This window comes from Pinus tabuliformis, chromosome 9, assembly GCF_031772625.1.
Source record: "Pinus tabuliformis cultivar Carrire ecotype Pingquan chromosome 9, CPIR1, whole genome shotgun sequence".
In the NCBI taxonomy this organism is placed as follows: domain Eukaryota; kingdom Viridiplantae; phylum Streptophyta; class Pinopsida; order Pinales; family Pinaceae; genus Pinus; species Pinus tabuliformis.
In genome coordinates this window covers 1,073,128,965-1,073,273,143 of record NC_142307.1, presented here as the reverse complement: position 1 = coordinate 1,073,273,143, position 144,179 = coordinate 1,073,128,965, and positions in this window count along the sequence as shown.

Sequence of the window (144,179 nt, the reverse complement as noted above, 5' to 3'; positions counted from 1 at the left end):
AGGAGTGATCCATATATAGATGTTTGGAGAGAGGATGAGTCAGCTTGAGATCTGACTAGTGTCCTCTCCCTCTGTCAGTTCTTGATTCCACTTGGAGGTTCTTGCTTCCACTTGGAGATTAGGAACCTCTTACTCATCACCAGTCGAATTCACTGAGGCAAGTGTCATTGAGGAAGATTCTGGAAGCTTCTTGGGTCTTGACACCTCTTGGAATGAACTTTCCATTTGTCAAATCTCGCTCAACGCACCCTGGTAGTGCTTCTACCTGCATTGCAGTGTAGGTAGCCAGTGTTGGCTTTGACATTCAGCGCAGACAGCTAGTGGAGCCACTGAATTGATCCTGAATTGACTTGTTTTTGAGCAGTTTCTGGTGGAGAACTTATGTGAATTGCTGTGGTTTGTTAGCCTTGTTCCTCTAGGGGTAGGAACAACATGTTTAGGGACTTTGGATCCCTTAGATTATGGACATTTCATGCTCAATGCTGTAAGGCACAAAAATGTCTATAACAGTTGCCCCCTAAAGTATGAGGCCGTTTATCGGGTGAAATGCTTTATCAGGAGGATCCGAAGTTCATCCAATGCTGGGAGGAGACCTGTAATAAGATACAATACAATACATTATTTTTCATACTGCTTTCATGATCTAGCTGAGGCGGGCATTCCCATGCTCAACTTTATAAATTCATTTTTCTGTACATAGAACAGACAATCGTCTGATGGTAGACTGATAATTTTGATGAAATTATCATCCTTTGGGTAGGATGATTATCTGCTGCAATGATGTACATGTCAATGTCTTTATCTTTCCTGAATATATATCGCAGCCCGGATGGATGAAACTAGATCCAGGGTCTTCAAACTCGTTCGATCTTCACTCTAAGTACAATTCGATCCATGTGAGAAATGTTCTGAAGTCGAACATGGAAAGACATCGCTTGATTACCGGTCAATGAGGTAAACCGTTAACAAGCGCGAGAGGAATCACCGATAATGATAATGATCCTCAAGGTACTGCAGTACAATTCACGTGGTGTGAATAAAGGACTTGGCGTCGAACACCACGCAAAATCTTTCGGTCGAAGGTCATTGATGTATACCTGTCGCCGGAAGTGAGAAACTTGCCATTGAGGCATGCAAGCTTCAAAGTACTGAAGGGGTTGTTCCTAGATCAACTTCTTGGATAATGAGCTGATGTCGACAAGAAGCGATCCATCAAAGGAGGGTCTTAATGAATCCCACATCAGTGACACGGAACAGAGCTAATGATTTTGATGGAGGTGAAAACGATCTGTGACATATGATTCAGGGTGGCGGTCATGAAAGGATGAAGGATAATGTATGGCAGTGGATGGGACACGGTTGAATTTTCTGAACGACTTCTCTTGAACATATGGCGACAGTGATGCGATGGATCGGTAGCATTACCCCAAATATGGATGGTATGGCGAGACCATGGTGATGTGACCGGTGAATGAAACAACCCAACCCGATTGTGGTACGGAGGAAAAGTGTCATGTTCAAGAGCGACTTGCTACCATCAAAGTTTTCTTGAGTTTCTCCCAATTTTTCCCCAGTCATTGTTGACCAGTACCTCTTTATTTTTGTCAAGCTTGAGGAGGATAACATATGCTTGTTCTATAACCTGCCCTTCGGGCAAGCCCATCGCTATGTTTTAACGAGCCTAGCTATAGTGAAACTCGTTCTCGTCTAAAGACAAGTTTGTCGCTATTAATGATTTTAACGAGTCTAACGACAAGGATAACTCGGTCCTTTTCATTTTTAGAGAGTCTGAAAAGGTACATAAAGTTAACTCCAAAAGTCCTTTTTCGTCATCTAATCCCTTAGGTCCGAAAAAGTATAAAACAATACAGAAGGGATGAGTTTTCGATAGTTTTAACGAGCCGAATAAAACAAGTGCTCGATCTTTTTGTGCAATAATCCCTCAGGTCCAAAAAGATTAAAATCTAGAGGAGGGATAGCACTTCTTGTCCCTTTAACGAGCTGGAAGGCCAAGGACTCGGCAATCTTTTCATATTTTATGAGTTAGATGAAAAGAGCTTAAAGAAGACTCGTCTTTTGAGGAATGAGTGATAAAACGGGTTTAGCAGCTGATTCCAGGTACAGGTTGGAATTTTCCAATCACGACAGTGTCACAAGGATGGCTAGTGAAATCACTCTTCGCAGCTGTTCCTCAAAATGGGTAAACAAACATATGGAGGTGAACGATCGGCCAATGAAAAAGTGGAGGTGACGGGCAAACACGACCAAGGCTTTAATGGCTGATGATATTACATTCACAGTGGTTATTTACCGGGATAGTTCATTTTTTAACGAGCTTAAACGTGGGTGGAAACATTTGCTCGATCTTATGTTTATTTTTTAACGAGCATGAACTATGCGCTAAAACTGCTCGGATCTTGCGTTTATTTTTTAACGAGCATGAACTGTGTGCTAAAACTGCTCGATTACCTAGTCATATGATAAGAATGTCTCATTAAGATTTTATTTTTTATGGAGCTTCATCTTACAAAGCTATGCCCCGCATCCTTTCATTATGCAAGTTCGGAAACGGCTAATCCTACAAGTTTAAAGGGTTAGACCTACAGGTTTAAAGGGAGGACCTAAAAATTTAAAAAATAAATAGCCGCCCCTTGCTTGCACTCCGAAAGGTTTGCATGCCCCCAGGTATAAAACAGAGTTTCAAGGTTACCCCTACTTTAGTCCGTCAGAACAATTGTTTTACCGAGAGAGGCCTACCTCTTTCAGGTTACCCAAAGATTGTCTCGTTAATCTTTCAAACAAAACACTTCTTCGGCGATATCTACCGAAATAGACAAAGGTGAGAGACTCCGTCTGTCAACTCACATAACTTTGACAAAAGAATCTTATTCTAGAATAAACCTCTTCCAGCATGGGCGGGGTACAGACTAGTCATATTCTCCCGCGGAAACCTACCCTATACCCAAAGTGTTCCTGCCGAAGCAGACCAGGACGCATGCCCCCTGGGTTCCAGTCATATCCTCCCAGATTACTCGCGCTCATCAGGAGGACGGACCGTGGGTTGAGACATTTCTTGCATGAAGAGACCATTTAGGGATGGTATATGACTATTTTGATGCGTGATCCGGGAAATGAAAGTTGGTCCACGAGCTTGACCACTCTTCCTTCATGCGGAAAACACATTACTCTAAAGAGTGAGGAGACGATGGCTCCCATGCAATATATATAGTCTCGTCCAAGGAGTAGGTTATAATCCAAGGGTCTTTGAATGACCATCACGTTCATTTGAACGGTCTTCCCTTTCAATGTTATGGGCACATTGGGGAGGATCCCTAAAGGTCGACTAGTTCCTTTATCAAAGCCTGATAGATTTCTCATTTCAGGCAAAAGCGCTGGCGAACCAAGCGCTTTCCAAGCAATAGAGGAAAGGATACTCACAGATGCCCCCTCATCAATGATAGTGCCAGCCATTACCATTCTGTATATTTGAACGATAATTCTGAATGGTATGCTTGCTGGCAACCGGGGTCTGCCTAGTTGGTTCCAGTCGAAGGACACAACCAGGTTGCTTGGTGGTGGGACCGAATAGACGACCGGGTATGACTCTGATGAAGTTCCTTCCTGCGATAAAGGAATGGGCAAATTTCCCCCTTGTTCGTCGGAGTCTGTGTTGATGAAAAGAATTTGGACGGTGTCGTCTTTATTCTCCTCTGTGATGGTATCATTCGAAGATAGAGCCTCTGAAGGCAAAACCGGGTCAACTGCCGCCTCAACCTTTTGACTTTCGTCAGGTATGGATCCAGATGGTTCATCTTCAATGATAGGTGCTTCGGCTGACCACCTGGGTGGGCCAGCCGGTTTCTCAACTAGTGAAGGACTTGGCAGGAGTTTTTGATATCCAGGAGGAAGTTGCGCTCGTAAGATCGGGCGATCTTCCAAAACTCTTTTAGCCTCGTCTAAGAAGGGACAAAGGTGGATGGCGTGATCGCCTTCACACAGTTTGCAGGGAAATCTAGCTTTCCCTCTCTGTCCTGTGACTTCACTTTCACTAGTTGACGGTGAGCTGTCGACATGGCTATCAGAGGTCGACGCTACTGAATTGTGCAGACGGGGAGACCAGTCCCTTAGTATCCGAGGGATGCAGGGACAATCTCTGTGGAAGTGGTCTCCCTTGCATATGACACATGGCGATTTAGGCCTAGTCAGTGCTGTGTGTGGATTTTTGTCAGACGACACTTGTTTGCCCCCAGTCGCTTTTGGCTCCTTCTTCTTCTTCTCTTTCTTCTTCTTTTCCTTCTTCTCCTTAGGAACTTGGTTTTTTGTTTTACCAGTTCCGTCAAGCGAAGAGGAAGGAGGAGAGGAAGAATTAGATGAAGTAGAAGGCTAGTGGGCAACTCTGGTCTGGTCTAACTGTTGATTCGACTGTTCAGGAATAGTGGTGTTCTGAACGACATTGGTTGAAAAGAGCCAGACCGGCAGGCCAATTGTCAGTCCTGGAAGCGACAATGTGGCCATATGGGGCGCACCAACATCTCCCCAAGAGGAGAAGGGACTAGGATTTCCACCAAGGGGAATTCCTTGGTTGGTGTGCTCCATTTTCTCAACCTAAAGATCAACACAGGAATAAAGGGTGATTGTTCCGTTTAAAATAAATTTTAACGACGCTTTAGACACAACTTGCTTTTTCAATTTTAAAGAGTCGAGAAAAAGCTAAAGATGACTCTAGTCTCCTTCAATGTTTTAACGAGCCCGAAGTGACAAATGCTTGGATGGACTTTTTCCGTTATAGAGTCTGAAAAAGGCCAAAAGGAACTGCTCTGGAGTTCTAAGCAGAGGGTGTGCCAAACTTTTCGCAAAACCGCAGAATACTTTTTAGGGTAAGGGCGGTCGATCTTCCTGAATTCTGTGTTCAGTGCATTGCGATCAGTAGGGCGCCCGACACGGCTTTATAAGGATAAAGGTTTTATGCCTATAGGGGTCTCCCAATATATACGCGACGGTACATGGGAGCACAATCCGTACTGGCGTTATCGTCCCTCAGGAGGAATCACCCACTATCAACGAGATCGACAGTCACCAGGCTTTACGACGCCGGAACACGTCTCTAGCCTAGACCTCTATGTTGTGCGTTATGTTGCAAAGCGTTGTTAAGTTCATTCAATTTATTTTAGGTTGATCTTTTTAGAAGTTTGCCTTTTGAGGTTCACCACGAGATGTATGATACAATTCCTAAATGCAGTCTAAAGATGATAAGCAAGCTTTATATCTTTTCAACTTATGAAAATCCTAGCTACTAAGGGAAAAGAAAGACACCATCTTTTCTCAAAGCAATCAGCACAATCTAATGCACTTTTCCTAAATCAAACATGCAAACTATCAAGATGCAAATGCACAATGCAGGTGTTTGTTTTCCGCTTTCTTAGTATTGATGCCTACAAAGAAAGCTTTTTGTACAACTTTGAATTTGCTTTTAAATGACAAATACAAACAAGTTTACCTTTTCAAAATCAGAGAGGGTAGAAGAGATTACAACACTTAATGATTTTCGAAATGAATACTTGTTTCGACACTTAAAAGAGACAAACTCAAACCAAAAGCAAAAGCAAATGTATAATCAACTGTAAACAACCAATGAACTCTCTCCTAAGATCACAATCAACAGATCTGAATCAAGGGCTATAGGATGACTATTTCACTCTTGGAAAGGAAAACTGTAAATGACGCCACAAACACATAAAAACACTCACAGTCTTTTTGTACAAAAGGAGGCGGAATTTAAGCAGAGAAAAGGAGTTATCAGACTGGTACCTATGCTGGTTACAGGTTGCAAAAAATCAGAGATCAAAACAAGGCAAAACAGAGCAGAGAAGCCCAACTGCACAAGGTCTAACTAGATCAGCGCAACCTCAACACAGGGGTTTTGACATTCAGCGCAGGTAGCCTTCACGGGACCTGCGTTGAAATGCAGAACCTCTTCACAGGGGTCGCGTTGAAGGAGAAACGAGAGTTTCTCACTGGGTTCTGGGACACAGATTGCTGATTAATCTACGGTTTCAGGCCAAATCAAAGCAACAAGCAAGGTACAATCAAAGGGATGCTTTGAGGGAGTACTAAGATCTATCACAAAGGATCATCAAATCATTTGTGAGTCCATTGTTCAGATCATAGACAAGTCCAGTGATTGGATCAAAGCAGCAACTGTCTACTTTGCATCTGGGAATAGCAGATGCAGTTCAATTGTTGCTGTCGAGTCTATGAAACAAACAATGATAGAATCACAAATAAAATGACTAAACAGATCTCCCCAGCAGAGTCGCCAATTTGTTGTGGGGAAAAATGCCTATGCAGGACGATCCTATCCACCTAAGGTGTGACAGTGCCTTAGCAACAAACAGAGACAGCTATTCTAGTATTCTTCCTTTATGAATTAAGAATGAAGAGAGATAGATGGACTAACCGATGTCTTCCATTTGTCCCTCGATCCGGTCTCTCTTCTCTTTGAGGGTTCCCAGCTACTTGCCTTCTCGCTCGCCGAGCTTCAAGAGGTTTCTGCAAGATCACAAGAAGAGAACACTACAAAAGACATGGATTCATATTCATAACTAGTTCAGGATTAGAAATAAACTAAACATACTAATGCAATCATACATCAAAGATACATCAGTATATAGGAGAAACCAAGATAGCTTTATTGATGAATAACAAGGTTCAGGAAGAGATACAACCCAGAGGGCTCCAATCCAGCATCTCCTTCCCAGCAAATGGAATTCCTATCTTCACCCCCTTCAAAGCATTAAGCACCCAATGATTCCAATCTCAAACCAACATCAATTCTTTGCAATAACAAAATTCCAGCCTCTAGATCTCATGGAGGAGAGATCCATATATAGATGTTTGGAGAGAGGATGAGTCAGCTTGAGATCTGACTAGTGTCCTCTCCCTCTGTCAGTTCTTGATTCCACTTGGAGGTTCTTGCTTCCACTTGGAGATTAGGAACGTCTTACTCATCACCAATCGAATTCACTGAGGCAAGTGTCATTGAGGAAGATTCTGGAAGCTTCCTGGGTCTTGACACCTCTTGGAATGAACTTGCCATTTGTCAAATATCGCTCAACGCACCCTGGTAGTGCTTCTACCTGCGTTGCAGTGCAGGTAGCCAGTGTTGGCTTTGACATTCAGTGCAGACAGCTAGTGGAGCCACTGAATTGATCCTGAATTGACTTGTTTTTGAGCAGTTTCTGGTGGAGAACTTCTGTGAATTGCTGTGGTTTGTTAGCCTTGTTCCTCTAGGGGTAGGAACAACATGTTTAGGGACTTTGGATCCCTTAGATTATGGACATTTCATGCTCAATGTTGTAAGGCACAAAAATGTCTATAACACTCAGGTTGATAGGGTATTATCAAAAGTTTGTTAAGAATTATGGGAGAATAGTAGCACATCTAATACAATTGCTGAAGAAAGATACATTTTCTTTGACTCCAGAAACAACTAAGGCGTTTGAACATCTTAAAGAGGCAATGTGCCAATCACTAGTCTTAGATACACCAAACATCACAAAAACCTTTACTATGGAATGTGATGCCTCAGGAAATGGAATTAGTGTTGTTTTAATGCAAGAAGGAAGAGCCATTGCTTTTGAAATTCTTCCAATCAAAGGAAAGTATTTACACACAACTATTTATGAGAAGGAAATGTTAGCAATACTACATGCACTAAAGCAATGGAGACCTTACCTAACGGGAAGACACTTCAAGGTTTAAAACATATCATGATAGTCTTAAATACTTTTTGGAATAAATTTTAGCTTTACAAGAGCAACAAAAATGGGTCACAAAGATGTTGGGTTATGACTTTGAAATAATCTACAAAAAAGGAAATCAAAATGGCATTGCATATGCACTCTCAAGAAATGATGAGGACGTGGAATAGTTTATTTGTTCCATTTATATTATCCAACCTGCTTGGATAACCGAAGCAATGGATGAATGAAAGAATGATGAAGATGTGTGGACACCCATTCAAAAGTTGTAGCAAGACCCCAGTACATCTGATACATTTAGCTAGAAAAATGATTCATTATGGTACAAAAAATGATTCTTTGTAAGAATTCCAACTCAAGCAAAATATTATTTTGGAATTGCACACCTCCCCCTTAGGAGGGCACTCACTATTTTTAAAAACTTACGACTAGGTCGAGAAGGTTTTTTTTGGGATGGCCTTATATCTGATATTCAAAAGTTTGTAGTAGAATTTTTGGTTTTCCAACAAAATAAAGTTGAGACAATTAAGACCCTCAATTTGTTACAACCTTTAGCCATTCCAAGTTAGTGTTGGGAGGAGGTCTCAAGGGATTTTATCACAGGTTTACCCAAGTTTGAAGGAAATAGTGTCATCATGGTGGTAGTTGATAGACTTACCAAGTATGCACACTTTTGTGCATTATCTCATCCTTTTAAAGCTAGTATAGTTTCTACTGCATTTATGGAAACAATTCAAAAGCTACATGGAAACCAAAACATTATTGTAAGTGACAGAGATCCCATTTTCACTAGAAATTTTTGGATGGAATTATTTTCTTGTCTCGCTACTCGATTAGCTCATAGCTCATCATATCATCCTCAATTTGATGGGCAAACTGAGATTCTGAACAAATGTTTGGAAGGATATCTTTGTTGCATTATATCTGATGAAAAAAAGCAATGGGTCAAGTAATTACTTTTAGCTGAATGGTGGTATAATAATTCCTTCCATATTGCAGCAAAAATGACCCCATTTATGTCACTTTATGGATATCATCCACTATCCATCACATCATCTTTAAGAGAAAATTCTAAGGTTTAATCAGTGGAAGATCACATTGAGCATCAACAAAAAGTTCTCCAACTCTTAAAGGATAACCTCACTTTGGCACAGAATCAAATGAAACAACAGGAAAATCAACGTCACAGTGAAAGAAGTTTTGATGTAGGTGACTAAGTATTTTTACGGATACAACCATACAAAAAAATGTCCCTCAAGCAAGCTAAGAAGGATAATAAATTATCACCCAAGTACTATGGTCCTTACAAGGTGTTGCAAAACATTGGTACTATGCATGCAAATTGGAGCTTCTTGCATCTTCCCGAGTACACCCAATTTTCCATGTTTGGATGCTTAAAGAAGGTTATCAGCGACAAGCTCCTAGTTCAAACAATGTTGCTAGAAATTGACGAAGAAGGAAAAATCATATTTGAGCCTAAATCAGTCATGGAAATAAGAACCCAACATCTATGAAATTGATTAATTTAAGAGTATCTCATTAAGTGGAAGAACTTACCTGCTGAAGATTCCACATGGGAGGATGATAATTTTATACAGAAGCATATGGAACTACTCAAGTGTTGAGGACAACACTTTTTCAAAGGAAAGGGGAATATGAGGTCCATATAATACTAGTGTATTCCCCTTAATGTTATTGTTAGTGTATCCCCCTATTATTCTTGTTGTGTTGGCACAAGTTGGGCTGACCCAGGTTCGGACTTTACCACACAGCAAAAAAGTCCTCAATCACTAGCCCTCTTAGAAACGACCTGTAAAAAGCAGGTTTCTGCAGGCTGAAGGACGCTGCGATGTGGAAATTTTGTATTTTCTTTATGCTTTAATACTTATAAACTACTTCACATACATAAAAAACTTTTCAATTATATATTACTTTGCAGAATTATATTCATCACTTAAACATAACATAAACGTCCATAAACTTCATAGTACAAAAATAAAGTGCAGATAATAAGAAAATCGACAAAATTTTTATCGTGGTTCATCCCAATGTGGAACTACGTCCACAAGAACTGTTGCTTATAATATAGAATTTGTACAACAAACAATTCTTGACATACGCACTCAACTGCATGTCGTCTGCACACTCTACTACAGACTTAGGCCTCTGCACACTCAGTTGCAGAGCCTCTCCTTTCTTACAAAATCCAATAACAAAGATTCAACCATTCAATACACGATATGATCCTAAGATGATCCTCTTCTTTATTATTGATCCCTATATAAACTATTACATGAGGGATTACATCGCTACATTACCATGAAGTTGATACCATGGTTTCCAAAATACAAGGGACTATGGTCCAAAACCATCAACTTTTACAATATTTTATGTTATTTACACAAAGTGAGGGGCTTCGTCGTGAAGCCCATATGCTGTGTGGTCGTCGATGTGCTCCTCTTCTCTACTACGTGGTCAACTTCATACTCTGTGACATATTTTCTACTATGCGTGGCACAAAACTCAAATTTCTTGCCCAAAATTTGGCGAAGTTGGGTTGGGCCCCATAAGCCCCCAACACTCACATGTGACTCATCCTGAGTCACTTAGCTACTTTGCCTTTGATTTTTTCTGCAATTATATTGTAGGCCTTGTTGAACTGTTGGAGCCTTTTTGTCATTTATTTATCCCTGCTATGTGCTTCCTCCAACAATGCTTCTGCTACGTGATGTGAAACCTTCTATAGCAATGTTGCCTCCTTCTATCAAATCTCCCGAAGCTTCTCATCTACTGTATGCGATAACTGAAGGGACTCATCTTGCCAAGGCTCAATTATTTCTATCAATGTCTTCTCTTCCCTCTTCATCCCTTAGATATTATTTTGCATCACCTTCGATTCATTGATCTTTGTGAGCTTCTGTGATATAGGTAATGTCTTCGCAGCTGCTCGACTCTCCTCTAACTACTGTTGCCTTTGCTGCATTTCCTCCTGCAGTTTCTAAATATTTGGATCTTCCTGTAGCAAAGTCCAAATTTGAAAACTTTCATCTAGTAGTTTGTTGTAGTCTACCAATGTTGTGGAGATGCTAACCATAACTAACTTTAGGTCAACCTCCCTCTGACATCTTACTTCCTATGGTGTAGCTGGGTGCAACTTTAACTGTAGCTAACTGATATCTACCTCATACTAAAACTGCACATCTGCAATTTTATTCTTGGATTCTTTGACTGCAAGGCCAAGCTTAGTGACCTTATCCTTTTCTAATTCTTCTTCGCGGACCTACATGTCCGCAATTCCCTTACATGTTGTTTCTAATGTTTCCTTCAACTGCTGATATTCTTTTTCTATTTGATCTCTCTCTTGTATTGTCTGGTCAAGCTTATGTGATAACACAACCCACTCCTTTTCCGCCTCTATGTTGAGCTGGGATGTGCTTTCTTCCCTTAGTTTAATTCCTCTATAATCTCCTCATGTAGCTTATGTAACCTTGGTAGTGACATTGCTGCGATGTTCATGTTTATATGTGTCCACTCCTTGGTCTGTTGATTCAAACTATAGAGCCCCTGCAGGTATATGTTTCAGCCTCGCTGCAAGGGTAGGCACGATCGACCTTCCTTATGTAATCCTTTCCTATATTTGTGTAGGATGTCTATTTGATAATGCCAAAAGCTTCAATTCCAAAATCCTCTCCTACACACCTGCGAAAAGCTCACTGCAGCGATCTTCCACCTTGTTCCAAGATTCCACTGTGATCTCTTGAACCTTGTCTCCAATTTGGTCCAAGTATTCCTCAGTGAGAACCATTGGTGTGATATATTTTGATTTATCCGCCTTATGCTTCTTTCTATCCTTGATCAAAGCTTCGACTTGGCTCTTCCTTTTCTCTGCGACAAATTTTGTTGTTTTCTCCTTCTCTATCTACTTCGTCGTATCCTTGCCTCCTTGAGGGTATTCCTCATGATGTTCTTCATCATGGTGTTCTTATTCATGATGTTATCCTTCCTCTTCCTCTTTCTCTTCCTCCTTTTCTTTTCCACTGCCTTCGTGATGGTGCGAAGTGTCCAACTCTTCTTCTTCTGTTGCACTGTCTCCTATCTCCTCTAGCAGAGTCATCCAATCTGTGGGCCATGTCTATACTACTTCTACCAGATCATCCTCTTTGACCATATATGGAAATGCATGCCATTCCTTCTTCGCGTCTCTGCGCGTCTGTATGTACAATCTATGAAAATCTGCCTTGAACCTCACCACAGGGCTGTACTATTTGTTCAAACTCAGCAAAATGCGTGGATACTAATTTATGAGCATGTGTATATCCATATGGTATAGTATAAAAAAATATTCTATTTTCCTGTGCGCGTGATGGTTGAGTGGTATTCCATAGTGAAGCATACCTCGCGACCTCACACACATCTTCTTATATCGGAGGAAACTACATATCCTCTGAATCCTTCCATGACAACATAACAATGATCAAGATTAACGAAGCATAATGGAAAGATGAACCTTTCTCCTAGACCTTGCAGAAGTTGCCCAGGAATTCCTTGCACAAATACGAAACCAAATTATATTGGATTCCATTTTCGCACTGCATAGCTAAAGACACACCCGACATAAGAACTTTTTCTGCGTGACACTTCCTCATGATTTTTCCAGCCAAAATATGTGTGGCGAAGCGAAATTCTTGATTGTTGATCAAGTTTATGTCATAGCCCCTATTGCCTTTGACCAACCCATACTTCTTCTTCATATTCTCTACCACAATGCAGTCCTGATCCTTTCCCATGAACTCCTCTACAAGGTTCCACCCTTGGTATTGTAATCTAGTGATCCTCCAGATTAGCATTTGGTCTATGGGGATATTATTCCCCATCCACATGTGTCCATCATGTATTAATACCAATAATTGGCGAACACATGATGTGTTTGATGAACTTCTGTCGAAGTGTGGCACATTCAACATGTTGAGCAGTCCTAAATGCGACAACCCATTTTCCCACTGTTGTGGTTCCAATCTCATCATTCCGCTATTTGGTAGTGAACTTGCTTCAAGTACCAGTCTAGTGCAAACTCCAAGTACTTCGCCTGGCCATTAAAATTATTTTCTGTGAACTTTAGCTGTGCAATTTTCTGTAAAATCTCTCCTTCAAACAACACATCCTCCAGCAATAGAGGTGTGAATGTCTCATACTTTGCATCTTTTGCATCCTTTAATGGTTTGGAATTTGGCTTCCTTGGCGGAATGTATGATGGTAGAGGTGAGATGACTGATGCACCATCTTCCTCTGCCTGAATTTCCTCTGCATCTTCTTCAATAATGAGTTGCTCCAATTTCTTCTGAGGTTTCACAAGTTTGGAAGGCTTCTTGTCCTCCTTTTTCTTGGTTCTTACTTCCTTGGTTTGCTTCTGCCTTGGTGATGTTAGTGTCTTTTGTGGCGGTGGAACTATTGCTGTGGGTTTATCTACTATGGGTGTTTCAATTGCTAGTGCAGACTCCATAACTCCAGACATTCCCTTCTCGCGAAAAATCCGCACAATCTCCTACCAAGATCGCTCAAACAACAGATACAGTGGACTCTCCTGCAACTTCTTCACAATATTAATCACCCGAGCTCTTGATTCAACAATGTTCTTAATTTTAGTAGGATTCGGTTATTTATAATAATTTTGGCCTTCAGACCTCATCATTAGATTTGATTTTGTCCTGATTTTATTTAGATTTCATCATTAAATGTGTATCTATCGTTAAATTCTACCACTTTTCATATTAAATGCAACTTGACACCTGTATTTTCCCATTTAACTGTCATATTTTTACTTTTTTGGTGAAATTCAACATGTCCCCTACTGTAGTGCACCTTTCTCTTATGTTGTGGCTTCCTGTGAACTTCAACGTAGTTTATAGTCCATTGCCCACTTTCAATTGCATATGGCACTAAGAATTTCCTTCTTTCTTATTTAGGGTGAAGTTGTTGGGCAGGGTTGTCCCTTTACAACTTCAACCTACTGCAATTTACCTTTCCCTGAATTAATTATCCATTTAACTTCACTAATTACACTGCGCCTCCATCATTAATATACTTAATAACATATGGACCTAACCGGTGTGTTTTGAATTTCCACGGGAATTTCACAAACTTGTTGTCGTAGAGGAGAACAAGGTCTCCTATCTGGAACTTATTTTTCTTACTGTGCATATCATGCCAAGCCTTTTCTCTTGCTTTCTGTACTTGTTGATGAAATCCCGCTGTTGGGAATGGGATCCCCCAAGGATAGTTTTGGGGCTAAAAGCCCATGTTGTGGGTTGAATTTTGTAATAAAGTTGTAAATACTCCGCACTTTGTGGTCGTGGAGCGCGGAGGTGTCATGAGTCATAAAGGGTTGTCCGCCCTTATTTTGTAAAGTAAAGTCAGCTATAAAGATCTTCCCATGGCCTGTGGACCATGGGATTGTATAAAAAGAGCTAAGTAAGTAAGCTCTAACTAGTCTAAAAAAGTTGAGATAAGTTTGATAGACGTAAGAAGTCTTGAGCGATAAGGGAAGAAGTATGAGTTTCAGGTCATAGCATAGGTAGAGGCTCTGCAGCTGAGTGTGTAGAGGCCTAGGGTAGAATTCTGCAGCTGAGTGCACGGACCCTTGTAGCTGTTTGCGCAGGGTGGATAGAGTTTGTAATCATATAAAGATATCAATAAGGAGAAGCATTCTACAAACTTTGTGTCTTCTTTACTGTTAATGCATCTTGTCATATTGTGTATGAATCTCATTAATAATGCTTATATGATGCGCGAATGTATGTAATTACATTGGATAATTGAATGCAAATAAGGGTATCTGTTTATGCAGTACTAACTGTGATTGTTTAATAAGATAAGTAAGACACTTAAGCTAGTTTAAGAATCTACACGATACGCTGCCCTAGCAGCGTGAATGTACCTGAACCACAGGTTAGGGCTGCGCGAAGGCCGATCATACCCATTCCTGGAGGTACTGAAAGGAGGAGTAAAGGGCTAGATAGACAGAGCTCTAGAACTTAACGACCTGTGCGAAAGCAGGAATAGAAGGAATAAACCGACATCACGACCATCTCAGGGTGTGGAAACTTGGTTCCAACATCTCCCCATACTACTTCGGGTGAGACTTCGGTCCACACTCTACGGGTTGATGCTGAAAGGGCCAGTAATGTAGTGATTTGTTTGGCTAACTAATGCTGAACTTGGGTCAGGCCCCACCAAGCCAAAAAATGGTTCCATTGTCGGGACCAGAATTTGCATAAGAGATGTGTGATGTCGTATCACTGGAATCCAACTAAGAAAGAGATCGAAGACTGGGTGGATAGGAAGATCCACGAATTCATGGCGTGAGAGAACAAGAAATCGTGATTGACTAAGGAACAGTGGTTGGATAGGTACCTATATACAGAAATACATGAGATATTTTTTTGTTCCTTTACGGTTGAGCTATACGAGTGGATCATGAAGCTAGTAGATAGCCAAGGAAGGTGGAGACTTGACGGTCCTATTGTTTGGACACCAGAGTTAGTACAGAGATTGGAAGCCTATAAGGATAAGATCGCCTGCACTATCGATCATTGGCTTGATCGCATCATAGGAGGATTTGTGATTGAATTCGCAGTTGATACCTCAGTCAGCTACAACGAGGCAGAGCAGTGCTTTTTCAAAGGTCCACAAGGTAAGTACTTGAAATATTTGAATACCTAGATTAAGATGTTGTTGTGCGAAAAATAGGTTATGAAACTACCTTGATGTTTAGAGCTACGCGAAGTAGAAAAACTTATAGGAACAAAGGAAGAAGGGGTCCCGAATATAGTCCATTGATTTCACCTCCATTGGGTGACGAAGAGGGAGTAGTGCAAGCTTCTCAGCGAAGTGACATTCATTGAATAAGACAGGGATTCTTGCGTCTGCCACCTCCACCAACACCACCTCCAACTTCACCACCATCGCCTACGATTTCACCTGTACCACCTCCACTTCCACCGCGGTTCGGCATGGAAAATTCAATGAAGCTGCCTTTGTTTAAAGGCTTGGGAAATGAGGACCCGAACCAATTCTAGTTCATGGTGAAAGCTGTATGGGAAGATCAAGGCGTTAGAGATGATCACTTGAAGAAGGAAACAATGGTTAGTGTGCTATAGGATCGCGCGCTAACCTGGTACATTAAGTGATCTAATGATAACCGAAATGCTGGAGTGGAAGACATCCAGACCGCGTCGAACAAAGAATTCAGTAGGCCTAAATCTGAGGCATAGTCGATTGTGGGGTTTAAAGAAATCACGATGAAGCCAGGTGAGACACCTTGGGAATTATATCAGAGGTTGAAATTTCAAATCTACGAAGCTAATATGAACTTAATAGACGGACAACATCGCGAGTGGTTTGTGGCTTCGCTCCTGCCACACCTAAGGGTTGTGTTGTCACAACATAAGATAACAAAATCAGGAAAAGGCATTAGAGATGCAATGAGGCTGCATGAAACACTGATGCAAGATCCAAATCTGGGGGTTGAGCAGATCCATGTGAAGTTGAAAAATCTTTTCCTTGAGATGCAAAGTTTGAAGCAAGACAGAACAGTTCGACCAGAGGTGCGCGAAGAGGTATGGTGCCTGAAATGCAAGGGTCAGGGGCATGACAAATACCATTTCCTGGTCTTTGTGAACTACATGGAAGGAGGAGGATCGATGCCTTTGAGGCTGGAAGCTCAAGCAGGACCAAGCGCGGGGCCTGCATTGTGGTGCGCTATATGTCAGGTAGCAGGAAAACATGCCACAGATAACTATCATTTGTTGTAGAAGTTTTTACAAACACCACAACAACTGTTCTGCAACTTCTGTAGGTCGGTATGGCATGATGAGTGCAACTACAGAGGCTACGAACTGATGATGTATAGAAAACCTGCCTATAGGGTTCAGGTAGAAATGCGGCCTCCTGATGAGAATGCAGGGATGGTGTGTACATGATTTCAGGGGTGCGGACAAGGTCGAGGCAAAGGAGGACCTGGAAGAGGCCAGTGACAACTAATCTGCTACAATTGCGGAGGACCAGGACACTATGCCCGTGATTGCACTAACCCAACACGTCCGTCGTGCAAATATTGCACTCTGTTTGATCATGAAATGGAGGACTGTCCTACACTGATAGCGAGGATATGCGACAAAGGGGCGCTACCACCTCAAGCGACTTAGAACCTGTAGATGATGAAGTCTAAGCCTTGCGAAGAGGATCCAAATGTGAATATAGTGCTCTGAAGTGGAACTGAAACAGGAGATGATAAGGGGAAACAACCCGAAGACAATGCATGGGTTTGCAAAGCTCCGGCGAAGGAGGCTGAATTTGGTTTGGAGCGCGCACGTGAATTGTTCATGGAAGAAAATAAGAGCTTCACTGAGGCCTCCACCTCAAGGAGCGAGGATAAGCCTCATCAGGAGATGGACCCTTATATGCTTACAACCTTCCTAGAGACCTACATGAAGTTGATATGCGATATAAAGGTTGTAAAGGGATTACTGGAACTTATAAATAGATGTACTGGAAACACTCCAGGTGAACCACGCATGGTACAAAAGATCGGTAAGCATAAAGCAAGGACAGGGCAAGAGATGAGGCTAACCATGAAGATAGGAGAGTATGAAATAGATCCAGTTATTTTGGATCTGGGGTTTAACGCGAACGTCCTATCGAAGTAGACATGGGAATGAATGGGAATACCCGTGTTGCAGCAGTCTCTAATTTAGTTAAGGATGGTGAATCAGCAGAAGATCATCCCCATGCGGTAGCTGCAAGGGGCGACTATAGATATTGAAGGCGCGAGCACGTTGGCTGACTTTGAATTAATAAAAATTATGGACGACATCAACCGCTACCCTACGGTCCTTGGGAATTGATTGGGTTACTAATATGAATGGGGTAATCAACCTAAAGAAGCAAAAGATGATCTTTGAGAAGAAATCGTTCCGCATAATAGTACCCCTAGACCTTGTTGAAGGATTGCGCTGTACTAAACCAGTCCGTGATTATGAGAGTGATGATGATCTGGACTGTATCTATAAGATAACAACGCGAGACCAATATTGGATGAATCCAACAGTGGATGGATGACTTACATGGGATCACGAGAGTTCCTGCACCTCGAACTTTGATGAAGAATTAGAGTGCTGGCAGAATCGGTTACATAAAGTAACCACATTAAGCTGTAACATGATGACCCGGTCGCTGCGCTGTGTGTCGTCGGAGGTAAGAAATCTTCCCATTTATGATGGATTGAATGATGTAGATATATTTTTGGATGCATTTGAGAGGGAGGTACCAGAGAAGCAGTGCTTCCAAGCATTGGATTGGGCACTGTGCGCTACGCCTGAATGATGGTGGGGTATGCACAAGGGTAGCTTTGATGATTGGCGCGAGTGTAGAAGGATGATGAGAACACACTTTAGGAAGCCGAAGGTACGAATGACAAAAATATTATGGGTAGGATGATCCCCGCACGCACTTGGCCAAATGGGCTCAAGCTTATGGAGAGAATCCCCAACCTGAATGGGCACACTTGTTCTGTCACACCCTGGATGTCATCCCAATGAACTGGTACTTAGAAACAAAAATCTGCCATGGTACAAGAAATGGGATATTCTGCATGAAGGATTCATAATGACATTTAGCTTTGAAGACGAGTTTGCCTGTATTGACGAGGCACTACAAGAAGTAAAATCAGCAACCTTTAGGATACCGCAGGATCCTTTGGACATGATTTAGCCTTATTGGACTACTCAGCTGAGTCACGCGTTGGAATGCTATAACGTAACCTAAAGAAGAAGATGAGGATCCGCGAAAGATTAACATCCCTGAAATAGAAGGTCACCACGATGTTGAAGGTCCACAGATTGAGAATGCTAATATAACCGTGCCACTGAAAATGAAACAAGTAAATATTGGTACGAAGGTAAAGCCCAAATTCACAAAGATTAGAGATTACTGGGACGACGTGACGGTGAATAAGGTTGCTGAATTGCTCCACAAATACTAGGATTTATTCCCTACCAAGTTTATAGATCTCAAGGGGATAATCAGGGACCTAGGTGTTATGAAGATCATGTTGAAGCCCGACGCGAAGCCGGTTAAGAAAAGACCTTACCGTCTCAATCTGAAGTACAATGAGAAGGTCCACTTAGAGCTAGACAAGATGGTCGCGTAGGCATCATTGAGCTTGTGGAAAAATCTGATTGGCTAAGCCCAATGGTGGTACAAGAAAAGAAGCAGAAGGATGAAATAAGGATATGCATATATCTTCGGAAGTGGAATGATGCTTGTGTACATGATCCTTTCCTGACTCCATTCACTAATGAAGTGTTGGAAAATGTAGGTGGTCAGGAATCTTATTCCTTCATTGATGGGTTCTCTGGTTACCATCAGATCAAAATCGTACCAGAGGATAGGAGCAAGACAACCTTCACGATTGAGTGGGGGTGTTTTCAGTACACTGGAATGCGTTTTGGATTGAAGAATGCACCTACGATTTTTTTGTGCGCTGTCATTGCGGCGTTCAAGGAATTTATTCATAAGTTCCTGGAAGTATACTTTGATGACTGGACTGTGTTTGGGCTGGTGAAATGCCATGTAGCAAGTTTGCGCTTGATGCTAGATACCTATGGAAGATACCATATCGCACTCAATCTAAAGAAATGCTTGTTTTGTGTTCTTTTTGGGACCCTACTAGGTCATGTGGTTTGTAGATAGGGACTAATGGTAGATCCTGCGAAGATAACAGTGATACTTAACTTAGAAGCGCCAAGGTGTGTGAAATAGCTGTGCACTACCCTAGGACATACCAGATATTATAGAAAGTTCATTAAAGGTTATGCCTAGATCACCACGCCTATTAAGAAGTTATTAAAAAAGGATGTCACATTCTGCTGGACCGAGGACTGTAAGAAAAGCTCGGATGTATTGAAAGAAAAGATGGTCACTGTGCCGATCCTAGTCTTCCCAGATTGGAAGAAGGAGTTTCATGTACATGTCGACGTGTCATGTATAGCGCTAGGAGCAGTACTGACACAGGCTGGCGGAGGAGAATTGGACCATCCTATAGCATTCACAAGCAGAAGGTTATCCAAGGTGGAGAAGAACTATTCCACCACTGAGCACGAAGGGTTAGCCATGGCATACGTGCTACAGAAGTTTAGACACTACTTGCTGGGAATCCATTTTAAGATGTATATGGATCATTCCACGCTAAAATACCTGGTCAATAAGCCTGTGTTGGGGGGGGGGGGGGGAGGATTTGTAGATGGTTGTTATTATTCCAGGAGTATGATTTTGAAGTTATTATGAAACCTAGACAACTAAACGTGGGACCAGACCATCTGTCATGCATCGAAACAGGGGAGGAACCCACTAATTTGGAGGAGGGATTGCCTGATGTGTAGATTTTTGCAGTGCTCGTCACGGATGGTCATTTTGAAGATATCATACACTTCCTAATGATAGGAATGGCCTCGGAAGGTTACACCGTCCAACAGAAGGAGTTAGTGGTGCGCACGACAGATTTTTCTGTCATTGCTCGACATCTATACAAAATGGGGTTTGATGAAATATTGCGACGCTATGTAATGGAGTTTGAAAGGGGAAGCATCCTCGCGGATGCTCATGGGGGCACCGCGGGAGGACATTATGCAGGGAGAGCGACCACGCAGAATATTCTACACGCAGGGTTGTGGTGGCCAACCCTCCATTAGGATTCAAAAAGTTACTACAGAGCGTGTGATGTATGTCAAAGGACTGGCAGGCCATCACGGAGGGATGAGTTGCCTCTGAATCCACAGATGACATTACAACCCTTTGAGAAATGGGTGATAGATTTTGTGGGACCGATTTAGCCCCAAGGGAAGAAGACAAGAGCGAGGTACATTATCACTGCAACGAAGTATTGGACTCGATGGGTGGAGGTACAACTTGTGAAGGATTGCACAGGTGCAACTGCTGCAAAGTTTCTATTTGAGACTGACGCGATTCAGGTGTCAAAAGATTTTGATGAGTGATCACGTTACACACTTTCTGAATGAGACGATCATCGTACTAATGGAGGAATTTCAGGTATATCACCAGAAGAACATGCCTTATCACCCATAGGCTAACGGAATGGTGGAAGCATTCAATAAAGTGTTGGAGAATGTACTGACCAAGGTTTGAAATGCTCAGCAAAATGATTGGGACCTACGCATACCCACAGTACTATGGGCCTATCAGACGACATGCAATAAATTGACTGGACAAACACCCTTTAGGCTTGTCTATGGTGTTGAAGTGGTGATGCCTATGGAATACATTGTGCCTAGTCTATGCATAGTGGCACTCACAAGTATGACAGATCGCAGAGCCCTGGAAGAGAGGCTTGTGCAGCTGGCTGAGCTTGAGGAAGAAATATTTCTTGCTGGAATTCACCAACAGGTCCAAAAGCAGCGCGCAAAACATGGCATGATTGACACATTAAGCTGCGCACCTTTAAGGTAAATGACTTGGTTTTGTTATATGACAAAAAATTTGATAAATTTCCAGGGAAATTTAGAATCCACTGGTTAGGGCCCTATGTCCTTAAGGAGATTACCGATGGAGGAGCGATTCAGTAGGTCAAGTTGAATGGAGATCCCTTCCCAGGAAAGGTGAATGGTAGTCACTTGAAGCTATACACTGATGGTCTGGCCAAGTGACTACATGAAGGTAGCATGGTCTTAGCACTCTAGGTAGCTAAAAGGAGGCGCAGGACTATAAACTACATTGCCTAAGTTGGGGAGCTGTGTGATTGAAGGATTGTGCGAAGTAAGGAAGTGTCACAGGGTTCGCGACAGTGCAAAGGGAGCTATGCTACCTAGGGAGAAATAGCGCAGGTCGGCTGGAAAGTGGCCGTTAAAGTCATTGTTCATGATTTGACAGTATAAATGCAGCCAAATGGAGCAGGTTGCAGGCATTTAAGATGAAATTTATGGATAAGATCCTTGAAAATATGCCACCAATCTGGCATTAATGAACCGAATTTGGGGGGAGCTTTCGGATTTGAATTCAAAATGCCCTATAAATTACAAGTGGTTGTCCAACGAAAAACACTTGGCATTTTGAGAATTGAGTTGTTAAGCTCTCAGGCACACATGAATCATGAGGACTACGAACTTCTTATAGCCAGTTCAGTATTTGAGACATTGCCGAAGGAGACAAAGGAGTTCTTCTAGAACATCATGTCGGTGCCCACAAAAGCTATAGATACCGAAGCAGAGGAATCGATACCGGAAGTGGTTATGGAGGCCGAAGAAGCTACTCCCAAAGTGGTCGAGGTATTGGCGGAAATCCCTAAATCCCCAAGGACATCGAGACAAATACCAACCCCAACCAAGGAGAGCGTGAAGGATAAAAAGGGTAAGAAGCCTGCAGTACCGGTGCACACATCACTTAGAAGAAACCCATTGAAACCCAATGCACAAGAGAAGGGAAAATCCATCAATCTAGAGCTGAAGGAGGAAGAAATCGAAGACATCTCGATGGATGATGAGGATGTGGGGATAGATGTGGAGGCAGTTGAAGCCTAGGGTGTTGACCCTATCACTCAGTTTCTTGAGTATGTTCCCTCGTGCAAGGGCAAGACCAAGGGCTATCCATACAGGTTTGCAGGAGATGAAAACCTGCACGTTACAGGCTAGCATGGTGTCTACCAGCCTTGTTGTTAGCACTTCAGAAGCTGCCGAGATGTTGTGCATGAATGCCTCCAGCGCGATAGTGCTGCTTGATGGAGCACTGACAATGGAGAATGAAGCTGACAGGCCCACTGAGGGGACTAGGGTTGAATCTGGCAGTGCTCCCTGGTGAAGTGCTCCACCTCTTGCAGTATGGAGTGATTGTAGAGCTGAGGGCTTGTGAGCATCATGCCCTCTAGGTGATTAGTGAGCAGTGGATCAACAATGAACAGATGGAACTACAATGAGACTCTGTCATTGCCGCTGTGACCTAGGTGACCAAACAGAACAAGCACATTATGTAGGTTGTTGAGGAGGCATGCCAAATGGTCTCAGAGTTAGCCATTCTTGAGGAGGAACCAGTCGAGGTGCACGTCTGCAAGCTGGATATGGGGGTGCACATCCGCAAGCTGGCTATGGGGGTGCGCATCTGCAAGTTGGCTATGGGGGTGCGTGACACTCGTACTAATATGGCGAGGGTTGAGTTGGAGTTGAACCTGCAGATCACAGAGTTACAGTTGAAGGCCCAGCCTTCAACTCTGTTAGAAGTAAAGGAGCAGCGGGCGATCGCTGTCACAGAAGTAGTAGCGGTGGTTGATAGTGCAGTAGCGGATTGCACACAGCTTTTGGGCAGTTGTTCGAGGTCCTGAAAAGCTTGCAAGAGGACCCCAATAGATAGCGACTATAAACAGAAGTGCGCGAGCTACAACTTCGATATGATGAAGTCTAAGGCACAATGTGAACCATCGTGCTCACACAGAGATTGGTGAAGCTGCAGGAGGCCAAGCAGCTGAAGGAACATATGGATGTAGAGCTACACAAGGAAGCAGTGCTGAAGGCATGACTGAAGCCCTAGCTGGATGAGGCTTACATGGTGACAAACTCTATTGAAGGAAAGCTTGCGACTCTGCAAGCAACTCGGTAAAAGCTTCATGCCGACAGTTCAGGAGTAGTGACTGAGCAGATGGTTGAAGATGCGAAGAAGGTAGCCGCACAGTGCACTACTGAAGTTGTGGTCATACGAGTCGAGTTGGAAGGTCTTCACACTAAGATCTCCATACCTGGCAAGTGACTCGAGTGCAAGTCACCATGTTTGTGTTGGGGGCCTGCTGGGAATAACATCCCCCAAGGACATTTTTGGGCTAAAAGGCCATGTCGTGGGTCGAATTTTGTAATAAATTTGTAAAGACTCTGCATTTTGTGGTCGCGGAGCGCAGAGGTGTCATGAGTCATAAAGGGTTGTGCAAACTTATTTTGTAAAGTAAAGTCAGCTGTAAAGATCCGCCCATGGCCTGCGAACCATGGGATTGTATAAAAAGAGCTAAGTAAGTAAGCTCTAAGTAGTCTAAACAAGTTGAGATAAGTTTGATAGAAGTAAGAAGTCTTGAGTGATAAGGGAAGAAGTCTAAGTTTCAGGTCATAGCGTAGGTAGAGGCTCTACAGCTGAGTGCACAAAGGCCTTGGGTAGAAGTCCGCAGCTAAGTGCGTGGACCCTTGCAGCTGTGTGCGGAGGGCGGATAGAGTCTATAATCATCTGAAGATATCAATAAAGAGAAGCATTCTACAAACTCTGTGTCTTATTTCCTGTTAATGCATCTTGTCATATTGTGTATGAATCTCACTTATAATGCTTCTATGATGATTGAATGTATGTAATTACGTTGGATAATTGAACACAAATAAGGGTATCTGTTTATGTGGCGCTAACTGTGATTGTTTAATAAGATAAGTAAGACACTTAAGCTAGTTTAGGAATCTTCACGATACGTTGTCCTAGTAGTGGGAATGTACCTGAACCATAGGTTAGGGCTGCACAAATGCTGATCATACCCAATCGTGGAGGTACTGAAAGGCCGAGTAAATGGCTAGATAGACAGAGCCCTAGAACCTAACGACCTGCGTGAAAGCAGGAATAGAAGGAATAAACCGACATCACGACCATCCCAGGGTGCTCAAACTTGGTTCCAACATCCCCCCATACTGCTTTGGGTGAGACTTCAGTCCACACTCCATGGGATGATGTCGAAAGGGCGAGTATTGTAGGGATTTGTTTTGATAATTAACGCTAAACCTGGGCCAGGCCCCACCAAGCCAACACCCACTATAAACCTGTCTTCTTCCAGAGAAAGTAATTGCGACATCATTTCTTCCATTATGTCGGGGTCTGCCATATTTGTAAAATCTGCAATTCTTAGGCTAGGGACAATGTACTCCATGGGCATAACAACTTCTTTCCCATATACTAATCTAAAGGGTGTCTGACCTGTCAAATTTTTTCATGTAGTCCTATAAGCCCATAATACTGCTAGAATCCTAAGATGCCAATCATCCTTGTTTACATTACATAACTTGGTCACTGCATTCTCCAAAATTTTATTGAATGCTTCCACTATTCCATTTGCCTTAGGATGATAAGGAGTGCTATTTTGGTGGTAAACTTTAAATTCCTCAGTTAAGGCTTCAATGGTCTTATTCAAGAAATGTAATCCTTGATCACTCATCAATATCTTTGGACAGCCAAATCTGGATAGTATGTATTCAAAGATGAACTTTGCAACAATTTATGCACTATAATCATTCAATGGATGTGCTTCAACCCACCTTGTCAAATAATTAGTCGTAGTGATTAAATACCTTGCACTAGTCCTTTTCCCTGGTGGATTGATAGGTCCAACAAAATCAATAGCCCATTTATCAAAATCCTGTAATGTTACTTGTGGCATTAACGACATTTCATCTCTTCTTGAAGGTTTTCCTATTCTTTGGTAGATATCACAAGCTCGATAGTACTCCTTTGCATCTTTGTGTAGTGTAGGCCACCATAATCCTACTCTTAAAATTTCTATGCAGTGGATTTTCCTGCATAATATCCTCCAGCCGCGCCACTATGAGATTTTGTTAAAATTATCTGTCTTTCATGCTTAGGAACATACTTGCGCAGTATTTGATATGGTCCCATCTTATACAAATGTCCTGCTATTAGTGAAAAATATGTTGCCTTAACCACCGATTCTTTCCTCTACTTCGTAGTGTATTCTGAAGGGGCTATCTCTGTGGTTAATAATTGAATAATATCAATGAAGTGATCATTTTTAATCCCAATTACAAGCAACTGCACATCAAGAAGATTATCCTCTATATTCGTTGGTTCTTCTCCTGTTTCCAACCTTGATAAATGATCAGGTCCAACATTTAGTCTTCCTAGCTTAACAACAACTTCAAAGTCATACTCCTGAAACAATAATAGCCATCTGCAAATCTTTCCTCCTAAAACAATCTTATTGACCAAATACTTTAGTGCAAAGTGATTTGTGAACATCTTGAAATGTGATCCCAACAAATAATGTCTAAACTTATGTAAAGCGTATACCATAGCCAATCCTTGCATTTCTGTAGTTGTATAGTTATTTTCCGCTTTAGACAATTTCCTACTTGCAAGAGCTATAGGATGATCGATTTCTCCTACACGAGGTTGTGCCAATACCATCCTAAAGATATTCATGAAGCATCCACATGAACATGAAATTCCTTATTCCAATCTGGGAATACCAGTATAGGAGCAGTTACCATCTTTTCTTTTAGTGTGGAGGCTCTTTCGACATTATTCATTCCATAGGAATGTTACATCTTTCTTCAACAATTTTTCCCTAGGCACAATGATCTGTGCATATCCTTTGATAAATTTTTCGTAGTATCTTGTATGTCCTAATGTGGTGTGAAGCTATCCTACTGTCTTTGGAGGGTGTAAATTCATAATAATAACAATCTTCACGGGATCCACCATCAATCCTTGCTTGCAAATAATATGTCCTAGTAATATACCAAAAGGTACGCATAATATGCACCTTTTGATATTCAGAGAAATATGATACTTCCAGCATGTGTCTAGCATCAGCCTTAAGCTCACACCATGATTCTTCAATAACCAAAATACTATCTAATCATCAAAGTATAATTCTAAAATCTTTTGAATATATTCTTTGAAAGATGTAACCACCACTCTTGAAAATATGGTAGGGGAATTCTTCAGTCCAAAAGGCATTACTGTATAGTGATATGAACCCCATTTTGTAGTGAAGGTGATCTTATGTCGATCTTCTGGTGTAATTCTAATCTGATGGTATCCTGAAAATCCATCTGTAAATGAATAGGATTCCTGATCTCCTACATTGTCCAATACTTCATCAGTGAAAGGAGTAGGGAATTGTTCATGTAGACATGTATCATTTAACTTCCTTAAATCAACACAAATCTTGATTTATCCTTGTTTTTTATTTTCTTGTACTACCATAGGCCTTACCCACTCTAATTCTTCCATAGGTTCAATGATTCCAGCTGCTATCATTTTCTGTGTAGATTTCATTCGGAGTTCTCGCATCCATGATTTTTTGAATCCACGTTTCGATCCATCCACCGTGGCTCATCATTAGGATAGATCAGTAATTATATAGGACACATCTCATTGGACTGTGAGATCTGCCTTGCTCTTAGCTATCATAGATCTTAGATGTTCGAATACCCGAACCTCTTGTAATTTATCTCTTCCATATAGGGTTAAAATTATTGTTTTGAGGCTCCTGTGATCAGTTTTTTGTGTGTAATTTCTTCTGGAGTTGTCGCATCCATGATTGTTTGAATCGATGTTTCAAGCCATCCACCATGGCTCATCATTACGATAGATCAGTAATTATGTAGGACAGATCTCATTGGACTGTGAGATCTTCCTTGTTCCTAGCTATCATAGATATTATATGTTCGAATACCCAAACCTCTTGTAATTTCTCCCTTCCATATAGGGTTCAAATTATTGTTTTGAGGTTTTTGCGATTAGTTTTTTGTGTGTAGATTTCTTCTGAAGTTCTCGCATCCATGATTGTTTGAATTGACATTTCAAGCCATCCACTGTGGCTCATAATCAGGATAGATCAGTAATTATGCAGGACAAATCTCATTGGTTTGTGAGATTTTCCTTGTTCTTAGCTATCATAGATTAGATGTTCGAATACCCGAACCTCTTGTAATTTCTCCCTTCTGTATAGGGTTTAAATTATTGTTTTGAGGCTTCTGCGATCAGTTTTTTGTGTGTAGATTTCTTCCGGAGTTCTCACATCCATGATTGTTTGAATCGACGTTTCAAGCCATCCACCGTGGCTCATCATCAAGATAGATTAGTAATTATGTAGGACAAATCTCATTGGACTTTGAGATCTACCTTGTTCTTAGCTATCATAGATCTTAGATGTTCGAATACCTAAACCTCTTGTAATTTCTCCCTTCCGTATATGGTTAAAATTATTGTTTTGAGGCTTCTACGATCAGTTTTTTGTGTGTAGATTTCTTCCGGAGTTCTCACATCCATGATTGTTTGAATCGACGTTTCGAGCCATCCATCGTGGCACATCATTAGGACAGATCAGTAATTATGTAGGACAGATCTCATTGGACTGTGAGATCTGCCTTGTTCTTAGCTATCATAGATCTTAGATGTTCGAATACCCGAACCTTTTGCAATTTCTCCCTTCCATATAGGGTTAAAATTATTGTTTTGAGGCTTCTGCAATCAATTTTTTGTGTGTAGATTTCTTCCAAAGTTCTCACATCCATGATTGTTTGAATCGACATTTCGAGCCATCCATCGTGGCTCATCATCAGGATAGATCAATGATTATGTAGGACAGATCTCATTGGATTGTGAGATCTACCTTGTTCTTAGCTATCATAGATCTTAGATGTTCGAATACCTGAACCTCTTGTAATTTCTCCCTTCTGTATAGGGTTAAAATTATTGTTTTGAGGCTTCTGCAATCAGTTTTTTGTGTGTAGACTTCTTCCAGAGTTCTCGCATCCATGATTTTTTGAATCGACGTTTCGAGCCATCCACCGTGGTTCATAATCAGGATAGATCAGTAATTATGTAGGACAGATCTCATTGGACTATGAGAACTGCCTTGTTCTTAGCTATCATAGATCTTAGATGTTTGAATACCCGAACCTCTTGTAATTTCTCCCTTCCATATAGGGTTAAAATTATTGTTTTGAGGCTTTTGCGATCAATTTTTTGTGTGTAGATTTCTTCCAGAGTTCTCGCATCCATGATTGTTTGAATCGACATTTTGAGCCATCCATCGTGGCTCATCATCAAGATAGATCAGTAATTATGTAGGACATATCTCATTGGATTATGAGATCTACCTTGTTCTTAGCTATCATAGATCTTAGATGTTCGAATACCTGAACCTCTTGTAATTTCTCCCTTCTGTATAGGGTTAAAATTATTGTTTTGAGGCTTCTGCGATCAGTTTTTTGTGTGTATATTTCTTCCAGAGTTCTTGCATCCATGATTGTTTGAATCGACGTTTCGAGCCATCCACCCTGGCTCATCATCGGGATAGATTAGTAATTATGTAGGACAGATCTCATTGGACTGTGAGATCTACCTTGTTCTTAGCTATCATAGATCTTAGATGTTCGAATACCCAAACCTCTTGTAATTTATCCCTTCCATATAGGGTTAAAATTATTGTTTTGAGGCTTCTGCGATCAGTTTTTTGTGTGTAGATTTCTTCCAGAGTTCTCGCATCCATGATCGTTTGAATCGACGTTTTGAGCCATCCACTGTGGCTCATCATCAGGATAGATTGATAATTATGTAGGACAAATCTCATTAGACTATGAGATCCGCCTTGTTCTTAGCTATCATAGATCTTAGATGTTCGAATACCCGAACCTCTTGTAATTTCTCCCTTCTGTATAGGGTTAAAATTATTGTTTTGAGGCTTCTGAGATCAGTTTTTTGTGTGTAGATTTCTTCCAGAGTTCTCGCATCCATGATTGTTTGAATCGATGTTTCGAGCCATCCAATGTGGCTCATCATCAGGATAGATCAGTAATTATGTAGGACAGATCTCAATGGACTGTGAGATCTGCCTTGTTCTTAGCTATCATAGATCTTAGATGTTCGAATACCCGAACCTCTTGTAATTTCTCCCCTCCATATAGGGTTAAAATTATTGTTTTGAGGCTTCTGCTATTAGTTTTTTGTGTGTAGATTTCTTCCAGAGTTCTCGCATCCGTGATTGTTTGAATCGACGTTTCGAGCCATCCACCGTGGCTCATCATCAGGATAGATTAGTAATTATGTAGGACAGGTCTCATTGGACTGTGAGATCTGCCTTGTTCTTAGCTATCATAGATCTTAGATGTTCGAATACCCGAACCTCTTGTAATTTCTCCCTTCCGTATAGTGTTAAAATTATTGTTTTGATGCTTCTGCGATCATTTTTTTGTGTGTAGATTTCTTCTGGAGTTCCCGTATCCATGATTGTTTGAATGAATGTTTTGAGCCATCCATCGTGGCTCATCATCAGGATATATTAGTAATTATGTAGGACAGATCTCATTGGACTGTGAGATCTGCCTTGTTCTTAGCTATCATAGATCATAAATGTTCGAATAACCGAACCTCTTGTAATTTCTCCCTTCCGTCTCGCATCCATGATTGTTTGAATCAACGTTTCGAGCCATCCACCATGGCTCATCATCAGGATATATCAGTAATTATGTAGGAAAAATCTCATTGGACTGTGAGATCTGCTATCATTTTGTCAAGTTCTTTCTTCACTTTTTCTTTGTACTTTGGATTCAATCTATAAGGCCTTTGCTTAACTAGCTTCACATTAGGCTTTAGAGGAATCTTCATAACTCCTAAATATCCTACTGTGACCTTCATATCATAGAACTTAGTGGGAAATAACTCTTGGTATTCATGCAGAAGATCTGTCACTTTGCTGACTATTTCTTCATCCTAATAATCTCCTATGGTTGAAAAATTCAACTCCTCTTCTGATCCTATATTCACCTTCTTTTTCTTCAATCGCTTTGTTATATCAAGCATTTGTAACTCAGGTCCATTCACTTCACTGTAGCCTTCAGATTCTGCTATGTCAATATTCCGAGGGTATTCATCTTCTTCTATATTGATGTTGTAGCATTCTAGTACATTCTGTAGCTACGCAGCCCAACCAGGCTTCCAAGTGAGTGGAATTTAATTCTCAAAAATCTTCTTTTTAACTATCTAAAGGGATGAATCTATACATGGAAAATCATCTTCAAAGCTAAATGTCAATATAAACCCATCAACCATCTCTGCCTAGTTTGCAGTACCATGTCGAAGTTCTGTTTCCAAGTACCATTTTTGAGGAATTGTCTCTAATGTATGGATGAACCCATGCATCCATTTTTCTCGTGGAATATCCCTCCATGCTGTCATGCAGAGTTGGATGTGTTATCTAGGATCAGTTTGACCATCATACTTATCTGCCAACTATGTTTCTACTTGACCAAACCTTATCCATATCAACCTTCGACATTCTTGCCAAGTTCCTATATTCTTCTTATGTGTACCCCACAATCTAGCAGGAGTAGATCTTAGGGCTATATCCAGGGTTAAAAATCTTTGCCACTCTGCTACATGTTCTTCATATTCTTCAAGAAAAGTATTTATATCACCCAACCCATCATAAAAAGGTAAGTTACATACCTCAGCTGTCATACAGTGAATTGCTCTAATGATTTTTGCACATCCCCTTCTAGACACTTCATGTAACCTATTTTTCCAATTTTCCAATTCTTCTTCTGAATTTGAAGCACAGGAGATGTCATGCTCCCAAATCAACTTTCCTTCAGTAGGGTTAACACAATCTTGTTCTTTTTTTTTCATATGATACATTTTATGTATATCATATGTGTTGTATTCCTCTTTAACTGGTTCAGTATACCTTGCTCCTTCTAATGGGTCAAAGGGAATGATCATTCTCATATTGTTGCTTTCAAATATCATTTGCCTCTATTTAAGTTGATTATAGCCATGTTGGAAAATTCCCAATCTAGTCCAAGTAATGTAGGGTATGGGTTACTGTTATCCATAATTTCTATCACTTCAAAATCAGTAGTAGTGTGCACTCCTTCAATGTCCACTGTAATGCCTGATAATATTCCTAGAGGAATAATATTTTTTTGATTCACCATTCTTAGCTGAATAGGTGACCATTGCAACTTTGGTTTACCCATTCACTCCCATGTTTGATTTGTCAGGACATTAGCTTCAGATCCCAAATCTAAAATAACTTGGTCCATTTCATATTCTTCTATTTGTGCACTAAGCCTCATTTCCTTTCTAGTTCTCTTTTGTCTATGTAAGTTGTTAACTTCATGCATTTTACTCCACGGTACTTCTTTAGATGCACATGAATTCATCAATTCCTGAAGTCCTTCTACGACTCTTTGATCTTGCAACAATTTCATACAAGTTTGAAGAAAAGACTTTAAACTATCTACCTTTTATGCCACATCCTGCTCTTTTATTGTTAGAGCTTGGCTTTGTGTCGAAGATGATACACCACAAATATTCTTCTGATTCTACTGCGCACTAGATGTCGAAGCTCCTGCATCCATAAAGATTCGCTTCACTTCCATAAATAATTATTTTTCCTTTTGAATATTAAACACAGAGGATTTTTCAGTAGTCTTTGTAACCCATGTAACTTTAACTTCCTTTTTTCCATCTGCTTTATCATTTCCAAGCGCAACTCCACTCCTTGTTACAATATTAATGCGAGGTTCATCGGTCCTTGGTTCTGTAGTCATCATCTGAATGTTCTATTTTGGTTGTTGAATTTTATTTTCTTTCATTTTTTTTTCCATAAGTACTAGACACTCCTCAATTATATGATCAAATTATTTGCAATACTTGTTGTAGTAGGATTCTGATAATCTCTTGCAAAGTGACCTGCCTGACTGTAGTTGTAACAAATAATCTGTCCACAACCTCAACCAGCTCCAACACATCGGCCTGTGCCTTGACCTCGGCCTCGATAACCACATTGACCACTATAATGTCCATGTTCCTCATGTCCATGTTTTTTAGCTTGCATTCTATAGGCATCAATACTTCGCTCCATCATTGATTCATAAGCTTCACAGTTGTTCTCATCATGCCTTACTAATTTTCATAATTTGCAATATAAGTTCCTTGGAGTCTGGACATACTTCTGTAATAGGTAGCAATATTCTGCATGATGTTCACCTCTATTTTTACATATCTCACACCATAAGCTAGGTCCAGGATTTAAAGGATTCGGTGTTCCACTAGCCATGTAGTTCCTAAAGAGAGGGCATTGTTCTTTAGAGCGGCCTTCTAATTTACACTTTGTGCACACACTTCTTCGCAAACTTCCTTAATTTTATTCATATATAGTATTTGCAAAGTCAAATTTTCCACCTGACTCTGGATTTTCTGCATACCTGCATTGGTATCCCCTATAGGCGAAGCTTCTAATTTCATCACAAGTTCTAAATCTTCAGATTGAGTTTCTATCTTTTGTTATAACAAAGGAAATCTTATATGTGGGAGCAGCGTAGCTATAAACCATTCTTTATGTTGCTACAGAGCTATTTCGAAGCTCACCTGATCCAATAATATCTTGAATATTTGGTCAACTTCCCACATAGACTCAGTAGGCTTTTGTTTGATTTATTTTAGCTCTGTGATGCACTGCAGCTCGGACTTTGGCTTCTTAAATTCTTTTACCAATGTTGTTTTGATGTCTGCAAATTATCTGATATGATTTCCCAAATAATTCATGTACCACGTCAATGATCTATCTCAAAATGTTGTGACAAGCTGCGCTTTCTTGATAGTTTCGTCATGGACCTACTTCGTTGTCCATACTACTTTGCATAAAAACTAAAACTACTTTGGATCCTTTGATCCAGTCCCTTTAAAGATAGGTAGCTTAATATCATCAACCATTGTTCTTCTTGGAGGGGGAGGGGTATTCGTAAGGTTAGGGGGATGGGAGGTAGGGAGGTAGGGGGATGGGGAAAACCAAAAGCACCCTGATTACTACTTGATTCTAGCTTCGACGAACTTTCATGCTAGAAGGGTGAATACCACGAAGTTCCTTCAGGATTCTCAGAACGATTTTCTTCACTTGCAAATTCAATTAACAGAGGGTTATAGCCAGTTTCTATAAAATTAGTCAGATCTTGTCCACAAGATCTCTTCCTAGTGTCTATTCTATATCTTTTTCCACTTCACGTTGTTCTAGTTTCTTCTTCGGATCTTCTCCCAAACATAAGTAACCAATAATTTGACTGCATTCATAAAATTCCCTTTTCATAGAAAAACATCTTAATCCAAATTTTTAGAGATTTCAAGAACTTACCTCGTGGTCCTTTGAAAAATTTCTATTTTGCTTCACTATAGGACACAATCGAGTCTACCATGAACTCAGTAATGAATCCTCCCAAGATGTTGTCAATCTAGAATTTAACAGCTCTTGAGATCTTGTTGTCAGTGTTCTTGAGTTGCTATATTAGTTTAGGAGTCCACTCCTTAGGTTTGTCTCCTTTAAAACAATCTTTTCTCTTAGTCAATGTTGATATCCACTCGTATAGCTCCACATGGAATGATCTGAAGAAGATTTCATATTGATCTTCGAAAATATACTTCTCCAACCACCTCCTAGTTGACAAACTAGGGTTTTTATTGTCTTGTTCTGAAAATTCTCATTCCTTTTGTTCTACCCAACCTTGAATTTATTTATTCGATGGATGCCATAGAAACATCCCTCCAACATATCCCGGTCCTGACATAGGAGCCATTTGTTGGATCAGGTTGGGCTAACCTAGGTTTGGACTTTACTACGCACCAACAAAACCCTCAATCACTAGCCCTCTCGGCAACAACCTGCAAGAAGGTCGTAGGCTTACCTGAAGTGACTATGGGAAGTTGCAGAACCATGTTTTTGTAGCCTGAGGGATGCTACGATGTGGCACTTTTGTATTTTATTTATGCTTTAATACTTATAAACTACTTCACATACATAAACTACTTTTCACTTATATATTACTTCGCAGAATTAAGTTCATCACTCAAACATAACATAAATGTCCATGAGCTTCATAGTACTGAAATAAAGTGCAGATAATAAGAAAATAAACACATGAGACACATATGTTACCATGGTTCATCCAAATATGGGACTACGTCCACAAGAACTGTTGCTTACAATATAGAATGTACAAAAAATAGTTCTTGACCTGTGCACTCAACTGCAGGTCGTCTACGCACTCAGTTGCAGGTCATCTGTGCACTCATCTGCAGACTTAGGCCTCTGCATACTCAGCTGGAGAGCCTCTCCTTCGCCACAAAATCCAATCACAAAGATTCATTCAATACATGATATGATCCTAAGATGATCCTCTTCTTTATTATTGATCCCTATATATACTATTTCATGAGGGATTACATCGCTACTTTACCATGGGCCTGATACCATGGTTTCCAAAATACAAGGGACTATGGTCCAAAACCATTAACTTTTACAATATTTTATGCCTTTTACACAAAGGGAGGGGATTCACTGCGAAGCCCTTATGCTGCGCGATCTTTGTTATTCTCTGCTACTCTACTACATGGTCCACTTCATACTCAACAACATCTTTTCTACTATGCACTCCACAAAACTCAGTTTTCTTGCCCAAAATCTCGCCAAGTTGGCTTGCACCCAACATGTTGTACCGATGTATCCCCCATGTTGTTATTTTTGTGCCCCATAGAAGCCCACTATTGTTATTGTTGTGCTCTTACATTATTATTGTTATGTAGGCTCTGATTATATTGCGACCCCTTAGAGTCCTATATATACCAAGGAGGCTTTATCATTTGTATCATCCAATAATTGTTCATTTTATTAATGTAAAGGAGGTTTCCCCCTCAAAGAGGCTAATTTTTAAGTCGTTGATCTATATTTTCTTCTATTTTGTGAGTTGGTTGCATAACATTAATAGAAAATGTGATTTAAGGTCTAGAGTAACCCCAGACAAAAAAAAAAGGGAGTTTCTAGTGCTACACCTAAATTTAAATATCAGCGGCCTTCTAGTTAACAACAACAACCCATAGTCAATGAAGAACAATCAAAATTAGAGAAGGTTTCTGTACAATTTAGTTTGGAAAAGGAACTGGAAATAGCCAAAATTCCTATTCAATTCAAATAATTAGATAAGAATAATGTATATCATAAACAAGTAGCCTAATTGATCCAGTCATCATATGCGACCACACAACAATATACTTTAAATTTATAGGATGATAAGCCTTTTGTGATTTTTGGGCTACATGTAGAGTTGCGAGATGAATTAGTGCCTCCTTTCTTTTTTACTTTGAAAGTTCATTATTTTCTCATGTATAGTTGTATGATTGAATTAGGGGCATCACATAATCTGATGCCTAAATCTATTATGGAAAAGCTATAATTATAGGTCACTAAACCATATCATGAACTTTATTCCTTTGATTCCAAGAAAGTGTAATGCATTGGTTTGATCAAATATTTGGTTGTATCTTTAGCTCAAATTCCTTTCAAAAATATGGTCATGGATGTAGTTGTAACATATATTCCTCCCAAGTTTGGCATGATCTTATCAAGATCATGGTGTGTCAAATTAAGAGGTTTCCTTTAGATGGACCTGACTTTCACTAAATTTCCAATATTTGGAGGCGAGAACATGAGACTATATAGAGAAGTCAAGTTTTCTTACAATGTCAGTGATGCAACAAGCCCAAATAATCATATGATATATGTCGTTGATCAAGAGTTCAGGTGTTATGTTATATATGTAAATAATTAGTTTAATGTTCCATTTGCATCAAATAAAGTAGTAAATATAGCAGAGTTTTCAATAAATGATGTATGGAAGTTGTATTTTGATGGAGCTAATTCAGGGGAAGGCTAGGGATCTAGAGTGGTTCTAATTTCACCTTCAAAGGAAATTATTACTCTATCATTTAAGAATGAATCTAAGGTCACCAATAATGTAGCAAAATATGTGTCCCTTATTCCGGAACTTGAAACTACTAGAAAGCCTAAAATTATTAATATTGTAGCTTTGGCGATTCCAAATTGGTGCTAAAGCAGGTGATAAATATTTATCAGACCAAGCACTGAAGGCTTAGGTTATACAAGAATGAGGCATGGGATTGAATTGAAAAATTCTTTCAGGCTTTAATATCAATGATATTTCAAGAGAAGATAATAATTTAGTCGATTGTTTGATTGTGTCAGCTAGTACTTTCAAGGTGCCAATTAACTCTCAATTAGAGTATCAGGTTGAAGTAAGAAACAAACCATCAATTCTAGATAATTTTAGACGCTACCAGGTGTTTGAAGGTGATAAACAAATAAACAGGTTAATGGAGGTTATTTATGAATTTTTCAGCTTCTTATATTGGTCAGGAGTCAGATAAAGAAAATCAAGAAGATATTACTAGTAAAGGTTTAGAGCTTAGGAATACAATTGTAAATCATAAAATAATATAATTGTAAAATCAAATTATTCCCAAAGGACTAGTACCATTGTAGAAGTTGTTTGATCATAATGATGTTCGTACTAGTGCATATGTCAAGCCTCAGTTAGAAGACATACATGATTACAATATTGGAATAGTATAAGTACCTAAATATATTAATATTTCTAAGAAATTACCACCAGAGATCGAAGATAAGTATATAGGTTTGTTTAAGTAGTAAATTGATGTATTTGCGTGGAAATAAAATTATTTAAAAACCTATGATACCTCTATTATTCAATACAAGATTCCTTTGAAGCCTTGTATCAAGCCTTTTAAACACAAGCTTAGGCAAATTAATCGTATTTTGTTGCCAATAATTGAAAAGGAAGTGAAAACATTATTGGATGCTAAAATAATAATACCATTAAGATATTATGAATGGATTTCTAACTTGGTTCCTATGAGAAAAAAGAATGGAGAAATTAGGTTGTGTGTGGATTTCAAGAACTTTAATGGAGAATCTATTAAGGATAATTACCCACTTCCTAAGATGGATTTTATTCTACAAAAATGACTGGAGCAGACATATTCTCAATGCTATATGGTTTTTCAGGCTACAACCAAATTACAGTACATGATGAATATCAATGTAAAACGAATTTCACTACACCTTGAGGACATTTCATGTATGCAAAGATTCATTTTGGCTTAATTAATGTTGTAGAAACTTTCGAGAGAGCCAAGGATTTGGCATTTGTTAGTGAAAAAAAAAATTGTAATCTATCTTGATGATATTACTGTTTTCTGTAATTTAGATTAAGAATATTTGAAAATTATTTGACAAACTTTACAAAAATGCAGGAAATTTGGGATTTCGCTTAATCCTAAAAGAACACTTTTTTTCCATGAAAAAAGGAAAACTTCTCATACACATTGTTTCTAAGGAAAGGGTTAAAATAAATCCCTAAAGAGTGTTTTCCGTTCAAGTTATAAGTCTCCCTAGAAATAAGAAAATCCAATCTTTTCTTCATAATATTAATTTTTTGAGAAGATTTATTTTGAATTATGTAGAAATAGTGAAAAACATAACAAACATGCTAAAAACATATCAAGAGGTTAGTGGACAATGTAGTCAAAGTTATCCTTTTACTAAATTAAAAATGCACCCACAAAAGCTCTATTCCTAGATAGTCTGGATTATGATAAACCCTTCAGTATATTTTCATTTGCTTTTGATTTGAAATTAACATTAGTATTATTGCAGAAAAATGAGGATAGTGTTGAACAATCAATAATGTTTTTCAGCAAAACAATGAGAGATGCAAAGTTAAAGTATGACATTATTGAAAAACACATAGTATGATTTTGTTCAAGATCTTAAGTAATTTAGGACTTATGTTTTACATTCAAAGGTAATTGTATATGTGTCAAACAATGCATTAAAAACTGATATGTAAACTGTTGTGGATATTCCACTAGATAGTTCATCACAACATATTTGATAAAATTATATTTAAAAATTTGGAATCTACACTATTACGTTTTATTTATTTTAATATTTCTAGATTTGTAGATTAGTGTTAATTGTGTATGCATGTAAATTAAAATCATGCAGAAAATAGATAACAATGAAATAAAAACTCAAAAACCACGATTGACATGAGATATGACCTAGGGAACCCTTTCGAGAGAAAACCCAACTGGAAGGCGATGCTGCTTTGCAATTTTTCTCTGAATAAAGAATGGTCACGGGTATAAAGAGGTATAGTTTGTGGCACATGGAATACTACAATACAAAATCCTCTTCATGTGCTCTATCTCCTATCCCTCTCAACTATTTTTTCTCATCTATGGAACACATGCACTCGAAAAGAATGGAACCCCTTTTCCTCATAGTGGCTTGGTTATAACACAACATGATATCCTACTAGTGGTTAGGTTTGACTACCTCAACTCTTAAATGGAGTTACAATATGGACACTTCTAGAGTCTTCTTCATCATAATCACGTGGTTAGCACCTTTTCCATGAATAATGCGTGGCATGCTATCAAATTATGGTGGTTAAAACAGGAAGGTCAACTTCTCAATGCCATAACTTTTGCATATGAACTCTGATTGAGGCAATTCTCACACTGTTGGAAAGGTCTTTGTGTGTAGAATATAAAAAATGGCTATGCGCTAAAGTGGATTTTTTTTACAAAATAAAAATGTCATTTGATTCCTCAAAATGCTCCTAGAAGGTTTCCAACCACAATTTTTCAAACTGGGTCTCGCTAGTAAAAATGGTCCTATGAGTTTATTCCTCCACTTTTTTCACTCTTAAAGCATCGAGATGGATAACAAACTATATCATGATCCAATTTGGATCAAAAATAATTTTAAATCATATAGACAATGATGGCAAGAGAGGTAAGTGGATTGTTAATATTTAGGAATTTGACCTGGAGATTAAACCAACCAAACTAGTAAAGGGTCAAGGATTGGTTAAGATGTTGGCATAATCTAATTGCAAGATATTGGGCATCGATTTTGTTTTGTAGGTTAAAAATACTACTTCAAAGAAAATGCATAAGATCCTTCTTTAAAAGTAAAAAAATTCTTCTTCTTTATGGTATAAATATATTGTTTTCTTTCTTCAAAATTTTCAGTGTTCTTTAGAATTAAACAAAAGTCATGAAAAATCTCTTGAACTCAACACAATAAAATTATGCATTATGTTGTAGTGGCTACAACCACCCTCCAAAATTTTTCCTTAGCTTCATTTTGGAGCCTCCCTACCAACCTTTCACAGCAGCATGTCTTGCCTTGTCAAGTACGCTAGTTTCAGCGATTTGTTTGCAGAATGACAGCCCATCCATCAAAGCTTGTTGCATCCCCCTCACAAGATGTTTCACCGGACTTGGTCCAGCTATAGGCTAGGCGGCTCCTTCAATAAATTTCACAATTCTAGAGGGAAACCAGCCTTCCCTCAAGAAATTACGCAATTCTATCTGGTAGCTTGCTGGGCTCCAGAATTGTGCAGTTCTACCTATCACTTTTCATTGAAAAAATTGTGCAACTCTTCCCAGCAGGGTTTCTTAGCCTAGAAATTTCACAATTCTAGGCAAAAATCAGCTGCTCTATCCAGAAATTACACAATTCCTCTGGGAAACTAGCCTAGCTCCCTCCCAGAAATGCACATTTTTTTCTCCTAGCTGAGTAGATTGTTGCATGTGTAGTTGAGTTGACCGGTTCCCTCCGAGACCGAGAAAAAATGATTTTCATGCATGGGATGCTCCTCCCAAGGCAACATGCAAAGGCATCCCTTGTTTCAGGGATCTATTTTTAGCAGTTGGAGGTTACATGCAAGGATCATTTCAGAAACCTCCCACCAAGTGTCGCTTTCCCTAGATTTGTGGCATGCACATCACAAGCTCGATTTTATCGAAACTCATCAACTGGATGTTGCAGAGCTCATTCCTCTCATCGATCTTGTAGCCATGACATCCCACATTGCATCTAGGATTCACAGACACATTCAGCTTAGCTATTTTGGGGTAAGCCCACTTTTCATGTCTCGCGCTGCGTTTCTGGCGCTTTTAGTATTTTTCTTCATATGAATACTGTCTGCTTGATTTCAATGAGCACTTGCTGTCATTTTGATACATACTAGTTTGTACTAGCACTATTTTAGTTTTCATTAACGTCTCACTGTTGTCGCATGCATGACAATGTTTTGCATGGATGGTCGTTGTTGCAGCGACTCGCTTCACACACATGCATGCTTTCCCATTTTTTGAATCCTGCACTTGTTTTTTGCATGAATGATCATTCACACTTGTTTGTACTCATCTCATCATGCTTTCACACTTCTCATGTTTTTAGTCACCCGTTGGAAAGACTGGGCTACCATGGCCTGGACCGTGCCTTGCCCAGATAGCACTGCACATTTTCGGAAATGAAGCCTCTTCCTTCCCTCCAAAAGTTGTGCAAGTCTAGCTAGACACTGACCTCCAGGCTTTTATTGTGCAATTATTGGAGGCAGTGCCCCACTGGTCCCAGAAACTGCGTAATGCAGTTTGCTGGTTGCATGTCACTGCTAACTTAAATTGTGCATTGTGCAGTTTCAGTCCTCAGAAGGCCAGGCTGGACTCTGCATTGTGTAGTTCCAGCATTCAGTTAGCCTTGTGACAGCTCGGACTATGCCTTGCATAATTTTGGCAGTCACTCTCCCGACCTCCTAGCGGAAATTGCGCAACCTTCATGATCAGTCACACAAGTATGTTGCAAGTCAGTTCTCAATTTCATTTTGGTTTTCAGCTGATAGATTGCTTGCCATGAGTGTTTCCATGTCTCTAGGTATCACATATGTTCATCTACCTATCAACAGTACAGGTACAATGGTTTCCAAGAGATCAGAGTTGAAGACACTGTTTAGATCACATTTGGGGATGCAGTCGATCAAGTGTCTATGAACTTGCCTACCCACAAAGACATCAAGTTGTTCGTAGATAAGGACATCAAGTTATGATGACACCAACATCATAGCAATTAGCACCATGAACAACAATTGAAGGCAACACATTGGATGCAACGAATGCAAGAGGAAGGTTGTTGAAAACACAAAGGCGGAACAAATTTGCAAGCTCAAGCAGATCCACTTGTGATGAAAGAAACTTTGTAAACTCAGGCTATGAGGTGACAATGCGACATGAAGATCGTGTGAAGATAGAGAACAGAACATAGAAGGAGTTGCATGTGCTGAAGCAACAACTCAAGGAAGAACAAGAGCTGCATGGATGAGAGAATGAGTTGCAACAAGAACATGTACAACAATAGGCACAACATGCACTCACGGATGAATTTTCTCCCACACAAGTTATAGATCCATCCCAACAGCTAACGCAGAGCAAACATGGTGAGAATTTTTGTTGTCACATGTAAGGGAATTCAGTTACATGCATGTCATTGTGCGCATGCATGCGATCTAATCCATTTGGCACACTCACCGAGGCAAAGACAAGAAGCAAGTATGACTGGAGCTGAACATGCAGTTAACTGTTGATGTGCATGACCACCAGCACACACTAGAAGATCAACACTGACACTATGCATCAGTGTATTATCGGTTTGGCCACTCCCAAGAAGACCATGCACATGCTAGCAGATGAGTTGGATGGAGTAGCCACACCAATGCACCTAGATGCAATGGAGGTAAGATTCGCTTCAACAAGATGTCACCATGGAGCGCATGCACACCATCATGGATGACCAAGCTTGGCATCATCTCACCATCTTCACCATCACAATCATGTCAAAGAGTTGGTATCACCACAATGGACCGAGTGTCAGTGACGCCTTGCAAGGCTTCTGTGGAGTACTAAAAAGGTATGTTTTTGATGTTCATTTCAGTGGCCTTTCAGTGGAACTTGTGAACCTTTTTGCATCATGAACGTAGAAAACAATAAAGAATTATAACAAAACATGTGGGATTCGTATGCAAGACTTAACCGCTGATAGTTGTCATTCTCCTGTGCAGGAAGGGGTGAAAATGAGGAGCTGCTGTTCCAAAGAAAAATACAAGGACAGGGTAACTGATGTCCCTTTGACGGAGGACCGAGTGCAAACAAGGCTAAGCAGATCGAAGCAAACCGGTCTGGAAAAGGAGGAGAAGGCACCAGCTCGGCGGAGGAGAAAAGAAGTGATTAAGGATTAACAATTTGGCGAATCCCTCAGGATATTTGATCCTGAGGGATCGCTGCTTTATTTATCTTGTTACCTAGACATCTCCGCCGTCACCCTTATATAAAGGGACGACACTATTAGCTTTGGGGGATTATGCTTTTATGTAATTTTCTATTAAAGATCAAACTTTGATCACCGAGTCGCGTTGAGAACTGGTTCATTGTACTTTTGTTTTATGCATTAATATAAACTTGGTGATTATCTTATCTCTGCATCTGGATTAAATTAAAGCGGTGTACCCTTGGAGGCTAAGGGTCCGGCCCCGGAGGACACTTGCTTCTGTATCACTACGATTTTATTTCTGCATGGTTTGCTTATCATCGTTATTTGGTAATCTGATATGCTTTATAAGTTGACATCATATGCTCTGTTAAGATTCATTTATTAAGGTTTTTACAGACAGAACTGTTGTATTGACTCTACATTATATTATTGATCCTTTCAGAGTTGATTGAATGTTATTAGTCTTGACTAAATATTATTACTGTTCTGTTACAGAGCTTTTATGCTATACATTCATGTTATAGAATTCATCTGAAAGTTATGTTCTTTATGATTGTTGAATTCAGGAGTAATGTTGTTCCATTTTGAAACGCAGTCGTATTCTTGTTAATTAAGATTGATGCTAGATCAGATTACTCTTCAAGCGTGTTGTGCATGTATATGATTTCCAAGCGCTATTCCATAACTTATCAGAAATTAGTGTTGTTACATTAGTGTGTGATGCTTAATTTTCCTTAAGAATGAAAGATTGTTGTTTGATTATGATGAGTGTATTTGAGTTCGTAGAATAGAGTTTGATTACTGCTCGCGAGACTTAGTTGTTTGATTGCTGTTCCATTCCAGATTTGTTGTTCCATTTTTCTATCTGTTGTTTCATTTACTCGCATTTTTTGTTTTGGTGTGAAAGACGATCTGTGCCTGTAGTGAGCCTCGACATTTACTGTCTAGCTCCCAGACCCATGGTCCATGCTCTAATTTTCTTTCCATCAGTTTCCAAAGGGATGGGCTATCGCTGCTAAACCCTTGACTGATAAGTTGCCCAGTTTCTGAGTGTGTGATTTATTCCTTTGAAGTAACTTAGTTATAGACAAGCATCCGCTTACTCTTGTATTTTTGAATGCTGTACTACTAGCATTACTCTAGCAAATGATAGCCTCAGACTGGGACACTCTTTGAAATAACAAAACGCTCCCGGATTGACATATTAATGTGAAGTAATTAGAGGTGAAAGAGACCCTTTTTATAGCTCTACATTTTGGTGCCATTGCCGGGGAAAGAGTGCGGCCTGTTAGTGTCAGTCTTTCCAGCCTTCCTCCAGTGATCAAATATTCTCTTACAAAGTGATTTTGAAGTGTCAAGGTCAAATTTTGTCATTTCAGTGAGTCTTCAAGCAAAATTTGGTCACTAGGCATTAGGTCTAGGGTTTGCTTTCACTCCTTCTAAAGTTGTTCAAATGTTAGTCTATGTCACTATTCATCTGAGTCTATCATCATTCATAGGGTTGTCATTATCATCTCAGTGTCTAATGAGTCATTTTACACCTTGTTCATGTTTCAGTTGCGCCTAGGTAGGGTCATTTCCCTCTCCTAGGGTTTTGGAGGTAATTTCTCTTGGGCGGCCAAATCACCGGCAAAACTTGTTTCGTGATGTTCATACACCTTCCCCTATCCTTAAAGTACCTTATCAAACACTTCCCATCACTTAGATCCGCCAAATTCCTCATTTTTGCACAAACCCTAGTTTCTAGCTACAACCTGGCAATTTTCTAGGTTTGGCCTGTGTTTTGCCCTTTTGGACCCCTTCCCCTCACGCAATCTCTGAGATTCCACTTTCCCCTGCTTCCTAACATCCCTCCCCACTCCCAAAAATTTAGAAGCCTCTTATCCCCTTCATTTCGCTCCATTTCGACAAAATTCCTTGTTTCACACATCGGGACAAGTCGCACTCAAATGATGTTCCAGAGCAATCAAAGATGAATTTTGGAAAAATGAGAGAGGTTTTTGTCCAAAATATGCCAAAGAAGAAAAACCTCCTTCACTTTTTGCACAGGTGTCATGGTTTTAGAGAAATGTCAAAATTACAATCGCCGGATCCAAGGAGGTTGGCCAAGGCACTAAAACGACGGAAAATGCCCGATCCACTCCAAATTTTGGCCAAAGCCTCTTTGAATGAGCATGGCACTAAATAGCTTAGCCACAGCACAAATCCCAAGAAATTTTGAGCATTTTTGGTAAGTTTTGGTTTTTTCAGGCAATTTACAGGTTTTCTCCATTAACGAGTCTCACCCCCCGTGCGACCCTTCATCCTGGCAACTCTATTTTGCAAAAACTCAGCATTTCTAGATTTGTCATGAGAAATTACATATGCTCATCAATGGACTTGAGATTTTATGAAGTTTTGGGCCTCCAGAAAGTCAAAAAAGGAGCAAAAAATGACTTTCTGCCACTTTTTTGAATTGTAGAAAGCAGTCTTGGGAGATTTGATTTTTGACAGGGCAAATGAACTCCAAATTCAGAAATTCCAGTTGGGTTGGAAAGTAGACTCACAGAACTTTCCAACAAGCCACTTTTGCTCAATTTGCCACCTGAAAGTTCTCCAAACATGGCTCCAAAGGTGCACGACCCGTCAGGCAGGGGCGCGCGACCTGTCAGGCAGTTTTGTCCAGAAATGCACTGTACAGCCCAGAAAACGCAGATTTGACTCAGTTTGACTTTTTGGGGTGAATTATGATTCTCTTTGATGTAATTATTGTACTTGTAAGACACTTTTACTCTTATGTAACACTTCTAGAAGATTCATTCATGAAAAGGGCAAATATTAAATGAATGAATTGGTTTCCTAGCTTATAGAGGCAAGTTGTTTTGATTGCCTAGTTTGTAGTGCTTAGTTTAGAAGTGGTTGAAACAGCTCCTAGGATAGTGAGCTCGACCCATGGAGGCAGGGAAAGAGGTTAGATCATCTATATTATGTACTTTCTTGCTCATTTTCATGGTTGGACTCTTGAGGGAGAAGCTATCATTGTATTATTTCACTGTATCTCTGCAATTTTTGGCTAAGGAAGACCAGGGTTTTGCAGTCCTCTTTGGGATTCTTGTGGACTCATGTGTTGATGGTGTGTTTCTCAATGTACTTGTAAGCTTGTTATGTGATTCATTTCCTTTCTTTTATATCTGCACATTAAACAAAGGAAGTGTTAAAGTAAGAATTCATGCTTGCCATGCTCTGCTTTTAAGTTTGTTTAATTTCAATGTTTTCTTCTGTCTAAAGAGAATTCAAAGTTATTGTTTGCTCTATTTAGCTCTTCATATTTCATTCCTGACCATCCACCTTAGTTAAAGGCATCAACATTGTCTCCTACCTCGCCCCAAGGAACCCCCTGCAGAAACTGTGTCCAATCCCCGCACCCAAAATTGCCCTCTCCTCAAATTGCCATAAAAAACCCAAAAAACCCCAAATCAAACTCTTTGATCAGTTTACTAGCCTAATATGAGTGTTACCTTACTGGTCATCTCATCTATTGAAGATTTAACGAGATAGACCGGAGAGAGCCTTCTCCTGCCCCGTAGGGCTAGCTACGAGGTTAAATGGTTTGATGTTGCCTTGAGGTTTACCTTTCTCAGCCTGAGGTGAAATTTCAAGCGCTAACATACTGGCGACCATATTGGGGAGAACAAACTTGTTTGTGGATTGATGTGTGTATTTCATAAGTCTTAGACAGAGCCTGAAGTTATCCCAGGTAGCCTTCGAAGCGCTTTTGCTTTGCATTAGCGGAAGTAGATAAACGCTGCTTCAGTCAATCTCCGTGAGCTTGTGAATACGGCCACTTCATTTGCATTTCACCCCAGTACATGTATCAAGTTCAGATCTGATTGTTGATAGTGGACAACGATCAGACACTGACAAGGCTGAAATCATTCACTGGCGACTCCTTCACTGAAAACTTCAGAGATCAATGCTTCATGGTGACTTCACTGCAGAGAGATCAGTAGCTGTGAGATTTTCAAGATGGACCGAATCACAAGAAGATATGCTCCCTTGAGCCGAGATCACATCCCTAGTTTTCCAAATAAAATTCCGAAGGTAGATTGGTCAAGGAATCTGCCTATATTTAATGATGATGGTAAGAAGGATGCTGCTTTACATCTAGTTAGATTTCATATGCATATTCGCAAGTTGAAGGTGGATTTTCCTGAAGATTGCTTAATGAAGATATTCTTGGCCACTCTGGAAGGTGAAGCTCAATCATGGTATGAAAGTTTGCCGCCTGCTTGTATTTACTGTTTAAAGGATTTTCATGCTATGTTCATTGAACGATATAAGGACTCTTATCCATCATTAAATTTGGTTCATGACTGTTGCAAGCATGCTTATAGTTTTATTGAAAGCCTTGAGAAATATTATGAAGATGATAATTTTATGGACGTTGAGATTATGGAGGCTCTGTATGACAATCCATTTCAGCAACATGAAGAGAACCTAGAGCATTCCCATAGAGACGATCATGAAAATTTGCAGCAGAATCAAGATCAGCAAGCTGAAGATTTCCATATGGTTGAAATTGATGAAAGAGAAGAGCTTATTTCAGATCTGCCCACAGAAGAAGACAGCATGCAGATTGAAGAAGACAGGACAGCTACTTCAGTTCTAGATTCAGATTGTGATGACCAAGAATACCTTGTGCCGAATCCTATAAAGAAAAACTTGGCTGTTGAGATCATTTGGCATGAAGAAAACAAAGTTACAAATCTAAGTGCTCCCATTTCATCAGAACAGAGTTTTCATGAGGAGGTCATTCAGTCAGCTCATGAACAGCAAGGTGAGATCTTTGTTCAAGCAAGTGATAAAGTTTCTTTGAGTGAACTTGTGGTAGACGATGTAAATGATAATATTGTGCTTGATAATATTGATGAATGTAATGAGAATCTGGCTATCATATCATTTGAAGATGACCTACCATATTGTCAGACTACAGAAGATCAGACCATTCAGGATTCCATTTCAGATTCTTCCTCATATGTCTCATGTTTTGAAATGTTATTTCAAGAAGAGATCTGCTCATCCATTGTTCAGAGTTTTTTGAAGCCCATGAGCGTACTTTTACTGAAGCACATGATGAAGGCAGATCAAAATTTGAAATAAAGGATTACTTGTTCTTTCAGCAGAAGGTGGGAGTGACAAATCTTCATGCTTTTTACGATCCTCTAGCAAGTTTGTTGCAGCCAGCAGTGAAAGTGATTATTGTTGTGTTCAGTGATGAAGGAGATTATGGTCAACTATGTTTTTGGATGCCCAATTACCAGTATCTATTGTTGATCATGAGATCTGATCAGGAGAATCAATCAAGAAGCCATCTTCTTGATTGGTTGCATTGGCATTATGATATAGTTTGATGTATATTGTCTTGTAAGAAACACAGGTGGTTGTCATCATGATTTCAAATCTTGATGGACTGCTGCCCGTCAATAAGCTTTGTAAGTTCTTGTTTTAGTTAAGTCAGTCATGAGTCATTTGTGTTTGGTCTGTTGAGTTAGTTTTTCAAGTTATTTCAGTTTGCCATCGAGTCGGTTTGAGTCAAGCTTTAGTTAAGTTTCAGTCAGTTTTCAGTCAAGTTATCATTCAATAAATGTGTCAAAGGTTTTGTGTTCTCCGTTCAAAATAATGACTCCATTGCCCAATGATTGTAAGGCACTGGTCTGCTCTCCCAGAGGTCTAAGGTTCTTGGCACCTCCAAGGAGCTACCATCCCCATTGTAGCCAATGTTAGTGTCAGTCTTTCCAGCCTTCCTCCAGTGATCAAATATGCTCTTACAAAGTGATTTTGAAGTGTCAAGGTCAAATTTTGTCATTTCAGTGAGTCTTCAAGCAAAATTTGGTCACTAGGCATTAGGTCTAGGGTTTTCTTTCACTCCTTCTAAAGTTGTCCAAATGTTAGTCTATGTCACTATTCAACTGAGTCTATCATCATTCATAGGGTTTTCACTATCATCTCAGTGTCTAATGAGTCATTTTACACCTTGTTCATGTTTCAGTTGCGCCTAGGTAGGGTCATTTCCCTCTCCTAGGGTTTTGGAGGTAATTTCTCTTGGGCGGCCAAATCACCGGCAAAACTTGTTTCGTGATGTTCATACACCTTCCCCTATCCTTAAAGTACCTTATCAAACACTTCCCATCACTTAGATCCGCCAAATTCCTCATTTTTGCACAAACCCTATTTTCTAGCTACAACTTGGCAATTTTCTAGGCTTGGCCTGTGTTTTGACCTTTTGGACCCCTTCCCCTCACTCAATCTCTGAGATTCCACTTTCCCCTGCTTCCTAACATCCCTCCCCACTCCCAAAAATTTCCCCAAGAATTTAGAAGTCTCTTATCCCCTTCATTTCGCTACATTTCGACAAAATTCCTTGTTTCACACATCGGGACAAGTCGCACTCAAATGATGTTCCAGAGCAATCAAAGATGAATTTTGGAAAACTGAGAGAGGTTTTTGTCCAAAATATTCCAAAGAAGAAGAACCTCCTTCATTTTTTTCACAAGTGTCATGGTTTTAGAGAAATGTCAAAATTACAATCGCCGGATCCAAGGAGGTTGGCCAAGGCACTAAAATGACGGAAAAGGCCCGATCCACTCCAAATTTTGGCCAAAGCCTCTTTGACTAAGCATGGCACTAAATAGCTTAGCCACAACACAAATCCCAAGAAATTTTGAGCATTTTTGGTAAATTTTGGTTTTTTCAGGCAATTTACAGGTTTTCTCCATTAACGGGTCTCACCCCCTGTGCGACCCTTCATCCTGGCAACTCCATTTTGCAAAAACTCAGCATTTCCAGATTTGTCATGAGAAATTACATATGCTCATCAATGGACTTGAGATTTTATGAAGTTTTGGGCCTCCAGAAAGTCAAAAAAGGAGCAAAAAATGACTTTCTGCCACTTTTTTGAATTGCAGAAAGCAGTCTTGGGAGATTTGATTTTTGACAGGGCAAATGAACTCCAAATTCAGAAATTCTAGTTGGGTTGGAAAGTAGACTCACAGACCTTTCTAACAAGCCACTTTTGTGCAATTTTTCCACCTGCAAGTGCTCCAAACATGGCTCCAAAGGCGCACGACCCGTCAGGCAGGGGCACGCGACCTGTCAGGCAGTTTTGTCCAGAAATGCACTGTACAACCCAGAAAACGCAGATTTGACTCAGTTTGACTTTTTGGGGTGAATTATGATTCTCTTTGATGTAATTATTGTACTTGTAAGACACTTTTACTCTTATGTAACACTTCTAGAAGATTCATTCATGAAAAGGGCAAATATTAAATGAATGAATTGGTTTCCTAGCTTATAGAGGCAAGTTGTTTTGATTGCCTAGTTTGTAGTGCTTAGTTTAGAAGTGGTTGAAACAGCTCCTAGGATAGTGAGCTCGACCCATGGAGGCAGGGAAAGAGGTTAGATCATCTATATTATGTACTTTCTTTCTCATTTTCATGGTTGGACTCTTGAGGGAGAAGCTATCATTGTATTATTTCACTGTATCTCTGCAATTTTTGGCTAAGGAAGACCAGGGTTTTGCAGTCCTCTTTGGGATTCTTGTGGACTCATGTGTTGATGGTGTGTTTCTCAATGTACTTGTAAGCTTGTTATGCGATTCATTTCCTTTCTTTTACATCTGCACATTAAACAAATGAAGTGTTAAAGTAAGAATTCATGCTTGCCATGCTCTGCTTTTAAGTTTGTTTAATTTCAATGTTTTCTTCTGTCTAAAGAGAATTCAAAGTTATTGTTTGCTCTCTTTAGCTCTTCATCTTTCATTCCTGACCATCCACCTCAGTTAAAGGCATCAACATTGTCTCCTACCTCGCCCCAAGGAACCCCCTGCAGAAACTGTGTCCAATCCCCGCACCCAAAATTGCCCTCTCCTCAAATTGCCACCAAAAAACCAAAAAACCCCAAATCAAACTCTTTGATCAGTTTAATAGCCTAATATCAGTGTTACCTTATTGGTCATCTCATCTATTGAAGATTTTACGAGGTAGACCGGAGAGAGCCTTCTCCTGCCCCGTAGGGCTAGCTACGAGGCTAAATGGTTTGATGTTGCCTTGAGGTTTACCTTTCTCAGCCTGAGGTGAAATTTCAAGCGCTAACACAACCATTTGTATTTTTTAGAGTAGTGTATGAACCTACTAGGGAAGAGTTGGACCTTAAAAACGGAAGGTAAGAACTTGCGTGCGGAGCATGTAAAAGCCCTGCTCCACTGTCCGCTTTCCTAACAGATTTGCTGATTTGTTTGAATAGAATATGGTAGTTCATTTGAGTGTATGACTAAGCAGAAAAAACCAGAAAAGAATATTAAACCTCCATCCAAACCTGAAAAAGCTAAGGGGCCGGTGACCCTTGGTCAAACGACCTTCATAGACGAAATCTATAAGAAAACAGAATCTCAGCCATCAGTAGGCCCCAGGAAAATCATTTCTAAACAACCTACTAGTTCCCTTCAGGCCACAAGATCACCATCTATAGCCTTTGCTGAGGTGCATAGTCAAAATGAAGAGCAGGACTTTCAAGAAATTGAAAATTCTACTCCAGAACTATTGCAGGAAGGGAATTTCAGCAACTTTTGTGAAGGAGAAGGAGAAACAAGGGAAACCGAGGAACCAAAATTTGCTATTGGAACAAATCAGCCATTAAATAGCCCAGATAAGGGGAGCGCTGCAAAAATCATTGTTGAAGGAACCCAATCTCCTCAGACATCAGGTATTCTCATTATCCCAGATAAAGGAAGCGCTATTAAAACTATTTCTGTCAAAACCGTTCCCTCTCAACCTAGGAATACCCTCCTAGTTATCCCAGAAGGTTATTGGCATATATTCGATCCAATGGCTCAGAACTAGCCAAATGCTCAAACCTCTACATTAAAATATCCTATAGTGGATTCTGCAGCAAATGCGCCCATGAAAGCTATCCCTCTTCAAGATATCCCCACATTTCACGGTCTCACATCAGAAGATCCGGATGCATTTTTATTCGAATTCGATGTGTTGTGCAGGGGATATGTTTACACCACCTATCCCTAGAAATTAAAATTATTTCCATCTACATTAAAAGGGGCTGCTTTAAGATGGTTTATGGGACTAGGTGGTGGGGTCATCAACAATTGGGATCAAATGAAAGAATCTTTCTTAAAAAAATATCAGGACTATTGTAGGTCTAGAGAATTAAAGGATGACATATTCCAAATGACATCCAAACCAAATGAAACATTAGAAGAGTATGTGGAACGTTTTCAGTACAATCTACAAAGATCTCCTTATGCATCACTACCTTTACCTGATAATGTGTTAAAAACTGCATTGATAAGGGGCATGAAGGAACAACGGATTGAAACATTAAACATCATGGGAAAAGGGGATATTTATCAAGAGAATTTTGCTGACATCATTGATTTATGTATCAGGAGTTCGAGAGGAAGCACAAGAGTAAAACCGGTAGAATATGATTGGTTTGTAGGAGATAATAAAATATCAGCAGAAGGAGTAACACGTGTAGAGATTGGAAATTTATTAGAAAATTTTAAAACTGATATTCTAGGGACACTAACTACACAACTTGATATTATGCAGGCTAAGCAGAAGCAGATGGAGGCAGAACAGAATTTGGCGATCTTCTGTCCCCGATGCAGGAAAAAGCATAGTCACAAGGAGTGTCCACTGGATACAGTCCAAACATGTGCCATTTGTACAAAAGATCACCTTACGGAAAGTTGCCCCTCACTTCCTGGATTAAAAGTAGTATATAAGGAAGCGGAAGAAGAACCAGCATCGATGTACTTGATCAACCAGCACCACCAGTGGCAGCCAAGACAATCTGGTATGTTTCCAGACCCAACTTCTTCTTTTCAGCCTCCACAGTATAATGCTCAACAATATAGTATGTGGCAAAACCAATCTCAACCCGCATTTTCAAACTGGTCACCACCATTGTTTCCTTCTTCAAACCCATGGCTGAATCAGGCAAGCCAATCTGGTTGGCCGAATTTCCCTTACACTCCACCATATTGGCAAAATAGCCCATATCCTCCACAATGGACTCCCCCTACTTCAGAAAGTTCACCCTGGCAGACAAACTGGCAAAGACCGATGCATTATCCAGTAGGAACTATTCCGCTCCCTCAACCTACTCTGCCATCCTTACAACAAAATCCCTAGTCTAATCTGAGACCGCAACTCCCAGCCCAACCCAACCCCAATCCAAATAACAGACTGATACAATCTCTTCAAATCGTAGAATCACCAGAAATAGGACCCGACCTGAGGGAGTGTAATGATCTTCAGTTACGATCTGGACGTATTATTGAAACTGAGGGAGATAAAACACCTCATATTGAAGATCAGTTACCAAGAGAACATCAGTTGCAACAAGAGGATGTAAATAAGCAGCAGACTCATAACCAAGCAACCACATCCTCTCCTCCATTCCTAGAACGATTAGTCATACCTCGACCTTTACAGTATCCTGACTTCGACATTCTGGGAGAATTACAAAATCTGTACATAAAAATCCCATTCCTCCAAGCCATTCAAGACATTCCTATATACGCAAAAACTATCAAAGAATTGTGCATAAAGAAACCAAGGAGGAATATAACAACTAATCCAAGAGTCCAAGTAGTCGGTACTTTATCTGATTTACTATCCGGGAAAGAAACACCCATTAAATATGAAGACCCAGGAAATCCAATTGTAACTGTTCAAATTTATGGTCAGACCCTGTCTAATGCCTTAGTTGATCTAGGAGCTGCAATTAATATTTTAACAACCACTACTTGCCAAAAGCTTGGCATTACATCTGTAGAACCCACCTCTACTTTGTTAGAATTGGCTGACCGATCTGTGGTTAGACCAGAGGGTACCTTACATGATGTCATGGTCTCTGTAGATTCCTGGGAATATCCAACCGATTTCCTGATAATTAATCCAAAAACCTGACTTGATGGACACCCGCTAATCCTAGGTAGACCTTGGCTTGCCACTGCCGATGCTTACATTGGTTTCTGGCAAGGAAATATGACCATAACCAAAGGACCAAATATCAAAAATTTAGTTCTATATCCTCCAGCGCAGCTAAGTGTCACAATAATTAAAACTAACAAACACCTTGTATCATACCTTACTGATAACATTAGATCTCAATTGACTATACAAGAGGCACTTGATTTTAAAGATCAAACAGAAGATGATGCCATTAATAACTTCATTAGTCAAACTGAATCTGGATCCTGCACACAATGTCACATGATAGAAGCAACATTTGATAATGAATTAGAAGAAGATCCTCTGAAAGATATGCATGACCAAACAATACCTGTTACTTCTGTTGAAAATAGTAAAATTGTGGAAATTGAACTGGGAAAAACTTTAAATATCAATGCCAACCTCACACCTGAACAAGAAACGAAGATCATCCATCTGTTAAGAAAATATCAAGAAGCATTTGCATGGGATTACCCTGATATGAAAGGAATCGATCCCCAATTGTGTACACACCACATTTATATAGAAAAAGATGCTAGACATGTTCGTCAACCGCAAAGAAGACTTAATCCTCATCTAAAGGATGTGGTAAAAGCTGAACTTCAGAAACTTTTAGATGTCAATTTTAACTATCCTATTTCTGATAGTAAATGGGTCTCTCCACTTGTGGTGGTACCAAAAAAGAATGGGAAATGGAGAATTTGTGTGGATTACAGGGAACTCAATAAAGCAACACAAAAATACCACTTTCCTCTCCCGTTCATAGACCAAGTACTAGATACTTTAGCAGGAAAGAAATTCTTTTCTTTCCTGGATTGTTATAGACATTTTTGTGCCTTACATCTATAAGCATGAAATGTCCATAATCCAAGGGATCCAAAGTCCCTAAAGATGTTGTTACAGCTCCTAAAGGAACAAGGTCAACCAATGACAACTCCTCCCAGAAGTTCTCCACCAAAAACCACTCAGAACTAGTCAAATCAGGATCAATTTAGAAGCTCCACTAGCTGCCTACGTTACAAAGCACCCAAATACACTGGCTAGGTGTGTTGCAACGCACTTGAATGCACTACCCAGGTGCGTTGAGCGGGAAATGACAAGTGGCAGAGTCATTCAACGAGGTAGAAAGACCATGGAAGCTTCCAGAATCTTCTCCAATGACACTTGCCTCACTGAATTCGACCAAGTGATGAGTAAGAGGCTCTCAGTCTCCAAGTGGAAGCAAGAACTGACAGAGAGAAGCCACAAGTCAAAACATAAGCTGACTCATCCTCTCTGCTTACATCTATATATGGATCCCTCATCCCAGAGATCCAGAGGCTGGAATTTTGTACTTTGCAAAGAATTGTTGTTGGTTTGAGATTGAGATTAGTACATTGGGTGATTTATGCTTTGTTAGAGGAGAGGAAGGGATTCCTTTGCTGGGAGGTAGATGCTAGATCGGGACTCACTTGGTTGTATCTCCTCTTGGACTTTCTTATCATATCAATAAAATTATTTGAGTTTCTCCTACATGCTGTGTATCAATGATGTTTTGGTTATATTTGCATGTTTAGCTTAATCTGATCCTGAGCTTTCTATGAATGTATATCTATATCTTCGTGTAGTTTCTCTCTCTTGTGATCTTGCAAGAATTTGGTGAAGCTGGGCCGGTAAGGGAGCAGGGAGCTAGGAGCTATTGAAGAGAGGAGCGATTGGATCAACAAACTAGCGAAAGACACAGGTTAGTTACATCCTTTCTCCTCATTTACATTTCATAAAGAAGAATACTCAACTAGTTTTCCTTGTTTGTTGCTAAGGCACTATCACACCTTAGAGTGGGATAGGGGCATTCTGAATAGATACTTTTCCCAACAACAAATTGGCGACTCCGCTGGGGAGCGTATCTAGTTAGTTTATTTGTGTTTCTATTGTTGTTCTTTTCATAAACTTAGGAGTGGCAAATTGAACTGCATTTGCCATTTACAAATGCAAAGTAGAGATTTGCCACTCTAGTCCACTCACTGGGCCTGTTTATGATCTGAACAAGCTGATCCACAAATGCTCTAACTGCCCTTTGTGATAGCTCTTAGTCCTCCTTTAAATCATCCTTCTAATTGTACCGTATTGATAGCTTTTATCCGGCCAAAAACCTCAGATCAAACTGCAAACCGTTACCCAGAACCCGGAGACAATTCTTGTTTCTGCTTCAGTGCAGGCTATGTGAAGAGACTCTGCATTTCAACGCAGGTCCCGAGAGGGCTACCTGCGCTGCAATTCAGTTTCTCTGTGCAACAGGTGTGCTGATCAGCCTTTGCCCTGTGCAGCTGTGGTTCTTTGCATCCTTGTGTTCAGTTTTATCTCTGTTTTTTGCAGCCTGTTATCAGTGTGTGTACCTATCTGAAAACCCCTTTTCTCTGCCTTAATTCCGCCTCAGTTGTATAAAAGAAACTGTATTTTTTTTTGTGTATTTGTTACATCATTTGCAGTTTCCCATTACAAAAGTAAACTAGTCATATTGTCGCTCCTAGATCTAGACCTGTCGTAAATGTCGTTTTGATCTTAGGAGTAAGTTTGTTTGCTGTTGACAGTTGATTGCGCTTTTACTTTTGTATTTTGGTTTGAATTTATGAATTTCTAGTGTCAAAACAAGTGTTTACTTCAAAATCATAAAGTGTCGTAATCGTCTTTTTGATTTCAAAAAGAAACTTGTTTGTGCTTTCACTTGAAATCGAATTCAAATTTGTACAACAGCTTTCTTTTTAGGCATCAATATTAAGAAAGTGAAAACAAATACATGCATTTGTGCATTTGCATATTGATAGTTTGTATGGTTTGATTTAGGAAAAGTGCATTTACAGTGTGCTCTTTGCTCTTTGAGAAAAGATTGTGTCTTTCTTTTCCCTTTGTAGCTAGGATTTTCATTGTTGAAAAGAGATAAAAGCTTGCTTATCATCTTTAGACTGCATTTAGGAATTGTATCTACATCTCGTGGTGATCCAAAAAGGCAAACTTCTAAGAAAGATCATCCTAAAATAAATTGAATGAACTTAACAACGCTTTGTAACTTAACGCACAACATAGAGGTCTAGGCTAGAGACGTGTTCTGGCGTCGTAAAACCTGGTTACTGTCGATCTCACTGATGGTTGGGTGATTCCTCCTAAGAGACGATAAGCGCCAGTACGGATTGTGCTCCCACGTACCATCGAGTATATATTGGGAGACCCCTATAGGCATAAAACCTTTATCCATAGGAAGCCGTGTCGGCCGCCCTACTGATCGCAATGCACTGAACACAGCATTCGGGAAGATTGACCGCCCGTACCTTAAAAAGTATTCTGCGGTTTTGCGAAAGGTTTGGCACACCCTCTACCTAGAACTCCAGAGCAGTCCCTTTCGTTCCTTTTTAGACTCCTTAACGGAAAAGGTCCATCTGAGCACTTGTTACTTCAGGCTCATTAAAAATCGAAGGAGACTAGAGTCATCTTTTGCTTTTTCTCGACTCTTTAAAATTGAAAAAGCAAGTTGTGTCTAAAGCGTCTAAAATTCATTTAATTCGGAAACACATTTCCCTTTTTGTATTTTAGTTGATCGAGTAATCCGCAATCGTGGAAGAAAGTCAATTGAAACCCCGTCGTTAGCGGAGGCTTACAAGTCAACCGTCTTTGTCTCCGGAATCGAAAACAGTACAGACAAAGCGAACTCGTTTAACCGGTTCGAAATCTCCTATTAAAGTTAGAACAAGTGTTCCAACAACATCCGAGATTCCGGTTACTCCAAACATTTCTGGAAACCCTGCCTCTACAGAAGAAGTTCAACAGCCACAGAGGGACAGTGATACTGATCCTAGTCTGAGAGCAAACACTTGTGTTACTGAACCAGTTCCATCTGCAACCGGTTCGGAGAATATTGCTCTCCAAACATCTGTCGCTGTCGATTTAACCCCTTCTTCGGCACCAGAAATATTTTACGGACCTGACGGTCTTCTCCTTCCACCTAGTTTGATTGCAATAGAGGAAATTGTAGAAGATCCGCAAGCAAGTACTCCAACACATTTTGGAGTCGGGGTCACTCTATTTCCTTCGACATCAGAAGTTAGTCTACCACCAGTGGGAGTTCCTGTAGAATCGCTAGGTAATCTTTTGGATAGACTCAAAATGTCTGAACAACCGTCAACATCTAGGACTGTGTCGGCTGACACAGCGACAGCGGAACTCCCTGCCGTCACTCTGACAATGTTTGTCGGCGTACCATCTGTCCCGACTAGCTCACAACCGCTAGAAGGAGTCCATCCAGGGGCTATTTCGACAGTATGGTCCGTTCCTGTTTGTTCCTCCGGAATAATATCCGACAACTCTTATGTTGAGACTCGCCAAATTGATCCATTTGGAGGTCAATTTGGGCAATCCAGTCCCTAAGGGCAGACAATCCCTTTGAGTTCCGGATTGCCACCGTATGGGGGGCAGTATGCCCTTTCATTACCCCCTCCGGGAGGATATCCATACGGGAGTTCACAACAGTATTTAGGTTATACTGGAGTTACATCAAGTGGTTGGTTACCTATACTACCCCAACAACCAAGAGTTGTGTATTCTATGCAACAATGTGTACCTATGTCGAACATCCCGACTACACCAGCTATTGTGACAGTGTCACAAGTTCAAACGCTGCCTGTTGTATGTCAACCTCAGATTTCTCAGGTTGTAATGCAACAGCCCCTTGACCCTGTGACTCAACCACAATCGCCGACTGGTGGGGCGACACAGGTCCAAACGGGTACAATTACTCCGCACCTTGGTCCAACGGTTAGTATAGCGCAACAGAACATGGCTTCACAACCATGGCTGGTGCAATATCAACAACCACAATTCCAACAAGTATACCAAGGTTCTGAGCAGCAGATCTTTGCGAACAGTGGACAACCGTACATTCAAAACGGTCAAAATCAACCACTTTACAATGGTCATGTCCACCAACTGTATCAGTCATACCAGCATCAACTACATTATGCTGGTATGCAAAGGCCAACTGCTCAGGCCATTCCCTCATATCCTGGGTATGCTTCACCTAACCTGAATCAATAGTTACCATTCGTGGCAACTTTAGAGTTACCTGATTTACACCGGTTAACAAACGATCCAATTGCTTACGCCCCTTGGTGGCCAGCGATCCCTCATAAACTTCCATCAGATATTCCTAAATTTAATGGAAATCCAGGTGAAGATCCATCGAATCACGTGATGACATTTCATCTATGGTGTTCGTCAAACACCCTAAACGATGATTCGATAAGGCTTCGCCTTTTTCAGAGGACGTTAACGGGTCCAGCGGCAAAATGGTATATTGAATTGCCTAGAGCTTCGTTCGACAACTTCAGTACCCTAGCCACGACTTTCTTAACCCATTTTCAATTACCGATAAGGTATGAAACGGGAACGGAAATCCTAACCAACTTCAAACAAACAACGGCCACTCACATATCTAATCATATACATGAGTGGCGGCGTCGTCGTAGGATGGTAAAAATGTACGTTCCCGATCAGCTATTAGCCGAATGGTTTATCAAGTCGTTACTTCCTGCCATAACGGAAGATGTGGCAAAGGGGGGAGTCGTAACGGAAGAGCAAGTTATCGCTCGTGCGCAATATCTAGACTTGGTCTATACTCAGTCTGGCACGCTCTACGACAAAATACCTGACGCCCCTAGACCGGAATTTTCAATTCCTCCTCCTCCTAAATCAAACAATGACTCTCACACCGGCGATGGCTTGATTGGCACGACAAACGCGAAATCGACAAAGGCTACGTCCAAGAAGGCCCGTAAGATTTCAAATCAAAATGCAAAAGACGAAATTCTTGCTTCGGAAGTAAATGCCGTATCAGCAGATAAAGGCAAAGAAACCAAACAACCAGGAAGCAAGAAGAAACAAGGCAAAGGGAAAAGGAAGAAACAGGGTCAGTCATCTCCTAAAAAAACTTCTTCAGACCCTCCTGGAAATAGGAAACCCCCCTTTGGGTGTCAGATATGTGATGAGAATCACTGGACGAAAGAATGTCCATACAAAGCTGAGATTAAAAGATTCTTTAAAAGTTCGCAAACCTCAGCTGTGTTAACTGATCCGTTTCCAAATCCAGGAACAAATCTGGTTGATAGTGGAAATGCTTCCCCGTCGCAAGTGCTAATGTTGTCAATTTCGAAACAGCAGAATGATGCTTTGATTTCGACAAGGAACAAAGATTACAGGAATCTGCAGCTGTCGAACAACAAGGATAAAGATCAACCAAGTAGTTCGACAACAACTTCGACAGAAGTTGTACCACCCATCATTCCTGAATTAACAATAAAATCGCCAAAGGGAGTAGTACACAAGTCGACGTTTAATCCCCGCGCTAGAGCGGCGCAACATTATAACATAGTGGAAGATTTGGCCCAATCGCCATCCGCTATGTCGACTCTTGAGGTGCTACAAAATTGCCCATCCCAAAGGCAGGCTTTGTTATCAGCCATTGGTGGGGTTGATCCTAATGATTCCAATCTTGTATCCTTCGACCACAAAGGATACGATCCTCAGTTACCAGCTCAACTAGCTTTCCTTATTCAAGTGAAAGCCCTCAACAAAACTGTTCATCGAACAATTAGTGATGAGGGGGCATCTACATGTATTATGTCGATGAGTTGCTGGAAAACTTTAGGATCTCCAACCTTGTCGCGATCTTCGACGACGTTAAAAGCATTCGACGGAAGGTCATATACCCCATATGGTATCCTAAATAACTTGAAGGTTGAACTAGGGGGAAAAACAGTAGAAATATATTTTGAAGTCATCGATGGAAATCTTGATTACAACATCCTACTAGGAATACCATGGATATATGCCATGGCAGCTGTTGTGTCGACCTATTTTAGAAAGATTGCATTCCCCTTCCAAGGAGGGATTACAATCGTCGATCAACAAAACTTCCTCCCTAATGGTTCTCAAGTTACAGGAAGCATTCCCATGATCCATGGAAGCCCCCATTCGCTTCAGAATATCGGAGTAGGCCTACTAAAAGATCCTATACTAATGGGAACTTTCGCTCTTGCACTTCCAATCAATCTGGCGGAAGTAGCGTCGATAGGAACCTACAATATGATATCTTCCACAAAGATTTCAGAAAACGATATCAACATGGATCATGCAATGGTTTTGCCCCCAAGCCCAATAGAAATATTGTAGCAATCAATGTTTCTAGCATGGGAGGCAAACCCAAATCAACGCTCATCATGCGTTTGGGTAGATAGGTCTAGAGAATATGGGACCCCTTCAGATCCTTGGTCGCGAGTGCATGGAACCGACAAAGGAATCGTATAATCGATGTTGATTGAAGGGGCACCATGGAATGATTACCACCATCGTTCCCTTCTTCCGGATTATGAAGAAGATACTCAAGATGACCTTTATCATCCTTCAGTTTTTGAATTCCTTTCAAATACTGTAAATACGGTGGATTCCGAGCGAAACTTATCCAACATTGAAGAGACTATAGCCATAAATATCTCGACTAAAACAGATGTTGTAGAGAATATTTATGTTGGCAAATGTTGTTCTCCTTCAGAACTGGAAATATATAACGCTCTTTTTCGCGAATTCAGAGATGTCTTTGCTTGGTCATATAGTGAAATGGCAAGCATCGACTCGAGTATCGTTGAACACGAAATTAAGATGTATCCATATGTCAAACCGGTAAGACAACGGCTCAGGCAGGTGCACCCCAAGAAAGCCGCTGCCATTAAGGTAGAAGTTGAAAAACTTCTCCATGCTGGTTTCATCTACCCGGTTCCTCTAACCGATTGGGTATCGAATATTGTCCCTGTTATGAAAAAACAAGGGACAATTCGAGTGTGTGTCGATTATAGGGATGTAAATCAAGCTTGTCCAAAAGACAACTACCCTACACCCTTCATCGACCAGATAATTGATGAATGCGCCGGATGCGAGATCTTTTCATTCATGGATGGATTTTCCGGGTATAATCAAATAAATATCCGCGCACAGGACCAGTCAAAGACTGCATTCATTTGTCCGTGGGGCACATTTGCATATCGGAAATTACCCTTTGGTTTAAAGAACGCAGGGGCGACGTTTCAAAGGGCAATGAATTATGCCTTCCATGAAATCAAAAACATCGTTCAACCATATCTCGACGACCTTCTGGCTCATTCGCGAAAGCGGACTGATCATCCGCAGCATTTAAGAGCGATATTTCTACGTTGCCGACACTACAAGATACGATTCAATCTGCACAAATGTGTATTTTGCGTCAGTTCTGGTCGTTTACTAGGCTTTGTAGTCTCCAAGGATGGGATTCGTCTCGACCCGTGCAAGGTACAGGCAATCATAAATTTGCCTCCACCTTCAAATTTGCTTCAGATTCAGAAACTCCAAGGGAAAGCAAACTTTCTGAGGAGGTTCATTCCAAATTACGCCGAACTTGCTAAAGGTTATACACGTCTTTTGAAAAAGGAGGTACCCTTGGTCTGGGATCAGGTTGCGCAAGCTTCCTTTGATGCTTTAAAAGATTCCTTGATGAAAGCATCATTAATGTACGCCCCCGATTATCAAAGAGATTTTAACCTGTATCTGGCTACAACAGATACAACCATCACAATGGTATTAGTTCAAGAAGTCGATGGAATTGAACACCCTATATATTATTTAAGTAAAAACTTAAATGATACAGAAAGCAAATATTCTTATGTTGAAAAACTAGCGCTTGCAGCTGTTCAAGCGATACAAAGATTTCGACACTATGTCCTCTTTCGGAAAACTACCATTTTGTCTGATTGCAACCCCATGACTTATATATTGTCGCGACAGTTGCTGGGGGGAAAATATTCAAAATGGATAGAAATCCTTCAAGAGTTTGATCTGGAATTTGTAAAATCCAAATCAAAGAAAGCTCTAGTTTTTGCAGAATTATTATGCGATCTCCCATCGTCGTCCAACGATGAAACATCCGAAGAATCAATCGTGGACGAGAATTTGTTTCTGATATCCACAAGCAATGAGTGGTATGGAGATATAATCATTTATCTCCAAACCCAAAAGTTTAGGCCTAACACCTCTCACTCTGAAAAGAAACGTATACGATACCAAGCAAAAGACTAAATGATCGTCGGTGATACATTATACCGTCGTGGTATCGATAAAGTTCTGAGAAGGTGCCTCACCCATGAGGAGGCCGAAAAAGCCCTGAATGAGTGTCATTCAGGAGCTTGTGGGGGGCATCAATCTGGATATGCTACAGCACAAAAAATCTTACGAGCAGGATACTTCTGGCCAACAATGTTCAAAGATTGCATAACTGCAGTCAGAAGTTGCCATGCTTGTCAAATTTTTGATAGCAAAACCAGAAGACCACCCACGCCTCTACAGCCAATAGTTGTTGTTGGGAAATTCGCCAAATGGGGCATCGATTTCATGACATGTAACCCCACCTCGACCGGGGGGCATGGGTATATTATAGTCGTCGTTGACTATTTTACCAAATGGGCCAAGGCGATGCCTACATTAGATAACACTGGTGAAACAGCTGCCCTTTTCTTTTTCAATCATGTAGTCGCCAGATTCGGCGTACCACAGGCTATATTCACGGATCATGGATCGCATTTTCGCAATCACATGATGCTTGAATTAGCTGCCAAGCTAGGATTGTCTCACGACAGCTCTACTCCGTATTATCCGCAAGCCAACGGACAAGTTGAAGCGATCAACAAGGTCCTGAAGCGTATGTTGCAAAGGATGATCGGAGTTCACAAAAGAAGGTGGCACCTAATCCTGTACTCAGCCTTGTGGGCTTACTGAACATCGGTAAGGAATGCAACCGGGTTCACACCCTTCCAACTGGTATATGGCCTGGAAGCAGTCTTACCAGTCCAGTGTGAAATCTCGTCTCTTAAACTCGCAATCGATCTCCTCCCCGGAACTTCAGAAGAAGAGGCCCGTTTCTTGGAATTAATCCAATTGGATGAAACCCGTCGTGATGCCGCTTTGGCTAACGAAGCCCATAAGAAACGAGTCAAGGCGCAGTTCGACAAGAATGTCAAACCCCGTGTCTTCTCAGAAGGTGACTTGGTCTTGCTTTACGACCAAGAATCCGATAAATTGGGAGCAGGTAAATTTAATTCTTTATGGATGGGCCCCTATATTTTTAAACGAGTGTTAGCAAAAGGATCCTACGAGTTAATGGATTATGATGGAATTCCACTGGCGCAACCTCGTAATGGGTTGTACCTCAAGCGTTACTATGCTTAAATAGTAACCAATATGCTTTTGTTGTATTTTGTTTTCGCTAAAGTGTTCATTTTGGTCGAGTAATCCACCTTTTTACATTTATTGCAGATGTCAAACCTTTTGGAGACATGTGTTGGATATGCCGACGGAGCGAGTCGTAGTTCGCGGAACCTGTCCTCCGCAGCCTGGGCCATTTTTGATCCAAGCGGCGAGTTAGTAAGTTTCAGAGGTGTATGTATTGGTCAATCAACGAATAACATCGTTGAATATAGCGCGTTGATAGAACTTCTCTCTGATGCCATCACCCATGGTATACGCCGACTAATCGTCAGGCTGGACTCACAACTCGTAATACTACAACTCAATGGTATATATTCCGTCCGAAACCCAACTATTTATCGCATGTTCCTAAGAGTTAAGATTTTGGAAAGACAATTTGATTTTATTCAATACCAACATATTTCCAGAAACTTAAACACATTAACTGACTCATTAGCAAACTATGTGTTAGATAGACATTTGCGACATTTATAAAAAGAAACACATCATTAATGTTTTACATGTGGATCATATAGCTCAACCAGAATAAAACCCGAAAATCAAAATATATATATAGCTGTTTACGGTTTGCATATAATGTTCTGTAACCAAGACAAAATCGGTCACATGACCCAAAAACTCAAAATGCTAGGGGGCACCCTAGTCTAATGATGCTCGTGATAGCAAGTCACAGCTTGTGCAATCATGCGTAGGAGACGAGTCCATCGTCTAGGCACACCAGTAGTATGTCGCTGTAACTGCAAAGGTAGCTCGTCGATCCTCACATCGGGAATACCGAGAGTAAGGCTCTCAACCTGCTCCTGCACAGCTATGAGAGTCTCGGCCACATCAAGGTCACGAAGGATAACCCTCCCGGCAGCCTTTCCTGCTGGGGCAGCGGCTGGCACTCTCAAACGAACTACTGGACGAACAGGACCAACATCTGCATGCACACATGAGTTTGATTAAAATTCTTGATAGAATAAAGCACAAGGACATTATAAATAAAAACAGTAAACAGTGATATGGTCCAAGATTTTACCAATAGCGCCCCACTGCTCACCATCCGGTAGTACTAAATCCGGATCACCCTGGAAATCCATGCCAGCATATGGATACTCGGCATAAGCCATCTCCTGCCGATCAAACCATCTGAAGAAGGTATCGGAAAACGAAATCTGAGACTGACCAGCATGCCTAGACATATGGTCAACCCATCTCTGCATACGTGGTTCAGTAGGAGGAGGTATGTCGAGTGCAATGTACTGCGGCTGCATCAGTGGTATCTTCTCCAAGGCAAAGGTGGTCAAAATAGAACCAAACCCAAAGTTCTTCAACCTCCCATCCTTTACCTTGGTCAACTGGCTTTTCATCACAAGAAGTACTGCATCACACCAGTTGAATATTTTCAGTTGGAGACATTCCAAGGCATGCTGCATATAGGACCTGTTGGCTACATGAAGAGATGCACTCCCGGCCATCCTACCAAAAGTGAACAGGATAGACCTGAGGGATCTGTCAGTGATGTCTCGGATGATAATCTTGCCGTCTTTACTCGGCTAAGATCCTTCCCTGCAATACTGGCAGACATAATCTCTCACAGAGTCACTCCCTCGGGCCGAACCTGACAAAGAAATGGGGGCACCCCGCCGCGACAAGCCAGTCAAGAAGTAAATGTCTACTGCAGTCAAGGGGATGGATTTGCCCCTAATCTGGAAAACTTGGTTGATAGGATCCCAAGCATTGAGCAAATATTGCAGTAGGTTGATCTGCTGTCTCATGCTAGAGATGCGGAAGAACTTCAACAAACCACAGTTCCGCAGCGCGTTCACTGTCACAGGATCATGTAGGGAAATCATGTCCTCTTCTTCATGTTCTCGTTCTCGCCATGTAAGGGTCATTTTGCTCCAATATCTCTGCAAAAAAAAACAAGAGAGGAGATTAAATCCTAATTTTGATGAAAAACAGGGAAAAATTTCATTAAAAACTGTGCTACATCTTTCCTTTCTGCGCCCAACGCATCTACACATGTGTTATGGGTGCGTTGAATGTCAAGTCACCTTCATGATGACCCACAATCAGCGCAGGTTTCGATAGGCCTAGGGTGCGTTGATGGCAGAACGCACTCATCAAACCCCAGGGGCTCAGAAAAGCAGGGACTGAAGCACAGAATACAGAAAAGAAACCATGAAATGAAAGAGCTTAGGTTTAGCTCCTACCTGGTCAAGACGGCGCCAAGAAACGTCCACAGAATCTCCCGAAATCAGCTAATGAAAATCAAGGGGGAAGAGGCACCTCCAAAGCTCCAACAAACCAAGTTCAAATGAAATGGTAAAATGAGAGGTAAAAACACTTTTTAATTGCTTTTTACGTAGTTCAAAGTAAAATATTAGCGTTTTAATCTCATTTCCAAGCAAATGTTGTCCATTTCTAACTAGTTTGATGTAGCAATTGAAGATACAGTATTATCTTTGAAAAGCAAAGCTATTTATGGTAAAAAATCAAAACAATACCATGTTATCGAGCAGTTTTAGCACATAGTTCATGCTCGTTAAAAAATAAACATAAGATCGAGCAAGTGTTTCAACCCGCGTTTAAGCTCGTTAAAAAATGAACTACCCTCCGGTAAATAACCACCGTGAATGTAACATTATCAGCCATTAAAGCCTTGGTCGTGTTTGCACCGTCACCTCCACTTTTCCATTGGCCGATCATTCACCTCCATTTGATTGTTTACCCATTTTGAGGAACAACTGCGAAGAGTGATTTCACTAGCCATCCTGGTGACACTGCCGTGCTTGGAAAATTCCAACCCTTACCTGGAATCAGCTGCTACCCATTTTATCACTCGTTCCTCAAAAGATGAGTCTTCTTTAAGCTCTTTTCATTTGACTCGTAAAATATGAAAAGATTGCCGAGTTTTGGCCTTCCAGCTCGTTAAAGCGACAGAAAGAGCTATCCCTCCTCTAGATTTTAATCTTTTTGGACCTGAGGGATTATTGCACAAAAAGATCGAGCGCTTGTTTTGTTCGGCTCGTTAAAACTATCGAAAATTCATCCCTTTTGTATGGTTTTATACTTTTTCGGACTTAAGGGATTAGATGACGAAAAAGGAACTTTGGAGTTAACTTTACGTACCTTTTCAGACTCTCTAAAAATGAAAAGGACCGAGTTATCTTTGTCGTTAGACTCGTTAAAAACATTAATAGCGACAAACTTGTCTTTAGACGAGAACGAGTTTCACTATCGCTAGGCTCGTTAAAACATAGCGATGGGTTTGCCCGAAGGGCAAATTATAGAACAAGCATATGTTATCCTCCTCAAGCTTGACAAAAATAAAGAGGTACTGGTCAGCAATGACTGGGGAAAAATTGGGAAGAAACTCAAAGAACCTTTATTGGTAGCAAGTCGCTCTTGAACATGACACTTCCACTCCGTGCCTGAGTCGGGTTGGGTTGTTTCATTCACCGGTCACATCACCATGGTCTCGCCATACCATCCACTTTTGGGGTAAATGCTACCAATCCATCACACAAGTGTCGCCGATATGTTCAAGAGAAGTCATCCAGAGAAGTCAACCATGTCCCATCCATTACCATACATTATACTTCATTCTTTCATGACCGCCACCCTGAACCATATATCATCAGATCGTTTTCACCTCCATCAAAATCATTTGCTCCGTTCCGTGTCACTGATGTGGGATTCATCAAGGCCCTCCTTTGACAGATCGCTTCTTGTCGACATCAACTCATTATCCAAGAAGTTGATCTAGGAACACCCCCCTCAGTACTTTGAAGCTTGCATGCCTCAATGGCAAGTTTCTCACTTCCGGCGACAGGTATACATCAATGACCTTCGACCGAAAGATTTTGCGTGGTGTTCGACGCCAAGTCCTTTATTCACACCACGTGAATTGTACTCCTCCCAGCATTGAAAGAACTTCGGATCCTCCTAATAAAGCATTTCACCCGATAAATGGCCTCATACTTTAGGGGGCAACTGTTATAGACATTTTTGTGCCTTACAGCTATAAGCATGAAATGTCCATAATCCAAGGGATCCAAAGTCCCTAAAGATGTTGTTACAGCTCCTAAAGGAACAAGGTCAACCAATGACAGCTCCTCCCAGAAGTTCTCCACCAAAAACCACTCAGAACTAGTCAAATCAGGATCAATTCAGAAGCTCCACTAGCTGCCTGCGTTGCAAAGCACCCAAATACACTGGCTAGGTGCGTTGCAATGCACTTGAATGCACTACCCAGGTGCTTTGAGCGGGAAATGACAAGTGGCAGAGTCATTCAACAAGGTGGAAAGACCATGGAAGCTTCCAGAATCTTCTCCAATGACACTTGCCTCACTGAATTCGACCAAGTGATGAGTAAGAGGCTCTCAGTCTCCAAGTGGAAGCAAGAACTGACAGAGAGAAGCCACAAGTCAAAACATAAGCTGACTCATCCTCTTTGCTTACATCTATATATGGATCCCTCATCCCAGAGATCCAGAGGCTGGAATTTTGTACTTTGCAGAGAATTGTTGTTGGTTTGAGATTGAGATTAGTACATTGGGTGATTTATGCTTTGTTGGAGGAGAGGAAGGGATTCCTTTGCTGGGAGGTAGATGCTGGATCGGAACTCACTTGGTTGTATCTCCTCTTGGACTTTCTTATCATATCAATAAAATTATTTGAGTTTCTCCTACATGCTGTGTATCAATGATGTTTTGGTTATATTTGCATGTTTAGCTTAATCTGATCCTGAGCTTTTTATGAATGTATATCTATATCTTCGTGTAGTTTCTCTCTCTTGTGATCTTGCAGGAATTCGGTGAAGCTGGGCCGGTAAGGGAGCAGGGAGCTGGGAGCTATTGAAGAGAGGAGCGATTGGATCAACAAACTAGCGAAAGACACAGGTTAGTTACATCCTTTCTCCTCATTTACATTTCATAAAGAAGAATACTCAAGTAGTTTTCCTTGTTTGTTGCTAAGGCACTATCACACCTTAGAGTGGGATAGGGACATTCTGAATAGATACTTTTCCCAACAACATGGATGGCTTCAGTGGATACAATCAAATTCCGATTGCCCCTGAAGACCAGGACAAAACTACTTTTACTTGTCCTTAGGGAACATTTGCCTATCGAGTTCTACCTTTTGGCCTATGTAATGCTCCTGCCACATTCCAAAGGGCTATCCTTAGCATTTTTGCAGATTTAATAAATGATGGACTTGAAGTATACATGGATGACTTTACACCATATGGAGATGATTTTGATCCAGCACTAGACACCCTAGAGAAAGTCCTACAACGCTGCATAACTACCAGGCTTTGCTTAAGTCATGAAAAATGTTACATGATGATGACTGAAGGACTTATCCTAGGACACTATGTTTCAGCAGCCGAAATTCAGGTAGACCCGACCAAAATCCAAATACTTTTTCTTATTCCCACTCCTACTACTCAAACAGAGGTACCCAGCTTTCTTGGATTTTCTGGTTATTATAGACGGTTTATAGAACATTATTCGCACATTGCTGCACCTTTATATGCACTAACTGGTAACGTTGATTTTCTTTGGACAGAAAAATGTGAGCGCGCTTTCAAGGATTTAAAGAAGCTCGTATCCATAGCCCCAGTCCTTCGAGGACCAAACTGAGATTTTCCATTTCAGATATCATCTGATGCCTCAGATACAGCCATTGACGCAATCCTTGGGCAGGAAGAGGATAAAAAACCATATGCTATCTATTACATCAGCAAAAATTTATCCCCTGCTGAATTAAATTATACTGTTACTGAAAAAGAATTCCTAGCTGTAATACATGCTGTCAATAAGTTTAGACATTATATTACAGGCTATCCTGTTATCTTATATACAGATCATTCTGCTACAAAATATTTAGCAAATAAGCTTGTCACAAATGCCAGAATAACTAGATGGTTGATTTTATTGCAGGAATTCGATATCACAATCAAAGATCGGCCTGGCAAAGAAAACCCTGTAGCCGATTTTCTCTCAAGAATGCCAAAGCCAATCAATGCAGCAGCAGTTGAAGATCAATTTCCCTAGGAACATCTGTTTGTTGTTGCCATTCAAACACCTTGGTATGCTGATGTTGCCAACTACCTTGCAGTAGGTAAACTACCAAAACACCTAGCCCCTAATGAGCGCAAACAGATTGTTCATAAGAGTACTCAATTCTCCTGGATTGGGGGCTACCTGTTTCACACAGGAGCAGACATGCATATCAGGAGATGTGTTCAAGAGGATGAACTCTTTGACATCCTAAAAGCCTGCCATGATGGACCATGTGGTGGACACTTCGCTGAGTGCCGAAATAGACATAAAGTACTACAGACAGGATATTATTGGCCCACGATTTTCAGAGATGCAAAGAAATTTGTCCAAGCCTGTGACAGCTGCCAGCGAGTGGGACGTCCTAGTCAAGCTGACGAGATGCCTCTGAAACCACATTTAGTCATTGAACCATTCGAGCGATGGGCTCTTGATTTCGTTGGACCCATCAACCCATCATCAAATCAGAAAACATATATCTTGGTGGAAACAGAATATGTCACCAAATGGGTTGAAGCAGAAGCATTGCCAAGAGCCATAGAGGACTCTGTCATACAGTTCTTGTTCCATCTATTTGTATGTTATGGCCTTCCAAGGGAAATAATTACAGACGGAAGACCACAATTTGTTGGGAATAGATTAGCTGCAACACTCAACAATTATCACGTCCAGCATAAAATCACTACTCCATACCACCCACAGGCAAATGGACAAATAGAAAGCAGCAATAAGGTAATAGAATCAATCCTAATGAAAACCATTACGTCACATAGGTGTGATTGGGCTGCCAGACTACCTGAAGCACTCTGGGCCTATAGAACAACATGGAGAAGCACCACTGGTTACTCACCCTATCAATTAGTGTTTGAAAAACAACCCATTTTCCCATAGAATTTGAAATCCAAACATTGCGAACAGCACAGGAAGTTGGCTTAGATCTAAGCGAGGCACAGATTAATCGACTACAGCAGATCAATAAATTGGATGAAATTAGGCTCTCTGCACTACAAAATACAACACTGATTCAACAACAACAAGCCAAATGGCATGATGCACTCATCAAAAACAAAGTCTTCCACGAGGGAGACTGGGCTCTGTTGTACGACTCTCGGTTTCAGGACTTCCCTGGGAAACTCCAGACTCGTTGGTTGGGACCATACGAAATCTAGAAGCTACATGACAATGGGACCCTTACTTTAATCACCATTGACGGTTTTGGATATGCCTTCAATGTAAATGGCCAACGAGTTCGTCTCTATCGTAAACCACTCACTCGGGAATCCTTCTGCTAGCAGCTACGCCGAGATATCATCTGATGCCTCAGATACAGCCATTGACGCAGTCCTTGGGCAGGAAGAGGATAAAAAACCATATGCTATCTATTACATCAGCAAAAATTTATCCCCTGCTGAATTAAATTATACTGTTACTGAAAAGAATTCCTAGCTGTAATACATGCTGTCAATAAGTTTAGACATTATATTATAGGCTATCATGTTATCTTATATACAGATCATTCTGCTACAAAATATTTAGCAAATAAGCTTGTCACAAATTCCAGAATAACTAGATGGTTGATTTTATTGCAGGAATTCGATATCACAATCAAAGATCGGCCTGGCAAAGAAAACCCTGTAGCCGATTTTCTCTCAAGAATGCCAAAGCCAATCAATGCAGCAGCAGTTGAAGATCAATTTCCCTAGGAACATCTGTTTGTTGTTGCCGTTCAAGCACCCTGGTATGCTGATGTTGCCAACTACCTTGCAGTAGGTAAACTACCAAAACACCTAGCCCCTAATGAGCGCAAACAGATTGTTCATAAGAGTACTCAATTCTCCTGGATTGGGGGCTACCTGTTTCACACAGGAGCAAACATGCATATCAGGAGATGTGTTCGAGAGGATGAACTCTTTGACATCCTAAAAGCCTGCCATGATGGACCATGTGGTGGACACTTCGCTGAGTGTCGAAATAGACATAAAGTACTACAGACAAGATATTATTGGCCCACGATTTTCAGAGATGCAAAGAAATTTGTCCAAGCCTGTGACAGCTGCCAGCGAGTGGGACGTCCTGGTCAAGCTGACGAGATGCCTCTGAAACCACAGTTAGTCATTGAACCATTCGAGCGATGGGCTCTTGATTTCGTTGGACCCATCAACCCATCATCAAATCAGAAAACATATATCTTGGTGGAAACAGAATATGTCACCAAATGGGTTGAAGCAGAAGCATTGCCAAGAGCCACAGAGGACTCTGTCATACAGTTCCTGTTCCATCTATTTGTATGTTATGGCCTTCCAAGGGAAATAATTACAGACGGAAGACCACAATTTGTTGGGAATAGATTAGCTGCAACACTCAAAAATTATCACGTCCAGCATAAAATCACTACTCCATACCACCCACAGGCAAATGGACAAATAGAAAGCAGCAATAAGGTAATAGAATCAATCCTAATGAAAACCATTGCGTCACATAGGTGTGATTGGGCTGCCAGACTACCTGAAGCACTCTGGGCCTATAGAACAACATGGAGAAGCACCACTGGTTACTCACCCTATCAGTTAGTGTTTGAAAAACAACCCATTTTCCCATAGAATTTGAAATCCAAACATTGCGAACAGCACAGGAAGTTGGCTTAGATCTAAGCGAGGCACAGATTAATCGACTACAGCAGATCAATAAATTGGATGAAATTAGGCTCTCTGCACTACAAAATACAACACTGATTCAACAACAGCGAGCCAAATGGCATGATGCACTCATCAAAAACAAAGTCTTCCACGAGGGAGACTGGGCTCTGTTGTACGACTCTCGGTTTTAGGACTTCCCTGGGAAACTCCAAACTCGTTGGTTGGGACCATACGAAATCCAGAAGCTACATGACAATGGGACCCTTACTTTAATCACCATTGACGGTTCTGGATATGCCTTCAATGTAAATGGCCAATGAGTTCGTCTCTATCGTAAACCACTCACTCGGGAATCCTTCTGCTAGCAGCTACGCCGAGACACTGATATGGAGATCTTAGGAGAGGAAGAGATGTCTTCCTCACCTATAATTCATTAAGGAATTCATTTCTTTTTACAATTTGTACATAAGTTCTTTTCTTTGAAGTACATATGCTTGAACTAATGTTTTCCTGTCATTTTTTTTTGCTGTTCCTTTTCTTTCTCAAAATATCTATTTTTGTCGTTCCGTTTCTAAAGGAATGGCATTTTCGTATTTTTGTTGTTCCTTTTCAAAAGGAACACCATTCTGATTTTCTGCTGTTCCCTTTCAAAAGGAACAACATTCTTGATTTTCTGCTGTTCCTTTTCAAAAGGAACAACATTCTTGGTTTTCTGCTGTTCCTTTTCAAAAGGAACAACATTCTTGGTTTTCTGTTGTTCCTTTTCAAAAGGAACAACATTCTTGGTTTTCTGCTGTTCCTTTTCAAAAGGAACAACATTCTTGATTTTCTGCTGTTCCTTTTCAAAAGGAACAACATTCTTGATTTTTCTGCTGTTCCTTTTCAAAAGGAACAACATTCTTGATTTTTATGCTGTTCCTTTTTCAAAGGAATGGCATTTGCTTGTTCTGTTGTTCCTTTACTAAAAAGAACATCATTTTGATTTTTGTTGTTCCTTTTTCAAAAGGAACGACACTGCGGTGTGTTTGTTGTCCCTTTTCCAAAGGCGCAACATATTTTTGATTTCTGTTGTTCCTTTTTCAAAGGAATGGCATTTTTGCGTCTTTTGTTGTTCCTTTTTCAAAGGAACAACATTTTTTCATGGCTGCTGTTCCTTTTTCAAAAGGAACGACATTTGCACTTTTGAGATCTATGCTCCTTTGTTGTTCCTCTTTCCAAAAGGAACACTTCTAGCATACTTTTTCTCTCCTTGTGAAACAGCTTATCCCTTTTGCTGATCTAAATTGAGGATGCTTCTTGCTCTTGTTCTTTCAAAGTCTTTAAGAGACAGCTATGCACTTATGCAATGAACACAAAATCACAACATACTGAAATCCGCAAATTATAAATCGCTATCTTTATAAGGCTCTGTATTGGTAAGAGGAAAAAGGAAGGACACACGTATTCATCATCTTGTGTTGTCATTGTCTTACTAATTTTGCTTTGATTGGTTATCTTTATCATGACATTCCCTTTAATTCTCTTTGATTATTATTTAGGAATAAGAGCAAAGGGTTTATATCTTCCTATTGAGATGATAAGACTTCTTCCACCATTCCCACCCTTAAGGAGTGTTGAACCACCCTTTGTGTATAAATAAGGAAAAGTGCTTTATGAAAAAGAAAAAAGTAAAAAGATGAATTATAAGTTGTCAAATACAGGATAGGGGGTCTCATCACGAGCCAGCCTACCATGATCATGAGGATGGAAGTGAAGTGGCATTCCCACTATGGCCACCACACCAGGGAGATGGTCCAAAAGGTATATCAAATAAACAAACCTTGGAATAGGTCTCATCACGAGACGACCTGCCCACTTTTCGCTCCTTCCTCGTGAATGGCATTATGGCTAACTGGTTACCAAGCCAGCATAATGGCCTACACTTTAACATTACATTCCTTAATATGCACATAAAGGATCATGGTTCCAGGGGTGAAATAAACAACTCTACCAAGGTTATGGACACTTGTCGGCAGCATAGCACTGTTAATGGTATTGAAGTCACATTGGTTACACCAATAGGTAAGATACTAATACTCTTTTGTTTCTTATATCCTAGGCACTAATCATACATTATCTCCTGACTTATATATCGCATGAACATTAATTACCACCAATCATGGCAAAGGAGGTGACAATGACCACTTGAGATTTGGAAAGTACGACAGACGTCCTATCCCCCAGCCTCGCATCATATCACTGCAACCTCTTACGTAATACGTGATCCAACTTTATGCCTCGATTTCGGTAATTCATTGTTTTTCTAAACATGGCATATTTTCATACGCTGTTCCTTTATGTCTCTGTTGCAGATCGGGTGTTGCTCCTTTCTTTGACGGCTGGGATAGCCTATCACATTGTGGGGGGGGAGGTTAACCTCATTATTCCCCGGATTATGTGTCAGCTCACTATTCAGGAAAGATAGTGTACTAGTGTATGGCACGGCTTAACGGCATGATATTTCTATTTTTTACACAAGTTGCTGTTCATAAGCCATTTCTGTTGCATACTCTGTGTTTTTTCGAAATCTTGCGATTATTACCCTCTCTGTGTTTCAAACAGCACAAGCAGTTGCTGTTCCATTGAGAATCCACAGTGAAACCATGGGAGGAAGGGCAATGTGAAGGGAACCTCAGGTGTTGACAGTTTCCGCTGCTGCCTGGGAGATCCTGGAAAGAGAAGGGTGGCTGACTTATCTCAACCGCTTGCAGGAGTCTAACGAAACAGTGGCAATTGAATTCCTGCAGAATCTGCAGGAGGATTACTCCATAGTAAGGGGGAAGCAGATAGCAGTCACCGACGATATAATTGCAGAAGTTTTGGGACTACCAGCCACCGAACCTGTATGGACACTAAAAAAGGAAAGACTACAGAAGATTATAGAAATATTCCAGGACGAAGGCCAGAGCTTGATGATTAAAGGGAAGGGAGTTCTGCCAGCAACGCTAGGAGAACCCTGGGCAGAATTAGCAAGAACCATGCAAAGCTACATCACTTGCGAGGGGAGAAAGGACGTGGTAAGACCACGACATCTTAAACTATTAGCTGTTCTAAAGCAGAAATGCTCTGTAAATCTGCCTGCACTTTTGAATTCATAACTTCATGATGTTGCACGAAGCCTAAAAAAGGCACAGCATGTAGAGTCAGTTGTCAGTCACCATGGGTTAATTCGATTAATTGTTAGTCATAGCCTCACTCAGCAGCAAAGCAGCTAGGAAGAGCTAATTGCAATAATTGAGGGAAGGGCGACAACACCACCCCCAAAACGTAAACATACTACAAGCACACCAGAACGTCCAGAAAAACGCAGAGAATTCGTAAAACAAAAACATGTTGCTAGTACATCTGAACGTCCAGAAACACGCCAGGAATCGGCAAAGTGTAAGCATGACACCGGCACACCCGAACAACCAGAGAAACGTAGAAAATCAGTCCGGTTAGCTCGGATACGAGGAAGGCTAGAGAAGCTCTAGGAAAGCACCAGGCAGCCAATAGAAATTGAGGACGAACAATCCTCACGGCCAGAAGTAGAAGTAGAGCAAGCTGAAGGAGGAGAGAAAGAAGAGGCCGAGCAATCTGAACAGGAGGCCGAGCAAGCTGAAGAGGAAAATGAGGAAGAAGTTGAGCATTCTGAAACAGAAGCTGAGCATTCTGAGGAAGAAGCTGAACAATCCAAGCAGGAGGAGGAAATGGGACAGCAGGAAGGTAGCCCACCACAGGACCCAGTGGGAGAAGATGAATTGGCCGTAGTTTTGGCCAATATGGGTGAGTATGGCCAACCTTCCAATCCAACAGACCTCCACGACAAACCCTAAGAGGAAATTGCATCTGAAAAACCACATGCAGAGGAGGCGGAAGAAGGAAATATGTCTGTTCATGATGAAGAGGAGATAAGAGATACTGAACAGGAACAATCCATTCCCAAGACACCAGAGGAAATTCTGGAGGAAGTAGGAGTAGAAAAGGAAGTTGCCCAGGAAGTGACGGAACCAGTTAAGGTTCCTACCCCAGAACAGCCAGAACAGAACAGCGAAGAAGCATCCCAGGAGAAAGATCACGGGACTAGTCACGGCCCAAAACGCAACAGACAGCCTGTTGTTCCTTCTAATAAAACGCTGGAAATTAAGGAATTGCGAAAGGAATAGCAGAGATTATTGGGCATAATAACCCAGCTCCACCAGCAAATCGGGATCCTGAAAGCAAGGCAGAGGGTAAGGAAGACCACAGGGAAGAAAAAGGTGACCATTCTAGTAAAACTCTGCAAGGCAAAAAGGCGGAGAACTAAAAATCGCCCTGCTGTTCAAAACCCTACTGAAAACCCAACTGCTATTCCAAATGATGCTGAGGAACAGACTGCTGTTCCATTTGATAAGGAACAGCAGCAAGCTAATATTCGTGTTAAAAAAAAATGGATAAAAAGAAAATTCAGACGGAGGGACCACCCTCAGGGGTGATAAGGGTTCTGAACTCGAAACAACGCAATAAGAAAGTTCAGGTAAAACTCCTGGCCTCCATTGCTGCATGGAGAAGGGATCCAAAGACAATAACCTTGCGCAAAGGGTTGAAACAGGCTCAGCAAGAAGCAGAAAAGCTTAGAGAGCAAACGGTCCCTCACGAGAAGTATGAAGAACTACAACAACAACTAAGGAACGTCAATCAATCCAAAAGCCAGGCCTTTGAAGGTTGGCGAAAGGAACAAGAAAATGTTGCAAAGGTAACTCGTAGGCTAGATACTGTTATCAAGCAGATGGATACCTTGTGTTCTTTATACAATGACGTTTTAGCATGTTGGGCCCCTGCCAAAAACTATGCTCTGTTTTTACTGGAACGGTATTTACAATTAAAAATAAAAGTTGTTAAAGCAGGCGCTCCTATACAAATTAACATTGTCAATGAATTTATAGACTGTTGTAAACATTATGGGGTGAAGGTCCAGAGATTGCTGTGTGAATTCTATTTGCATAACCTCGTGCTAGATCAGGAGACTGAGCTGAACCCTAGCCCTTTTCTTGGAGACATCCAATTGCAAGCATTCATCTCATTCGGGGTTAATCAGATTAAATGGCTCAAAGCCTATAATACTTTCCAGAGGCAGGAAAATGGCCTAGACTTGTGGGTAAGGGCTGAGCCAAGGGACCCAGTGCAGTTGTGGAAAGCACATAGAAACCTCATGAGAACTCCAGGTGTTATTGAAACGTTAGGACCCATGCATGAGGCACTCATTCGACAAAGTCTAGAATATTTTCTTTCTATCAAAGACCTCGCCATTGATGCAGCCAAATTTCGGTACTGAATCTCTAATCCAAACATCCAGCTCAGGGAACCGTTTAAGCATGAGAATTTTCAATTAGTTGCCAACCGTTTGAACCTCTATGGCAAAAGCATTTTGAGAGCAAGGCCATCCTGGTTAGGATATAGATTCCGCAGTCCAATTATCTGGCATCCTGCACCCTGATATCAAGCCCTGTAGGAGATGCCTAAGGGTCAAACAGGTCAGTTCTTTGACTACCTAGTCACTCACCACGGTTGTAGGCCTCCGCATGAGATTCCTTCTCCAGCCTATTCTCTCACTGCCTTGCATGTCAACTACAACGTTTTCATGAGGGCATGAAACAGGGTAAGCAGGGGGGTGTGTGGAGTACTAAAAAGGTATGTTTTTGATGATCATTTCAGTGGCTTTTCAGTGGAACTTGTGAACCTTTTTGCATCATGAACGTAAAAAACAATAAAGAATTATAACAAAACATGTGGGATTCGTATGCAAGACTTAATCGCTGATAGCTGTCATTCTCCTGTGCAGGAAGGGGTGAAAACGAGGAGCTGATGTTCCAAAGAAAAAGACAAGAATAGGGTGACTGTTGTCCCTTTGACAGAGGACCGAGTGCAAGCAAGGCTAAGCAGATCGAAGCAAACCAATCCGGAAAAGGAGGAGAAGACACCAGCTCGGCGAAGGAGAAAAGAAGTGATTAAGGATTAACAGTTTGGCGAATCCCTCAGGATCTTTGATCCTGAGGGATCACTGCTTTATTTATCTTGTTACCTAGACCTCTCTGCCGTCACCCTTATATAAAGGGACGTCACAGTTAGCTTTGGGGGATTATGCTTTTACGCAATTTTTTGTTAAAGATCAAACTTTGATCATCGAGTCACGTTGAGAACTGCTTCATTGTACTTTCGTTTTATGCATTAATATAAACTTGGTGATTATCTTATCTCTGCGTCTGGATTAACTTAAAGAGGTGTACCCTTGGAGGCTAAGGGCTCGGCCCCGGAGGACACTTGCTTCTGTATCACTACGATTTGATTTCTGCATGGTTTGCTTATCGTCGTTATTTGGTAATCTGATATGCTTTATAAGTTGACATCATATGCTATGTTAAGATTCATTTATTAAGTTTTTTACAGACAAAACTGTTGTATTGACTTTGCATTATATTACTGATCCTTTCAGAGTTGATTGAATGTTATTAGTCTTGACTAAATATTATTATTGTTCTGTTACAGAGCTTTTATGCTGTACATTCATGTTATAGAATTCATCTGAAAGTTGTGTTCTTTATGATTGTTGGATTCAGGAGTAATGATGTTCCATTTTGAAACGCAGTCGTATTCCTGTTAATTAAGATTGATGCTAGATTAGATTACTCTTCAAGCGTGTTATGCATGTATATGATTTGCGCTATTCCATAACTTATCAGAAATTAGTGTTGTTCCATTAGTGTGTGATGCTTAATTTGCCTTAAGAATGAAAGATTGTTGTTTGATTATGTTGAGTGTATTTGAGTTTGTAGAATAGAGTTTGATTACTGCTCGCGAGACTTAGTTGTTTGATTGCTATTCCATTCCAGATTTTCTGTTCCATTTTTCTATCTGTCGTTTCATTTACTCGCATTTGTTGTTTTGGTGTGAAAGACGATCTGTGGCTGTAGTGAGCCTCGACATTTACTGTCTAGCTCCCAGACCTGTGGTCCATGCTCTAATTTCCTTTCCATCAGTTTCCAAAGGGATGGGCTATCGCTGCTGAACCCTTGACTGATAAGTTGCCCAGTTTCTGAGTGTGTGATTTATTCCTTTGAAGTAACTTAGTTATAGACAAGCATCTGTTTACTCTTGTATTTTTGAACGCTGTACTACTAGCATTACTCTGGAAAATGACAGCCTTAGACTGAGACACTCTTTGAAATAACAAAACGCTCCCAGATTGACATATTAATGTGAGGTAATTAGAGGTGAAAGAGACCCTTTTTATAGCTCTACAGCTTGCTCAAGCCATTTTGTCTCACATGGGCACATGTGCATTGTAATGCAACATCTTGTCAAGTGGAAGTTCAAGTGTCGATAGTTGAATGTAACAGTCATAGATTAGATGAAGAGTCATGAGGGTAGATGAACTGTCACAAAGGGGAATGTCAAGGGCCACCTCGCCCTTTGCTATAAATAGAACCTCATAACTCATTGCAAAGGCTTTTGGTCAGCCAAGCCTCCAATAGGACTATCTTAGAGAGAGCTTGGATAGTATTGTAATGAGCCTTGGCTTCTCCACTGCGCAGAGCTAGTACATCTCTTTGGAGGAGCAAGCTCTTGTGGCTGTAACGTTCCACTATCAGAACTAGTGGTTGGACATGGATGTATTGTATGACTGGAACTTACACTTATTAATATAGCAAGAGCCATCACATTTCATGCATATGTTGTATTGTATTCTATGCCATCTGGTTTACTCTAAATGATATATGTATTGGTTTGCTTACACATGCATGTATAGCTATCTATGTATGTATGTACAAATGTTTATGAAATGTGATGTTGGTTTAACCATCACTTTGGATTACTTGCTAACTTGCCTTCCATGTTGTGACACATCTTCGCTCATGTGTTCCCTTCTTAAATGCATACTATCACAAGTTTCCAAGGGGCGTACTCATCTCAACCCCCATGTGTTAGAACCTCTCATGCACCTTCCTTGGCTCACTGCAATTGTCACACCCTTGCTACCAATAGGGTTATCCTACTTTCCTCTGTGCGAAATCGTAGTCAAGGCATTACTGTACTACCCACTGCTAGGACTCCTACACCAAACGGTCTGAGGTCTAGTTGGGACTTCTTACCGGGGAGATCCCCTTACATGTTGTCGGGTGCAACACTGTCAACATTTTGGCACTAGAAAGAGGGCCAAATGAAAAGATGAGTCCTCACATCTATTTTGAATCTCTACCTATCTATCTTGACTAACTACAAATTTGGTCTTCCAGAGTGTATGTCTTATGGAAATGACTTCATTATCTTAGAAAATATCTCAGATAACTTGTCACATAAAACATTTGATGGCGGAGGCCACGTAGCCTTGGTTAGGCACACGGTCAGCATTGTAGGCACATGCGAAAGACATGGAATATTTGAAGAGTACATGACCTGCGCATTGTTCGTCTACATGCTTCGAGGGCACCCCATGCACTAGTGTGCCACGTTGCCCGAAAAATATATTCATTCTCTTGATCATCTAGTCACGAAGATAGACCATGCTTTCAATCACTTTAACCATAAAGCACTCGATAAATAAAGTTTTGAAATTACGAAAAGCAACCAATGAATCCGTTTATCAACTTTACACATACTTTTGTAATATTTCATACCGATTTCTCGAAGATGAAATTTATTGGGAATTTCTTTATGGAAGATTTGAGTATCTTCTTTTCATATCCGAACCTTGCTTAGCACACATCAGTGATGGAGGTGTGCAATCATAGGCAGGCACAATTGATGTCACAAGTGACTGTCTGCCTTCACCTCCTCAAACATCTCCACCACCGCGAAGTGATGTGGGAGATCATGCACACACATCTGTTGAACTGACACATCCTCCCACCCCACCTGCTCTTGATATCTGTGCATATTTGGCTTAGAATCCTATTGGTTGTCATGTGGATTTGTTCCCTCAATCTCCGTCCCCGCATTCTGTTGATCCTCTGGATTGTACTGTCTTGTGTTTTCCCATTGCGGACTCCTCACCTATTGTGAGGGAATCTAAAGAAGAACCCGCGGTGAAGGATGACTCCCTTCCAGTCATGCCTCATTTGCTTTATCTTGACATCCCTTGTGATTCTTCCATTTCTAATTTCCCCTGTGAAAACCCATTTCCAGATGTTTCTACTTCAAATCAACACAATGCGGAGAGGACACATCTTTCTGTCAAAATTTGTCCAATCTGTAATCTGTCATTTTTGAAAACACAGAGGGTGAACATCTTTGCTTCTCATCTACCCCTCTACCTGATTCATCAAATCATGAGGATGCCGACAAACATCATGGATTTTCTAATCTTGGTTGTTGTGATCTCTCTACTTCTTCATCTGATCATTATGTTGATTCAAATGTTGTTAATCTGTCTAAGACACTAGTCTACGATGAACTATCTGTCAACGAAGTTGAAACCCCGCAGACTGTCGAGGCACTTCAACCTGATCTGATGGTTATGTCAGGCCCTCGCTGTCATGAAGTTGGTTTCACTTCCAGTCGGGAAATTGTTGAAACACTCAAGGCTCCTCATCACTCTCTGCTTTGCATTGAAGATAAACCAAACACCCAGATTTTGCTTCCTCCACTCGAACTACATGATCCCATTTCTCATGCATTGGAGGAATCTTACACAACAAGCAAACATGCAGAACGTAAGTGGTCTAACTTTATCATGTTTTCTTGCATGTCACAACCAAGAGAATGCATACACTCGACATCTGCATGCAGTGTAGCAGAGCACCATGGCAGCTCCACAGAGTGATTGTCATGCAATTTCACTCATCTTTGTTCTATGGTTGCTTGTAATCTTAGAGTGTGTTCGTCTTCATCGTTATATCTTTCATGCTTGTTGGTTTGCGCAACTGCGATGTTCGCAAATGGTGCCTTCACAAACATCATTCAACCAATGTGCTGGTCGCTGCATTGGAAGTATCAGTTCATGTGATATGACCCATGCACTATTAACTTAGGTGTAGGAGTAGTGTTTTCTTTTGAGTTGTTTGCTTGCATGCATGTTTTCTTCTTTATTTGTGTGTTTTTTTGTTTGCTTGTTTGTTTGCTTACTCACTTTTCTTCTGCATTTTCTTCTGCTTCTTACTTTGCTTTTTGGTTTTTTTGCTTGTTATTGTCTGTAGGTTAGTTTCACATGGACCATGTGCAACTCTTGGAACTAGCTAGGTAAAGTACAAGAGGACTTGTACAACTATCAACATTTGGTTATCTTTTGTCTGCTCTCTTATGTAAGAAATTTTTGTCTTCAGTTCATGATACATCAATGGAAAATACGTATTGTTCGAAATGAACCTTGGTGAAAACACAACGCTTGCACGCTAACTAGTATCACCTACTCTAGTCGGTTGTTTTTGGGTTAATCCTTGTCATCTCAGTCAAGTAGAGTAAGGTGATGGGGAAAACATTAAGAGGCACGTCAGAGGTATAAATAAACTACTTCTCTAAAGGAACAACCTCTTCTACTCTCAATAAGTCAAAATTCCTCTTCCACCTATGAAATGAATAAGTGCTATGCACAATTATGAAGATGAAAAAGGAAAAAATGAAAAAGTGAAAAAAGTTTGAAATAATGAAAAATGAATAAGGTGAAAGAAGAGAAAGACTTCCTACACAGAGAGGTGATGAAAGTAGCTCCATCGGGGTGCTAACCAGGTTCACTGGCAGCAGATCCATGCTTGTCTCCTGCGTGACTCCGCCAGGGTACTGTCTAGGCCTGCTAGCAGTGGAGCAACACTAGAGATGAAACTAAGAATATGACAACTATATTGCTTGTGCATCATATACTCCTCAACCCCAACCGAAACAACTGTGTTGGATTGGTTTGGAATGTGTGTCGACCGACCAAGGGCTTGGTAGATACTACATCTTACAATAAAGCAATGTGGAAACCAAGATGAACTTAGAACTGAACAATACTTCTGGAGGTGTTAGACTTGCTTTTCACGAACAAGGTCCATTCAGAGAGTTGGAGTTCTACCAGTGTGTTGCCAAGTTTTTTAGTGGCTACAATCACCCTCCAAAATTTTTCCTTAGCTTCGTTTTGGAGCCTCCCTACCAACCTTTCACAGCAACATGTCTTACCTTGTCAAGTACACAAGCTTAAGTGATTTTCTTGCAAAATGATAGCCTGTCCATCAAAGCTTATTGCATCCCCCTCACAATTTGTTTCACCAAACTTGGTCTAGCTGCAGGCTGGGTAGGTCCCTCAGGAAATTGCGTAATTCTAGAGGGAAACTAGCCTTCCCTCCATAAATTGCACAATTTTGTCTGGCAGCTTTCTAGGCTCCAAAATTGCACAATTTTGCCTGTCGTTGTTCACTGAGAAAATTACGAAATTCCTCCCAGCAGGGCTGCTCAACCCAGAAATTGCACAATTTTGGGTAGTAGTCAGTTGCTCTGCCCAGAAATTGTGCAATCGCTTTAGGCAGCCAACCCAACTCCCTCCCAGAAATGTGCATTTTTTCCTCCTAGCTGAGAAGACTATTGCATGTGCAGTTGAGTTGACCAGTTCCCTTCGGGACCGAGAAAAATTGATTTTCAAGCATGGGATGCTCCTCCCAAGGCACCATGCAAAGGCATCCCTTATTTCAAGGATCTATTTTTAGCAGTTGGAGGTTACATGAAAGGATCATTTAAGAAACCTCCCACCAAGTGTCACTTTCCCTAGATTTGTGGCATGCACATCGCAACCTCAATTTTATCGAAACTCATCAACTGAACACTATAGAGCTCATTCCTCACATCGATCTTGCAATCCTGACATCCCACATTCCATCTAGGAGTCATCGACACATTCAACTCAGCTGTTTTGGGGTAAGTCCGCTTTTCATGTCTCGTGCTATGTTTCTAGCACTTTTTGTTTTTTTCTTCATATGAATGTTATTTTCTTGATTTATATGAGTTTTTGTTGTCGTTTTGATACATACTAGCTTGTACTAGCACTGTTTTAGTTTTCATTAACATCTCACTGTTGTCGCATGCATGACATTGATTTGCACAGACGGTCGTCATTGCGGTGACTCGCTTCACACACATGTATGTTTTCCCATTTTTAGAATATTGCACTTGATATTTGCATGAATGATCATTCACTCTTGTTTGCACTCATCTCATCACGCTTTCACACTTCTCATGTTTTCAGTCACCCGTTGGCCAGACTGGGCTGCCTTGGCCTGGACTGCGCCTTGCCTGGCTAGCACTGCACATTTTTGGAAATGAAGGCTCTGCCTTCCCTCTAGAAATTGTGCAAGTCTAGCCAAGCACTGACCTCCAGACTTTCATTGCGTAATTCTTGCAAGTAGTGTCTTGTTGGCCCTAGAAACTGCGCAATGCAGTTTGATGGTTGCATGTCACTGCTGGCTGAAATTGAGCTTTGCGTAGTTTCACTCCTCAACAAGCCAGGATGGACTGTGCATTGCACAGATCTAGCAGTTAGTCAGCCTTTTGAAAACCTAGACTATTCCTTGCGTAGTTTTAGTAGTCAGTCTCCCGACCTCCTAGCGGAAATTGTGCAACCTTCATGACCAGTCACACAGGTATGTTGCAAGTCAGTTCTCAAGTTCATTTTGGTTTTCAATTGATAGATTGCTTGCCATGAGTGTTGCCATGTATCTAGGTATCACAGGTGTTCATATACCTCTCAGCAACACAGGTACAATGGTTTCCAGGAGAGCAAAGTCGAAGACACTATTTAGAGCACACTTGGGGGTGCAATCGATCAAGTGTTTATGAACTTGCCTACCCACGAAGACATCAAGTTGTTCGTAGATAAGGACATCAAGATATGATGGAAGAAACATCATAGCAAGCAACACCATGAACAACAGCTAAAGGCAGCACACCAAATGCAATGAACACAAGAGGAAGGTTGTTGACAACATGAAGGCAGAACAAAGTTGCAAGCTCAAGAAGATCCACTTATGATGAATCAACTTTGTAAACTCAGGGTATGAGGTGACGACGCAACATGAATATCGTGTGAAGACAGAGAATGGAACAGAGAAGAAGTTGCATGTACTGAAGCAGCAACTCAAGGAAGAACATGAGATGCATAGACGGGGGAATGAGTTGCAGCAGGAACAGGTACAATAACGGGCACAACATGCACTCACAGATGAAACCGCACCCGTACAAGTTATAGATCCATCCTAGTAACTGGCACGAAGTAGACATGGTGAGCAGTGTTGTTGATCACATGCAAGGGAACTCAACAACATGCATGTCATTGTGCACATGCATGCGATCTAACCCATTTGGCACACTCATCGAGGCAAAGACAAGAAGCAAGTCCAACTGGATCTAAACATGCAGTTGACAGTTGATGCACATGACCACCAGCACACACTGGAAGATAAACATAGACACTATGCATCAGTGTGTTTCCGGTTCGGTCCCACCTAAGAAGACCATGCGCATTCTAGTAGACGAGTTGGATGGAGGAGCGACACCAATGCACCTGGATGCAACGAAGGCAACAGTTCGCTTCAACAATATGTGACCATGGAGCGCATGCACACCATCCTAGACAATCAAGCTTGGCATCAACTCACCACCTTCACCATCACAAGCATGTCAAAGAGTTGGTCTCACCACAATGGACTGAGTGTTAGTGATGTCTTGCATGGCTTGCTCAAGCCATTTTGTTTCACATGGGCACATGTGCATTGTAATGTAACGTCTTGTCAAGTGGAAGTTCAAGTGTTGATAGTTGGATGTAACAATCATAGATTAGATGAAGATTCATGAGGGTAGATGAACTCTCACAAAGGGGAATGTAAAGGGTCACCCCACCCTTCGCTATAAATAGAACCTCATAACTCATTGTAAAGGCTTTTGGCCAGCCAAGCTTCCAATAGGACTATCTTAAAGAGAGCATGGACAATATTGTAATGAGCCTTGGCTTCTCCACTGCGCAGAGCTAGTACATCTCTTTGGAGGAGTAGGCGGTTATGGCTGTAACGTTCCGCTATCAGAACTAGTGGTTAGACAAGGATATATTGTACGACTAGAACTTACACTCCTTAATATAACAAGATCCAACACGTTTCACGCATATGTTATATTGTATTATATGCTATCTAGTTTACTCCAAATGATATATGTATTGGTTTTCTTATGCATGCATGTATAGCTACCTGTGTATATATGTATGAATATTTCTAAAATGTGTTGTTGGTTTAACCATCACTTTGGATTGCTTGCTAACTTGCCTTCCATGTTGTGATGCATCTTTGCTCGTGTGTTCCCTTCTTAACTACATGTTATCACACGTTTCCAAGGGGCGAACGCATCTCAACCCCCATGTGCTAGAACCTCTCATGCACCTTCCTTGGCTCATTGCAGCTGTCACACCCTTGCTACCAACAGAGTTATCCTACTTTCCTCTGTGCGAAATCACAGTCAAGGCATTACCGTGCGACCCACTGCTGGGACTCCTACACCAAATGGTTCGAGATCTAATTGGGACTTCTTACTGGGGAGATCCCCTTACATGTTGGCAGGTCCAACACCGTCAACACATTATTAATAAAAATTTGTATTGGAAGGATCCGATGGGTATGTTTTTTTGGTGTCTAACTGAAGATGAAAGAGATGGAGTAATTAATTAATTTCATGACGGTGCATGTGGAGGAAATTATGCTTGGAGAAACATTGCACACAAAATTTTAAGAGCAAGTTTCTACTAGCCAAAGTTGTTTTCTGAAGTTGGAGCTAAAGTTAGAAGTTGCATTCCTTGCCAAATCTTTGCAGGGAAGGAAAAATTACCATCTCTACCATCAATTCTAGTCTTGGTGGAAGCTCCTTTTGTTCATTTTTTTTTGGATTTCATTGAAGAGATACACCCACCTATGTTAATTAACATAAATGGATTTTGATTGCTATAGATTACTAAGTGGGTAGAGGAAATTCCAACAAGGGCTGCAACTGATACAATGGCAATCAAACTTTTAGAAGATTTTTTTTTGTCTAGATTTGGATACTAAAGAGAAATCATCACTGAAAATGCTCAAGCTTTCAACTCAATCAAAATGATTGAATTTTGTCAAAAATATCATATTTCCCTTAATCTTTCTATAACATATTATCCTTTAGGAAATTGACTAGTTGAATATCAAACAAAAGTCTTATGAAGGTGGTTAAGAAGGTTTTTTCAGATCATAAAAAGAGTTAAGATGTTCATCTAGAGTTTTTTCTTTAGGTTAATAGGGATTCTACTAAGAGATGAACAAGTAAATCCCATTTTCAATTAGTTTATGGTACTATAGCAGTTTTTCCCACTGCATTGTCGTTCCCTGTTATGAATATTTTTCAAGATTCTTATGAAGAGTCAAATGATTTTACAAGAATACATCAAATTATTGAGCTTGAACAAGATATATAATAGGTTTAGGTTAATCTACAACAATACCAAGAAAAGATGAAGACCTTATTTGATAAAAAGGCCAGAGAAACAGATTTAAATCAAGGTGATCTAGTACTCAAGTGGGATGCTAGAAGACAAGAAAAGGGAAAACATGGTGTTATCACTCTAATATTTCTTTTGAAATTATGAAGAAAGAAAAGTCAAAGGTAGCCACAAACCACTCTTGGAGATTAGGACCTAGCCTTCCTGATGCTCAGAGAGGGCTCTCTCTTTATAATTTAACTTTGTTTTAGTTAAGATGATTTTAGGCTAGTTATTGCTTGCACTTGGGTTTTGTTTTGAAATTGGGTGGTGGGATCACTTTACTTAGATGAACATAGGTTTGCTTCTACCATTGGGCTATGGAGTTGAATGCCAGACAAACAAGACTTGATTCAGTTATAAAAACAATGTTTACAGGGCAAGATAGATGAGTTACTGCAGATGTCAAAGGATAAATGGTGAAATGGTTTCAAATTGGATCCAAGGAGAAATTAATGGTTCCCTAGGACGGACTCTGGAAGGAATGAAAGAATTCAACCAGGATGGGAGAGAAATTAAGGGTTCTCAAATCCAGGTATCAGAGGAAAACATGTAAATGACTAACTGTCCAAAACATAGTGTACTTAAACAAATTCTGAGTGATATCTCCAGTTAATTCATTCAAATTTAGAACACATTTAAGATTATGAAACACATAAGAAGGTAACAATATCAAACAAAGAAGATACTTCACTGCAAATGGCTCATCTCATGAATCTTGTAGCAAAATGCTTTAATTACTTGCTCCAGTCTGTTGACTTGAAAATGGTATAATGACCCTTAGGTTTAAGATCAAAATAACTCTACAAATGTAAAATAATCGACCCTAATACTTAGAACTATGAAGTATTTATAAAAAAGGAATTAAAAAATATCTGAAACTGCATTTAGAACTAATCAAGGAAAAAAGAAATATCTTCTTGCAAGAAGATAGAGACATCTATTGAACTACTGCTTGTTGTCCCTATTATTTAGGTTCTGCTGGCTTTGCTCTTTGATCTTTTTCCCTTTATGCTACTTGGTTGTTTGGTCTTCACGTTGGATGTTCTATTTTACTTTAACTTTTCATATGATACTCTTTTATCTGATACACTTTTATCTAATACACTTTAACCTTGCTGACCTGTCAATATCCTTTTACTGTGATCTTTTACTTTTTACTGTACATTTATAATTTACTATGTATTTACTACAATAAATCATTGAGATTTTCCCATCTTTCCTCATTTGGTAATTTGATATTGAGCATTTTTTTGTATATCTCATCTGCCTCTATATATTTGGAAAAAGTAGGTTTATTAATAAATAGGTGTTTTACCTCATGCTGGAGGTAAAACAAGTTTTGAAAAGTTTGGTACAACACTTTTCCTATTGGCATGCCCTTCATGGATGAAGTGATTACCTGTTCTTTGGCCACTTCCCTGATCTTCTTGTTTTAATCTGCCTGTGTCATTAGCCTATCATTTATAACTAAGGGATTAGGTAATCCCTTTTCCTTCAAAAGTTTGAACTTAGCCATGAACCTATCAACCGGTAGCTACATGTTTTGACACTTATCTTCTAAATTCAACATCAAATTCCTCTTAGTGAGGACTTTTCTGACTTCCAAAATTTTACCTGTCCTGTCAGGTATCTCCAGTTCTTGCAGTTCATACTTATTCTTGGAGTTGAGGAAGTGGATGATTCTTACAGCTTCCTTTGGCATATCTCCAAGTTTTGTTTTATCCCTTTCAATGGCTTTTGTAGCCTGCTTTATTAAATCAATCTGTTCAAAAAGGACCTAGATGGATGGCCAAATATCATTGATAGAGTCAATGATATTGGCCCACAGTTGCTCTTTAGCCTTACCTATAGGCTCACTCGATGTCAATTCATTCTCCAGGCTTTTTATCATTTCATTCATCTTTGTAGCCTTTTGTTGTTCTTCTTTATGCATGATTTGGGCAAGTTTGCAATCTTTCTCTAGGTTGGTGACTTTGTCCTTAAGTTTGATCATCTCATTGGTCTGAATGGACATTTGTTCCATTGCTTTGACCAACCTATTTGCTTCATCGCTCATGGAGGCTGTTGCTGTTGATCTTGTTGCTGATGTAGTCGGTGCAGATGTTGGAATTGCAGTGGCCATTGGAGTAGTGGGAGCTAATGCTGCTGCCAAAGTAGAAGGTACATATGTGGTCATTGTTGGAATGACAGTTACAGGAGCACTATCAATACTAGCTTGTTTGAGTTGAATCAAGCTATCCAACTCCTTCTCCATCTCCTTTAACTGGTCATTCAGTTGCAGTACTAAGTCCATCATTTCCTCATGATTGGTATGGCTTTCTAGGACTTCCTTTGTCTGTGGGTGCTGCAAATGAGGAAACTTGAGCTGTTTCTTGAGGGCTGCTATGTCCTCATTCTTCTTTTTTATTAGTTTCTCTGTGGCTTTAACATCACTTGGGTCATGGCCCAGTTCAATAACCAAGTCCTCCAAGGACTTTATCTTGGTGTCTTTAGCCTGTGAAGAGGCCTTCTCCAACTTGAATTGAGTTGTTACATTGTCCAATGAATCCTGCAACTTGTAAGCAGCCATGGCCTTTGTTGTGAGGGTGGAGTAGATCATTTCTCTATCTTGCTTGTGAAACTCTATCTGATCAATGGGATGAAAATCCCTAGCCAAGACCTCAAAATTTGCCTTCTTGTAGCCTACTGAGGTCTTTGGTTGCTGTACAGTGAGTTGCAAGAATGAGACATGCATTTTTCCTTCTTTGATGTCAAATGCTGACATCAGTCTAGTCTGGTTTGGTGGTGTGAGCTTGAGGTATTGGGCATATGTCTTTGCCTTCAATCTCTCATTCCTAATCTTTATCTCTTTAAATCTGTCTTTGATGTCCTTTTCATTGTCAGTTGGCCCGACATAGGAATATATCTCCATACTTGTCTATCTACCTATCATCTATGTGTTGGAGGTTGATGGCTACTGTGTTTCCTCTGATACAACTGCTTCTTTACCTTTTTGTGCCATTGCCTCAGTGTCAATTATTTCTTCTGATGTACTATTATCCTCCTATTCAAAGACAAGATTCAACTTGGGCCTCTTGCTTGGCTCAATCAGCTCAGTAGTTTCCATGGTAGAGCTATATGCCTCATCCCTGCTCCTTTTAGGATTATTCTCCTCATTTATTGGAGTCTGTATGACAGGAGGAATGTTCATTGGCTCCCCTTTTTCTGGAACCTGCAGGAAAGAGTTGTGATCAAATTGTCTCTCCAAATCAATAAGTGTGTTCTCTTTATCCACAACAGTGTTGTCCATGTCAATCAAGGTGTTATCCATGCCCTTATCCTGGTTAGCAAACTATTCAATATTAGGCATTGGGTGGTGGATGTATGCTCCCAACTTGACCTTGAGTCTAATCTTGTTTATGACCCCATGAGAGTCATAATGCCAGATGAAACTATTTCTGAATTTCATTAATTGAAGTAACTTGTCAGCCTCTGGTCCAACCTCTCTATTGTTGCAAATAAATGGGCCCATTTGGTTCTTCACTTTGAACTGGGTTTTCTTCCTATAAGCTAGGAAGTAGATCTCATCAGAGCTGATGATTTTCCTGAAGTACTCAAGAGAAAATATCCTCATAGGGAGGTATTTGGGCAACTTATAGGGGGCTAACTCACAGCCATAAATTCTGATCTCTGTTTGGTTTTGGTACAAGTACCAGTCTCCCACCTTGATTTTCTTGGCCAATTGCAGTACTCTCTTGATCTCTGGGGTGATTCTAGGCTGAGTCTTAGAAGTCAACATGTTCATGACTGGGTATACAAAAGAGTCTATGAAGTCTTTCTAGGTGAATGATGTGGAAAACTTGTGGACTGAGGGTGTCCAGTAGATGAATGATCTCTCCTTTACCTTCATGTCCAATTTCTAGATCCTCAAAGGGAACGTATCTATATGGTAATACAAGAACATAGGAAACAACACTGAAGAGTATTTGAGAACTCTTTTAGTGGGTAGTCTAGTGAACTGTTCATGCATTCTTTCTGCAATGAACTAGGCATAATCATACATAATAGCAGGAGGCTTGCCTAGAGTGAAAATGGACAAGAAGGCCATGATGACCTCATCCACATGCTCATTTGATGTGTATCCTGGGATGCATGAGAGCATGGTGATTATTCTCTTGCTAGTCTCTGAAAAAATAGTGGAAGCATAGCGTGGAATGTCTATAGGAGTATGTCTTTCCTCAATGATGAAATTATAGAAAATTTGTTTGATTTTAACTGGGTCCAGTGTGATGTACAGGTCCAACAGGTTTCCAATGGACAAAGGAGTTAGATTAGGACTAGGCTGGATTTGCAGCATCTGGTTGATGGATTCAGCAGTAATGGTGAATAATAACTCATGGTTTAGTTCCTCAATAGCCCTTTGGCTTGGAACATAATAGGCATGTCAAAAATGTACAATGTCTGGGAATGGGTAAACTTCTGGGAATGTATACTTGGGAAAATTGGATTCCAAAAGGTTGATGTCATCAGCATGGTTTAGGAACCTATCCTTAGTCGAGCAGTGGATTCTCAAAAGGTGGCCTCGAGTGGCTGTGACTTTAATTTGGAAATCCTTGTCTACCAGGGCCAAATGGTCAATGTCTAGGTGAGGGGTTGAGATCGGTCTGACATCCAAAGAGGTCGGGGCAACCATCTTTTTGATAAAATATGGGAATTGGGCTTATACGGTTTGTGAAATGAAGTGTTGACTGTGTCCGGTTCAAGGATATGGTAAATGCGGTTTGCAGGATAGGGGTTTCAGTATTTGAGGGGAAATACTCTCAATTCAATGGAAATTTATTAAATTCAATTACTTTATTTTTTAAATTTACTGTATACTTTTGAATTTGAGAGGGTTGTTCTGGTTCTCTGTTGAAGTATCTATAATTTGAGGTTCAAGATGCAAACTGGTTTTGAATGGTGGTTGCAGAGGGTTTTGTGGCTTCAGCCACACACTGGAGGGTTAAACTAGGCTTCTAGAGCGTGTTGAGGAGGCAATTGGTGGTCGGAACTGGTTGCAGAAGCTCGGGGCGCAGGAAAGCTTGGAATGCTTTCGCAGAGTAAATGAGTGAAAAAGGGTGAAAATGGGGATCTGTGGCCTTTTAACCGGCAACAGTGTAAAATTGGCGTGGAAACTTATTTAATGAATAGTGAACAATTTTTGTTTCGGTGGGGAGGCAGTTTAGGGAGCCATCGCATCACTTTTGAGTGATGGGTGGTATTTTCCCAAGAGCAGATGACATAACGTAGTGCCGCCGCGTAACCTAAGGGGGCTCGAGTAATACTGCCCATACCATGTGCTCTTGGGATGGTAAAGGTCAGGAGATGAATGGGCACGATATGGGAGAGGTCCATAGGATCTAGGGGTGCAAGATCCAACGGCCATCGCATGGTGGACATGAACGGCGGGAGATGGGGGCGGATACTAGTAGGGCCCAGGGGTTAATTACCCTTAAGTGAAATTAATCAATGGATAAATGTGGGGTTATTATGTAATGCGGGTTTATGGAGTGTAACGGGTAAAATTGAATTTGCGGGGTTAATAAAGTAATGTGGGGGGGGGGGGATAATAGTTAGGATAGAAGGTTTTAGTGGGTTTTTAGGGAAATTAATAAAGGGAAAATGACTTTTTACATGGGGAAAGGGTTTCACACTAGGGAAAAGGGGATTTTTGGGTAGGGGAATGAATTTGGAGGGTAATTTTCTAGGGGATTGTGTGAAACCAAGGGGGAAGGGTAAAAATGAAGGGAAAAGGGGTTTACATAAGAAATGAAGTGGTAAAAGGGGAAATTAGTTAAGTATGTAGTGAGGGGTGAAATGGAAAGGGGGAAGTTAACCAAATGAACTTATGAGCATCCTTTTTCTTGTATAACTGCTCCTACACACTAAAACACATGATTAAACATGATAGGTGTTCTTTTGCCTCAAATAGCTTGTATTTCTGCAACCTTTCTTCTACATACCATTTTACTTACCCTAACATTTTTTCTTCACTTTGTTGGGTGCACTTAAGCTAGCAAACCCTTTTCTTTCCTTTTTCTTTTATGAAACAAACTATCTACTTCTAACCTTATATCTTCCAAGGGCTCAGATTAAACTGATGAGCTCCTTTTATTTCTCTACCTATCTACTAATCTGCCAAGATTAAACTGTTTAGCTAGATCTTTATTCTCTAACTATAAACATGAAAGTCAAAGCATGATGTATTCAAGATTAAACAATTTGACTATCATGGGTTGTGGCATGTTTGACAAGCTTCACACAACCATTATTCTAAATAGTAAAGTAAAGAGTAGTGGCACTTGGACTTGCACACTTTCATGATCTGTTTTTTGTTTGGGATTCATATTTTTTCATTTTTTTTTTATATTTTCTTATTCTTTTTGTCCTTTGATATTTCTTTTAGGACATAACCTCTTTACATTTTTAAATTTTAATATGGAAAAAATTTGTAGAAAGCAAAGGTATGTACAATATTACAAGACTTAACCTCAGCCAATTCAAAATTATGAATCCTATCACTATAGGACTGTAACAGTGGCTCCACATGGGGATGGCGTTTCCTGGTGAAATGTCAAGAACTCTAAAGACTAGTAGCCCTTGAATTGTGACTGAATTTACCTTTTAAACTATGCTTCTATGATTATGCTTTATTGATAGTTATAATAGTGAATCCTTCAAAGCTCAGGGCCTTCTCTCCGAGTTTCAACTTCAAAGGATTACCATCCAATCCAATCTACACTATGAAATGTTATGTACAATGATGAAAAGTAAAGTGAACTATTGTGAGTCAGTGGAAAAATAATGCTTCAACATTCTACCATTAACAGGTCCTCTTGGTAGATCTGATCCATCTATCTCTCTTAAGAAAATGTCATTGTTGCCCCTGTAGCCATAATTGACATAAGGCCCTTGCCATAAAAAATCAAAATTTCCATGCTTGCCTTTTTCTTCTCTCCTTGAATCCCACTTAAGGACTTTATCTCCTATGTAAAATTCATCTGCTTTAGTCCTTTTATAAAAAACCTTCTTGATTTTGTCCTGGATTACCTGTGATTTACATATGCTTATTCTCTGGTTTGCTACAGGTGTATGGTCTGACTTATTCTTCTCTGAATATCATTTGGTTCCACATGTAATTCCTAGATGATCTTCATCACTAGCACTCCCAAAGATGATGGAAAAACTACATCCATCCCATAAACCAGATGATAAGGTGATGTTCCAATGGACTTTTTAGTAGTCAGTCTATCTGCCCATAAGGCATTGACTAGCTTCTTGTTCCATGTCTTTTTGTTATTTTCCAGCAATTTCTTAATGATATTGACCAGGATTTTGTTATATGACTCTACTAGTCCATTACCTTGAGGGTAATAGGTTGTGGAGTGGCCAAGGGTGATGTGGTATTTGTTACAGAAGTCTATCATTCTCCTGGATTTAAAGGCAATTGCATTATCAATAATGAGCTTTTTGGGACATCCAAATCTTGACAGGATATTACTCTCTAGAAATGATATTATGACAGTGTCTGTGGCTTACCTAGAAGGTATGGCCTCTATCCATTTGGTGAAATAGTCAATAGTTGTTAGAATCCATTTGTGCTAAGTAGGAGGCTGTGTGTATTTCTCCAATGAAGTCTAACCCCCATTGTTGAAATGGGATTTCAGTGGAAATTGGTTTAAGAGGCAAGGGCAAAAGTTTTCTCTTTCCCTCAAATGTCTAGCATTTATGACAGGAGGTCACATTTTTCTTAACATCTGCAAACAAAGTGGGCCACTAAAAACCATCCCTCAGGATTTTGTCAGTAGTAGTCTTCTAGTACAAGTGTCATCCACAATCCCCTGCATGAAACTCTTGCATGATTTTATCAACTTCATTTTTTAATAAAAAATTCAAAAGAATACCACTATTGTCTTTCCAAAACAATGCATTATCTATGATACAATACTTTAATGACTTTATCTTTAAAAATATAGCTTTAGTTCTTGTTAAACCATGAGGAGCTTGTAAATTTTGTAATACAAATATAATATCTGCATACCAGGAAGGAGTCGTCATCTCTTCCTGATCATCAAGGGCACTAATGGAGTTTATATCAAGGGCCTGACAGTTCGATTTAGCCATGAGTTTGGCTAAACCTTGGCCTTTGATAAGCTAAGTTGGCTTTATCTCTATGTTATATTCCAATATTGTGGCAATCCACTTGCCTCTTTTCCCTTCAGGCCCATTTTGTGTCAAAATGTCCTTAACTACAGAATTTGGAACATAAGCAGTAATGTGAGAATACATAATGTATACTCTGAAGTCTTTGATAGCCTTTACTAAAGCTAATGCTTTTTTTTTTCCATAATATTGTATTTGAGTGTGGCATCTCTTAAGGATTTACTAAAAAATTCAATTGGTTATTTATATCCTTGGTTATTCTTTTGCAGCGAGATTGCTGCAATGGTGTGTTTTGAAGCAAAAGAAAAAATTATAAAATACTTCTTAAAATCAGGACTTATCAGGACTGGAGTTTTGTTTAAGTCTTCCTTGATGGCTTTAAAGGATTGTTTAGCCTCCACTATCCATTTAAGTGCTGAGTCCTTTATTAGCATGTTATTTAATTCTCTAATCAGTTCTGCTAGATTTGAAATGAATCTCCTAAGAAAGTTTATCTTGCCTAGAAATGAATGTAATTCTCTATGTTTCTAGGATGGGTAATGGTCAAAATGGTCTCTATTCTAGCAGGATCTATCCTAATCCCAACTTTAGATATGATATGTCCCAACTGTTTTCCCTCTTCCTGACCAAAGAGTGCCTTTTTGGGATTTAACGAAATCCCAAATTTTCTACATTTGATAAATACACTTCTCAGGTGGTCTAGATGTTCATTGTCAGATTTAGAGAAGATTGTGATGTCATCTTGGTATACTACTAGGAAGTCATGGATCTCCTTGGCAAAAGATATATCCATAGCTCTTTAAAATGTGGCACCTACATTCATTAATCCAAAAGGCATCTTCAAATACACGAAGGTACCCCATGGAGTAGTAAATCTAGTTTTGGCTTGGTCCTTAGGTTGAACTAAGATCTGGTTATACCCAGAGAATCCATCTAACAGTGAAATCCTGGATGAGCCTACTACCCTCTGTAGGATATGGTCCATTTTTGGTAGAGGATAGTTATCTTTTAGTAAAACCTTGTTTAAATTTCTGAAATCTACACAAAGTCTAATTTCACCAGTCTTTTTCCTAGTAGTGACTAAGTTTGAAATCCAATCCAAGTATCTAATGGGGGCTATAATTTGGGCATCAAAAATTCTTTTAACTTCTTTCTCAATAGAGGGCATAAGAACTGGGTTTATTCTCCTATGTTTATGTTTAAAGAGTTCCAGAATGTATTTTCCTAGAGTTATGAGGATTTAAAATCTTATGACGCCAGCATAATCCAACACAAAATACCCCTAAAAGAAGATCATAAACCTTTCCTCTGGAGGTAAGGCTTTTGATATTTTAATAAATTTTGGTTTATCCTCAGTTCCTATGTTAACCTCTTCTATGTCAGCTCTGAAATGTTCCATTTTGGGTTTCCTAGCTACATCATTAGAGTCAAACAAATCTTCTAAAGGGACTAATCCCTTAGGAAAAAAATTATTTTTCAGATTAAGAATCTGAGGGTCATCATTGATTATTTCTTCAATATCTATATTCTCTAAACTATCTATTTCTATTCTAGTAAATTTAGTTGGTTTAGCTATATCTAAAATATTTACATCTAGGTTACTTTCTATATTATTGTCTACTGTACAGTCAATTTCTATCTTAAAATTCTGAAACTCACCTTCATTGTTCATGAAATCATAAATCTAAGAATCCGAGAAGAAAATATGCCAATACTTAAGGTTGTCTGATATAACAGGCCTATGTCTAACTTCTGCAGTGTACTGATGGTTGGGTTGAAATGGCAATTTACAGGTACTAGCAAAAGTGGCCAGAATGTGGGCCTGCATGTTTTGTTTTCTAGGAATGGTAGCAAAGTTTGTTTCCAGGAGGTATTTGATCAAATATAGGGCAGTATCCCTATATTGACCAAGTCTAGGATTGTTCACAGAGTATTCACCATTAATCTGTTTAATAATCAGCTCTGAGTCTCCCATGATGGAAACTCTTTTAGCTCCAAGTTTCCTAACCAATTGTAACCCTATAATTAGAGCTTCATATTCTGCCATATCATTGGTACATTTGAAGTTCAATCTAAAAGCATGTCCTTCATCATGATTATTCTCCATATTATGGATCCACACTCCTGCACCAGCCCCTAATCTATTGACAGACCCATCAAAGTCTAGATGCCATAGTGACTCATGAAAAATGATCTCACTGTCAGTTGTTTTGTATTTCAGGTCTTTAGCTGTGATTTCCTTATTTTCATGTTATGCATTGTACAAGATGAAAGAGCCCATATCTGAATGCATGGAGTATATGGGAAAGTTTTTTGGTTTTTCATCACTACTCACCATGTATTTCATCAAGGTCTCTCTATACAATTTTCTTGGTTGGCCAAAAACAAATATGGTGACATAAGACATATCTAACTACAAGGATCCCTGCAGTTTTTCTCCCCATGAGCGAGATAGCAACATTCCATATTTCAGTGGGATGTCTGCAACTATTATGTCCATTATAATACTTTTTGCAAGGCATTGGACAAGAGTTACACATAAGTCCTTGATCAAGCCAAGGCATTTAACTTGGCTAGAGTCAAAAGAAAACAAATCCTTATATGGCCTGGTGATGTCTAGGTTCAGTCTCTCCATGATTACCTTTGGCATCAAATTGTGGGATGCCCCTAAGTCCAACATAGCATTATGCAATATTTTGTCATGAATGTTTAGGCTAATGTAGAAAGGAGGAACTCCCCCTTGCTGATAAATACCATTAGCCTCAGGGCCAAACAATAATTCAAGTTGATTGTCATTTAAGTTAACAACATCCTATCCCTCTCCTATGTTTAAAGTTTTAGTTATCCGTGACCTATAAGATTCATTCTTTACTAATTCGGTCAAAGGAACTAATAGCTTTAATTTCGCAATTTTAGTTTTGATGTTGAAAGGGAGTTGAGGTTTGTTTGTTTGATTTAGATATTCCTTAATATGTGCAGTTTGTGTGTCCTTATCCTAGTATTTCTCAGTACTAGGCATTTCAGTTTGTGTTTCTATTGTTTTGCCTTGATTTCTTTTATTTTGATTGTTTTCAATAATTGTCTCTATTTGGGTTTCAGTGGAGATTATATCTACAATTTTAGGGGTAGAAGTCTCCGGTGTTCCCCTAGGGATGATTTGTAATACTTTGTTAATTGGAGCTTCTTTTATTATCTTAGTCTGGGTCTGGATGGATCTTTTAATGGGAGTCTCGTTGTTCTTTTTACTTCTCAAGCTATATTGTTTGTGTACCTCATATATAGCTAACTCATATCCCTGTTTAAAATCAAAGGATTCACCAGATTCTAACTGCAACTACTGCAACATATATAACTCTTGTTCTTCTTGAGTAAGAAAAATAGTGTCTTCATCTTTGGTTTCTAGTAAGTTAATATGGGTATCATCCTCTCCTTCTTGGGTCTGTGAATCCTCAACATAGTTCTCTTGGAAGGGGGGCCTAATCTGTTGATCTGGTGTAGCATTCTTTCCAGCATTAGGGTTCTTCCTAAAATTGGGGTTTCTTATTGGGGGTGGTTGTTGATTTTCCCATTGATTTTTCCTCTCCATGTTTTCTAATCTATCCATTATTCTCTCTAAACTCTTAGCTAAAATATCTACCTTTCCATCTGAAGTGGAAGATTCCTCTTTAAATACAACTTTCTTTTCATTTCTCATTCGGCCTTTCTTGGCTAATAGGTTGGCCTCTACACTAACAACATTCTTTGCATTTGTTCTAGTGTTTTAGGGTTTCTTTCCCTTAACTGGTATGACATGTCAGCGTCAAAACCATTAGGGAATTTAATTAATGCTAGGTTAGGTGGAGGCTTAATATTGGCTGGAATTGCATTGTAGATACTATTAAACCTAGTGCAATAGTCCTGAACTGATTCATTAGGAGCTCTTCTAATGTTTTCATATTTAGCAAGTATTTGCAATGGGTTTTTCTTTGTCTCCCATCTATCAATGAATAACCTATGAAAATTAGCTAAGTCTACAATATGGTTGGAAGGAAAGGCTTTGAACCATTTCTTGACATCCCTAGTTAAAGTTTGGGCAAACAACCTCATTTGGACATCTGCTTCATCTATCTCATGCAACTCAAAAAAGTCAGACATCTTGTTTACATGCTGTTGGGTAGTGTATTGACCAGTAGCATCAAACAGGAATATTTTACTTTGATAATTTGTGGGCATGGCATGGAATTGTGTAGGTAAAACAAGAGTAGCATATCAGTTTTCCATTGCTGTGATTCTGGCTTGACTGGGGGGTAATGTTGTGGTGCTTGAGAAAGGACTTGAAACTGATGGAGGTGAACTAGATGATAATGAGGATGGTTGATTAATAATTGGTTTAGGTGTCTGGACTGTGGATACTATTGGTGAGGTTGTGGTAAAAGAACGGGTATTTACAGTGAGTAGAGTATGTGCAGAAACTTTAGGGGTAGCAGTAGTAAGGGCAGCTACTTCAACATATTGTTCAAGGTAAGAATCACCTATATTACTTATCAATTTAGAGGCCGAAGCTTCTATCTTGTCAAAAGTCTCTACAACAAATTGATCTAAATCTGAATGAATAATCCTTTTTGTTTCAATGAGTCGAACAAACTCAGGGTCTAAGACTTTTTCATGGATTGCATTCTCAGATTTACTTCTAAAAAATGAGAGGTAAAATGACAAATCAAAAGGGATGTCCTCTAAAGTTTAAAACTCCTCAGGGAGTGAATTGACTCTGACTAACTGACTACTACTTGCTTGAGTTTTTGTTGTTTTGGGTTTTCTTAGAATTCTGTCTGGATCATCAACTATAATTTCATGGTTTGGATCTGGGTTTGCCCTGATATAGTTCATCTTCTTAGGAGCCAAAATTTTAACTTTTTTAACAGTCTTTATGAAATTTTTTAAAATTTACTTCAAAAAATGACCTTAAGGGGCTCAAGATTAAATTTAAGGTTTCCTTAAAGTTTTATGAGACTGAGGATCGAAGTCCCAAGTATAGTCGCAATAAATGTTATCACTCTAATATTTCTTTTGAAGTTAATGAAGAAATAAAAGTCAACGGTAACCACGAACCAGTTTTGGAGATCAGGACCTAGTCTTCCTGATGCTCAGAGAGGGCTCTCTCTTTATAATTTAACTTTGTTTTAGTTAAGATTATTTTAGGCTAGTTATTTCTTGCACTTGGGTTTTGTTTTGAAATTGGGTGGTGGGATCAATTTACTTAGATGAACAGAGGTTTGCTTCTACCTGTTAGAGTCGGTCTTGTCAGTCCTCCGTCAGAGATCAAAACTCTTTCTGCATTTCATTTTTGGGTGTCTCGCTCCATTCACTCAGCTGCATTCCGCTAGGGGCATGCCATAACCTGACGGAAGGGCCTTACCATTCATCCCTCTCATGTCTTGTACCTGCTGGCTCAGGTCTTTTCATCAATGTGTATTAAAGTCCATGACAATCAATGTTTGATCTTTTAGTGGACGAGAGTCATTTCAGTCATTAAGTCTAGGGATTAGTCATTAGGTCTTCAAACAATGTCCAATAAAGCCAGAAAGGCCAAAGGGAGGCTCTTATGAAGTTGTGATTCAAATACTTTCATCATCATGTTGATAGAATACGACTGTTCTTCAAAACTCTGTTTTGAAGAAAAGTCAGCAATTTGTCATTTGTAAAAATTTTCAAAAGTTTCTTAGTGGATCTATCCAAGCACAACCTTGGTCTCCTTAGCCAAATTCCATGTCGTCTACCCCTTCAAAAAATTGCCAAAAAATTTCATCATTTTAGTCAAGGAAATCAAAAGGAAGTGTGAAAAGCAGAGTTGTATTAATTGTGAAAAAGTGTCAAAGTGAAAACATTACAAAATGGGTTTTGGAGGAAGAAAAAATCAAATCCAACTCTTGCAACATATTTCTCCAAATTATATAAATCATTTGTGTCAAGTTACATTCAAGAAATATTATTTCAAAGTCGAATTTGGAGGTTGGAGAGAAAACTGCCATTTGGAAAGGCCATGACTATGTTAAGAATTGGAGCGCGGCGCACAGGTGGAGTAGCGCGGCACACATAGAGCGCACGGCATACTGGAGGTATCCACCCAGTGTTAATTTGAATGGGCGCGATGCACACAGAGAGCACGGCACACTGGGTTCTTGGCGCGGTGCATATACACAAAAGCCCGTTTTTACTCAGAATTTGTAACCAATCGCCTTCAATCCCTTGAATTTGCTAGGTGGGGTCAATTTCTCAGTGTTTCATCCATTTTTATGTTAGTATGATGATAGTAAATGGTGGCTTATGGTTGAACAAAAAATCTTAAATCCTACAACTTAAAATCATCAAAGCAAATGCTGTTAGGGTTACAAAGTCATTGTGTTGGTGTCAAGGTTCTTCCCCCATTTCATTTTTCCTTCTTGCCCTCATTCCCTTCTTCCCTATTCCACTTTTTCCATTTCTCCCTATCCTAAAATGCTACTAAATCCTATTCCCTATCCCCTCCGCGCATTTGTCAAAGGTAAAACCCCAAACCCTACCCCATATAAATTTTCCTAACACCCTAAACCCTACCCTATATAAAATCTCCTAAACTCCCTACTCCCTAAATAAAATTCCTCCTCATAGTCCCTAATCCCTTCATATTATTCCCCTTCCTAACAGTCCCTTGTTGCATTTTCCCCTTGGTGGCAGATTTCAACACATCAAAAAGAGCAGTTCAAGCACAGTTCATACACAGCAGTCATCTTGTCTTCAGGGTATTTTGTATAGCAGTCATGGCATCTGAGCATTCATCAGACTATGAGGTGGAAACCCAAAGTGACTCTCCCTTGGAAGAACAGGCACCTCGGAGGCCTCATAAAAGTGGCAAACATGTGAGAGAGGAACCGACCACCCTTACAGAATTGTAGGCCTGTCCTCTTGCTATGTCATGTTTTCAGCATCAGTCATGTTATGAGTTTTGTCAAAAGGTAGCTAGTGTCCAATTTCATCATGAGTTGGCTCGTCTTTTTGTGCTGCACTTGCATGGAGATCAAGCTATCTTGGCTGGTGTCACCTTCACACTTACACCAGAATCTGTCTCATTAGCAACCAGTATACCGAACATTGGCGAACCATGGCACAAGAAATAGAAGATTGACCAGCAGCATTATGAGCCATACATCAAAACCAGTTTCTTAAGGCATCTCAAGAGAGTGTTCACGTTCGGATATCTAAAGGATGAATATGCTCCACTAATGAGATTGATCATGAAATATTTCAGCTGTGAAGGACGGTTCTCTCGTCTTTATGCTTACCACATCAGGTTGCTCATGCATTTCACCAGGGTACGGATGATGAACATTCCCTATTTCATTTGCTGGAACATAGAGAGGATGACCACCTTTATACAGCACAAAACACCTCAGCAGCAACTTAATAGTGTCTATCATTTTGCTCTTATCATGATTTTGGTGGTTCATCAGCTTGGAGTGCAGGGCATCACTTGGGATGATTTCATTTCGTGTGATTTCTTCAGGGCTTCACGAGGAGTATCAGAGGTTAAGCATGAGGGTGAACCTTCTCATCGGTATGAGTGCCATGAGATTGCTAGTGTGTTGGTTTTCATCACATATCAGAAGGGCACCAGATGTTTTTTTGCAGCAACAAAGCAAGTGTTATCTCCACCTGGGGTGGAAGGGGCCTCGGTTCCTCTATCAACATCACAGGAATAGGACAAAGGCAAGGAGCCAATGCAAGATGAGGGGCCTTCAGGTGAGCCATCAGGTGAACGAGAGACCGAATTCATTCTCCTTCATGATGATGATACAGATACGGATCCACCAAGTGCACAGCTTAAAGAGATCATCCAGGAGCAGCAAGCAGAGATTCAAGCCTTGTCCCTTGATTTGGAAAGAGCCAAATGGAACATGAAATATCTGGAGCAGAGGAACAAATAGCTTGAGGATCAACAAGTGATCATGGAGCTACAAAACATTCGCGAGAATCGCCAAGCCGCGCAAAGGAGAAGAGTTGAGCTCACGTCATTGGAGCAAGAGATTAATGAGGATCGGGAGGCCAATCTCGAGAGAGTTAACATGCACTTAGAGAGGCTAATGGACAAGGCCAATAAGGACCATGCATTGCTGAGGCACATGGATTTCCACTACATGGCGCGAAACAAAGTGTGCAAGGCCCGAATCAGGAATTTGAAGGCGAAATTGAGGAAGGCAATCAAGAAGCAAAAGAGGCAAAGGGAGCTCGATCGACTTCAAATATTGGCCGAGGCCTCTTTAGCCCAGCATAAAACTTGATAAGGAAACTCCAGCCCAAATTTCAAGAAATTTGGGGCATTTTTTGTGTTTTTGGAATTTTTGTGCAAAAAACATGGTTTTTCTCCCTGTGCGTCGCGCCACCTGGCACGCGCTTACACTAGGGAGCTCCAAATGAAAAAAGGTTTGTATTTTTGGATTTTCCATGGAAAATCATAACTTTTTGTACATGGCCAAGAAGTTTTGGCCAATTTTGAGTCCTCAGGAGGTCAAAAACACCCTAAAAATTACCTCTCTGCCCTATTTTGACACACAGGAAGCAGTCTTGGGAGATTGCAGTTTTGAAGGGGCAAATTAAAACCAAATTCAGCAATTCCACTTGGGTTGGAACGTAGACAGATAGGGATTTCCAACAAGCACACTTGGGCTTAATTTGGACTTCAGAAGGGGCCTCAAAACCAGCTCCAAAGTAGCGCGATGCATACAGTTTTTGGCGCAGCGCACAGAGACCCAAAGGCCAAAATCGCTCCCGCTTCGCGAAATTTCGATTCGCAATTTTCTCCAAGTGGGCCCACTCATTTACAATAAATTTTTCCTGGCATCAAAGGCAAAGTTTAAAAAGCATTTTTGGCTTCTATCCAAGTGGCCAAATGAAGGCGAACAGCCACCCACAAAATCTATGCTCATATTTGCTTTTTTCTAATTGGTCTTCATAGAAAATTAAATGTAACTGCTGATGGTTGGCTCTTCATTGCCTGGGTTGATCGACCTTCTCATGGAAAATCTTATTTATTGTATTGAGATTCGTTTTGTAAAGGGTTTGAATCTCTGGGAAACTATGGGAGAGAAACCCAGTCACTCACTGTACATTTTGACAGAGAATTAATGAAAGATTGCAGCTTTGGTTCATGAGATTCCTGTGGCGTGAGTTTAGCAAATGTATCTTCTTTATGTTTCATATGTATTTCGTTATGTTTAATATTTTCATTCATATTAATTTCCAGTGAAAGCTTTCTAAGTAAAAAGGTAGAATTCAGTGCGTTGCTCTGCCTTGGGACAGTTTTCACGTTCTATGTTTTCTTCTCTTGAAAAGGATTCATGTATTTATGCCCTTTTCACACTCTTAAACAATCTCTCCACTTCATGTTATTTCGAATCTAATTTCTAGACTTTCCGCCTGTCTTTCCTCACGAAATAATCTGTGTCTTTGAGTTAAATTCTCTGCTCATGTTGTTCCTTGGTCCCACACATCCCAGAAAACTCAGTCATTTGTCAAAATACCTCTATCACATCCATTTACCTAGCCTGAAATCAATATTCATTTTTGAGTCATCTCAGACCCTATTGTTTATTTTCCTAAGTGTGACCCAAAGAGAGCCCTCTCCTGTTCTGGTAGGGCTAGCTACCAGACCGAGCATGGTTTTTGGTTACCCTGAATGTTGCCTTCCTTCAGCCTAAGGAAAATTTAGGTGCTAATATAGTGGCGACTCCACTGGGGACGAAATTCTTTGTTTGTTAGTCTTCTCCGTTGCGTAAATGATAGGATTAACCTACGAACACCCCATACTTATGATAATTCTAAGCTTCCGGATGATAAGTTTAGGATTTGATAGGCTGAGTACGTTGTTCATGTCCTTCTGATTTTTTCGAAAATAGCACGCTGGCTTCGAGATGATATACCAGACCCAATCCAGATCTGAATCCTCCTCACATCTACGAAAACACCAACTTGATTCCAAGACTCCTTCATCAAGAGAGCTCTATAACTCCCGTGTTCAAATCCCATTCATGTCCTGACATTTTTGAGTATCTTGAAGAGCTTGAGTTTGATGAACGGTTTGAAACATCATTGTTCGAGACCAAATCCGAAAGGGATATTGACTATACTGTCCCCAATCCACAGTTTCTTGTAGACCTAGAAACTGAAAGGGATAACTGGTCAATTGATAATTATATTGTGACACAGCTTCAAACTCAAATTGTTAATTCCCTACAAACTGCACACACCCAGCCAACACCTCCAAGACCAAACCCACCAAGAGTGATGGCTGCCCGTTTTGCACCTCTTGTGCTGCCTCAGGTTCTAGATGATATGCCCGCAGATTATCAAAGAAAAATCCCTTTGTTTGATGGTGCCCCTCACAGCGTTACCGCTTAGCAACATGTAGACCGAATGGCAGATTTCTATGACCTTCATGAGATCGATGCAGAAAATGTAGCAATGAGACTCTTTGTACAGACATTTGTAGGTGAAGTTAGGAAATGGTTCAGAGGTTTTCCGGTTGCACGTATCACTACCTGGGCCAAACTGCAAAGACAATTTTAGACCGCTAGGAAGTGAAAAAGAATCGTCTTCAAATTCTTGCTGAGTATGAGAAGATCAAATGAAATGTTGGTGAGTCGGTCCAAGACTACTGCATTAGATTCAATTCCGTTTATAATGAAATTCCTGATCATCTAAGGCCACCTATGGGACTAGCTATGATGAAATTTCCGGATGGTTTTGATGCTGACATGGCTTATCAACTGAGAGAGAGAGAGCCGGCCACAATGGAAGACATGCAGAAAATCGCGGTCAGCGTTGAAGCAAATCTGCTGTCCAAGAGGGCTAGAGCAAAAGCAGAAAAGAAGGTCACAGTCAAGGAAGAGTCTTCCTCGATGGATCAATTACTCAAGAAGGTAGAGAATATGCTTGAAAGGGTGAAACTCGTCAAACCTGAGCCACAAGTTAGAAATTGTAACTTCCGTGGCCAGCAGCAGCCACAATATAGGATAAGGCAGAGAGATCAACGAGCCCAAGATCAAACAGCACAACAGCCAGTACAGACACCTCTGCAGCAAAATTTTGTGAATGGACCAGAGTCTGATGAGGAAGGGAAGGTAATAGGGGAAGAGAACCACTTCTTTACTCCAGATGATTTGCCTACTTACATTACTGAAGAGGAGGAGTATGCGGAAAGTTCAGCTGCACACAAAGACGCAGATTTCATTCTAGCAAGTGACACAGTTTTGGAAGAAGAATCAGAGGAGTATCAAAGAGGCTATATGAATGCTCTGTCCACTCAGCAGCGGAAATATTCACTTAGAAACAGAGATGTGCCAGTTAACCCAATTCAGAAGAGGAAGGAAGTTTTGGCATCAAAGAATGATTCGTCAGTTGCACAAAAGAAAGGAAAAGAGGCACTTGGACCTGACAGCAGCAATTCACCATCAGCAGAAAAGTCAAATCAACAAATTGTATCGAGAGAAAAGGAAAGGAAAGAAGTCCCGGTCAAAGAGGTAGAAAAGGCTTCCACTTTTAGTTTGGAGAATGAAATTTCTAAATTGAAGTTATCCATTCCCTTGACTGAAATAATGAAGAATAGCAGTTATAGAGGGCAAGTTTCTAAGATTTTGAATTGTGATCCAATGTCTGATATGGTGAATGTTGAAGATGATCAACCCGAAATGATTTTTGGGCTAGCATTGAATGGTGAGTCTCCAGATAATGATGTGCCACCTTTTTATATCAGTTTAAGATTTCATGATTTTGTGTTACACAATGCCATGTTCGATTCCGGAGCTTCTCACAATCTCATGCCCAAGGCTATCATGGATAAGCTGGGTTTGGACATCACCCGGAAATACCATGATCTCTATTCATTTGATTCCAGCAGAGTAAGATGTATCGGGCTCATCAAAGACTTGGTTGTAAGTCTGGATCAAATCCCAGTGAATAATGTTTTGATGGATATTGTAGTAGCGGACATTCCTCCCAGGTTCAACATGCTTCTTTCCAAGTCTTGGGCAGCAAAATTGAAAGGGACACTGAAACTAGATTTCTCCTATGCAACAATTCTGGTGTTTGGCCAGATGAGAAAATTGTATCGAGAACAAAAAATGAAATACATGATTACAAGCAAGGAGAAACCCATTAATCATCCAATTAATTATAGCCATTAGAGCCAGCAGAATTTCGGCACTTGGAAGAAGAGGAAGAAGGTTTGTGGACCATGGATTTCGATGGTGCAATGGGAAATGATGGTGCTGGAATTGGTATTTGGGTACGTAGTCCTTTCTCCGCCCCAAACAAGGTGCCTAGTAATGTGCGGGTATGCTCTTACAAATTAGCTTTTGATTTTTCGAACAATGAGGCCGAGTATGAAGCTCTGATTGCTGGCCTAAAGATTCTAAGAAATCTGAATGCTAAGAGGATTGTAGTATATGGCGACTCCGAATTGGTGATTAAGTAGGTCAGAGGTGAATATCAAGAAAAGCATCCTCGGATGTGGGCTTATCGGAATGCAGTCCTAGACATCCTGAAATTATTTTCAGAATATACCTTGATATGTGTGCCTCGTGTTCAAAACAACATTGTTGATCTTGCTACGGCAGCCAGTAGTTGTAAGATTCCAATGAACTCCAGTAATAAATTTGAAATCCATGTCAAGCATCGTGCGACTGTCCCTGAAAATCAGAGGTATTGGCAAGTCTTCCAAGATGATGAGGAGATTGATGATTTTCTGCAAAACAAAGGTAAGTTCAAAGAGACCTCAATTGATGGAGAAAATGATGATGGCAAAGATGAGGTGCAGATCAATCAAATGGACGTATTGCAACTGAAGGATAACATCATCCCTAAAGGCTTGATACCTCTATAAGAACTCTTTGATCAAGATGACGTAGCCCGCAAACCAACACTGCAGCCAACAGAGAAGGGTGTTGAAGAGGTCAATATCGGAACAGCTGCTAATCCTAATATGGTAAAACTGTCTAAAGCATTGCCACAAAAGATGAAAGCCAAATATATCGGTTTGATGTCTTCATTTGCTGACGTGTTTGCTTGGGATTATTCTGACTTGAAGACATACGATACTAATATCATTCAGCACACTATACCCATTAAGCCTAATCAGAAACCTTTTAGACAGAAGTTGAGAAGGCTAAATCCAAAACTGCTGCCATCAATTGAAAAGGAGATAAACAGGTTATACAAATCAGGAATCATCGTTCCCATCAAATTTTCGGATTGGATCTCCAATTTGGTGCCCGTGCAGAAGAAGACAGGTGAGATTCACTTGTACATCGATTTTAGGAATCTCAATAAAGTTTCATTAAAAGATAACTATCCATTGCCCAAAATGGATCATATACTTCAGCGAGTAGTTGGGGCATCTCGTATGTCACTACTTGATGGTTATTCTGGATATAACCAAATTTCAGTCCATGAAGATGACCGAGACAAGACAACATTCACTACTCCATGGGGAACTTTTCATTACGCTAAAATGCCTTTTGGTTTGAAGAACGTGGGTGCCACCTTTCAGCAGGCAACGGACTTGGCTTTCGCAAATGAGAAGGATGTATTTTTGGTTGTATACCTTGATGATCTGACGGTGTTTTCTAAATCTGATGAAGAACACATGTATCATCTGAAAACTGTCTTTCAAAAGTGCAGAAAATATGGTTTATCGCTGAATCCGAAAAAGAGCTTGTTTGCCATGGAAGAGGGAAAACTACTTGGGCACATTATCTCAAAAGATGGCATTCATATCGATCCTGTACATGTGCAAGCAATTCAACAAATTGATCTGCCCTGGAATAAGAAGGAGATTCAATCATTCAATGGTAAAATGAATTTTTTACGTCGCTTTGTACCTAATCTTGTTGAGCACCTAAGAGAGATCACAAACATGCTTAAGAAGGACAGCCAAGTGAAGTGGACGGAAGCAGCTGTAAAATCTTTCAATTTAGTCAAATTGTCTCTTTCCTCAGCTCCAGTTCTAATCAGCCCAGAATACACTAAGGATTTTATATTGTTTTCATTCGCTTCGGAGCATACTATGGCAGCGGTGTTGATGCAGAAAAGAGATGATCACGAAAGACCAATTGCTTTCTTCAGCCGAACTATAAGAGATGCAACCTTAAAGTACAATATCGTTGAGAAGCAAGCTCTTGCACTTGTGAAAGCATTGAAAGATTTTCGGGTATACATTCTGCATTCTCATATTTTGGCTTATGTTCCTAACGCTGCTGTCAAAGATGTTTTAGTGCAAACCGATCTGGAAGGAAGACGAGGCAAGTGGATCACAACTTTGTTAGAATATGATGTGGAGATAAAGCCCATAAAGCTGGTTAAAGGACATGGATTAGCAAAGTTAATGGCCGAATCAAACTTGCACACCTTAGACATCAATCTGATCACTGCTATGTCCGATGAGAATGAGGAAGGTTTGTCAATTTAGGTATCTGAAATGTTTGCTCTTTCTCCGTGGTATTTAGACATCATATATGTGCTTCAAAATTTGTCACCACCACCCAGCATGACTAGAAACAAAGCTAGAACTCTCAAATTAAAGGCTGCCAAGTTTTGCATTCTAAATTCTGCACTTTATTGAAAACATCTCGGTGGTGTTCTTTTGAATTGTTTGGTGGAAGAAGAAGCAAAGCAAGTCATGAGGATTTCCACGAAGGGGATTGTGGTGGTCACCTTTTTGGAAAACAACCGCAAATAAAGTTCTGAGAGTAGGATACTATTGGCCAACATTGTTTGCTGATGTATATAAGGTTGTCAAGAGCTGTCATAAATGCCAGATTTTTGAAGGAAGGCAGAAATTACATCCTTTTCCACTTAAGCCCATTGAGGTGAGTGCCCCTTTTCAGCAATGGGGGTTGGATTTCATTGGTGAAATTCATCCCTCTTCTTCTGGTCAGCATCGATGGCTTATCACGACAACAGATTACTTCACGAAATGGATCGAAGAAATTCCCACCAGACAAGCTACAGATGCGGTAATTATTTCTTCCTCGAAAATAACATCTTGTCTCGCTTTGGTTTCCCGAATAAGTTAATCACTGATAATGCGGCAGCTTTCAAATCAAAAAGGATGGTAGAGTTTTGTCATAAATATCACATCATTTTGGGTCACTCAACTGCCTATCATCCGCAAGGCAATGGATTGGCAGAGTCCTCTAACAAATCTTTGGTCAACATCATTAAGAAGCTGCTAGAAATCAACATGAAGAGCTGGCATAAGAAGTTGGTCAATGTACTTTGGGCAGATCGGGTCAATCAGAAGAAATCCATTGGTATGTCTCCCTTTGAGCTTGTGTATGGAGTTGATGCCTTGTTTCCTACCTCTCTCGCAGCCCCGGTAGTCAAACTTCTTCAGGAATACGGCAGTGAAGATGATCCTATGCAGAGAAGATTGAATCAAATGATCCATTTGCAGCAGACCAGAGAAGAAGTTTTCCAAAACACATCCAAGTTGTAGGAGAAAATTAAGAAAATTTATGACAGAAAAGCAAAGGCGGACAAATTTCAGCTGGATGATGTAGTACTGAAGTGGGATGCAAGGAATGAGGAAAAGGGTAAGCACGGTAAATTCGAGAATCTCTGGAAAGGTCCCTTCAAGATTGCAGCATATCGGGGTCAAAATGCCTTTCTTCTGAAGGAAATGAACAGGGAAGATTGTCCACGAGGGCCGATCAATGGTCGGCTGCTCAAGCGGTACCACTTCTAAGTTGTTTCTACTATTTCCATTGTCACTGTAAATACCATTTTATTTCAGTTTTGGTTTGAGTTTGTCTAGTCAGTCTTTGAGTCATTTTAAGTCCAAATTTGAGTCAGTCTGAGTCAAGTTTCAGTCAATAAACGAGTCAAGATTTGCATGTCGTTTGTCAAAATGATGACTCCATAGCCCAGTGGACGAAGGCACTGTCTACTCTCCCAAAGATCCATTGTTCTTGGCACCTCCAAGGAGCTACCATCCCCCATTGGAGCCAATGTTAGAGTCGGTCTTGTCAGTCCTCTGTCAGAGATCAAAACTCTTTCTGCATTTCATTTTTAGGTGTCTCGCTCCATTCACTCAGCTACATTATGCTAGGGGCATGCCATAACCTGAAGGAAGGGCCTTACCATTCATTCCCCTCATGTCTTGTACCTGCTGGCTTAGGTCTTTTCATCAATGTGTATTAAAGTCCATGACAGTCAATGTTTGATCTTTTAGTGGACGAGAGTCATTTCGGTCATTAAGTCTAGGGATTAGTCATTAGGTCTTCAAACAATGTCCAATAAAGCCAACAAGGCCAGAGGGAGGCTCTTATGAAGTTGTGATTCAAAGACTTTCATCATCATATTGATAGAATACGACTGTTCTTCAAAACTCTGTTTTGAAGAAAAGTCAGCAATTTGTCATTTGTAAAAATTTTCAAAAGTTTCTCAGTGGATTTCTCCAAGCGTAGCCCTGGTCTCCTTAGCCAAATTCCATGTAGGCTACCCCTGAAAAAAATCGCCAAAAAATTTCATCATTTCAGTCAAGGAAATCAAAATGAAGTGTGAAAAGCAGAGTTGTATTAATTGTGAAAAAGTGTCAAAGTGAAAACATTACAAAATGGGTTTTGGAGGAAGAAAAAAGCAAATCCAACTCTTGCAACATATTTCTCCAAGTTATATAAATCATTTGTGTCAAGTTACATTCAAGAAATCTTATTGCAAAGTCGAATTTGGAGGTTGGAGAGCAAACTGCCATTTGGAAAGGCCGTGACTGTGTTAAGAATTGGAGCGCGGCGCACTGGGGATATCTGCCCAATGTTAATTTGAATGGATGCGACGCACATAGAGAGCACGGCGCACTGGGTTCTTGGCGCGGCGCATATACACAGAAGCCCGATTTCGCTCAGAATTTGCAACCAATTGCCTTCAATCCCTTGAATTTTCCAGGTGGGGTCAATCTCTCGGGGTTTCATCCATTTTTATGTTAGTATGATGATTGTAAATGGCGGCTTATGGTTGCACAAAAAATCTTAAACCCTACCACTTAAAATCATCAAAGCAAATGTTGTTAGGGTTATAAAGTCATTGTGTTGGTGCCAAGGTTCTTCCCCCATTTCATTTTTCCTTCTTTCCCTCATTCCCTTCTTCCCTATTCCACTTTTTCCATTTCTCCCTATCCTAAAATGCTACTAAAATCTTATTCCCTATCCCCTCCGCACATTTGTCAAAGGTAAAACCCCAAACCCTACCCCATATAAATTTTCCTAACACCCCAAACCCTACCCTATATAAAATCTCCTAAACTCCCTACTCCCTAAATAAAATTCCTCCTCATAGTCCCTAATCCCTTCATATTATTCCCCTTCCTAACAGTCCCTTGTTGCATTTTCCCCTTGGTGGCAGATTTCAACACATCAAAAAGAGCAGTTCAAGCACATTTCATACACAACAGTCATATTTTCTTTAGGGTATTTTGTATAGCAGTCATGGCATCTGAGCATTCATCAGACTATGAGGTGGAAACCCAAAGTGACTCTCCCTTGGAAGAACAGGCACCCCGGAGGCCTCATAAAAGTGGCAGACATGTGAGAGAGGAACCGACCACCCTTAAAGAATTGCAGGCCTATCCTCTTGCTATGTCATGTTTTTAGCATCACTCATGTTATGAGTTTTTTCAAAAGGTAGCTAGTGTCCAATTTCATCATGAGTTGGCTCGTATTTTTGTGCTGCACTTGCACGGAGATCAAGCTATCTTGGCTGGTATCACCTTCACACTTACACCAGAATCTGTCTCATTAGCAACCGGTATATCGAACATTGGCGAACCGTGGCACAAGGAACAGAAGATTGACCGGCAGCATTATGAGCCATACATCAAAACCAGCTTCTTAAGGCATCTCAATAGAGTGTTCCCATTCCGATATCTAAAGGATGAATATGCTCCGCTAATGAGATTGATCATGAAATATTTCAGCTGTGAAGGATGGTTCTCTCGTCTTTATGCTTACCACATCAGGTTTCTCATGCATTTCACCAGGGTACGGATGATGAACATTCCGTATTGAGGATGACCACCTTTATACAACACAAAACACCTCAGCAGCAACTTAACAGTGTCTATCATTTTTCTCTTATCAAGATTTTGGTGGTTCATCAGCTTGGAGTGCAGGGCATCACTTGGGATGATTTCATTTCGTGTGATTTCTTCAGAGCTTCACGGGAAGTATCAGAGGTTAAGCATGAGGGTGAACCTTCTCATCGGTATGAGCGCCATGAGATTGCTAGTGTGCCGGTTTTCATCACATATCAGAAGGGCACCAGATGTTTGTTTGCAGCGGCAAAGCGAGTGTTATCTCCACCTGGGGTGGAAGGGGCCTCGCTTCCTCCATCAGCATCACAGGAACAGGACAAAGGCAAGGAGCCAATGCAGGATGAGGGGCCTTCAGGTGAGCCATCAGGTGAATGAGAGACCGAATTCGTTCTCCTTCATGATGATGATACAGATATGGATCCGCCAAGTGCACAGCTTAAAGAGATCATCCAGGAGCAGCAAGCAGAGATTCAAGCCTTGTCCCTTGATTTGGAAAGAGCCAAATGGAACATGAAATATCTGGAGCAAAGGAACAAAAAACTTTAGGATCAGCAAGCGATCATGGAGATACAAAACATTCGCGAGAATTGCCAAGCCACACAAAGGAGAAGAGTTGAGCTCACGTCATTGGAGCAAGAGATTAATGAGGATCGGGAGGCCAATCTCGAGAGAGTTAACATGGACTTAGAGAGGCTGTTGGACAAGGCCAACAAGGACCATGCATTTCTGAGACACATGGATTTCCACTACATGGCGCGAAACAAAGTGTGCAAGGCCCGAATCAGGAATTTGAAGGCGAAATTGAGGAAGGCAACCAAGAAGCAAAAGAGGCAAAGGGAGCTCGATCGACTTTAGATATTGGCCGAGGCCTCTTTAGCCCAGCATAAAACTTGATAAGGAAGCTCCAGCCCAAATTTCAAGAACTTTGGGGCATTTTTAGTGTTTTTGGAAATTTTTGTGCAAAAAACAGGGTTTTTCTCCTTGTGCGCCGCGCCACCTGGCGCGCGCTTACACTAGGGAGCTCCAAATGACAAAAGGTTTGCATTTTTGGATTTTCCATGGAAAATCATGACTTTTGGTACATGTCCAAGAAGTTTGTACCAATTTTGAGTCCTCAGGAGGTCAAAAACACCCTAAAAATGACCTCTCTACCCCTATTTTGACACACAGGAAGCAGTCTTGGTATTGCAGTTTTAAAGGGGCAAATGGGCACCAAATTCAGAACTTCCACTTGGGTTGGAAAGTAGACAGATAGGGATTTCTAAAAAGAACACTTGGGATTAATTTGGACTTTATAAGGTGCCTCAAAACCAGCTCCAAAGTAGCGCGACGCATACAGTTTTTGGTGCGACGCACAGAGACCAAAAGGCCAAAATTGCTCCCGCTTCGCGAAATTTCAATTCACAATTTTCTCCAAGTGGGCCTGCTCATTTACAATACATTTTTCTCGGCATCAAAGTCAAAGTTTAAAAATCATTTTTGGCTTCTATCCAAGTGGCCAAATGAAGGCGAACAGCCACCCACAAAATCTATGCTCATAGTTTCTTTTTTCTAATTGGTGTTCATAGAAAATTAAATGTAACTGCTAATGGTTGGCTCTTAATTGCCTGGGTTGATCGACCTTGTCATGGAAAAGCTTGTTTATTGTATTGAGATTCATTTTGTAAAGGGTTGGAATTTCTGGGAAACTGTGGGAGAGAATCCCAGTCACTCACTGTACATTTTGATAGAGAATTAATGAAAGATTGCAACTCTGGTTCATGAGATTCCTGTGGCGTGAGTTTAGAAAATGTATCTTCTTTATGTTTCATATGTATTTTGTTATGTTTCATATTTTCATTCATATTCATTTCCAGTGAAAGCTTTCTAAGTAAAAAGGTTGAATTCAGTGTGCTGCTCTGCCTTGGGATAGTTTTCACGTTCTATGTTTTCTTCTGTTGAAAAGGATTCATGTATTTATGCCCTTTTCACACTCTTAAACAATCTCTCCACTTCATGTTATTTTGAATCTAATTGCTAGACTTTCCGCCTGTCTTGCCTCATGAAATAATCTGCGTCTTTGATTTAAATTCTCTGCTCATGTTGTTCCTTGGTCCCACACATCCCAGAGAACTTAGTCATTTGTCAAAATACCTCTATCACATCCATTTACCTAGCCTGAAATCAGTATTCATTTTTGATTCATCTCAGACCCTATTGTTTATTTTCCTGAGTGTGACCCGGAGAGAGCCCTCTCCTGTTCTAGTAGGGCTAGCTATCAGACCGAGCGTGGTTTGTGGTTACCTTGAATGTTGCCTTCCTTCAGCCTAAGGCAAATTTAGGTGCTAACACTACCATTGGGCTATGGAGTCGAATGTCAGACAAACAAGACTGGATTCAGTTCTAAAAACAGTGTCTACAGGGCAAGATATATGAGTTATTGCAGATCTCAAAGGCTAAATGGTGAAATGGTATCAAATCGGATCTAGGGAGCAATTAAGGGTTCCCTAGTCCAGACTCTGGAAGGAATGAAAGAAGTCAACCAAGATGGGAGAGCAATTAAGGGTTCTCAAATCCAGGTATCAGAGGAAAACATGTAAATTACTAGCTGTGAAAAATAGAGTGTACTTAAACAAATTCTCAGTGATATCTCTAGTTAATTCATTCAAATTTATAACACATTTAAGATTATGAAACACATAAGAAGGTAACAATATCAAACAAAGATGATACTTCACTGCAAATGGCTCATCTCATGAATCCTGTAGCGAAATGATTTTATTACTTTCTCCAGTATGTTGACTTGAAAATGGTATAATCACCCTTAGGTTTAAGATCAAAATGACTCTACAAATGTAAAATAATCCACCCTAAGACTTTGAATTATGAAGTATTTATAAAAAACGAATTAAAAAATATCTAAAACTGCATTGAAAACTAATATAGGAAAAAGGAAATATATTCTTGCAACAAGATAGAGGCAGCTATTAAACTACTGCTTGCTGTCCCTATTATTTAGTTTTTGCTGGCTTTGCTCTTTGATATTTTTCCCTTTATGCTGCTTGGTTGTTTGGTCTTCACACTAGATGTTTTGTTTTACTTTAACATTTCATCTAATACTCTTTAATCTGATACACTTTTATCTGATACACTTTAACCTTGTTGACCTGTCAATATCCTTTTACTGTGATGATTTACTTTTTACTGTACATTTATATTTTACTGTGTATTTACTACATTAAATCATTGAGTTTTTCCCATCTTTCCTCATCTAGTAATTGGATATTGAGCATTTTGTTGTATATCTCATCTGCCTCTGTATATTTGGCAAAAGTAGGCTTATTAATAAATAGGTGTTTTACCTCATGATGGAGGTAAAACAAGTTTTCAAAATTTTGGTAAAACACTTTGGCTATTGGCATGCCCTTCATGGATGAAGTGATTACTTGTTCTTTGGCCAATTCCCTAATCTTCTTGTTGTAATCTGCCTGTGTCATTAGCTTATCATTTATAACTAAGGGATTAGGTAATCCCTTTTCCTTCAAAATTTCAAACTTAGCCATGAACCTGTCAACCGCTAGTTGCATGTTTTGACACTTATCTTCTAAATTCAACATCAAATTCCTCTTAGTGAAGACTTTTCTGACTTCCAAAATTGTACTTGTCCTATTAGGTATCTCGAGTTCTTTTAGTTCATACTTATTCTTCGAGTTGAGGAAGTGGATGATTCTTGTAGCTTCCTCTGGCCTCTTGCTTGGCTCAATCAGCTCATCAGTAGTTTCCATGGTGGAGCTAGATGCCTCATCCCTACTCCTTTTAGGATTCTTCTCCTCATTTACTGGAGTCTGTATGACAGGAGGAATGTTCATTGGCTCCCCTTGTTCTTGAACCTGCAGGAAAGAGTCGTGATCAAATTGTCTCCCAAAATTAATAAGTGTGTTCTCTATATCCACAACAATGTTGTCCATGTCAATCAAGGTGTTCTCCACCCACTCATATTGGTTAGCAAACTATTCACTGTCAGGGCTTGGGTGGTGGATGTATGCACCCAACTTGAGCTTGAGTCTGAGATTGTTTATGACCCCTTGAGGGTCATAATGCTAGATGAAACTGTTTCTGAATTTCATTAGTTGAAGTAACATGTCGGCCTCTGGTCTAGCCTATTTGTTGTTGCAAATAAATGGACCCATTTGGTTCTTCACTTTGAACTGGGTTTTCTTCCTATAAGCTAGGAAGTGGATCTCATTAGAGCTGATGATTTCCCTGAAGTACTCAAGAGAAAATATCCTCATAGGAAGGTATTTGGGCAACTTATATGGGGCTAGCTCATAGCCATAAATTCTGATCAAAGTGTGGTTTTGGTAATTTTACTAATCTCCCACCTTGCTGTTCTTGGCCAATTGCAGTACTCTCTTGATCTCTGGGCTAATTCTAGGCTGAGTCTTAGAAGTCAGCATGTTCATGACTGGGTATACAAAAGAGTCTATGAAGTCTTTGTAGGTGAATGATGTGGAAAACTTGTGGACTAAGGGTGTCTAGTAGATGACTGATCTCTCCTTTCCCTTGGTGTCCAATTTCTGGATCCTCAAAGGGAATTTATTTGTCTGGAAATACAAGAATATATGAAAAAACACTGAAGAGTATTTGAAAACTCTTTCAGTGGGCAGTCTAGTGAACTATTCATGCATTCTGTCTGCAATGAACTGGGCATAATCATACATAATAGCAGGAGGCTTGCCTAGAGTGAAAATGGACAAGAAGGCCATGATGACCTCATCCACATGCTCATCTGATATGTATACTAGGATACATGAGAGCATGGTGATTATTCTCCTGCTAGTCTCTGAAAAAATAGTGGCAACATAGGGTGGAATGTCTATAGGAGTATGTCTTTCCTCAATGATGAAATTCCGGAAAATTTGTTTGATTTTAACTGGGTCCAGTGTGATGTACAGGTCCAACAGGTTTCCAATGGACAAAGGAGTCAGATTAGGACTAGGCTGGATTTGCAGTATCTGGTTGATGAATTTAGCAGTAATGGTGAACAATAACCCATGGTTTGGTGCCTCAATAGCCTTTTGGCTTGGAACATAATAGGCATGACAAAAATGTACAATGTTTGGGAATGGGTGAACTTTTGGGAATGTATACTTGGGCAAATTGGATTCCCAAAGGTTGATGTCATCAGCATGGTTTAGGAACCTATCCTTAGCCCAGCAGTGGATTCTCAAAAGGTGGCCTGGAGTGGCTGTGTATTTAATTTGGAAATCCCTGTCTTCCAGGGCCAAATGGTCAATGTCCAGGTGAGGGGTTGAGACCGGTCTAATGTCCAAAGAGGTCAGCGTAGCCATATTTTTGATAAAATATAGGAATTGGGCTTATACAGCTTGTGAAAATTAAGTGCTCACTGTGTCTAGTTTAGGGATAGGGTATTGGTAGTTTGTAGGATAGGGGTTTTGGTATTTGAGGGGAAATACTCTAAATTCAATGGAAATTTATTAAATTCAATTACTTTAATTTTTGAATTTACTGTATACTTTTGAATTTGAGAGGGCCATTTTGGTTCTCTGTTCAAATGCATGGAATTTGAGGTTCAAGATGTAACTGGTTTTGAATGGTGGTTGCAGAGGGTTTTGTGGCTTTTGTCGTGCATTGGAGGGCTGAACTGGATTTCTGGATCATGTTCGGGAGGCAATTGATGGTCAGAACCAGTTGCAGAAGCTTGGGGGTGCAGGAAAGCTTAGAATGTTTTCACAGAGTAAACGAGTGAAAAAGGGTGAAAATGGGGATCTGCAGCCTTTTAACTGGTAACGGTGTAAAATTGGCACGAAAACCCATTTAATGAATAGTGAACGGTTTTTGTTTCAGTGGGGAGATAGTTTAGGGAGCCATCACACCACTTTTGAGTGATGGGTGATATTTTCCTGAGAGCACGCGACTTAATGTGGTGCCGCCACGTAACCCAAGGGGGCCCGAGCAATACTACCCATATCGCGTGCTCTCGGGCCGGTAAAGGTTGGGAGATGAATGGGCGTGATATGGGTGAGGGCCGTAGGATCTGGGGGTGCAAGATCCAACATCCATCGCGTGGCGGAGATGCACGGTGGGAGATGGGGGCGGATATTAGCGGGGCCCAGGGGTTAATTACCCTTAAGTGTAATTAATCAATGGATAAATGTGGGGTTATTCTGTAATGCAGGTTTATGGAGTGTAATGGGTAAAAGTGAATTTGTGGGGTTAATAAAGTAATGCGGGGGGGGAATAATAGTTAGGATAAAAGGTTTTAATGGGTTTTTAGGGAAATTAATAAAGGGAAAATGACTTTTTACATGGGGAAAGAGTTTCACAGTAGGGAAAAGGGGCTTATTGGGTAGGGGAATGAATTTGGAGGGTAATTTGCTATGGGATTGTGTGAAACCAAGGGGGAAAGGTAAAAAAGAAGGTAAAAGGGGTTTACATAAGAAACGAAGTGGTAAAAGGGGAAATTAGTTAAGTATGTAGTGAGGGATGAAATGGAAAGGGGGAAGTTAACCAAATGAACTTATGAGCATCCTTTTTCTTTCATAACTGCTCCTGCACACTGAAACACATGATTAAACATGATAGATGTGATTTTGCCTCAAATAGCTTGTATTTCTGCAACCTTTCTTCTACTTACCCTTTTACTTACCCTAACATTTTTTCTTCACTTTGTTGGGTGCACTTAAGCTAGCAAACCCTTTTCTTTTCTTTTTCTTTTATGAAACAAACTATCTACTTCTAACCTTATATATTCCAAGGGCTCAGATTAAACTGATGAGCTCCTTTTATTTCTCTACCTATCTACTAATTTGCGAAGATTAAACTGTTTGGCTAGATCTTTATTCTCTAAATATAAACATGAAATTCAAAGCATGATGTAGTCAAGATTAAATAGTTTGACTATCATGGGTTGTGGCATGTTTGACAAGCTACACACAACCATTATTCTAAATTGTAAAGTAAAGAGTAGTGGCACTTGGACTTGCACACTTTCATGATCTGTTTTTTGTTTGGAGTTCATATTTTTTCATTTTTTTGATATTTTCTTATTCTTTTTGTCCTTTGATATTTCTTTTAGGACATGCATTCTTTACATTTTTTACTTTTAATATGGAAACATTTGCAGAAATAAAAGGTATGTACAATATTACAAGGCTTAACCTCGGCCAATTAAAAATTATGAATCTTATCACTATAGGACTCTAACACATGGAAAGGTTAGAAATATTTGGTTAATTCCTTTCAATTTTTTTGAATCCAAAGGAAACAGTACATTCATTTTGTAGAATTTGGATGTTGAGGTTTTATCATTGCCTGTGAATGGGTAGTATGTGAAGAATTTCATATAATACTAAAGAATATGAAGATTCTTATCTCATTTTCTTTGTAAATAATCAATGTGATTTAATATTCCAGTGAAAGTGTGATTATTTTCTACGACATTTGTCTCCATAGCCTAAGGTGAAGGAACTTGCTACAATTCTCAACATCCCATAAGGAGATGTCCTCTTAAGATGGAGCCAATGTTGGAACATTGTTTTACAAAATTGGAAAAATTATAATTCATTTTAAACTTTATTATATAGTTTATAAAGTTTAAAATTTATTTTTTAATAAATTTCCGATGGAATAAACATCGTACAGCTTCCAAGAAGTATTGAGTAGCCCGATTGAAATCGATGGAGGAAAATCAATTTCAATCCCCCCTCAACTCTGTGAACTTTGGGTGGGGGGGGGGGTGTTCAAATTTGGTCGTTAGTGGTATACCACTTTTGATACATGGTAGATAATGAAGTATGTCATCCCTATCGATTTTTCCTACTTAACATGATTGCAACTAAGGTGATGACAGGTGTCTTCAAATGGTTAAAATATATCACAAATGGGGGAGTGTACATTTTTGTCTTTTTCACACAACGCCAAAACATAGATTACAAAATTCCAGAAATTCTCTCATGTGCTGTAACTTCCAAATTATGTACCTCATCCAATACAATACTTTAAGCCATTTCAAGTAACTTCAACCACTATTTTGTTACTAAATTCATACTATGGTATTTAAAATGAAGTTTAGAGTAGTTAAACCCTTGACTGCAAAAGGTTACGGCCATGTCAATTTTGATGATTTTCCATTAATACATAGGGAAGTGGATGCCCATGAAATCCAATGTGACTTTGACGGCTATGAGGCTAGAGAATGGGTGTATTGGTGCTTTCAGGATCCCCACGATATCTATTTGGTTTTTGAGTCATATCTCGTCTCATTATTGACAACCATGCCTAGCTAGTTTGCTTTTAGTGGAGTTGACAAAAATTAATGGGGTTTTTGAGGAATATTATGGGTTTCCTCGATGGAGGGTAAGCCCATGCTCCTATTCCTATCTCATAGAGTGTGCTAGGGACTGTCAACAAGAAAGAGTGATGGCAAAGATAGGAAGAAAGGATGAGAACATGAAAGTGTTGGAAGGAGACTGGAAGAGGGCATTTAAAGGTATACTTGAAAATAATAGAGGAAGGGGGGAATTCACATGCGTAGGGGAGATAGGGTAGGCCACATAGAGAACATTGGGAAGAGGCTCTCGAAAAAAAAAATATGCACATAACCATCTAAAAAAGTAACGTTGTGGAGAATAAAGAGGGAGATGGCATTCACATGGAGGTCTAGTGCAGTTTGGGAGGTTAAAACACACTCAAAAAGTGTGGAATAGAATCATAAAGACTATATAGGTTGGGACTAGTTTGTGAGTGAACGTAGCAAGCGTGTAGAAGGATTACTATTAAGATGGTTGCAGTTCCCTTTGGATTTTCTATAAACATTGATTGTTCTGGTTTATATTTCCCTTAAGCACTCCTCTTCAGGCATTGAACTTAGCTAAGGGGTGATTGATTACAATCAAGATCATAGTGCAATAATTTAAGTTTCGGTAGAGAGTTAGAGTCCCGATCTTAATTTCTAGTTTCATCTACAATGCAAAATAAGTTGTTTTCTTATGTTGTTATGAATGGTATTTCACAATAATGATTGTATCACTGTTATATAGTAGGTATAGTGAATGGAAATGTCCATGTTCAATATGTAAATATATGAATGCTTGGATGATTTGACATTATATGTGTTACCATTTTGTATTTTGAAGTCCTAGGTAGCCTATTGTTGTGGCTTTGGATACCCACCCTTTCTTTAATAATTGCAAGATTTCGTATATGACTATTTGTGCATGGTTTCTTGTGGTATACCAACACTTCTAGTTAAGTGGTGTATTTTTATATACTTGGAATGAGATGTGCATGTGGGTGTTCATTTGATAACAGGGATTTGGGTAATCCCTGCATTGCATGTATCTATGTAGCATTGCATGATCAAGTTGAATGTTAAGTGTGTGTGTTTTGGGGTGTGGAATCCCATAGTTTGTATGCTATAAGTGGCGAAGAGCCTTTGTGGGTTGGAGGCTAGATGTTCTAAATATTGATTATTTGTTATCCTAACTTTTGTGGTTTTCTTGCCATTGATGGTTAATGCCTCCCTTTCTCATGGAATGACATATAGTTCTTGGAAAGGCTAATTAAATCCTGTAATGGCTATTATTTCAATGTAATTGTTTAATGTTGTTGTGTTATGGCATGCACATCCAATAAGGATTGCTTAGTTCTTAAATGTTTCAAATGAATGTGTAAATGAGTGATATACATGAAATGGGAGCTTGAGACTCCTAGCATTGTTTTTATATTCATAGTAAGTTTATGGTATTTTAATGGGGAATGTCTACACCCGTGTAATAGATGAGGGAAGTATGGTGTACCTGTGTTTATTGGTAAGTGGATATTTGTTAAATAACATCATGAGAGAGGCATATGGACTCTTTGTTTTACTGGTTAAATAATCATAAGGAGATGACTTGTGTTATATGGCCCTGGGCTGTTGAATTTAATTAAAATGAGTCTTTCCCCTATAAAAATGTACCTATAATAATCACAGATGTGGTTGTTTCCAACAAATTAATGAGGATAAGTTAAGTCAATACACAGAGGCCCTAAATATGGAGGTTGCAAAGTCATAAATATCAGTACCTATGAGCTAGGCCAAGTACTCTAATGATAATATCAAAGCTTAGGAGGGATGGATTTTCCATATATATATATATATATATATATATATATGTGTGTGTGTGTGTGTGTGTCAAGGGAGTTCCCTATAAACACAAGCTCAAGGGAGATAAACATACACAACTCGGTATCAAGGGTGTCCCCCATCAATATGAATATATAATATATTAGAGCTTAGGAGAGATAGGTGAGTTTGGCTATGTTGGGAGCATCCCTCTATGATATATATATGTGTATGTATATAGTTAAGGAGGGGTAGCAACCCAAAATCCTTCTAAGTGTTGAGAGGCTTGAAAAGGGGTCACTTCTTATTATATAATGGGTGAGTTTCTGTTCTCACCTTGGAGAGGGATGTGCCTTGATAACGCAGTCCTTAAAAAGGAGAGCATTGATGGGAAAGAGACAATATATTTCCTATCCTGAGATGGAAAATTTCATGTCTTGGTCTTGTTTGGTCCTTCATTTTTTGGAGAAATATGGAAAACATGTTCGTAGAACGGCTGCAGAGGACAAATGGATAAAGCCACCAAAATCAGGTCATTAGAAACCTGAATGTGATAAGAAATGAAATATTGGGACCTGGGTGTTATCACCAAAAAATGATCACCTAGCCATTTCTAACTAGGTGGATCCAAATACATTATGTATGATTAATTTTACAATAGTAAAATCACTTTCACCATGGGAAATAATTTAGTAAACCATTTTTACTAAATAATTTCTCATTAAAATAAAAAAAACCCCATGAGAATAATTGAATAAATTATTATTTGTTTAATTTTCTCTAGGAATAATTATTAAATCATTGTTTGATAATTATTCCTTGTCACATTTGACTAAATCTCATAGGAATAATTAAATAAATCACTATTTATTTATTATTCCTTATTTCTATTATTGGAATAATTGTTAAGTCACTATTTAATAATTATTTCAATTTCACACCATTCTTAATCCTCACGAAATAATTAATAAATCTTTTTATTTGTTAATTATTTCTAAATAAATATGTTTGACCATTTTAAATATCTTTTCCCTCTCCAAAAAATATAATAAAGTTTTCCTAATGGTTAGATCTTGATTTGGCCAATATTGTTTTATTATTATCCATTTTCGAGATTAAATCAATGCCTTTTTATAAATAGGAGAATTTTCCATTCATTCTTCACTATGATTATTATCATCGTCACCATTATCATATCTTTTCACTTGAGCTCCCATTTGAGTTCTCCACATTGTTTTGGGTTTTTCACACATTGTGAGAGAAAATTGATTACTAAAGCATCAAGGACATCAAAGGACCCATCCCATGGAGGGGGATTTGCAAATCCTTTTTGTAGATCTCCTTCACCAAGTGTTATTAATAAAAGGTTTATTCATTTTAAAAGTATTTCCATTTGGGTTATTACATTGGATATATATATATATATATATATATATATATATATATATATATATATATATATATATATATATATATATATATATGATGTTTACCATTTTGGACCATATATGATGTTTTGTTGCAGGTTTTTCCAACTTTTATGATATAGCTTAAGGTTAAGTAGCCACAAATTGTTGTTAGGGTCATGTGCCACCAAGTGACTTAAGTGAAGTATTTTTGGTACATCTTCCAAGAAATTTCATACTAACAAATGGTGACTCCAATGGTGTAATAAAAACATTCTTGGGTGACTAAAGTTTCAGTAAATTTCAAGGTTTTCTACAACTATTGTTAGCCTCTCAATTTCTATTTATAGTATCATTTCCGTTTTTGTCAAATTTTTGGATTCTGGTGGTTTTCTGGTTCTTTCCGCAGGTCATAGGTACTAGCTGAGAAGGAGACGGAAATATCTATGCGAGGTCTACTAACCGAGAGTCCCAGGAGAAAAACACACTTTTCAACCCCAGATCTGCGTTCCAGAGTGCACTTTTTGGCCCAAAAACCGCTTTTTCCACTGTTCCAGGTCAATTCTCGCATTTTGAAAATTTTCAGGATTTTTTATTTTTTATTTTTTGAGATTTACAAAAAGTGTTGTGTGTAGACTGGGAAATGTTTCTTATATCTATTTCAATCTCCCCTAGGCCTATATTCTCTTATTTTTTCTCTTTGAGGAAGGAAAAACCACCCTAAGGTTTAGAGTAGACCTCCACATTGTTAGAAAGAGATTGACTGAGTGAGGAGTCTAGGGTTTCAAAATTTTCAACCACTGATTTTCAGAGTGTGATCCATTACTATACAACACTTTTGGATAGGTTTATTTCACCTTTTCTCCATTTAGAGTTTGGGTTTTTCCTTTCCCCCTTAGGATCCCCTTTAGCATCCTAGGTTTTGCAACTTCATACCTATCCTTTGCAACATTTTTCATCTCTAATTTTTGTTGTTTGTCTACACCATTTACAGGATATTAGTGCCTATAGATGTCGATCCCTTTGACATTAGGTCTTTTAGGCATTTTATGTGTCTTTGAGTAGCTTTTTTTCCCTCTCTTGCTTAGTTACTTGATAACCTTTTTGGGTGGGCTTTTTTGTGTTTGATTGGTTGTTTATTTTTCTGTGATTTTCAACATTATTTACAGTATTTCAAAACTTTATTTTCAGCAGCACATGGCATCATAAAATATTCTTAGTTAACTCATCCACTTGAAACATTATTTTCACACACTCACACCCTAAGTGAACGTGATCTTGGTTAGCACCATCAAGGCAAGACTTGAAACACTACACCTTAATGACTCAACATACATATATTAAGCCCACTTGGACACTGGGGCCAAACAATCTTTGTATTTTAGGTGTAGGATCAGTGGGATAGGCTTCCAATAACACCCATTGATCACTTACATTGAGACATAGAAGTTGACATATTAGGGAGCTTAAAATCGTTCACCATCCCATGGTCCAAAGCCATAGTGTGTCAGAAACCCAATTCATAGGGGGTTAGGCTAGGTCATCTTGCGAGTGGTTCTCCTTGGGGCTACCCAACCCATGGTAGGGAAACCATGCATTGGATGACTACCAAGAAGCTCAAGACTCGACCACCCCTGTGGGTTGAAGGTAACCGTAGTGACCAATCTTATTGTAAGACTGGCTATGGGAAGTAGTTGGTTCTCTATCCTACCTTTCTCTGTAAAAATCTACTTGCGAGGATGAGATTCCATCAAGTAAGAAGTTCTTTGGAAAGTCATATGAAACAATAGATTTAGGATTTTTCAAGGATTTAAAATACTTAAGGCTAGAGGTCTTTTTGTTTGATATGACGTGTTTGCTTGTATTTGAGTAACATAGTTAATATTGTTAGTTTACACTTGGCACCACTGCACTAGGTGTTTTCTTGTTGTTTATTGTTCTTTTATTCCTATCATCACCCTTTAGTCCTTAAATTCATCATTTCCTTAACATCATTGCACCCCCTAGTCGTTTGTCACAGAGAATTTGAGGCCCTCACCCTCAGTTCCCGTTAGTACATATTACTCCTCCCCATCGAGTTAGAGTACATCCTCCCAGTCCTCCATCGAGTCATCATTCTGATTTTAATTCTACTGATTCTTCCAGTTCTTCCTTTGATTCCACGTCTTCTCAACCCCATACCATCACCATGTCAGGCACCAATGTGGGTGCAGGAAACCAAGGTGGTAACCCAGGTACCAACCAAGGTAACCCCACAAGCGGAACCTCCACCAGTATGGTCACTCCTACTCCATTGCTTGATTTTATGGATGTTTTGAGTCTCCCTAATTTCAACCAGCTCATCAACAATCCTCTTCTCTATGATCCCAATTGGCCAGCTATGCCTACTAAAATTCCTTAAGACATCCCAAAGTTTGAAGCTAATCCTGGAGAAGATCCCACAAATCATGTTCGATCATTGCATATGTAGTGTTCATCCATTTCTATCACTGAAGACTCCATTCATCTTCATCTATTCCAATACACCCTTAATGGAGTTGATGCTAAGTGGTACGTCAGTCAACCTAGAGCCATTCATTCCACTTTTGTGATTATGGCCAAATATTTTCTTGCCTATTTCTAGTTATCTCTCCATTATGACACTGGTACCGAACTATTGACTTCTTTCCGTCAAAATTCTACCACTCGCCTATTCGACCATGCTCAAGAATGGTGTAGACGGAGGAGCGTATGTAGAGCTCATGCATTCCAAGACCACATCTATAGGGATTGGTTCCTTAGATTGCTTTTGGCCCCCATTGCTAAATATGTTACTTCACACTTCCCCTAATCTGAGGAAGATGCACTCCAAGTAGCCTTAAAATTTGATCTAATTTATGCCCAGTTAGGTTATGCTTATATTGTCATACCTGATCTGCCTCAGCCTGGTGCTGCTAATGCACCAGGGGCATCTCATGCTGATAATGGTATCGTTGGAACCATTTCACACCCTCAAGTTCAACCATATCCTCCACCTTCGATGAATTATAGTCAACGCCAAGGATGGACCAGTTCCATTTACACCTATCCCTCCCCCAATCTTCCCCATGGAAACTCTTATGTAGGTCCCAGCACGTCATATGCATATCCCTATCCACTTCAATAGATGTTAGGGCCAGCTGTTGCTCCACTTGTTTATCCCAATGTTTCCCCCTCAAGTACCCCAACCTAACCTTGCAACCGAGCAACAGGGCAGACAGTCCAACGAAAACAAGGGTCTTCGTATGAAAAAACCTTGTGTCCGTTTTGGCGTATATGGACATTATACTCATGAGTGTCCCATTTTACCTTAGATGTGTCAAGTATGGGAAGCTCAAGCAATTGCTTCTAGAGGACCACAACCCATAACTCCTCCTCCCCCTCCTACTTCATCTCAATCGGTTGTTCTTGCCAATCCTTTTCCTCACTAAGGATATCTTGCTGCTCAACCTACATAAGTTCAGGCAGCTCCACAATATGGTCACCATGATTATCAGATTCTTATGATGAATTATGATGAGGTAAATACCGAGAAATTCAACCTATAGACTCGATCACACCAATATGACAATCCACCCACTAAGTCAGTGATTGAGTCCTAACCCCAAGTTTCCACTAAGCCTTTGTCATCATCCAATGGTACATTACAGATCCCTCCACCTAAGGTAGAGGTTTTCCTAAGATCTCCAAAGGTCCATTATGTATAAACGCTCCTTTTGCTAAAGTCACCCATACCTATAGCATAGTAGATGACTTGGCACAATCTCCTACTGCCATGTCAACACTAGAAGTCCTCCATATGTGCCCATCCCAACAGAAATCTATACTCTTTTCTTTGGGCATTGTGGATCCCCATGATGATCGTATGATAATCTTTAACATTGAAAAGTGAGAACATCCGCCCCTAGCTCCTCTATTGCATTTCAAATATAGATCTCCATAAGAAACACCATTGTGCAACAGTGTACCATAAACGAAGGTGCCTCCAATTGTGTGATGGTTGGCAGTGTTTGGGAGCAACTTGGTTCACCTGACCTGTCTCCTTCCACCATCACTCTCCTTACTTGGGACGGTCATCCCTCACAAGGTTGTCTCTATTGACATTTAATTCATCGACGCCCCATTAGATTACAACATCTTTTTGGGTCGTATTTATACCTATTTTATGTCAGCTGTTGCATTTGTGGTTCACCGTAAGATGTGCTTCCCTCATAATGGAAATATTGTCAACGTTGATCAGTTGACGTACTATGATCCCAAATCTCAGACTTCACCTCAGTCCAATATCTCATCAATGACTGAAAATAAGTTTGTCTCATCCCTGATGAATGTCTGTGATAGAGTCTACAAAAATTCCACCTTGCTTGGTGCTTATTATGGTTCAGCACCTACTCCTTCTGAACCTCATTCATCTAGTGTTTGTATGCTCCAAGCTTCATGAGCCACCCACAAATGATCTGGTATGCCTTCACAACAGCTAACACCTCTGCAATCTGATGTCCCCAACTCAACCCAGCCTTATGGTGCCACTCCTCAAGGACCATTTTCTTCTAATGGTATCTCTCCTAATCCCTTTTAGCCTGGAACCATTCCCCCAGGTCTTAACCATCTCAGATAAATTCCCCTAGGTCATTACCCTTCTAGTCATATACCATTCTTATTTCCACCTCGTGGAGTTTATTTCACACCTGACATGGCTACGTTGAGTTTACCTAACATTACCTTTGGGATCCCAGTATGGTACATTGATCCTCCCACAAACACTCCCCCAAATCAACTCAATCCTTACACTACTTTGATCCCGGTTCAACCAATTGTTCCTACGCCTTCCTTTATCTTCAATTCCACAAAAACCTCAACACGAACCTACTCTTGTTGTGAAAGCATCTAGTGAGGGGGGAAAAACCCAGAAAAAGGGAACCAAAGACAAGTCACCACCAAAAAATCCAGCTCCTCCTAAGCCACCAAAGTTAATTCCTCCATTTGCTTTGTATGTAATTGTTGGTCATGCCACCAATAATTGTCTTGAACTCCCTCATATCAATAATGTGGTCTCTGATACCTTCCCTGATTCTAACATTCCTGAGGTACATGTGACCTTACCTAAGTCATATAAGAAGAAAAGATCATTATGTATGAATAACCCTTGTGATTTGTGTGATAATTATAGCCATTATTCTCATCGTTGTCCCCATCTCAAATACTTTTTTGATACACTTCAAGTGATTCATTAGTGAGAGGTCACTCGTAGTGAATCCACCTCTCCTCTACCCACTGGTTTTGTTCCCATTACTATACCAAAATAGGAGGTCTCTCAACCACCCATCATGATCCCTCCCCCTGATGTCGAGATGATGGATAAAATTGTTACTCCTCTCTACCTATGTTCATCCATGAGATCGATGCATTGGAACTCCCTTTATGCCTCATATTGTGATTATGTTGAACCTTCTTCGATGAACACTTTGGTCTCAACATCGGTAGATGTCCCATATACTAGTAATATATCTCCCAACCGCGACGATGTGTATGTGAACCTTGTCTCTCATGAATATGCCTTAGGTAGCTCTTCTTCATCATGTGGTCTCTCTTCCTCCAGTCCCCCCATATTCCATTATTATGAAGAAATCATTGAAGCAATGACCACACCTGATTATCCTTGGGATGATATGCACCATCATGCGTACTTCCTTTCACAGCAAACCTATGACCAATATGTTGTGGAGTCAAAATACCTCATTCATGGTGAATTCGATTGGTTTAAAAATCTCATTCATGCACCAAATTTTTTTGAAGAAGGAAGTATGGCTAACAATTCCCCTACCATCAAAATCAACATTTCCGATAAACCAGGTATCGAAGAAAATATCATCTTGGGGGCACAATGCACTTTAGGAGAATTTGATGCTTACACCAACTTATTCAAATAATTCTGTGATATTTTCACCTGGTCTTACTTTGAAATTCCTAGTCTTTTTCCCTCCATTGTTGAGAATGACATCAACACTTAGCCTAATGCCATCCTTTTCCACCAAAAGTAAAGGCCTATCCATCCTTGCAAATGAGAAGCTATCAAAGTTGAAATTGATATCTCAAGTAGGCTAGTTTCATCTATCCTATTGAATATACCAGATGGGTGTCCAATCCTATTCCCGTTCTTAAGAGACAAGGCACCATTTGTGTCTACACGAACTTTCTCGATCTGAACAAAGCTTGTCACAAACACAATTTTCCCACACCCGTCATAGATAAGGTCATTGATGAGTGTGTAGGGCATGAGGTTCTCTCCTTCATGGATAGATTCTCCGGATATAACCAGATACGTATCTGCTATGTTAATCAACTTAAAACTGCCTTCCCTACTCCGCGGGGAGCTTTCGCTTATAAGGTCATGCCTTTCGGTTTAAATAATGTTGGGGCTACCTTTCAAAATGCCATGTACTACTTTTTTCATGACTTAAATCATATTATCCTTGCATAGCTAGAGGATCTCACCACTCATTCCAAACTTTAGTCACAACACCTTCATGATTTGCGTACCATCTTTCTTCGATGTTGAAAGTATAACATTCACCTCAACCCCCTTAAGTGTGTCTTTTGCATTCCTTCTGACTAAATTTTAGGCTTCATTATGTCCAAAGATGGTATCACTCTTGACCCTCTCAAAGTTCAAGACATTCTTGAACTTCCTCCTCCTCGTACCCTTTGCCAGTTACAAAGCCTCCAAGGAAAATCTAACTTTCTTCATAGGTTTGTCTTTGACTATGCCACCATGACGCATGGGTTTCTTAGACTCCTTCGATATAACGTTCCATTTATTTTCGATGACCAAGCTTAGCAGCCTTTCAATGCCCTCAAATTTTCTCTCACTTTTTCTCCATTGATTAGTCAACCTAACTTTGAAAGGGATTTCATCTTGTATATCTTTCTGTCCACCAGGGTCATAATATAAGAAGATTCTGCTGGAAATGAGCATGTCATATACTATGCTAGTAAGAAACTTAATGGCCCCCCTATTTCCTATTCACATGAAGAAAAGTTTGCGTTGGATGTTGTGCGCTTCTGTTCAAAAGCTTTTTCATTATATCCTTACGTGTACCACCAAAGTTGTGACTAATTCCAACCCCATGGCCTTCCTATTGAGTCGATGGATCATTAACGGGAGGTATGCCCATTGGATAGTTATCTTTCAAGAGATTGATCTCGAATTCGTCACACATAAGAGTAAGAAAAGTTTATCCTTTGTTGTACTCATTTTTGAATTTCCCATTGGTGCCCCTGATCTGATGGTAAATGATGATCTTCTAGATGAACACTTATTCGCCATCACCAAGGATGATCCTTGGTATGGCAACATCCTTACCTATTTGCGAACCCAAAAATCCCCCTCCCCCCCCCACCTCACTCGTGATGATTTAAGACGTATTCAACATCAAGCCCCTTGCTACCTCCTCATCGATGATGATCTTTATCATCGCAGTGTCGACATTGTCCTCTGTCACTGTGTCACCCATGCTAAAGGTGAGAAAGTGCTCAATGGCTTCCATGGTGGCACTTGTGGTGGTCACCTCTTTGGAATGGACATTGCCTAGAAAATCATTCATGTAAGTTACTTTTGGCCTTCTCTCTTTAGAGATTTCATTGCGGCAGTCAAACATTGTCCTAATTGCCAGTTATACACCCCTAAGGCACGAGCTCCACCCTCTCCCCTCCATCCCGTCATCGCAGCCAGTCCTTTCTATAAATTGGCTATTGAATTTATGGAGTGTTGAACCCCATATGATAATAACCACAAGTATATTATCGTTGTTGTTGACTATTTCACCAAATGGGATAAATCCATGCCAATGTTCAACAACACTGTGACTACTGCAACCTTATTTTTCTTTAACCATGTTATCACTAAATTTGGGGTTCTAAAACAATTGGTCTTCGTCCATGGCCAACACTTTGAAGATGATATATGGTGTGAGCTATCCTCTCTATTGGGTTTCGAACACCAATATTAATCGTCTTATTACCCCGAAGGCAATGGCGAAGTTGAGGCTGTCAACAAAATCCTTAAGACTATGCTTCAGTGGGCGGTGAATAAACACAATACCAGCTGCCATATTATGCTCTTCCCTTCTTTATGGGCTTATAGAAATTGTGTCAAGACCTCCACCGGGTTCACTTCTTTCCACCTTGTTTTCAGAGAGGAGGAAATCTTACCAATCGAGTGTGAAATCCCCTCCCTCCACCTTTTCGTTAAACTCCTCCCAGATGCCCAACCTCTAGAAAAATTAATTATCATGCTTGAGCGCACCAATGAAGACCATCATGTTTCATTGAAAACCATTGAAGCAGCCAAAAGGTGCACCACAACTCAATATGACTGAAAATTTCACCCTCGCACCTTCCATGAAGGCGACCTTGCTCTTTTTTCTGACTAATCTCATGATGTCATAGGGCACAAAAATTTTGAACCATTATGGCTAGGACCTTACATCATCTGTAAGTGTTTGGGCAAAGGGGCATACCTTTTAGAGGGTCTAGAAGGAGAAATTCTTCCTAACCCTCACAATGCACTCTACCTCAAGAAATTTTACCCATAGAATTTACCATTGAAATGTGTGTATCTTTTCCTTTTTCTTTCATTTAGGTAGCTTGCATCCCCCATCATCTTATACATTATCTTCTTGCATATTTTACATAGATCCACCATCCACACCTCATATCGGTAACGTCGATGGTGCGAGTCGCTTCACCAGGAATCTAGCCTTGAGAGCTTGTGCCATTTTCACCCTCTTGCATTAATTAGTCCACTCCAATGACATCTGCATTTGATTTTCCACCAATAACTAGGCCGAATATGATGCTGTGATAGGTTTGTTAGCTGACTCCCTTGATCGTCATATCCTTGACCTTCATGTTTGTCTTGATTCATTGCTACTTGTAATGCAATTGAACGATGTTTATCATGTGCATTGTGTTGTCCTATGTAGAAAATATCTATGAGTTAAGATTTTGGCATGTGAATTTTAATCCATTACATCTAGTCATGTTCATAGAGCCCAAAATCACTATGTAGATACCATTGCAAATAACATTCTAGATTGGAAATTATCACATTCATATGCAAGAAGACATCCATAACATGAAAAAATAGTGAACCACAGTCATAAAAAAATATGCATAACCATATTTACATATCATTATATCCAATATATAGTGTTTTGAGTCCACTACTCTAAATACATATGACATGCTAATTCAAATTTTATCACAAAACAAAATTGGGGACCCACATGTCCCTATGCCTAATCACTATCATCTGGAGGCTCCCGAGCCAATGGCTCCATCCCACTAGCCTGTAGGTCTCGTACTTCCTGACTAGCCATAGCAATGCACCGCGTGATTCCTCACCACTCTGAGGAGGGACGAGCGCAATTATCTATATACTAATCTTCTAAATCATGCCATCCATGCCCTGCCACCCTGGTCAGTAGCACATCGAATCTACGTCGGAGATCCTCCAATAGAGCATCACTACCTGATCTCTATTGTGATGTGGACCTACCCTGATCTACAACCCCAAGCACCGCGGCTCATCCTGTGTATCCTGTCGACCTCACCGGTGCTATATATGCATACCACAAAGTTTAGAAATTAATACCACATACACATATTTATTAAACTATAAATGCATCAAATATATAGCAACTTTCACTTACCATCTAGACCCCATGCTTGTCCCAACAGAAGTGGTAAGTCAGGACCCCCTTGATATTTCATTCCACTATATGGATAATCATCTATGTACAGTGGAAATTGGTCCCAAAGAGAAAACAAATCAGGTCAAAACACTCATCTAACTCCCCTCCTCCACCTCATTGCAATAGTTTCCCCCAGCGGTGCATCTTGGGCTCCTATGGGCCCCCATCACAGATCTATACATGAGGACGGATAGTCAGGATCTTCTCAAAGAAGAATGGGCACAACATTGTCCCAAAAGAATAGTTATCATTGGTCCTTCACTTGCATAGTTTCAAATGTCATTTTAATGATGATAACACCATCTGGGCCCACCCATAGTAGGTACCTACCAAAATGCTCTCCACCAACACCATCTTCCCCCAGTAATGTGGTGGAAGGCATGACTACCCAAGATCCACAACACTATTTCGGCTATAGCTCATGTCTCAAGCCTCTCTAGGTCATTGATTTGAATGGTCATGCTATTTGCATGAACCCTTGGTACATAGTGACGACAAAAAAACTCACCTATATGCCTCCCATGAGGCAACACTAGATGTATCTTCCCTACCACCCCCGGGGGGGAAATCTTTTCAGAAAATATATATCTTGGATTATGATCTTTGATCATGTGCCCCTGTACTACAAAGGCCTCCTGATCGGGGTCCCAGTAACTCACAATCCTCGACCGCAAGGGCTCACTAGCTCTCATCAAATGGTTCTCCAAGAAATTTAGCATGCCATACGGTGGAAAAATCCCTCTCACTGCTTGATTCCCCTGAATCTCAGCACGAATGGTGTCCAAATCTTGTTCTTTCCATAAAACCTTTAGCTCTGCCATACCTACAAAATAAAATTATGTTTTTCCAGTTCATAGTCAAATGCATGCATGCATGGTTCTTAGCTTCATCTCACCATAGACCACCAATATTTCTTTTCCTCTCAGGCTAGAACACAACGTTTTCCTTCAAAATTGCATTGGATGCACTTTCCGGCCTAGTTTTTGCATTCCAAAATGCAAAACATGCCCCAAAAAGTGCATTGCAATGGTGAGGATAAGTAGGGGTCCCCCATAGTGAACTGAAGCCCTAATCTGAAAGTCTAATCCACCAAAAATGATGAGTAAGGTTAGGCCACCTACCTCCAACTTGCATATCCTAATTCCGACAGTGATTTTTCCGCTACGATTTCCACAAGATTTAGGTCCTTCTCCTCCTCTCCAAATTCTCCAGCAACACTATGCAAAGGAATTAGATTTGGGGGTAAAAATGCCTTTTGCGACCAATCATAGCTCTATTTGATGAACTGTTAGCATCGTTGGAAAGATCTCACCATTTTCTATAATGGATCTCCCTTTGTTTTTGGAAAATTTACACTTCACCAGGTGATGAGCCCCAATTTTTGGTACAGTTTGGGCTCATTTGGCCTACTTGCTCTGCTCAAACCATTCATTTTTTATTGCTTATGCATTCATTTCTTGGTTTATTCATGTTGTTTGTAGGAAGAAGGGTAGGCATTCTATCTACATGACTAATGCATGATGCTTTCAGGTTTTTGGCATTAAAAGGGAGAAAAGACCACGAGAAAGGAGACAAGGAGACAATGAGGTGGCACTGCTGGTTTTTAGGAGAGGATGTCCATGGTCTTGGGGACCTTCCTCGTGATTCCCACCATAGCTCCGAGCTCCAATCCATCTCCCCACCGAGCTTAGAAGCAGCCAACTGTTCTACAGGAACAGCAGTTATAACTGTTCTACAGGAACAACAGTTATGACTGCCCTACAGGATCAGCAGTTTAAACTTCAGTTGGACAGTCGAGCTCCACAAATCAAGGACACATGTTGGATGATCATTTTGCATAAATACTGAGGCCGTAGCCTTGGATAGAAGCTTTTTGAACTTTTGTATTACTTTTGTAATTTGGAAGTACGAGCTACAGCTCGGTTTTTGTTCCTTTTGTAAGCCAATTTTGGCATGTCATCAGACTTTCGTTTATGAATCAAGGCAGGTAGATTTTGATCTCATTCTGAGTTTCTAAGGGAGCTATAGCTCTCAGGTTAGGGCCCAACCTGAGAGCAATAGATCTCCTCGGTGTTGTAATGTTGTTGCATTTCGTTCCAGCACTTTGAGTTTTTACTTTCACATGCAATTCGAATTCACAGTTTGTTAATTTAGTCTTTTTCATGAGCTTAGATAGGATTAGTTTATGGTGAATTTGTTTCTAGTTGCTTAGGTTAGAAGAGGATAGAAATAATCTATTGGAGCTCCAGCAAAAGGTTGTTAAGGCTCACTGCCATCTCTGTTAGGGATTGGGGTGCAGTCCATAACCAACCACCAAAAAGAAACGCAGTTCTTCTCACTTCCATGCAAGCTGCAACATAGACATTTTCGTTGAAGATCCATCCATGCACTTTTGACATTGAACCATACTTCTACATTTCACTTCCATGCACGAGTTTCATTTCTTGGTTTTCCATTGCTGTTCATAGGTTTCATGGCACAGTTATCATAGGTTAATGAATTTCTCATTTTTGGTGCATAAGTCATTTGTTTCATTTACGCTGCTCCATATCATTCCACTTTCTTCTTCTTCTTCTTGATCTCTCCTCAATCCACCTACTCAGCCTCTGTCCAACTCATCTACCCTCCAACTCATCCATTAATCACTTAGCTCCATTTACTTACACTTTCGTTGATCCCATCCTTCCAACCATCAACCCACTGCATGCACTCTTCCTCCATCTGATTTCTCTGCTCCTGATCCATCACCAGCTCCATCTCCATCTCACCTATCCTTCCACACCACTCCAACACTCCACCATCTCCCAAAACTTCCACGGCCAAACATCCTGTAGAATTGCACAGACTTCCTGTAGAAACCCCTGAGTTTCCTGTAGGATCCCCTGCAGACTTCCTGTAGAAACCTGCAAACTCGGTTGCTGAGCATCCGAACGTGGTAGGCTTCTGTGGACTGATGCTGGAGACCCTCTGGGACCTCCCTTAGCCATCCTGACCTTGCCCATGCTTTCCTTCCATTCCAACCGCTCCTGCACAACCAAACCCTAATCAAAAGCATCATCACAATAAATCCAACCACTTAATGAAAAAGTACAAAAACATGACTTTTCAGATGCAAGTAGCTTAGATGCATGTATTTCAGTTCACTGCAAGTAATGGCATTAGTGGTAGTAGTTTCATTCACAGTTTTGCATTGTAAGGGCTTAGCTAGTCAAATTAGGGTTTACTAGGGTTTTCATGCTTTGTTGGCTTTCAGTTCCTTTCTGCAACTAGATTAGTCTTCTTTCAGTTAGCTTTCGTCCATCATTCATAAAGCTTCTTCTGTGAGCCTATAGAAGTTGGCTTGAGCCCTAGCGGACTTGTGCCAGCTGACCAAGTGACAGCTGCGACAAGAGCTAGTACTTGTGCATACAGCACCGTCGCTTCCAAGTTTGTACGAACTACCGGGTTGATAAAATTAGAGATAGGAAGCTCCAGGAGTTGTAGCATTATTCCTACAATACTGGAGCCCACCATCTTTTTGGCGCCGTTGCCGGGGAAGCGTCAGAGTATTAGTAATTGTTGCTTTTCTTCTATTTTCTTGCTCTTGCCTTCTGCTAAGTAGTTTGCTTCATTTCCATTCTGCAAAAGTAGCATAGACATTTCCTGCTTTCATAGATTAGCATTTCCTGCTTTCATAGATTAGCATTTCTTGCTTTCCTAGATTAGCATTTCCTTTCTGCAAGTGTAGACTAGCATTTCCATTCTTGCAATTTCCTTTGAGCAAAGTAGATTAGTTCTTTCGTGCTTTCAGTTTAATTTTTCATCTTTCATAGTTAGTTGTAGATCAATCTGTCTCAGTTTTGCAGGTACCAAAAGAAAAGCAAAGCAAAAGCAATCAAAAGAAAAAGAAAGTCTTTTCCATTTCATGCCTCGTAGGAACCGAGATAGATCAGGCAAATTCCTACCAAACACCCCCACCACATCACTGAGTCACCCTTCTCTCTTCTTTGGTGACAGTGACCCAGAAGAACCTATAGGTGAACATCCTAAGATATCCAAAGACCCTATAGTAGAAGAAGAGTTAGAGACCACTCCATCTGAAGCTATGGCTGACAATAGGAGAGAAGATGAGAGAATAGAAGGTGCCTTTCCCATCTGAAAGACCAATGGAGAGATAAAATGAAGAACATTAGCCCCTCCGCCTTACCTCACTTCCATGGGCTGACCACTGAAGATCCGGATACCTTCCTGTTTGAGTTTGTTGTCCTTTGTAGAACCTATGACTATACTGAAGATGAGCAAAAGTTGAAACTTTTCCCTTCCACTCTTAAGGATGCAGCACTACGCTGGTTCATGGGCTTACCTGGGAATAGTATCACTACTTGGGCTCAGATGCAGCAAGCTTTCAATACCAAGTACCGGGATTACTGTAGGTCCAAGGAAACAAAGGGGGAAATCTTTCGGATGTCCATGGGAAATGATGAGTCCTTAGAGGATTATGAGGAGAGGTTCCAACTAAGCTATAAGCGGGCCAGGTGCACACTTGACCCTGAATCCCTCAAGTTGGTCCTGCTCCGAGGAGTCCCTGAAGACCTCTTAGATACCCTTCACATGTTAGCTGGGGGGGACATTTACCAACTTCCTTATGAGGACATCAAGACTGTGTTTAGAAACCACTCCAGGGCAACTCGGAAACGAGGTAGAGGAAACCACCTCTCAACTAGTGTCCCTTTTTCCAAACATGAGCTTGCAAATCAATTAGAAGATCTTAAGAGTGAGGTGAGACAAACCATTGCCATGCAGCTTGACACATTCAGGATTCAGAAAAAGAAAGAAGAGGCTGAGAGAGCCTTGGCTGTCTTCTGCCCTAGGTGCACAAGGAGGCACCCTAAGAACGAATGCCCATTGCATTCGGTTGAAGTGTGTTTCGTTTGTGAGGAGGACCATCCCACAAATCAGTGTCCAACCTTACCTGGGTTTAAAGCCATGTACCAAGGGACAGAAGCTCCCACAGAGCCTCTCTATTACCTCAACCAAAGGAGGCCACAGGGATCTAGACCTTATCAGCAAGGGATGCAAGGGGCATCTCAAGCTTATTACAGCCCCAACCAATCGACTCCTATGCCTTCCTGGGGTCCCCCTGCTCATCCTTCATGGTCCATGCCTCCTCCATGGTCTTATCCACCTCAGTACCCCACTCAACCTACTTCTCATTCATATCACTCACATGCCCAGCCACAGCCTCAATGGAATGCACCTCAGTCGGGGTGGAGGCCCCAATACAGCACTCCTCCTGCCATCTTGCCTCCACCACCAGTTCAACCTCAGCCATTACCTCCTGCTCCTCCAAGGCAACCTCAAATCCCTGCTCAACCGAACCCGAACCCCAACAATAGACAGGCCCAGTAGGTATACACTGGGGAAACCTCGTGCCCTACCTATGCTGTGGAGATCCAGGAGATCAATCTTTGATCTGGAAAGACTCTACCAGATCGCCAACCTCCTCCCCCAGAGGATGAGGAAGATAAACAGGAAAGTGAACCAAATGCTATTCCACCCTTTCCTGAGAGACTAACAGCCACCACACAACCCAACCCAGAGGAGGATGAGCTTCTGGGTGAGCTCAAGCAGTTGTGTGTAAAAATACCACTTCTCCAAGCCATCAAGGATGTGCCGATATACAACAAGCTGGTTAAGGAGAAGTGTTTCAAACACCCAGGCAGACGGAAGAAAGATGCCTCAACTATCAATGTCATAGGACAACTGTCTGACCTTATGTTAGGACAAGTCATCTGCCCAAAGTACCTAGATCCTGGGAGTCCTGTAGTAGATGTTCACATCAATGGCACCATTATACCTCACACCTTGATTGATTTGGGTGCTGCCATTAATGTGATGACCAGGGATACCATGCTTAAGCTTAATCTTCAGGGTTCCTTGAGGAAGACCTCGACAGTACTGCAATTAGCAGATCGCTCCACCGTGACTCCCGAAGGGATTGTGGAGGATGTCTTGGTCTCTATTGACTCTTGGAAATACCCTGCAGACTTCCTGGTTCTGCAACCAAAGGCCAAGCTTACTGGATATCCTCTCATTTTGGGAAGGCCTTGGTTAGCTACTGCAGATGCTTACATAAGTTGTCGTGCAGGAAACATGACAATCAAAAATGGTCCCATGTCCAAGCAGCTAGTCCTATACCCTCCTGCCCAACCCTCCTTAGAGCATGACTTACCACTCTGGTTGGAAGAAGGAGAGGAAGACGAGGTGTACTCAGCACCTCTGTGCACCTTAGATACCACTAGAAGAGACCCCCCAACCGAGGATGACTTGATCGAGACCTTGATCCAGAATCCACCTTCCAGTGCACTACCCTTAGAGAAATTGGTGGAGGATGCCCAAGCTAGCACCTTAGTGGACCTTTGTACAACCAACCCTGTTACTCCAAGAGTCAAGAATGTGGAGTTCGGCCCTGAGAAAGCATTGAAGATCAGCTCCTCCCTATCTCCTTCCCAGGAAAAGGAGCTGTGTAGTCTGTTGGCCAACCACCTGGATGCTTTTGCTTGGAGCTATAAGGAAATGAAAGGAGTCCATCCTTCGGTCTGTACCCATCATATATACATCAAAGAGGATTGTAAACCGGTTAGGCAACCTCAGAGGAGAATGAATCCAGCCCTTAAGGACATTGTCAAGGAAGAATTGCAAAAACTGTTGGATGCCGGATTCATCTACCCCATCTCAGATAGTGAATGGGTGTCCCCTCTAGTGTTGGTTCCCAAGAAAAATGGGAAATGGAGAATCTGTGTGGACTACCGAGAACTGAACAAAGCTACCAAGAAGGACCATTTCCCTCTACCTTTCATAGATCAAGTGTTGGATGGACTGGCAGGAAAGAAGTTCTTCTCTTTCCTGGATGGGTGTAGCGGGTACAACCAAATCCAAATCAGCCCGGAAGACCAAGATAAGACCACCTTCACTTGTCCTTGGGGTACCTTTGCCTATCGAGTCCTTCCCTTTGGGCTATGCAATGCTCCTGCTACCTTTCAGAGAGATGTCTTGAGCATCTTCTCGGAGCTGGTCCATGATGCAGTAGAAATCTATATGGATGACTTTACTCCTTATGGGGCCAACTTCCAGGAAGCATTGTCCAACCTGGGAAAAGTCCTAACCAAATGCACCGAGATGAACTTGTCCCTTAGTCCTGAAAAATGTGAATTCCTAATGACTGAAGGGACCGTGCTAGGCCATACCATTTCTTGCCAAGGATTGCAGGTGGATCCTAACAAAATTGCTCTCATCAAGAGGGTTCCACCTCCTCAAAAGGTCAGGGATGTCCGGAGTTTCTTGGGATTAGCAGGATACTACCGGAGATTCATTAAAGATTTCAGCAAGCTAGCCTCGCCATTATTTGGCCTGTTGGCCAAAGATGTGGAGTTTAATTGGACTGACGATTGTCAGAGGGCTTTAAATGAATTAAAGGACAAGTTGGTGTCAGCCCCAATCCTGAGAGGTCCAAACTGGGCCCTACCTTTCCACATCCACACTGATGCCTCGAACAAAGCCATAGGTGCAGCTTTAGGACAAGTTGAGCAGAAACTTCCATATGCCATTTACTTTGTTAGCAAAAACTTGTCCAAAGCTAAGCTGAATTACACTGTAACCGAGAAAGAATTCTTGGCTGTGGTCCATGCATTGAACAAGTTCTGACATTATATTACTGGTTACCAGACCTTTGTACATACTGACCATGCTGCTATTAGATATTTAATGAATAAACTAGATGTGAATGCTCGTATTATTAGATGGTTACTTTTATTGCAGCAGTTTGATTTGACCATTGTTGACAAACCAGGTAGAGAAAATGTTGTTGCTGACTTTTTATCTAGATTGGATTTGTCTACAGATGAGGATGGAACAGTGGACGACCAGATGCCTGATGAACATCTGTTTGCTATTTCAGTACTCTCTCCATGGTTTGCTGATATAGCAAACTATCTTGTTTCAGCACAGTTCCCTCCACACCTATCTTCCAGAGAGAAGAGCAGAATCATCAGAAAAAGTGCCTCATTCACTTGGATCGGGGGCAATCTGTTCAAGCTTGGCCCCGATCAGATCTTAAGGCGTTGTGTAAGGGAGGAGGAAGTCTTTGATATCCTCACTTGTCATGATGGGCCTTGTGGAGGACATTTTGCAGCAAAGAGAACTGCCTTTAAGATCCTGCAGGCGGGCTACTATTGGCCCACACTTCATCAAGATGTCAGAAGATATGTCAGTCAGTGTGACCAATGCCAAAGAATGGGGAAACCGACCCAAAGGGATGAGATGCCTCTCCAACCTCAAGTGACTCTTGAGCCATTTGAGAAGTGGGGCATGGACTTTGTGGGCCCAATCAACCCCTCTTCGAGGCAAAGGACTTACATCATTGTGTGTACTGACTATTTGACAAAGTGGGCAGAGACCAAAGCAATCAAAGCAGCAACAGAAGAAAAGGTGGCCGAGTTCCTAAGAGAGAACATCTTCTATAAGTTTGGCT